At 38.1% G+C, this 144,179-nt stretch overlaps 1 protein-coding gene across 1 annotated transcript; it reads left to right on the top strand.

Moving 5' to 3' along the window:
- The first annotated feature begins 56,641 nt into the window (after positions 1 to 56,641).
- Positions 56,642 to 118,012, top strand: LOC140235104 (semaphorin-5A-like). The gene is made up of 16 exons (XM_072315142.1): positions 56,642 to 56,717; positions 61,339 to 61,478; positions 68,998 to 69,057; positions 70,415 to 70,555; positions 75,082 to 75,208; positions 85,077 to 85,223; positions 91,055 to 91,200; positions 91,432 to 91,549; positions 102,389 to 102,443; positions 106,715 to 106,868; positions 107,917 to 108,073; positions 109,446 to 109,504; positions 111,945 to 112,050; positions 113,734 to 113,988; positions 116,447 to 116,544; positions 117,914 to 118,012. The coding sequence occupies exons 1-16, from the start codon at positions 56,642 to 56,644 to the stop codon at positions 118,010 to 118,012; spliced, it is 1,938 nt and encodes a 645-aa protein (XP_072171243.1).
- Positions 118,013 to 144,179: the final 26,167 nt, after the last annotated feature.

Below are 144,179 nucleotides of genomic sequence, written 5' to 3'. Positions count from 1 at the left end.
TATATTGTATATTTCTGTACATTTTTTTTTCTTTTCATCAATCGCATTTCATTCTTATTTTTTTTTTTGTGTTATAGTTGTTTTGTACACTTTTCAGAGTTATTTGCAGTTATTATTTATTGATATTATAATGCGCTATATGTTTTTCATTGGACTCCGATACCCAGAGTTTGGGTTGTGAGTAAATAAACTTTCAACTTAACACATGCGTGATTTTTAGCCAGTTACACACACACATTGAGCTCATTTGCATATAGCTCAGGTACGCGTATAATCTCTGTATCGCAATGCATACATAGCATAATATACTTCTGTGTAGAGCGAGAATACATCTCTGGCAATTCCATGAAATGCAGAGAATTGCAGATTTCATTACCAAAGTGGACGTAAATTAGCCTCTTTTGTCGCAAATTGAACTTCAGAAGGATCCAAATGTCAATCCCTTCTTCAGAGTCTCATTGGTTAACTAAGTCTCTTTATGGCGGCATGCTTCTAATCTTTACTATATGTATTAGCCAATCACCGCTCTGTCCGCAAAAACTCTCAGCCAATCACAGTACTGTTAGCAGAGAAGAGATGAGTGACTTGAGGCAAGGGTGAGCAAAAGGAGCAATGATGTTGTAACGTAACCCTGCCCCCGTTGGAGCTCATTTGCATAGAGCGTACCCTGGATGTTTTGCCTTGTACCTGTAGGCTTATAATCATTGCGACGCAGTGTTATGGAAGATGTTTTTGTTACAAGCATCAAGAATCCAGAAATGTCTAGTGAATGTGGCGTCAAATGTGGAAATTTATACGCTAGAAATGTTCTAAAAATGTGTATTTTGAGGAGTGAAGCGGTAACTGCAGGATCCACTGGATTAAATCTCCCGCCTAATTATTAAACTTTAATTGGTCAGTTCTGCAGTTGAAGTGAAAGTGTGAAAAAATTAACCAATCAAAGCTCATTATAGCGATGCATTTCAACCAATAAGCTTTCAGCACTAATCAGGCTGACGGCAAGGAACTTGCCGTCGGGTCCGGGTACATAAGCTTGACAAAAGTGAAGCGTCAAAACTTTCACTTGCACTTTGACCTGATCTGAATCAACAGCTTTGCGGTTTCAGCTCCTCTCCTAGCTTCTAGCTTCCCTAGTTTGTCTTGACGCATCTTCTCACAGTGAGTAGACTTTAGGGATAAAATAAATGGTCATATTTTTTGCAATTCCGGAAGTGTCTGTGTAGACACTGTTCTCTTTTCTCTCTTTCTCTCTCTCTCTCTCTGTCGGTGTTCAGAGGCAATGTTGGTTGAGGTGAAATCTTTTTTTAATGTTTCGGCGAAACCTTTTTTTTTTTTTTTAGCTTCTGGTTCAAATAATGACGTAGTTCAGGTCGTGTCTGTAGCGTGACTGACTATTATAGATAATGCGGCCAAGTCTTCAGTCTACCCTGCACCAATTTGTCTCTCCGACCAGGGCCCCGTTGCAAGAAAGTTGCAATCAATTGCAAATAATTGCTAATTTTGAAACAACCATTCTGATTGGCTCAGGGTCTGCCCTATTAAGAAGACATGCATGCAACAATGATTTTGATTGGCCAGTGACAATCAGTTGCAAGTTGCGTTTAAACGCAAAGTTTCTAGCAACGGGGCCCTGTAGTGATATAAAATTACGATGTGCTATTTTTCTTTCTTCTCTCCCTTTCTCTCCCTCTCGACTGCTGATAGATGAGATAAAAGTTAGAATATAGAATGAGATTTAAACTTTTATTTTACTTGATTTTAACACTTCGATGAAAAAGTATTGCACCAAAAATTTGCACCAGATCGCTGAATTTCAGGTCTGAAAACGCAAAATCACCTTCGTGTGGGAGGGGATATGCCCCTATCTATCGCTCGCTCGGGTTCAGTCGCGTTCATAATATTCAATGAAAAGAATTAACACAAGAAGTGTATTTAAATTGTACCATTTTATAGGCAAATTGTTCAATAATAATCTACATCAAAATATACTGCTACCTTAAACAAGTGGGACTGTTTCTCGTCGATAAAACGCGCAAAAACATGCATCAAATTGCACCATTTACAACATCAAAATGCAAAATGTTCTTACCGTGGGAGGGGGGACACCCCCTCCCACACCCTCCCACACCCTCCCCTCCCCCTTCGCTCGCTCCGCTCGCTCGGGTTCAGTCGCGTTCATGATATTCAGTGAAAAGAACTAACACAAGAAGTGTATTCAAATTGTACCATTTTGTAGGCAATATTGTTCAATAATATTAAAATCTACATCAAAATATACTGCTACCTTAAACAAGTGGGACTGTTTCTCGTCGATAAAACGCGCAAAAACATGCATCAAATTACACCATTTGCAACATCAAAATGCAAAAAGTTCTTACCGTGGGAGGGGGGACATCCCCCTCCCACACCCTCCCCTCCCCCCCCCCTCGCTCGCTCCGCTCGCTCGGGTTCAGTCGCGTTCATGATATTCAGTGAAAAGAATTAACACAAGAAGTGTATTCAAATTGTACCATTTTATAGGCAATATTGTTCAATAATAATCTACATCAAAATATACTGCTACCTTAAACAAGTGGGACTGTTTCTCGTCGATAAAACGCGCAAAAACATGCATCAAATTTCACCATTTGCAACATCAAAATGCAAAAAGTTCTTACCGTGGGAAGGGGGACACCCCCCTCCCACACCTTCCCTTCCCCCTTCGCTCGCTCCGCTCGCTCGGGTTCAGTCGCGTTCATGATATTCAGTGAAAAGAATTAACACAAGAAGTGTATTCAAATTGTACCATTTTATAGGCAATATTGTTCAATAATAATCTACATCAAAATATACTGCTACCTTAAACAAGTGGGACTGTTTCTCGTCGATAAAACGCGCAAAAACATGCATCAAATTACACCATTTGCAACATCAAAATGCAAAAAGTTCTTACCGTAGGAAGGGGGGACACCCCCCTCCCACACCCTCCCCCCCCCCCTCGCTCGCTCCGCTCGCTCGGGCTCGGTCGCTTCGCTCCCTCGCAGACTAACCGCCCCCCTAAGATCAAATCCTGGCTACGCCGTTGTCTGAATATCCAAAGATATATATTTTTATTGAGTCTATTAACCGTTGAAGGTAGAGATGTGCTTTGATAGTTAGACTTACAGACAGTAAGGGCCGAGGCTTGGGAATGTCGGCTACCCAAGACCTGAAGACAGTAACTTATAAAGTTTACCTTGGTAGTGATACCTGGGAGTTTTCTCGAGGCCAGAGCATGCACACAGACGTTGGTGAGTAGGGGCCACAGTCACCAACACAGTGAGTGATGTGAGCAGCCTGGGGTGGTTCCGCGTTTATTTGTTTCCCTGAGAGGAGGATGGTTTAGGAATTAATAGGAAGAAAGAGAAAAGTAACTTGGCCAGTTACTGGGTCGGTTGACGTGTATTTAAGAAGAGCGAGTAGGATAGGCATAGGAGATGCCTGGTGCATGTTAAACTTTTGCGGTTGTAGGAAAGAAAAGGTCCATAAGCCTCGACTTATGTGGAATATAAGTCTAATGAAACACACAAATGCATTGTTGTCCATTATCCCAATCCCTTACCCCTCCCTATCTCCCCCCACCCACCCCCGACTCACCTTGCAATTACATCTATATACAGTGAAACCCCGTTATAACGAGGTCCGTGGGACCGGCGATATTATACCTCGTTATACCTAACCGTACACATCAAAAACAGAGAAAAACATAAGCACGACATCATAATAAAAAGTATACCCATCAACGAAACTTAAGAACATCCTTTAAATTTACGTTGTTATTACACAATTATGGATCATTATTATTGAGGGAATAACGGGAACTTATTTGTGAATTAGATGAAGAAATAGGGGCTGAAATGACAAGTTAATTCTTTTTTAATAACACCAGCGCAAAATAGAGTAACATACAGGCGTTGTTTACCGTAACTTGCGAGGTATTTTTTACGCTGTTGGTGCCCACCGGGAATGCAATGATTTCATGAGTGATTTCGGCTGTAATCTTGTATAATGTATGATCGTTGCGCCCGAATGGATTAAAATGCGTTCTTTATTTTCTTCCGAAAAATCTCATTGGGTTTTGTACAACCGTGCTTGAAAAAATAATATGCGACAGGATTGAATGTGGAAGGTTGTCATCCTTTTACGCAAATCTGTACCTGGTAGACCATTATGAAAGGAAGAAAAATCTTCATTGTGAAATGCCGTGATAAAATTGTGATAATGAACAAACCCAGATCTATTCAAACTAATAAATGCGTTTGTTTCTTTTTCTGATTTAGGTTAAGGCCTAACATGCGTCATTCAACTTTTTACGCTACTGTCACCTTGCGAGATCGCGATGATTATTCAGAGTAACATACAGGCGTTGTTTACCGCTAACTTGCGAGGTATTTTACGCTGTTGGTGCTCAGCGGGAATTCGATAATTTCATGAATCATTTCGGCTGTAATTTTATACAATGTATGATCATTGCGCCCGAAGGGATTAAAAATGCGTTCTTTATTTTCTTCCGAAAATCTCTTCGCGTTTTGTAAATCCGTTCTTGATGTGAACTGTTGAATGCGTTTGTTTCTTTTTCCGAACACCGATTAAGTCGGTTAACATGCGTTATTCAACTATTTTTACGCTACTGTCACCCGGCGAGATCGAGATCGAGATGATTTTATCAATTATTTCGGCGTTAATCATACACACTCATATCTAATTTATCATTTGTTAAATAATAATGAACAAATCCAGATCTATTCAAACTAATAAATGCGTTTGTTTCTATTTCTGAAGATCGATTAAAGTATTAACATGCGTTATTTAATTATTTTTACGCTACTCTCACCCGGCGGGATCGCGATGATTTCACTAATTATTTTTGCTTTAATTATGCACACTCATTTTCAAATTATCATTTGTTAAATGATAATTAACAAATCCAGATCTATTCAAACTAATAAATGCGTTTGTTTCTTTTTCTGAACACCGATTAAGTAGGTAAACATGCGTTATATTTTAACGCTACTGTCACCCGGTGGGATCGCGATGATTTCATTATTTCGGCTTTCGATCATCCAAACTCATATTTGCTAACCAGCAAAAGAACTGGAAGTCAGAACTAAAATTGGAAAGGATATAATGATGAGTTTCACAAGCATTCCAGTTATCCATTATTGGCCACAAGTGTCGCTACATGAACAGTTTTTGAGTGCGTTATCTATTTTTTTTTCTCGTTGCGCTGTGGTCTAACCATATATCACGCACGCGTTTCTCGCGAAAGAGAAAATCGAATGACTATGTTTAATAATTTAGTAGGAACATCGGAAGGCATTCCTGTGTCTTATCGCGTGATTTAGAAGAAAACACGGAAGGAACGGTTCTCTGGAAAACGGGAAAAGACGTGGATAGCGTGAATTCGTTTTCAATGTTTCGTTTGTCGCGTGTTTGAAAGCGGCTATTTAGTCAAGAAAAGGAACCTCGTTATATCCGATCAAATTGCTTATGTTTTTCTTTATCATGATTTACCGAAATTGTCCTCGTTATAACCGGAATCTCGTTATAACCGAACTCGTTATAACCGATTCGTTCTGCCATAGGTTTACACGCAAAGGAAAATGGGACCGACGCGATCACCTCGTTATAAGCGGTTCCTCGTTATAACCGAACTCGTTATAACGGGGTTTCACTGTAGTACAGTGAAATTCGGATGTTACTTATGCAAGTGTGGTATGTATCGAAGGATTCTGAGAGGGAAGTGACACTTATGGTTGTACCGTACAAGTTGAAGGTACTCGGAGTTCTGAGAGGTGTAAGACATGAACGGTGTTGAATAGTCCAAGACACTTTAAGTGACACCCATGAGTAGTACCATACATTTAGAGCTGTAGATAGATATTTGAAACCTAATGCATAGTGAGGTACAAATTTCTCCAGCTTAGACGTATTCCAGAGATGAGTGTACTGACACTTAGAGAGTTGATACCTGGGTGATAGTGTGGTACTAATTCTAACAACTTAGACATTTTCAAGGTGTGAGTGTACCGACACTTAGAAATTGGACACTTGATAGTGAGGTACAACTTGCACCAACTTAGACATTTTTAGGGACATGTGAAGTGATGCTTAGCAGTTTGACACAGTCAGACCAGAGTCCGAGTTGGTACTCTGTTATTAAAGTTTCAGTTGAATGTCACATACATGTATTTGAGCAACTTAGAATTACAATGTATTGTTAGTTTGTCTACATGAGTAGCATGGTTGCAGGCTGATGGTTTTGCAAAGGCTAGCATGTGACTTGTGTACATGTGTATGCTGTTGAGTGAATGACAGTGATGTTATTGGACATGTTTGTGTCTGTGCTCACAGCGACGTTTGTGGGTGATACCGACTGATCTGAAAGTAGTAACAGATCGAGGTAATGTAGACTATGGTATTGTAACTTAATTCTCCTAATTATTTCTAATTTAATTTAATAGTTTAATAGTTTATTTATTTATTTCCATCATCACAAAGAGAGAAAAGAAAAAGTTGACATAATCCAAAGTGATACAATTTTTTTTTTCATTTCTCTTACACTCGTCCGATAAAGGATTTTTTCAATACAATATAAAGTATATTATACACTAATGGTGTCGTAAAAAAGAAACAATGCACTTTGTCATGGCAACAAAAATAGTAAATAATCACAATGATGGAAAACAGTGTTCCACTAAAAAAGCCACGCTTGTAAAACGTGGAACACTGGAACAAAACAACAACAGCACCAATTTGTTATACCAAATAGACATATTCATTTAAATTCTTCTATATACTATTGTACATTTTACTAATTGATATAATGATGTTGATACTATGAACAATACTTACTAGGATTTTAGGATGCAATCGTATAAACTATATAACATATCACATTTGTGGCACAGACACTATGGGGCCAGGTGTGCCAGGAAAATTGAATGGAAAAAGATATGCAATCGGCCACAAAAAAAACATAACGACGACAACAACAATAACACAATACACAGAAATAACAAAATAATAACATCTTATTCTAGGTATGGCAAGATGTCTAGGCTTACTCCAGACAGGCTCACGTTCATCGAAAGCTCAGCATAATATGAGAGTGTAATGTGCTACCAGAGTTACGCTAACGAGAACAGTAGGAGTGCAGGGCCAGTAGTACTGTGCAGGTTGTGTTGTGCACGTGCTAACGTTAGTGCGTGGAATGTTATGAAGCTGTAATAAAAGTAATAAAAAGAAAAATATTCTTAATGTTGCAAGAGACACACTCTGAGTAAAGAAAAACAAAGTGATAACCAATATGGGTTTAATGAATTTCCCAACAGGAAATCTGGTTTAATATAAATGCAAAACATAGTAGTAAGAACAAAATACATCTTCCTCAGTTCAGGTCATAATGGACATAGAAACAGAAAATAGGGCTGCCAGTGCAATGTCTGGAGTTGGTGCAGATGGAAGCATCCACGACGACAGTTCAAAGAGATGGGCTGTTGACTACGTCGATCCCGAAGTTGTGCTTAAAGTGGGAGAGTTCGAGGACGCTGTTCCGCAAGAGAGGCGTCAGGTGTACACTGCAGCAGAGTTCCGAGGAAGTCCAAGTTATATCACAAGTCAAGATGTTACAGAGGCGATGGGACATGTACAGAGCACACAAGGCCGCACAGACGTTCTGCCTGAGAGATTTGCAGGCAAGACTCCGTGGCTTGATTATCGCCGACATTTCGACGCCTGAAGGCAGCTAAATGGCTGGAGTGACATAGAAGCCCGGTCAGTACTTAGCTACGAGGTTGCAAGGGCCAGCTTTGAAAGTTCTGAGTAATCTACCGGCAGGAGTGCCCATCACATATAGTCAGCTGGTAACTTGTTTGGACAGGCGGTTTGGCCCAGGCGAACAGGCAGAAAACTTCCTAATTGATCTCAGAACCAGGCGACGATACAAGGATGAATCTCTGCAAGAACTTGGCCAGGCTATCCGCGACCTGTCAAAGCTTGCATATCCTGAGCTGGGTGATGATGCGAGAGAGCGGCTTGCCAAGGGTCACTTCTCGGAGGCGTGCCCACCCTGTCACACTCGATGACGCCATCCAGGCAGCTCTTGCCACCGAGTCCTTTATGAAGTCCGAGAAGGTACGGGACAGATACAAGCCAGCTCGTTATGTCTGTCAGATGAGCTCCAATGTCCAACCAGAACCTGCAAGTGAGACAAAAAGGGAGATTGAAGAGTTGAAATCTAGTCTTCAGACTTACTACACTTGTGGAGAATTTGACAGTGGAGCCAAAACAGGTCAAGCCAAGAATTGTGTGTTACTATTGCAACCAAGAAGGTCATATCAGTCGACAGTGCCCAGCCCAAGCAGCACAGGGAAACGACAGGCCTTCCCAGTGGGCCAGGGGACGGCCAACTCAAAAGCATGGCCAGGGGACGGCCAACTCAAAAGCATGGCCAGCAAATGTAGAATTACAGGGAACACAAGTTACAAGTTCACAGACTGTTTGCACCATCAACGAAGAAGAGGATGGCATGTTTGTTGTTGTTGAGATTTTTGGTGTTAAGAGTTCGATTTCTTATTGATACTGGAGCTACAGTTCCCATTTTGAATTGCAATGTATATAGCATGTTGCAGAATGATCGCAGTGAGAAGTTGCAGCATGTTGATGTCAGATTGCAACAAGCTAGTGGGGCAGAAATCAAAGCTTATGGAACATTGACCACTGATGTGAAGCTGGGGAAATCTATGCTGAGAACAGAGTTTGTAGTTGCAGACATACAGAATGAAGGCATCTTGGGAATGGACTTTCTCAGCAGAACTGGAAGCCTTCTTGACTGTCATAATTGTGAGATGTACTGTAATGGTGTTCGCATACCATGTACAATGGGAGGAGATGCATCCTTTCTGACCAGACGAGTTGAAGTCACAGCTCCCCCTACAGTACCAGAGTTTTTGCATGACTTGTATCACAGATCATTGACAAACATTGATGAAACTGACCATGCCAAACTTGCAAGACTTCTTTCCCAAAACAGAGATGTATTCAGTGAAGGAGATCATGATCTTGGCAGGACAGATAAAGTCAAACACTCCATCCACACAACGTGTGCAGCCCTGATTCGTCAACTACCAAGGCGACCCCTCATGGGGCAAAGACAAGAAATTGAAATGCAAGTACAGAGCATGCTCGACCGAGGCATCATCACTCCCTCTGCAAGCCCATGGTCATCACCAGTGGTGTTAGTTGACAAGAAAGACGGCTCGAAACGTTTCTGCGTTGACTACCGAATGTTAAATCAACACACGGTGAAAGATTCACACCCTCTACCAAGAATAGATGAATCCATAGACTATCTGTCGGGTGCCAAATATTTCTGCACGCTGGATTTAGCTGCTGGATACTGGCAGGTTCCCCTTGATGAGGATGCAAAACTTAAGTCTGCATTTGTTGTGCCAGGTGGATTATTTCAATTTGAAGTAATGCCATTTGGGCTTTGCAATGCCCCCTCAACATTTGAACGTTTGATGGAGAACGTGTTTGCTGGTCTTCAGTGGAGAATACTTCTCATATATCTAGACGACATCATTGTTTTTGGACCAACAGTTGATGAAGTTGTAGCAAGAATGCAAGTTGTCTTCACAAGGCTACGTGAGGCTAAGCTCAAGCTGAAGCCAAAGAAGTGTCAGTTATTCCAAACACAAGTGTTGTATCTTGGCCATCTGGTAGGAGAGGAAGGAGTACAGATCCAGCCAAGATAGAGTCAGTGGCAAACTGGCCAACGCCTAGCAACGCAACAGATGTGAGGAGCTTCTTAGGGCTGGCATCATACTATCGTCGTTTCGTTGCCAAGTTTGCTGATGTTGCAAAACCCCTCACAGCACTCACCAAGAAAGAATATCCCTTCATCTGGACATCCGAGTGTGAGACTGCATTTCAAACACTGAAGGAGAAACTCGTCACAGCACCAGTTCTCACTTATCCAGTAATGGGGCAAGAGTTCATTCTAGACACTGACGCAAACAAGTATGCTATCGAGCTGTTTTGTCACAGGAGCATGATGGAAGAGAAAGAGTCATTGCATATGCGAGCAGGACACTCTCACAGGCAGAACAGAATTACTGCGTCACAAGGAGGGAGCTCCTTGCTGTAGTCACCTTTCTGAAGCATTTCAGACCTTACTTGTATGGACAGAGAGTCACTGTGCGAACAAACCATATAGCACTGCGATGGCTGCTCAACTTCAAGAACCCTGAGGGACAACTAGCTCGCTGGCTTGAAGTAATTAAGTCAGTACGAACTCACCCTGGTGCATCGAGCTGGTCGAGTGCATTCTAATACAGATGGACTTTCACGTCGCCCCTGTGCACAGTGTGGTCAGCGGGCAGATGTCTGTAATAAGGAGTAGATATGACAGTGAAGAGAATGTTGTAAATAATTGTTATTCATAATGGTTGCCTGTTACTGTTTTTTATGCATAGATTGAATGGAGTGATTTATACAAGCAGTGGATGGAATATTCACAGCTATGGAGTCAGAAATCACAGAAAGAGTACAAGCAATCAGCTTGTCACCGTCCATCACAACGACAGACATACACCGTGGACAATTAGGTGATCCTGATATCAAGCATGTACTTTGCTGGAAAGAAGAAAATGCACACAGGCCTGAATGGAAAGATATCTCTAGTCTTTCTTCCTCCGTCAAGACTTATTGGATAAATTGGGATCTTTTAGAAGTTAAAGATGGAGTCCTAATGAAGAGATGGGAATCAGCTGATGGGAGGGAAATCAGCTGGAAAACTGTCTCACCACGTTGTCTTCGACACAGAGTGTTGACTGAATTACGCAGTGCCAAAACAGCCTGTCATCTTGGAGTTAATAAATTGATGCACAAGACACAACAAAGATACTACTGGGTTGGCTTGGCTGCTGATGTCAGATTAACAGTTAGAGAATGCACAGTGTGTGCACGACTGAAGACTCCCCCGAAAAAGAATAGATCACCCCTCCAACAGTATCAAGAGGGAGCCCCCCTTTAAAGAGTGGCAGCTGACATTTTGGGACCACTACCCGAGACTGAGAATGGAAACAAGTACATACTTGTAGTGGGAGACTACTTCACCAAATGGGTAGAAGCCTATCCACTGCCTGACCAGGAAGCAAGTACAATAGCAAGAACCTTTGTTCAAGAGTTTGTCTGCAGGTATGGAGTGCCTAAAGAATTACACAGTGACCAAGGACGGAACTTCGAATCTAATCTTATGGCAGAAGTGTGTAAGTTGCTGGGCATTAAAAAGACTAGAACATGCCCATTCCATCCAAGGGGAGATGGATTTGTGGAAAGATTCAATCGTACCCTCATCAGCATGGTAGCGTCCATCCTCAATCCAGAGGAAAATCAATGTGACTGGGATGAGAAAGTTCCTTTCGCAATGTTAGCGTATCGCACTGCAGTTCAAGAATCGACAGGTGAAATGCCGACCATGATGATGCTAGGCAGGGAGATTACTCTTCCGATCGACGTCATGACTGCAACCCCTCATCCTGAAAGAGAAGAGAAAGAGCAATCAGATTATGCACTTGAGTTGCGACAGACACTTCATGATGTACACGACAATGCAAGACATAAGCTGAAACTAGCTGCACAAAAACAAGCACGAACATATGACAGAAACACACAGCTAAGAAGCTATAATGAAGGGGACTGGGTGTGGCTGCATGGTACATACAGGAGGCGAGGTGTTGTCCTAAGTTAATGTTCAAGTGGACAGGGCCTTCCCTTATTACACACAGACTATCTGATGTAGTGTACCGCATCCAAGAATCTAGTTGTAGTAAACCTAAGATTCTGCATCTTGATCGTCTTAAAGGCATACAGTCGTCGCAGGCGATTCGCAGATCAGTAGAAAAGCACGACAAGCTGCTTCCCCCGTTATAGTACCCCCGTATGTACCGAATGCCGAACACGACGCTACGCAGCGCACCAGCGAAAAACCAGTGGGGCACGAGAGCCGTGCGAGCCGTCCACTGTAATTTTAACATGGACGCCCGAATACCTACCAAATGGGGCCGAATGGGTGCACGCACAAAACCGCACAACCATCCATGCGCATGAAAATCTCTCCTACCGGTCGCGGCGACACAACAGTAGAGCTGTGTGGTGTACGTACGTACGTATCTGGCTCCAGTCTCTGTTTATTTGCACTATGGTGCCAATTTCAGCAATCTAAGCAATAGTATTTTAAAATGTCTGAAAATATTATATAACAATATTTTAAATCATTCATATATTATTTTGTTTAATATTTGGTATTTATGAATATGCTTTGATGAAGAAATATTAAAACTCTAAGCTTCATGTATAGCAAGTTGCAATGCATATGGCCATATGGCAGGTTGTTTTGATCTCATCGTGCAATATAGTCTGCTGCGTCAGCTGTGTTATACGTACAGTACGTTGGGCCGGATCGTAACATAACAAAGTTGATATAAAGTTGTCGGTACCGGTATGTCAATATCAATAATGTGTGTGGTATGCGTGTACTATTTACAATAAAAAGTGCTGTACTGTTTCGGCTTAGCCTTGGCTTTGGTTTAGTAATGAAACCTCACAATGGAGATCAAACAGCCGTCCAACTCGAGGAAACGTATCTACTTGTTTGACGCTGTCGACGAGTGGAGAACTCAGAGAGACGTGTTCTTAGCATGCTTAGGACAAGTACAAAGAGACCAGTGGCAGAGGGGGAAGCTTCAGCGTCAGCGTGCCGATGAAAAATTTGCTTTTCACTTGCTGGAGTTGCACAAACAGTTTTGCAGGAATTTAGAATGTGCAAATTCGTGTTATGCATGCACGGTGGAATTGTAATGCTACGGCTTACGCCAATCAAGCAACCCCAGCTGGCCAAGTCAACAACTTCAAGGAATCCAGATCCAGATGATGTGTAAGTAACGTTAGAAGTCTATTAGACCTACATGAATCAATGATTGAAGTGGAATGACTTTTTCTAATCTATCAGTAACTTTAGGGCCTTTGGCTTTGCGTTTGATCGACAAGTAGGCCTATTTTTCTATGTATAATTCCGCGAAAAACTTCTCTAAGTTCTCATTTATGTCAAATTATGATAACGCCGTAATCGAAATGACATTTGCTGGGTCAGTTTATCGCTTCTTAAAAACTGACCCAGCAGTAGGTAGCAAATGTCATTAGTCCCATTAAATGAGAAGTGTTTCATATCAATCATATTATGCAAATTCCCCAAGAATATGATTTAGGATTTGCAAATAAATTTTAAATAATTGAATAGATCTATCGCAAGCTCCATCATACATGTAGTCTAACCCAATAGAACTTGGGTTAGATGATAGATCTAACAATAGATTCTAGTTTAGGCCCTACTTTGACTTGAAGTTAAGTTGGCTGGTGCCTGGCGGCCTGCTGTGCGGCCGTACACACTGTGTACGTACGTACAATATGTATGTAAGTCGAACGTACACTGTCAGTGTACGTAAAGCAATGTAAAGCACACGTCATAGCCATACATGTACTGTACTACGTTGTAGTAATTTGCCAAAAGTACAAGCTACGCTCACATGGCATAGGTAGAAACCAATCCTAACACAATAGCTCGTCTTTGTGCGTGAACCAAAAATGATTATTATTGGTTAAGCTTAAAGTTTACACCCACACGGGAAAATCTCGAATTTTTGGGCTTGGGCCTATCGATATTCGGAATATCAGAGAATTTAGAGATATATTTATTTTTGTATTCATGTAGGTACAATTGTACATTCCATTTGGGGGGTTTAGCATGAGATTTTGTTAATCAGAGTAAGACAGTCAAAACTGGTTGAATTGCTTGAGTGAGCGTGAGTCTCACGCTCAATGTGTGCGAGTTGATTAGATATAGATTTTAGACATATTTACTGAAGATGATGAAACGGTATGTCGGTTGGTGCACGGCCCCCTTCTACCATGGCCACAGGTACACTGTGCAGTGCAACTGTGGCCGTTGGCCCTGCACGGGCACAGTCGCTTCCCCGTCCTGAATTTACACACGCCAGAGCAAGTACATGATACAGGGTCTCCGACTCAATCGTCCGCGTTCAGAATAGACAACTCGGCGTTAATATCCGCTACCCATGACGATGTGTCATCGTCCATGATGGCCACCCTATCTATAATGTGGTCTGCACTCACTAGTCTGATCTGATCTGACGATTAATAGATTACAGTATAGTTGACGAGTGACGACGATCGACGATGCGATGAACAGAAGGCGTAGTCGTACGAAGTATAGGCAGCTAGCTAGCTCATGCGAACATCACACAGTACATACAGTATACCATACATTCAATTCACATTACACAAAACGTACTGTCCCGCGCTCAGATCAATCAAGCGAGCAATCGAGATACTGGGTACGCGCATCGCATACACACAGCATTGTGTAACACATGCGTGATTTTTAGCCAGTTACACACACACATTGAGCTTATTTGCATATAGCTCACCAAGGAGAATTGGACTTGTAGGCGTATAATCTCTGTATCGCAATGTATACGTAGCATATACTTCTGTGTAGAGCGAGAATATATATCTCTGGCAATTGCATGAAATGCACAGAATTGCAGATTTCATTACCAAAGTGGACGTAAATTAGCCTCTTTTGTTGCAAATTGAACTTCAGAGGGATCTAAATGTCAATCCCTTCTTCAGAGTCTGATTGGTTAACTAAGTCTCTTTTTGGCGGCATGCTTCTTTACTATTAGCCAATCACCGCTCTGTCCGCAAAAACTCTAGCCAATCACAGTTAGCAGAGAAGGGATGAGTGACTTGAGGCAAGGGTGAGCAAAAGGAGTAATGATGTTGTAACGTAACCCTGCCCCCGTTGGAGCTCATTTGCATAGAGCGTACCCTGGATGTTTTGCCTTGTAGGCTTACATAATCATTACCAGGTACGACGGCAATGTTATGGAAGATGTTTTTGTTACAAGCATCAAGAATCCAAAAATGTCTAGTGAATGTGGCGTCAAATGTGGAAATATATACAGTACGCTAGAAATGTTCTAAAAATGTGTATTTTGAAGAGTGAAGCGGCAACTGCAGGATCCACTGGATTAAATCTCCCGCATAATTATTAAACTTTTATTGGTCAGTTCTGCAGCTGAAGTGAAAGTGTGAAAAAAATAACCAATCAAAGCTCATTATAGCGATGCATTTCAACCAATAAGCTTTCAGCACTAATCAGGCTGACGGCAAGGAACTTACCGTTGGGTACGGGTAAGCTTGACAAAAGTGAAGCGTCAAAACTTTCACTCGCCCTTTGACCTGATCTGAATCAATAGCTTTGCGGTTTCAGCTCTTTCTCCTAGCTTCTAGCTTCCCTAGTTTGTGTTGACGCATCTTCTCAGAGTGAGTAGACTTTAGGGATAAAATAAATGTTCATATTTTTGCAATTTCGGAAGTGTCTGTGTAGACACTGTTCTCTTTTCTCTCTTTCTCTCTCTCTGTCGGTGTTCAGAGGCAATGTTGGTTGAGGTGAAATCCTTTTTTTAATGTTTCGGCGAAACCTTTTTTTTTTTTTAGCTTCTGTTTCAAATAATGACTTAGTTCAGGTCGTGTCTGTAGCGTGACTGACTATAGATAATGCGGCCAAGTCTTCAGTCTAGCCTGCACCAGTTTGTCTCTCCGACCAGTAGTGATATACGATGTGCTATTTTTCTTTTTTCTCTCCCTTTCTCTCCCTCTAGACTGCTGATAAATGAGATAAAGGTTAGAATATAGAATGAGATTTAAACTTTTATTTGATAGAGAGTTAAGGGTAATAATATTTTGAAAGATGTTAAAATCATCCAAGGAGTATTCATATCACGTTCAGAATGTTTGATGCGATTTGTTGTTAAGTAGAAATTCATTACGAGAATGCTTATATTGCTTTTGGAATATTTGATATGAAGTTGAAAGTGTCATGTCATTGGCTATGATTGAATCTAATTGGATTACAAGGAAAAGCATGAGAACACAATGTATTTCATTTGTTTGTGTAACTTTTATTGAATATTTTACAGGCACCATGCAGCCCAGCAACAAGAAAATGACAAATCAAAATTATATTTGGGACCCAGGGATTTTGGTGTAATATTTTCGTAGGACTGACAAGAATGGGGAAACTTGAATGAACTTTGACAATCGGCTTAAGAAAACTATCTTGATTACTTTTAGATAATGTGAGCAACAACTGAACGATCTTTGACTATAGGCTTACGAAATCGATCTTGATTACTTATATTCTGAGGAAAATGCTAAATTTGAACTTCAGATAGTTTACAGACTTATGGATTATACAGTTTGGTAATACTTGTGGTTAAAATGTAGACTGAAGGTACATTTTCAGAAGAATTAGAGTGTGTCTCATAAGCAACAACGAAAGAGTGCGTCAAGGTTTGTCAATTTGGAAATTTTCTAAGTCGAGGAATATCGGTGTTTACTGATTGATACTTTGTAGAAATAGCCTGATTAGGCTTGGTCCCCAGGTACTGGTGTACTCCCAGGTGATACTTATTGGTTGTTATAGTGAATAAGGCATTCCCTAATATACAGAGTTTAAGAGTGAGAATATTGGAAGTTATTATAATTCTGAGTATCCAAGGATATTTTTTTTATTTGAGTCCATAACCGTTGAAGGTAGAGATGTGTTGTTAGTTAGACTTACAGACAGCAAGGGCCGAGGCTTGGGAATGTCGGCTACCCAAGACCTGAAGACAGTAACTTATAAAATTCACCTTGGTAGTGATACCTGGGAGTTTTCTCGAGGCCAGAGTATGCACACAGACGTTGGTGAGTAGGGGCCACAGTCACCGACACAGTGAGTGATGTGAGCAGCCTGGGGTGGTTCCGTGTATGTTTGTTCCCCTGAGAGGAGGATGGTTTAGGAATTATTAGGAAGAAAGAGGAAAGTAACTTATTGGCCAGTTACTGGGTCGGTTGACGTGTATTTAAAGGGAAGATAAACCCCAAGAACAATGTGGATTGAGTGAAAGCAGCAACATTAGTAGAACACATCAGTGAAAGTTTGAAGAAAATCGGACAATCGATGCAAAAGTTATGAATTTTTAAAGTTTTGGTGTTGGAACCGCTGGATGAGGAGACTACTAGAAGTTATGATGCATGAGTGGACTACAATATCAAGAAAATATAAAGAAAATACTACAAAAATCCATTTTTCATGAAAATTACAAATTCCATCAACTTGATATTGACATATGTTAAGGGTAGCAATTATTCCCCCTGCTTTCTGAAAGCGGTTGGTCCACTGCTCTTTCATAATTCTAGAAAAGTGAATTTCTGTTGAATATCCTTTATATTTTCTTTGTATTGTTGTCCACTCATACGTCATATCCTCTAGTAGTCTCCTCATCCAGCGGTTCCAACACCAAAACTTTAAAAATTCATAACTTTTGCATCGATTGTCCGATTTTTCTCAAACTTTCACTAATGTGTTCTACTAATGTTGCTGCTTTCACTCAATCCACATTGCTCTTTGGGTTTACCTTCCCTTTAAGAAGAGCGAGTAGGATAGGCATAGGAGATGCCTCGTACAGGTTAAGCTTTTGCGGTTGTAGGAAAGAAAAGGTCCATAAGCCTAGACTTATGTGGAATAAAAGTCTAATGAAACACACAAATGCATTGTTGTCCGATGACCTACCTTATCCCAATCGATCCCTTACCCCTCCCTATCCCCCCCCCCATTCATCTTGTAATTATATCTATATAGTACAGTGAAATTCGGATGTTACTCATGCAAGTGTGGTATGTATCGAAGGCACTTAGGATTCTGAGAGGGAAGTGACACTTATGGTTGTACAGTACAAGTTGAAGGTACTCAGAGTTCTGAGAGGCAAGACACGAACGGTGTTGAATAGTCCAAGACACTCGTGAGTAGTACCATACACATAAAGCTGTACTTATATATATTTGAAACCTATTAAATGCGTAGTGAGGTACTAATTTCTCCAACTTTGACGTTTTCCAGAGATACGTGTATCAACACTTAGAAGTTTGACACCTGACAGTGCAGTACAAATTGTATCAACTTAGACATTTTTAGGGTCATGTGAAGTGTTTTTAGAAATTTGACACTTGATATAGCGTGGTACAAATTGCACTGACTTCGAGGGCAGTAGTACTGAGAGATTGATATTCAACAGTATGGGACAAATTGAAACAACTTACCCGGTAGTCATTTTATGATATGAGTGACACTTAGAAATTTGTAAGGTGATAGTGAGGTACAAAATTGTGAGGACTTAGATATTCTATCACTCAGTATCAGATATGGTGTGGACATTGCCAACATATCGAGTATTTAACATGGCAGTGTTGTTGTATGAAGTGGCGTCACTTAGTATTTTGTTGTGGGGTCACACACTGTCACAGACTTTAATAGGCAATTCGCGTGTTGATTACTTGTTGTTTTATGGCTTTCTTGGCGACGACCAAATTGTTCTGGTTATGTACCGGTACATATTGTTCAGATCAGAGTCCGAGTTGGTACTCTGCTATTAAAGTTCCACTTCCGGTTGAATGTTACATACTTGAGCAACTGAATGACAGTGATGTTTTGGGACATGTTTGTGTCTGTGCTCACAGTGACGTTTGTGGGTGATACTGACTGATCTGAAACTTTCACTTTAGTGAAAGTAGTAACAGAGGCCAGAGGTAATTGTAGACCATGGTAGTCAGGTAGTGTAACTTAATTCTCCTAATCATTTCTTTAGTAATAACAACATCTTATTCTAGGTATGGCAAGATGTCTAGGCTTACTCCAGACAGGCTCACGTTCATCGAAAGCTCGGTATAATCAAGCCAGGAGGTAAGTACAGGTACATACCTCCTTGTAAATATGAGAGTGTATTATATGCGTCGTGAGTAGTGTGGAGGTTGTGTTGTGCACGTGCTAACATTAGTGTGTGGAATGTTATGAAGCTGACACTGCACTGGAGTTTGGCTATGACTGTATTGACTGTGTGTGTGCAGGTATTGAGTTGAGCATGGCGATACTGGTACTGGTAAATTAAACACAGAATAAGGAGTAAGATCCATATTGTAAATAAACATGCTGTACAGCAAATACCACATCAATTACACAATCATTTGCACAATCATTAGCTTACCTCAACTCAGACGTAGTAAAACTAGTCACTCAACACGTGTTTACAACGGGGCTTTACAACAGACCGCTACAGCACAAGCACTAGCCACTAGCTTGATCAGCGAACGAATAATAGAGAGTCAGTATCTCAGCTCCACCCCCCTAGTGCCCCCCCCCCCCCCTTCCTCCTACTCTGTCTCGTAGCTGGTTATTGATGTTGGTGAATTAGGGCTGAATGATAAAGCTGGTCATTTAATCCTGGAGGTCATGTCTCCTTAAATCATGTGGTGGCAGCAGCTAAGATAGTGTGATGAGAGATTGGATATATTTATATATTTTTATTTTTGATACACTCTCGCGCTACAATAATTAAGACAAAGGGAAAAGAAACTTTGAAAGTGATCGATCCACTATAATTCTTGATGGAATTGAAGAAACTTTAGATTTGAAATTCTAGTCAAGTGTAACCTTTTGGTGAATCATTTTGAAGATATTTAGGATTAAAATACAACACTGTTATGCCAAAAAGGGCTAATAATAAGGGGCAATGAATTTCTAACCCTTTAGTTCAGCGTGTCCATCCATTTCACTACAGGTAGATAGGCCTAAAACATGTGGAGGACGTGGGTCTAACGAGGAAAGTTCAGTGCACTCTGCAGAATCTTTGGAATATTTCAACTTCGAAAACAGTTGATTTTCATTTCATTTTAGCTCTTTAAAGGGTACCATGGTAGTAGGCTGACAAATTCCATTTAAAATGCTGACAATTAATTACCGTAACGCAAAAAAAAAAGAAGAAAAAATCGAAGGGGGGACACAATTCCCTCCGCACCACCCCCCCCCCCCCTCATCGCCGCCTATATCAGCAAGTCACAATTAAGCAGTCATAAATATGTGATTGTCATTAATTGTTTCACATTTCCTAAATGGTATGTGGGGTATTGCTCAACTTCTAGGCGTATATAATTGTGATAAATTTCGCTCAGTTTTATCAGTATGGCAAGTAAACACTGTCCATACTGATATAACTGAGTGAAATTAAAATTTGCTGCTCAGTTTTATCACCTTACACAATTTATACGTCTAGGGGAGCAATACCCCACATACCGCCATTTAGACTTTTTATAGACACTCGGGTTCAAGGTGGGCCAGTAAAAACTGCAGTGCCATTCCTTGTTGAAGTTATCTTTGACAGAATTCCAGGGCCCCATTTCATATAAGGTCAATTCGATAACAACTCTTGCTGGAATGGCAATTGCCATGGTAACGACAAGAATCCAGGTTCCTGATTGGTTGTTGCTATTGGAAGTTAAACATTCCAGCAAGAGTTGCCATCCTATAACATCTTTTATGAAACGGGCCCTGATCTCTTGAATATGAACGAATGAATCGGATACTAGTAGATTGGCTGTTGCTATTGGAAGTTGCCATTCCAGCAAGAGTTGCCATCCTATAACATCTTTTATGAAACGGGGCCCTGATCTCTTGAATATGAACGAATGAATCGGATGCTAGTAGATTGGATTGTTTACATTTTGTAGCTATAGCAGCAGGGGACTTTCCGGGAAATCACCAAGCTGAAGCCAACTCCCAAACTCAGCGCCCAAACCGTGCTCTCGATACCTCCTGTTATCGATACTAGGCCTCCGCGGCGATAACGTGTGGAGCCCAAACTCGCCCTGTTACGACCACAGAACTTCTGTGGTTACGACCTGTACGGCACAAAACCACCACGTTCTCGTTCCGGACGTCTGTTACATGAACTGCTTTTCTTCTTCTTCTTCTTTTTCCCAAGGAAGCGTTTGGAGGTTATTTAGTTAAAGTTTCGAACCAATTAACAGGGTCACATTCTCCAACTATATTTCATTACAAATACAAGAAGGGTATTTCTGACAAGTTATTGAAATTATAGAGAACATATGCAATAGTCGGCACAAGTTTCAAGAAATGATTAGATGAAATCAGGTTATTTTCGCCCCTAAATTGATACATATTTTCTGTTAGATGATTTTTGTCAAAAGTTTGTGAAGATTGAGCAAATTTTGAAGAGTCCCCTGCCATTCAAAAGTTTAAAGGGAATATTCAGATAAATTAGGGCATTTTCTGCTTTGGTTTTTCTTTCCCTTTAAAGAAAAATGTCTAATGATGTGATACAACGTGGCCGCCCCTAGTCTGATCGAAAATATATCAGATATGATTTTGGCAAAAATTTGTAAAGATTCGAGAAAATATAAAGGGTTGGCCGGCGGCCACTCCAACTCAGAAATGAGTTTGGGCGCTGGGACTAAATGTGGCGTATAACATCATGGGGTATAGTCGCTGAGAATTCAAAAGACTTCTCCATCTTACTGCATATTCCCTTAAGAGCAGATAATACGGACAATAATATGTTCACTCTGCATTCCATGTCTTAAATTCTTCAAAGATATTTCGGATAATGTTTACTTCAAATAAAAGAAAAGAAAACATGAATACTCGACGCCCGTTTAAAGAGAAAAATCAGATAAAATTCATGCATTTTCTGCCTTTGTTTAATCTTCCCCTTTAAAGAAAAATAGTTTAAGATCTGATACGAAGTGACCATCCCTAGTTTAATTAGAAATACTTGCGAGATGGTTTCGGCAAAAATTTCTTAAGATCTGAATAGTCGTGGAATAGAATGACTTCTCTACCCTATCGAGTGATATATTCCTTTAAATCATAAGAGTCGTTAATACAGAAATCATGTTCACTCTGTTTTTCGTGAAAGTAAACATGATATATTTATTAACGACTTTTATGATTTAAAGGAATATATCACTCGACAGGATAAAGAAGTGATTTCAGATTTCAGCGACTATACCCAGACCCAGTATGCACCCCTTTTAGTCCCAGCGCCCAAACTCATTTGTGACTTTGAATGGCCGCCGACCCTTCATACTAATTTCATCAATCTTTACAAATTTTTACTAAGACCATTTTTGAAGTATCTCCAATCAAACTAGGGGCAGACGCGTGGTATCAGATTAAAAGATATATTTGTTTAAAGGGAAAGATTAAACAAAGGTCGAAAATGCCCAAATTTCATCTGATTATTCCCTTTAATCGGGCGCTGACTACAAATATTTCATTTCACTTGAACGAAAGATCACCAGAAACATGTGTCGTCAATTTGTCACGAAATATAGAGTAAACATGATATTTTTATTAACGACTTTTATGATTTAAAGGAATATATCACTCGACATCCCCAGGATAAAGAAGTGATTTCAGATTTCAGCGACTATAAGTATACCCAGACCCAGTATGCACCCCTTTTAGTCCCAGCGCCCAAACTCATTTGTGACTTTGAATGGCCGCCGACCCTTCATACTAATTTCATCAATCTTTACAAATTTTTACTAAGACCATTTTTGAAGTATCTCCAATCAAACTAGGGGCAGACGCGTGGTATCAGATTAAAAGATATATTTGTTTAAAGGGAAAGATTAAACAAAGGTCGAAAATGCCCAAATTTCATCTGATTATTCCCTTTAATCGGGCGCTGACTACAAATGTTTCATTTCACTTGAACGAAAGATCACCAGAAACATGTGTCGTCAATTTGTCACGAAATATAGAGTAAACATGATATTTTTATTAACGACTTTTATGATTTAAAGGAATATATCACTCGATAGGGTAGAGAAGTCATTTCAGATTTCAGCGACTATACGCGGACCCCGTATATGCACCCTTTTTAGTCCCACTGCCCAAACTCATTTCTGACTTTGAATAGCCGCCGACCCTTCATATTTTCGTCAATCTTTACAAATTTTTTACTAATACTATCTTTGATATATCTCCGATCGAATTAGGGGTGGACGCGAGGTATCAGATTAAAAGTATATATTTTGTTTAAAGGGAAAGATTAAGCAAACGCACAAAATGCCCAAATTTCATCTGATTATTAAATTCACACGGGTGGTGACTATTTCAATACCTCATTTGACTTCAACCAAAGATCACCAGAAACACTTGTCGTCAATTTGTCACGAAATACAGAGTGAACATGATATCTATATAGTACATTGGTGGAGATGAGAATTGGGCTTTTAACTTTTTGCGAGATAACAAGAAAACACTTAGTTCAGAACATACCATTTTAAGAGGAATTCAAAGTTTATTTGATGAAAATCGAGTTTGGAATGATTGAAACATCCAAAAACAAAGTAAAACAAAGCAATCGTGATAAAGACTAGAGAATCGTTCTTTTTGGATATCTCAGCCATTTCAAAACCAATTTCCATCAAATAAACGTTGAATTCCTCACAGAATTACATGCTCTTTCATATTTCATAAGAGGTTTCTCATTATCTCACCAAAAAATGTTAGAAACCTGAAATTAGGTCTCAACCAAAACTATACGATCCCTTTAACAACTTTTCATGATTTAAAGGAATATATCACTCGATAGGGTAAAGAAATCATTGCAGATTTCAATGACTATACCCAGACCCGGTATAATCCCAGCACCCAAACTCATTTTTGCCTTTGAATGGCCGCCGACCCTTCATATTTTTGTCAATCTTTACAAATTTTTACCAAAACCATCTTTGAACTATCTCCGATCGAATTAGGGGTGGACGGAAGGTATCAGATTAAAAGATATATTTGTTTAAAGGGAAAGATTAAACAAATGCCGAAAATGCCCCAATATCATCTGATTATTCCCTTTAACCGGGCCCTGACTAATTAATGTTTCATTTGACTTCATCGAAAAATCACTTATACCTCAGTGACACTCGCCTACAAAATCCACGCTTTACCACAGCGAACCGGGCGCTGACTATTAATGTTTCGTTTGACTTCAACCAAAGATCATCAGAAACATGTGTGATGAATATGAAATGAAATAAAGAGTTCAACATGTTATCTGAATTTACAACTTTTATGATTTAAAGGAATATATCTGTGTCGATCTCTCGATAGTTGAGAGAAGTCATTCTAGTTTTCAGCGACTATACGTAGACACAATATACGCCACTTTTAGTCCCAGCGCCCAAACTCATTTCTGACTTTGAATGGCTGCCGACCCTTTATATTTTCGTCAATCTTTACAAATTTTTACTAAGATCATCTTTCAAGTATCTCCGATCAAACTAAGGGTGGACGCATTGTATCATATTATACAAATATACCAGGCCTGAGAGGCTCTGGTTGAAACTATGCGCATGAGGTGACTTCAGTAGCACTATTTTCTGAGGGGCGCAGCCCCGAAGAAAATAGTGCTACTGAAGTCACCGAAGGCACATAGTTTCAACCGGTGCCTCGAAAAATTGGCCTGGTATATTTGTTTTATATCCCTCCCAATGAATTTAAGAGTATTCGACTGCTGGTATTCTGTAATTTACCCCTTTTTTTAGGGCATCTTGCTTTACTCTTTTCAAGAAGATTGACAAGTCATTCACGCTCGGGAAGAAAGCAGTTCAGCGCAGCAGGAGGGCAGCGCGTACGCGTACTATGAAGAGACAACTGCGCGCTCAGCCGCTAAAACGTACTAGGATAGCACTGGTAAACATGCGCAAACTGCAAACTCACTACGCGCTTCAAACATGCAATACGCCTACTAGTATCCGATCTGTCAACAAGTACGTACGTTGGTGCCGGTGATGTATATGTGCGTGCTCGAGCTGATCAACGATGTGACCGTGACTGTGAGCTGCAGTTGATTGTGTTTTCTGTCTTCTTTCTAGCTGTCTGTACATGAATATGGACTATCATTTCCTGTTAAAAATGCAAGTATACATTGTAAATTTGGATAGCATTCCCCAGCGAGTCTAAGGTTAGATTAGGCACTGGAAAAATTCTAGCAGTTAAGCATCGAGTGCCACTGTAAATTCGTGTGATTCGTGTTCTAACGTACAGTACGGCAAACAGCTAACATTAGACTCTAACTCGTTTTATAGACACTCTATAAAATAATTATTAGGATGAGATTACGGTAACTAGGGTCTACTGTTAAACAGGTAGAACTAACAACCATAACGCTAGGCTTAACTAGATCTAACTTGCGCTAACGTTAGAAATAATGGTATAACTCATAAGCAGGCCTACTGCAGTTTGTCAACATCTTTTGGGTGGGTCACTCCCCAAAATTAGACAGTCCTACACTGGGATATAGGCATAGACACTACCCCAAATCTAGTATACCGTAGTTAGGGGATCATACTTTCTCAGACATTGCACCAAATCCTTTGAACGATCTTCTATTGTATAATCTCTACGAGTCACGACATGCATCTTCAAAACCAGGGCCAAATGAGGCCTAACCAACGTTAAAAGATCTAGGCCTACGGTACGTCGAAGAGCCCTGGCTTGCTTATTGTTGTTGTCTAATTATAGATCTACGATATCGCCTACTCTGTTGTAATACAATGCCATGATCATCTTTTTAGGTAGAATGAGGGCTTTATAAGAGTCTCTCTGAGTCTCTCTAACGTTACACGTATTGAGTGTATGCGTGCCTTGTGGTTCTCGCGAAGTGAAGGCGCCGCGATACCCATTCATTTGTACATGAAATCTCTCGCGAAGCGAAGGTGCTGCGATACCCATTCATTTACACGTGAAATATTTCGCGTCGCGACGCGAAGCAAAAAAGGCGCGAAAATCACCAGCGTGGTATAGTTTTTACCATTTCCCTAGGGAGTATAGTCTTTTTCGCGCACTTGTATGGTAGAATTATGTTTTGTTGTTTACAGTGCTCTCGACCAATCAGAGGACGAGATGCATTTTGTGAGGGATATAATAAAAAATATATTTCTTTAAAGGGAAAGATTAAACAAAGGCCAAAAATGCCTAAATCTCATCTGATTATTCCCTTTAACCGGGCGTTATCTATACTTCCTTTGATTTCAACCAAATGTTATCAGAAACACGTGTCGTGAATTTGTCACGAAGTACAGAGTGAACATGTTATCTGTATCATCGACTTTTATGATTTAAAGGAATATATCAGTCGATAGGCTAGAGAAGTCATTCTATTCAGCGACTATCCAGACCAAGTACGACACGCTTAAAATTTTCTCAGTGCCCATGTACTGTTTTCTGACTTTGAATGGCCGTCGACCCTTAGTCATTTTCGCCAATCTTTAGAATTTTTTTTTTTTTTGCCAAAATCATCTTTCAAGTATTTCTGAATAAACTAGGGGCGGCGACTTCGTATCAGATTATATATATATATATATATATATATATATATATATATATATATTTTTTTTTTTTTTTTAAGGGAAAGAATAAACCAAGGCAGAAAATGCCCTAATTTATCTGATTATTCTCTTTAAACCTTTGAATGGCAGCCGACTCTTCATATTTTGCTCAATCTTCACAAACTTTTGACAAAAATCATCTTACAAAAAAATAGGTATCAAATTATGGGCGAAAATAACCAGATTTTATCTAATCATTTCCTTGAAACTTGTGTCGTAACCGACTATTCATTGTCAGAAATACCCTTCTTGTATTTGTAATGAAACATAGTTGGAGAATGTGACCCCGTTAATTGGTTCGAAACTTTTACTAAATAACCTCCAATCGCTTCCTTGAAAAAAAAAAAAGAAAAGCCTAAGGGGAAGGGAACGAGAACGTGGTGGTTTTGTGCCGTACAGGTCGTAACCATAGCAGTTCTGTGGTCGTAACAGGGCGAGTTTGACTCCACACGGTATCGCCGCGGAGGCCTATAGTATCGATAACAGGAAGTATAGAGAGCATAATGGTTTGGGCGCTGGCTTCAGCTTGGTGGGAAAACCCCTCTAACATTGTTACGCGTATGATTGCTTGGGCTCGGCGTCGACTGTGCGCCATATTGCTGGAAATTCAACTGCCTACTCTACTTAGAAGCTGAGTTTTCGGTGTAAAGCTTTTCCATATTCTCATGTAAGTTTTCGCCTAAGTTACACCTTCACTGACCAACTCTTTGTATTCTTGTTATTTTAGTATGTTTCCTTGTTTGTGTGTTTCTTAATCATATTGCAAAAGATCAAAGCCCAGCTTGGGGGCGAGACAACTCCACTCCAAGAAAAAAAGACCTCAACTCTGGCATGGATAACACAAACCGAATTCGGCTAGCTCGACTGCGGCGGGGTCGAACTCACTGGCGACTGTATTCTAACGATCACTCAGCCCAGTCGCTGTAATAACGCGACGTGTTCCGCACGGCCGGCGTCTGGTCGGCTATCGCCGCGGAAGCGGTTGAACGTTTTGTTTTCTGTGCAGGACATGTCCAATGTAAAACACGGTTAAGTTAAAAAAAAAAAAATGTGTTTTCCTGATTTGAAATCCAATTCAAGTTTCAAAGATATTGCAAGTAATTAAAGATATCCTATCCCAATCGCCCCTCTAGATAACTATACACAGCCCAGTCGCTGTACATGGTACGTCGCGACAGGCTGTTTTCGCATAGCGTAACAGCGTCTGGTCGGGCTACCCTCTAGACAGACTAAACTGTCGAGGGTAGGGTATCGAAATATTGCGGGAACGAATAGTGTAGGAACTCTCTTACGCTTCCTCGCTGCTTATGCGGGTTACTTGCCGTGAATACTGTGGAGAATAATTAAGTGCTTTCTTACAACATGGGGGTTACGGTTATTGCACCTCTGCACCCTTGTTGACGCACAACAAGGATTGTTCATCCCGTTTATAGCTTCAACGGAGCTGCAGTTTTGGGATTGTTTTAACAGGAAACGAGAAACACGGACATGACGGAAGGAGGTGAAAAGATCAATTGGGCACCTCCCTATACATTCCTGGCTAGTCTACACTGCAGAAGAAGATGTGACATCTGTGGGCATGCAAGCCATAAGAAGTTCAATTGGGTTAAATCCTTTGCCATACCCACTGGCACTGATGGCTTAGTGATGCATCACAAACAAGAACTCCTTCAAATCATCAGTAATCCTCCTGAAACCTGCTTTCCACAAAAACTACAAGAGTTTAAAATTTTAGAGAAAAAAAAAATGCTCAAGTCTTCATAACATAACATTGTGGAACGTAAAACAATGTGACAAGTAACAGCATGACTAACTATACACAGCCCAGTCGCTGTACATGGTACGTCGCGACAGGGCTGTACGCGCGCGACCACCAACCACTAGGAGAGCGACGTAATCGTATTACGATAGCTTTGAATTTTGATACTTAACATCATTTTCGTCACCTCAAACCCAATGAGTATACTTTTCAATATTTACTCTACATCTGATGCTATCAGTATTCAAATGTACGCAATGAAACTTACCGAAATTGATCATCATATCCAGCATGTCCACACGGTGCACAATCTTTCACGCCAGGCCTAACTATACACAGCCCAGTCGCTGTACATGGTACGTCGCGACGTACCGACGGTCAGGAATTGCGCCAGAAAGTGTCATTTATTTGTTCCACGGACTTATCGCAAGTGGTCTCCATGGACCCAGTGTGGCGAACTATTCTTCTGTAATAGAAACATGCATTTAACGTGAGTAAAGTATTCTGTTTAAAGGAGAAAAGTATACATTTTCCTGAGTTTTGTAGTGCTAGTTGTGTTGAGGTTCCTCACTTTGAGGCTGCATGCCGCGCTCGTCAGACGCTGTTTTCGCATAGCGTAACAGCGTCTGGTCGGGCTACAGCATGACATACATGTATTATCAGAATTTGGAATTTTATACACAAAATATGCAAATGCGGTGAAGATTTCTATGATGTACATTATATTTCAAGAATGTAGTTTGTAGTATATATTTCATAACATGTACTGGTCTGATATTGTTCTAGGCCTAAATGCAATTACAGTAGAATGATACAAGTCCCATTGCATAGCTTACAATTTGGGGGTAAACTTTTTTTCCTCATTAGAAGCAGAGCTGGCAGTTTTTCAGGAATTAAATTTTACAACATCCCTACTAAAGTATGATAACAAAGATAATCTTTTAAAAGTGTAAAATATCCCCTTTCTTGTGGTACATAAAGCATATCACATACCTCAGACATTGAAATTTTCCCTCTGATGTCCCATATGCTGTGGAAATTTGCCCAATTAACTGTTAAACTTTGGTCCTTCCATCGTTTTTCCTTATTCGCATCTGATTTTTATTCTGAATTCAATTTAATTGGGCTAGTTGGGGGATTGAAGACATTTTTAACTAATTCATTAATAAGCTGCTTTTTGGGGCAAAATTATTCAAAAAAAAAATGTCTCCATTATTTAACAAGTATCGAGCAAGAAAAATTATTCCTTTATTACCGTACTAGAAAGCATCTAAAGAAGAAAAGGAAAAATGTAGGCCATTTACTAAAGTTAAAATATTTTCCATGGGGCACACTCGAGGATGCGAGGCTACCATCTGGATATATGTACATTAAATTTACTCATAAGCAAATATTAGTGTATTGATATAATTATGTATATTGTTAGTCTATACGTATGAGTACGGGGCAAAAATTTTGCATTTTCAGTAATGAAATTGACAACTTTATTATTTTGGTCTTAAAATTATCGATTAATTATTTGATGTGTATTTGTGTGTTCTTTCTTTTCTTTTTTCTGTTTTACTTGGCAGCCCAAGAAGGGGGTTTAAACCCCCTAACCCCCCCCCCCTCGTAGATCCGCCACTGCTATTAACTTCTTATGTTCCTTAAATCTTTGTGAACTTTCATTGCATTAATTCCTCTCATCAAGGTAAAGTTCCTAATATATTGTAGCTGGAGGGTGCAGTTCGGGATTGTGTAGAGGGATTGAGCAGTGGCGGATCCAGAGGGGGGCGCAAGCGGCGCAGGCCCCCCCCCCCCCCTTTGTTTTCCGTTAAAAACAAAGGAAATAAAAAAAAAATGAAATGAAACCCGGAAGTGGCACCAGAAATATTAGTTGCGCCCCCCCCCCCTTTTACAGAATTCCTGGATCCGCCCCTGTTGAGTTTACATTTTTAGAAGTGAAATTCAGTGATCTGGTGTGGATATATTTGGTGAAATATATGGAAGATTGTCAATCAAAAAGGAAGACAAATCAATATTCAAGGACAATTAAAATAGTTAATGTGGTAGCTAGCTCTTTTTTTCTGTCTGTGTCTTCATTGTGTACTAAGTCTTGCAAGGTGGACCAAAGGGGAGGGTGAATCCCCCTCCCACACGAGAGATTTTGCATACACCTAGGAGTGGAATCTATCTGGTATACACATTTGGTGCAATATTTGGAAAATTGTCAGTCAAAGAGCTAGAAAATTTGATATTTGAGGAAATTAGAAGAGCTGATGTGGTGTTTATTTATTTATTTATTTTTTTTGCATCTGTTTATTCACTGTGCATGTACTCATTCTATGGAGATGACCAAGAGGGGAGGGTATGGTAGTGGGAGAGGAAATTTTAAAACCTATTTTACTATATTATTTACCAAGAGGTCTTTGACACGAATGTATTGAATTTTAAGTTGTTCTGTGCCAGTTAGAAAGGACACAATCACACAATTTTACTGCATTTCTCTAGTAGCTTTTTTATGTGGCATATAACTTTCAGGCAGAACGGAGGTAGCACCTCGATCATCACACAAGAGGGTAACACAACCAGTGGCCCTTTACAAGAATGTTTAAACATGGGCCATCCCTTTTGCATTCCTTCCCAAAAGCACAGAACGTGATGTATTCCACCAGAATGAAAAGACTATTGTAAAGCTATAACATTTCTGTGATATTTGAAGGTCGCTAGCCGTTAAAATTCAAATATTGCACCAAATGCTCACCATAAAGTATTCTATGTACAAGGCACAGCTGTTTATACATTGTACTAATCCTCCTGTGGTTGTAATATGATACTTATATTTCGAACAAAAGATATGCATGTTAAAGCTGTCAGAAAGGATAGAGTTCACTAGCTTCTTATACTTTGTAAATACACGTATCTACGCATGGCAAATAATACATGTACACCACTTTATACATGAAATACATAAGTGCATCACACAGGTCTGTAAAACTAGACTAGTAGTCTAGTAGTAGTATTATAATGTGCTTGGAATATATGGTAATTGCCAGATGGTAGCTTGATATAAAGGTATCAAGGTCCAGGTTTGCTTAATGATCATTGCCAAGCATTGTGAGATGTGACAAATGCATATTTGTATGACTGTAAACATTATGGTACAGTATATCATGACCACACCTGCATGATATACATGAGCTGGCAATACACGCAGATGTACCAAGATTGCCTACCCTAGGATTATAGGCTGAGATCAACAGATAAGAGGTTTGTTTCACTTTCGTTTGATATCCTGGGGTTCCAATTGTGTTGAAATCACAAAAATACCTCTTTAGAATTTTTGGTTGTGATTGTACTTTTACTCATTTTCCCGTTGTAGCATGTACTGATTTCATATCTTAGTCAGGGCTCGACACTAACGGTGGCCCGGTGGCCCGGGGCCACCAAAAACGCACGTCGGGCCACCAAAATTTCAGAAATGAAGAATTTGGTGGCCTGAATGGGCCACCAAAAATAAAAGTTAGTGTGGAGCCCTGGCTTAGGTCATAGTTTACATACTTGTTAGCCTACTTAGTACTCGCAACGAATATGTGTGAATACATGAATATGTACTGTAGGGAATGTTCAATGCGTTATGAGTACAAAGTGTTCAGCATTATATTTATATCAACTGTGGCAATCATTGCCTGTGCGTTTCTACATAAATTACATTATTTGTTTTGACATGAATTGTTACTAAGGCCTGGGGTATTCTATCTGCATGCACCAGTTCAGACATATTTTACACTCACTTAGCAGATGTTTTATAATAGATATATAATATACATTTGTACTGTGCAGCTTAATACTCTATTAATAAAAAATGTTTAAGATCAAACTTTCATCTTTTTCGAGTAGTTACAGCTTGATTTGATTCTAGCCAGTAAGAGTTGTGTTTTGGCCATGCATCCTCATAGAACAATTTTCTCAGTTTTTCTCCTTCACAACATCCAGTGAAACAACAGCTACTTTCCAACATTCATTGTAATGGCCTGGAACACAAACTTTTAGCAGTATTGCTTATTATGTGAACACCTTCACTTTCTGCATATTACCTGGGAGATGGTACTTTGCTTAGGTGCCTTTTTTTTTTAGAACTGCAGATGATGAATGTATTTATCCCTAGTAACAGCGCCAATGTCCTTGCATGGTCTGCTAATCATCTCATCAATTTCATTCATCTGGTGAAGCCAAGCTTATCACTGCAATTTTGTGCAAGTCAATTTATTTTGAACAAACTCCTATGTCAGTCAGTATCATCTACATTCTCTCTCTCTTCTCCACCATGGCCGTCACTGTCCGTAGGATTAATGCACCTACAAGTATCCTTCTCCAACCCCTTTTGTCATAATGCATGATTGTAACATTGTGGATGCGCTTTCACCATCGTCAACATCTACTGGACTGGAAATAAGATTTTTGAAGGTCATGGCCACTTTCAAAAGGGCACTTTTATCTCGGGGCATAGTGGCCTTGGATCCCCAAAAATTTCAAGGGGCATTAAAGCCACTTTTAGAGGGCAACTACAGTAATTGTGTTGATATTACTAGAGATACCGCATTTACTTGAATTTGAATAAATTCATTGACCTTTCGATATGTGTGATATGACGGAAAATAATGATGGCAAAGAGAAAAGGGGCACACTTTTGACCATAGGGGCATGGTGCTGGCCAAATGAAAAAGGGCAGGTAAATTTTTGGCTTTGAGAATATATGTATATAATTTTTGGGGGGGGGCATCACGGCCAACCAAAGAGACATCGAAGGCTATGGCCGTCGATTAACGGTCATGATATTCTGTAGATTTAAATCTGATTTCAGATTTTTTTTCCCCCTCAAGTCTGTATGCACTTTGCTAGTTCCATTTATCAAAATCACCTGATAATGTTTGTTTTCTGATTTTTCCAAAAATCCTCAATATCAACCTGGATTAATTTGATCCCTGATCTACATTTGTATGAAGAACTATTCTTTCACAATGGAAGCATATTATACTGCATAAATAGAATATCGGTGTATATGAGTCAGAATTTTGAACGATGTACAATTGAGCCGAAACAACACCAAATTCTAAAAGTAGGAATTACTCAAAACCATTTATCTTACCTGAAAGAGTATAATTCAAGCTTTAATATGAACCCAATTATACCAGGATCTTCCCAGAGGAACAAGTTTCTATTCACCGCGGAAGTTTACCATGTCTAGAGCAGCGAACGTCCGTGAGGAATAATACTGTACATTACCATTTAACATAGATTGTAATGATCTGATTCAGTTCATAATCGTAACAAAATATCTGAAGGGATATGTGTACAAACCTTGTATGTGTTCGCGAAATATTAAGATTGTACTCTTAACCTGTACATAATGGTAGACAACTGAATATTTAACCAAATTTGTTATTTCTGTTGAAATATTACTGTTTCGTTAAACACTTTATGCACGTTACGCGCATTTTACAGAAATTCAATATTTCGACCTCTTATTTCACTATCCCATGGATACTTTCATCCTTACTCCCAAATAATAAGATGCTTTTTAAAGATGTATCTGATCTAGGCAGTCTCTATAACCCAACAAACATAGCATCGTTTTGTAGCTCACGGACGTTCGGAACAAACAAGATATTGAACAATGCAGTTCTCTGGAGTTGGAAACACATTCTACTCATAACAAACAGCGATTTCGTGTCGAGAACAAACTCCTCTGCAAAATTATTACCAATTCTCAATTATAACAGCTTGTTTACCTTTTCATGCTGAGGAATAAAAAAAAAGACCACACTTTTCCATCTCTCGTAGATGAACGTACAAACGTACGTGTAATCTCTGTGACGTAGTCCATCTGATGAAACATTACGCCTTGTCGTTAGTATGTTCCATCAAGCAAATCAGTGAACTCGGTAATTGTAACGACTACCATTTGTAAATTTTAAAAGAATCAAATAAAATGTTATGTCTTGTTGGTTGTAAGTAGGCCATCGGTAACCTCTGAAAATTGGGGGAAAAAAGGCATTTTCCACACACCTTGCTTTCATTACCATTACCCAAATGAATTGGATGATGTTTTTGACAACATGTTTTACTATAAATCTGTATAGATGTCTTAACCGAAAATCGGTTATTAACCCAAGCTCCGTATGAAAAAACAAACAAACATAGAAGATCACTTTAAGAGTTGACCGATTTCAAAAATGTAACTCTCCCATGCAAGCGCGATAAAGTGCATGTCCTTGAGAATGAATATATTTATCAAAATTTCGTAATTATGAAGTAAAGATTCAGGTTCTAAATTTGTTACCGGTATCTAAAATCTATGATGCAAAATTTGCTTACCGGTATAACAAACACGGTCACAGCTGAATATGACAAAGACTTGAGAAGAAAAAACAAAAAGAATGTGCTCCGCTATCGAAATAAGAAGTTTAGCTGCGGAGGGTAAGAAGAAATCACTCTCCGTTTGCTCCTTGTGTTACACACTGTTACCGAGGAGAATTTGTGTTATTATATTAGTCAGAAATGATATAAGGTTTGTTAAGTACCTCCGAAGTTTCGACATAACAAAACACAGTGAGTCCATAAAACTTAGATGGATTTTTTTTCCATTTAGTGAATCCAGGTAGTAATGGACATTCGGAGTAACAAATCTTTGGAAGAGCGAACATATCGAAGTGCGACCTCAAACCTATTACTAAATCATCCCTTTTTTCTTATGTGTTTTCAAAGTAAGCACAAAAGCACAAACAACTTGCCGATCTCTCAGTCTATTAAATGTAAAATAAAAAAAAGACAGAATTACATTAACCTTGCTTTTCATTGATGAGTATAAAAAACACCATGTCATGATAAATGGAGGATTTGCATGTTTTCATCAGACAATAATTGTATACTGCATTATTTTTGTTCGCTTATGACGAAATTTTGATGAATAAAAAGTAAACAAACAAAAACAGCTCCTCCAGAGGAATTCGGTTTAACGGGAGTGCACTGGCAATTCTTTTCTCTGTGTGTTGGAGCTCGATCCCTTCTCCGTTTCTTCTCATTTTCATTCAACTGCTTCCACGTTCTTTCGAATCTTTTACATTTCTTCTTGACACATACATGTACCCATTACAGACTTCTTCCGTCATTTCATCCTTTTCGTTTCAATATATTCCGAATGTGACTGCATAGCACTTTTCAGATTTGTTTTGTTTTTGTTTCGTTTTTTGGTTGCAGCATGTTCAGGCTACTTAGGGAATGAGAGAAAAATTGTTGTGAAGAGAAGAATAAGAATGTATAAGGCATAGCATATTATGACAATTACAGCAAACGTCCGTGATGAAGACCAAAACTGGATGTGTTCTGTTTGAGATGGCAGCTACCTTACTCAAAAGATATAAACGGGGAGCATCTATCACTAAAAAGTGGTACTGTTCCTCTATCTCCTACTATGTAATCCGTGGACTTATTCTACCAACGAACATCCATGAGCAAAACGTTTTCCTTTTGTTATTACAGGCAAATTGAATGTTGAACGTTATTCACTTTTGAATATGAGAGACTTAGTGATCGAGTAACATAATCGTACAATTATGAAATGGTAATTATCAGAAATTTCCTTACAACTTTTTCCTCACCGAACGTCCGTGAGTGAAACTTTCAGAACCTGTAACAGTGCAAATTGTCTCCAAAACCTCATCAGAAAGAAATTTAAATGCACAGGAATTACAGATTACGCAAAATTCCAGTTTCCTTTAACTTGGTTTTTAGTGTTCAGCTGTATTTAAATATTTAGAGGGAATACAAGCGTAAAATTGCAAGTAAATTTCAAGCAGTTTGTTCATCATGATCACATATACCGCCTTAAAAATTCTGAAACTACTGCTCTAAGCTCATTGTTTACTTTGTAAAACTTTACCGCTCGTTATTTGAGCTGAAAGTTTTAAAGAATAAAGGACACTTTGGAGACAAGTTATCCCTATTGGTCTGATTGTTTACGTCACGGACATTCCCTGAAATTGTCACGGACGTTCGGTCTACCACTAGGCACGTGTTCCAGGACGGATAGCTAATTGACAGAGAGTACGTAGCCTTCCTAACTCTTTCAAAATTTTGAAAAGGTATTTTCAATGCATATTATTAGAATTTTGACACCCTTTCAACATTGCTCAGAGAGGGAGTAGAAGGTGGATTTTCAGAGAAAATATACACTTTTTGCTTGGTTTCTGGTGAATCGTATAGTCCAAAAACTGCAGAGGAGCCCCAGTCCACTCCAAACATGGCATGCAGCTCCTCGGCTAAAGAGCCAGAGGTAAAATGTACCTGCGCCATCAAAGCAAGATGGTGCCCCACTCGATAACATAATCATCATGGACGTTAGAGCTTTTTTTCACGGAGGTTCGTCTAAAAATGCAATTTTGCAAGGGATGCAAGGGATGAACAGAAACTCAAAACATATACATATTACCATGTAGCTAGATCTTAGTTGATTACGACTCAGAACAATATCGCCAATAACGTTCAATGGGCTACGATCTTTATTGATAAGTAGCGGACGCACGTCCGTGACGAAAACTGAGTATAATTTTGCATAAAAGAATGTTACATCCCATGTACAGCCAGCAAACATACAATTTTTGCAGGATATGTACATTAGGTGGAACACCACATTTTCGTATACATTACAGTTGGGACAACAAAGTAGAATTTGCAGCAGCGATGGAGATAGAAGCATCACGGACGTTCACTTTTTGAGGACTTCGATATTTTAATTGTTCTCGGTAATTTCATACGTGCTCACAGAGTTCTATGCGTAATTTTGTGGTAATGATATGTCAGATTCAGGACATGGTCAGATAATAGATGCCACGTACATTAAAAAGTGACATCATTGGTTTGAAAAACAAAAATTATTGTGAAAATAGCATTTTTACTGTATTTTTACGCTTTAAGTCCCTGTCAAGTGCAAAATATCAGTCAAAAGTACACCAACCCATACATTTCCTGAAAGGAAATTTACCAGGCTTTGAGATGACATGAAAGAAACTGGTTTCTAAGATCATCCTTGTGTGTTCTAAGGGAGAGAGTGTCATAAGGTGCGAAAATTGGCAATTGTACATCGTTCAAAATTCTCACCCATATACATTGTACACTGTATGATATATATATATATATATATATATATATATATATATATTTATATATTTATATATACATGTGTATTTGATTACATAGATATAATGTTTGAATGCAATATCAATTACAGCATAAATTTACATGTTTTATTAATGTAATTTGATTCCGAGTGCTGAACACCTGTGGGTGTAGTGCTAGTGTATTGTAGACTTTCTTGCAGTTCCAAGTAGGTCTACAGGTCTGTACGTATATACCAAGTGTTTTTATAATAAAGAAAACGAAGAAAATTTCTGTTACTTCTGCTTTGTTCTTGTCATATAAACATATAAGAATACAGATTCACAAAATTTTGAATGTAATTTGGAATACGATCACTAAAGACGCATCAATCTTTTTTAATCACCATCATTCTTTGGTTCTTTGGTGTGTCATAACCAATCATTTTGAACATTAGAATTGGTGCATGCTTCATAAGGAATAGAAAGAGGAATTCCAGTCCAGTTTTAAGTTTGTCTCATAAGAAAGAGTAAAATCATATAAGTACAACAGTAAAAATGTGATCAAAGTCAGATAATTATTGCATATTGCAATAATTGCATTTGAATAATAAACTGGATATTTCCAAATTTTATGTAGGCCTACAAAATGTAATGGTAAGTTGTGAGGAAATGACATAATCACTTCACTGTTTGCATGCATCATGATTATTGACTTTACAAGAATTGTTTCCTGAAAAATAACAAAATGTCAAAATATCATGACTTCCTAATTAGGTGATCCGAGTATCCTCTCGGATCACCTTCTGTATCTGTACTGATTCTTTCTTCTTCTTTGTTTCTTTATTTCTCCTCAAAAGTTGTGCAGAGCTTAGCTCAGAAAGTCCTCTGCCTATCAATTTCAAAATCATACCATGTATGTATCATGTCACAAAAATGACAGACCTAATGTATCATAGTGATCAGTCGACCGTGACGTCACGATGACGTCATTATATGAAAACACATTTTCATTCATATCTCATTAATGGAATGGAAATTTTCAATGAAACTTACGTCACATATATTTCAAGTCAAGCGCATTCTACTCATATTATCAAAATTCATATTTATTATTAAAACGTGCGCGTATGCGCGCGTTGAAATATTTGTATGCTCCAATCGAGCTCACAATCTTTTTGCACACGTTTCAGACCATTTGGAGCATTTTTTGACAAATTGAAAAAATCGGACGGACGCGTACGCGCGCGCACACATACACACGCACAGCTCATATGCAACAGAAATTTCTCGTTTGTTCACATTTATCAGATGCCTGAAATGTCAAGGAATATCTATACCAAGTTTCAAGTCAATCCGACTCAATATGACGTCATACAGGCCCGTCAAAGTTGAAATTCCGCGCGCGCATCAATGGCGATATACAGTGCAACAATGCCAAAAAACCGCCAATTTTAAACCCGATTTTACTCGTCAGGATGGATGGTGACCCCCCATTTTCTTTACATATTCTGAAAGCTGATGAGTTGTACATGTCATTTCATGGGATGGCAATGCTGGCAAAATTATTAAAAGATATCAAATTTCTTGATAAAGTAAAAGAAGTAAATTTTCAAAATGACGTCATCAAATTTCAAGTTCACTCGAGCGTATCTCACTAATCCCTTGCCAATTTTCACCCAGATTTCAGTATGTTGTAGCTTATTAAATGTTCTTTCACTTATGTAATAAAAACATTTTGACTGGAGGACGGCGTCACCTCGTAAAAATGGATTGAATGTAATCTTGTCAAATTTGACCAGTTTACGTGTTATCTCTATGGGAGTGCAGTTTTTCTGGAAATGATAATTGGCATGACTATCTTTATCGAGCACTAGCTCACTTATGCTTCGGTGAATTTCTCCCAGATTTCGATATGTTGTAGCTGAGACTTTGGGCTATCCTAGTGTGCCCTTTATTTTTTCATACGGTGTCGGGATCACGTCCAAAAACATGGTTGAAATTAAAGCTATATATCTTCGATGTGTTTTCCTTTTGCAACTTTCTTTGCAATAACTCAAGAAAAACAAGCCCTATCTACCCAATATTTCACACATATTTAGTTCATGTTACGTACATCATTTCATAAAATAACAATTACTTGATCGGACACAATCTTCGGTATGTAAATTAGGGTCAAAGGTCATAAATGGTTCATCCTGTATCTAAGTGAATACATGTCCTATCTCTCCCATATTTTGCACACGCAAAGATCATGGTACAAGAATCATTTCACAAAATAACCACTCTTTGCTCAGATGCCATCTTGTCTGTGCAATGTGGGGTCAAAAGGTCATATGTACTTCTTTCTGTTTCTTCGTTATGACGTGTTATCTCTATGGGAGGGAATTTTTCTAGATGTGAAAATTGACATGATTGTCTTTATCGAGCACTAGCTCACTTACCCTTCGGTGAATTTTTCTCAGACTTTAATATGTTGTAACTGAGACTTTGCGCTATCGTTACGTGCCCTTTGTTTTTTCATATGATGTCGGGATCATGTTAAAATACTTGGTTGAAATTAAAGGTTATCTTCGATGTATTGAGATATTTCTATGTTTCTGCAACTTTCTTTGCAATAACTCAAGAAAAACAGCCCCTATCACCCCCATATTTTGCACATGTTTAGTTCATGTCACGTACATTATTTCATAAAATAACAACTACTTGATCGGACAGCATCTTGGGTATGTAAATTAGAGTCAAAGGTCACAAATGTTTCATCCTGTATCTTGGTGAATACATGTCTTATCTTTCCCATATTTTGCACACGCAAAGATCATGTTACAAGAATCATTTCACAAAATAACCACCTTTTGCTCAGATGCCATCTAGGTTGTGCAAAGTGGGGTCAAAGGTCATATGTACTTGTTGCTGTATCGTCGTTATAGTGTATACAGATTTGGTACCAAAGATGGCAGATATGACTCCCTTTTCTAAATGAGAATCCAAACATCACACGGCCAATGTCTCTGAACACAGATGAAACCTGCATGGTCATGCCTATTGCGATCAGGACTTGAATCATTGATTAAAAAAAAATTGGATCACCTTAATTTGTCAGTGATGACAAATTACAGTCTCTAGTTTTTCTTCCGAGTTTGATCAAATTTTCATTGCGCTGTGAAAATTTAACTCCTTTTCACTTTTCAGACTCACTTTCAACAGCACTGGAATTCTCCTAAGTAGAATGAAATGTATAAAGCATCCACAATATTGAAACAGTTAACTGAACAGTTAACATGTATGGTTGGACCTACTACTCATCGACCACCTAATGTTTATTTGCTTGATAAGAATATTTAACACTGAAATTCACGTAAAAAACTTGACCTACGTACGTGATTGAGAAAATCCAGCACTATCAAATGCCGTTGTTCCCTTTTCGATTCGAAGTTTCAGTGCAAAAATATCGCCGTCGAACTTGCATGGCCTCGTTTCAGCTCCCCGCGGTAAAGCTCCTTATTGAGATCGACCGCTGTTTTTGCATTGACAATGCACACAAACCGAGTTGTATTGAACACCGTGTTGTACGAAGCTTTTTAGAAACTTCCATAGACATTACATTACAAATCTGTGAAAATATTCATTTGAAATTTTGTCCTTGATTAAAACCATAGTGAACAGTGAATTTTCGCGTTTTCCCACACCATCCTCATCAACGGTCAAAGCCAATCCATTTTTATGTGCTCTGCGCGCAGTGAAGTAAGGACTAAGCGTTCTGTCCGCCAATGTATACGCGGTCAGTTTCAAAAAGGGTGGTCGATATGTAGTAGGGCTACCATACTGAGAGGAAAAGGCTTGAATCTACTTGGGGAATTCCCTTTTTATTCATGAGAAGCTTTTTTTAATGCATCGTGTGAGATATTTTCTTTGTTCACTGCAAAGATGCTATTGTGTGGACTCACTCAGCTTCATCTGTTTGTCATTTTAAATAAAGTATGAGGGTATTTTTTTTTTTTTTTTAAGGGGGTTGTAAGTTGCTCTTATTTTTTCCTTTTCAACACGGAAGTACTGTGAAACATTTGACAATTTATTATTTCCTCACCTACACTTACATGTATAAACATTGAAGTTTATTGCTACTGACAGACTTTTCTCAATTTACAGATACAAAGTGTATCCTGCTACCAATCTTGCCACTGGAGCCTGTGGAGGACAGTTTTTATGTTATCAGTTCATACTGTTCATAGTGGGTAAGTGTTGTGATTCTAGTAAAATTATGATTCTTTTGTCAAAAAGACATTATGACAAAGTTCCCATGAATTTAGAGAGGTGACTGAAGCTTTTCTGGATATCATCATGTAGTTATCATTATCCACATACATTGTACAATGTACTTGTTGTCTCTTTTCAATAATGTAGGTACATGCAATTTGAAACCATAGCATTTCACAAAATATGCTAGCTAATATGCAAAGATTGAGATATTTATGTGCATTGGATGTTTTCCCATGAATGCACACAATGTACCAATGTCCACACACTTGTTCAATTTTCATACGAAAAAGTTTAACCCTAAAATGCACAGAAAGTATTACATGTACATTAGTGCGTACACTTAAATGATACATTTTTTCTAATCCATATACCATACATGTACACATGCACAAGGCAGTGCCTATAGGATACTTATATACAGTTAGGGTACCGGTTTTCGACACTTTAGCACATTTCCTTGTTTACCATCAATACTGCACAGTTTTACCTCGGAATTTCGATATGAAGTTGAGCTACTAAGGCCAATAATAATATGCCTTGAACGAATTCCCATTTGAATGCACTCGTGTTCAATTTTTAAGCGATTTCCGTCACGCCGTCGCTGGCATCAGATTTCGACACCCAGCATCATTTTTCGACACAATCACAGTGCGCATCACACATAAATCACATGGCGCGTACAGTACGCGTACACTGCATTGTGGACGCAAACCAGCAGTCATACCAGCGCAAGAACTTGTTATTTCCTCTATAACGTGTCTTTTATGGGAATGTCGAAATCTGGTGCCACATTCTCAAAGCCAACTCTTTCTACAAGTTTGCTCATTTATCACGAATTCAGCCATGAAATTACTAAAGACGATTATGAAATCAAACATTAGGATTTGGCAAACAAACTGATACTAAAGTATTAAGATAACCGGCATGGGTGAATTTCATTTGAAGGCGATGTATACAAAATGCGTCATATTGTTTTGAACCCCTAAAAATGGCTGACATCAACATTTCTGCTGATACTGTGTTGCTTTTCTCCTAAATATCCTACTGTGACAGTCGGATTATGATGTCAAGTGACAAACGGTGTTTATATAAGACTAGAAATGTGATTGATAACTTGGTTGACTGTTGAAGTCAGACGTTTGTATTGAGTATAAAATTTAATAAGGATTATATGCTGGGTGTCAAAATCTGGGTCCTGTCGAAAACTGGTGCACTAACGGTATATTGTATAGCTAGCTAGTACAGTATGTATGGTATTAGTAGCAATGCAGCAGACGTCTATGGCTACGTAACTCTTACATGATGATGACTACTTGTAAAAGAACATGCTTTGTTAACAATTGGTAGGTATTCTACAGTCTCCACCGAGCATATTTGATCAGAGACTCCAACCCCAAGCACCTTCTGATCTGGAGATTCTCCCGCCCGAAACCCCTAGCAAACGGGAGACTCTAAGTTGATGCGTGCGAAGCGCGAAGTTCCTAGGGTTCTAGATGCTCTCTGGTGCTATCTAAGGCTTATTTTTTCAACATACGATAGCAATAAGTAAGAAATCCTTTCCAATGGGAGACACAGAGCCAGGGCGGGAGAAATTAAATCTCAAGCGGGAGAACGGGAGATTTTGCAAAAATGGGTTTTCGGCGGGAGATCTCCCGTCGAAAACGGGAGAGTTGGAGTCTCTGTTTGATGCGAGGTGGAAATCTTTTGTTATTCATACTTTATCTTCTTCATACGAATGTTGTAAATAAATGAGCTGTCCAACTTTATGAGCTCCTTTCAGTACCTTTCCCTCTCGAGGAATTGGTGTTGCTGGTCAACAAGAGCACAAAGCTATGCAATACAGTGCGCACACAGGTGTTTAAAGGCATAATTTACCATTTGCAGATCAAACAAAAACCTAGCATTAGTGCTTTAAAATAGTTCTAAAATATGAGTTAGGGATAGAAACAACCACTGCAAAAATTTGAATCCCTATGATCGATGTTAAGTTTTTAAATACACAAAATGTGAACAATAGTTATAATAAGAATGTTTCCAGACTAAACCGTCTACAGTTACGGTTTATTGAGAAAAACACTGATATCTCCTTATATTTTAGGCTTTATTGCGAAAATTTTATATGGTAGGATCTTTTGTGATGCAACAGACCTACACATATGCATCAAATGTGATATCTTGTACATTTTTTAAATCGCTGCTCCCAAAGGTAAACTGGACCTTTAACGGGATGGGGGATGCGCACTTGGTGCAAAAGATACAAACCCAGTGCTACAATATCTTACAAACCACAACTTTTGATGAAAGTATACCTGTAATGATCCTTAAAGTGCAGCCATTCCTTATTGACCAATAGGAGCCTAAGAACCATTGTAACATGAATATCCAGCAAAAGTCATTTTAGTTTCAGAAACCACCCAAAGAAAATTGATACTGATACCGAACCAGGTTTCCTTACCAAACTTGGTAGGCATATATAAGAAAGTCTTGGAGACTAAGAAAGACGCACATGCACATGAGTGTGTGGTAACAACAAAACCCTAACATCTAGGCGTACTTTATTCCTGATTCTACTCTACAAAATATGTACAAAGTTTACTGAGGATGCCACAACCATGTTGACTACGCAATACACTCACTTTGTGTCAACTGTCACTCTGCATTCCTCCCAAAATCCTAGCTTCCAGCACCTTCCAAGTTATACAGCATTCATTTCATCCTGTCTTCCACTACTGAGCTCCAGTCCCATCTGAAAATCTGCACACTCAACCCCCGTAGTCCCAGCCCCAAAACTTGTGCAGAACCAGCATTTAATAGTCTGAACACACAGACCCTCTTTTTTATGCCTCCGCCACGAAGTGGTGCCGGAGGCATTATGTTTTCGGGTTGTCCGTCCGTCCGTCCGTCCGTCCGTCCTTCCGTCCGTCCGTAATGAATTTTGTGGACAAGGTAACTATCGAAACCTGTTGAGGTATCCTAATGAAACTTGGCATGTATGTGTATTAGGGGGTGAAGTTGTGCCTATCAACTTTTGGGTGCACATGCTCAAGGTCAAAGGTCAAAAGGTCAAGGTCAAATACATGAAATTTCACTATTTCCACCATATCTATTGAATGCCTGAAGATATTTTCTTGAAACTTAGTGTATACATGTTTTACCCAATTAAGATTCTCTGGTGAAAGTTTGGGTCATGAGGTCAAAGGTCAAAAGGTCAGGGTCAAATACATAAAATTTCACTATTTCCACCATATCTATTGAATGCCTGAAGAGATTTTCTTGAAACTTAGTGTATACATGTATTACCCAATTAAGATTCTCTGGTGAAAGTTTGGGTCATGAGGTCAAAGGTCAAAGGTCAAAAGGTCAAGTAAAAATATTAAAACTTTTTTTTGTACCTTGGAAAATTGTTCAAGGTATCTTCATGGAACATAGTGTACTGACTGGAAGTGATTATCTAGGGAATGTAGGGTTCATGGGGTCAAAGGTCAGGGGTCAAAGACAAGTGCAAGACTTCAAAATTTTACTATTACCCTCATATTTATGCAATGCCAGCAGGGTTATTTTTTTACACTTGGTGTATGCGTGTGTAACCTAATAGAAATTCTCTGGAAAGTTTTTTTTTTCTCTTTTTGCCTCAAAGGTCAAAAGGTCAAAGATCAAGTGAAAGTGCTGAACTAACTTTTTCCTCCATATCTCGGAAGTGGCTCAAGTTACCTTGAAACTTAGTACATATTATGCATGTTCTACCTGAAAGTAATTATCTTATGAATTTTAGGGTCAAGGGCCAGATGAAAATGGTAACAATTTACTATTCAATTCAGAAATTGCACTTTTTCTCCACACCTGTACCTTGAAAATTACTCAATGCCTAAATGTATGAATGGGTCAAAGTCAAGTTAAAGTCCTTAAATCCCTAGATACATGCTCTCCTATTCATCCAATTAAACCTACGTCAACGAAGGTGAACATTCAACACATTTGTGACAAACTTGTCATTCCAATATTTTGCCAATTTTGTGAAAATGTAATCACACAGTGTCCATATGTACTATCTAGACCTATTGGGAAAATCATGCATTATGGCGGAGGCATACCAGTCGCCAAAGCGACATTTCTAGTTCTTAAATTGTTTCGTGTTAATTCCATAACAATACCATACTCCAGTAAAATTTGGTGAGCCTTTGATTTTATACATACTGAGCCCCAAAAATTGGGAATTTAAGCAAAATCCCCATAGAAAAGCTGAAAAGATGGACATTTTAATGCCAAAAGTGCAACTCTTTCCTCTCATAAAATGACTGCAAATTTAGTAAATTGTACACAAAACCTTTTATAAGTTTCATATTCTGCCCAAAAGTTTTTGTAAAAAGTGACTTACTTCATATAAGTTCAGTGAATTCACCAAAAAGCACTAGTTTTGATGTTCACTTTCCATGTTAAATGAGATTCGACAGGGTGTTCAGAGCAGATGCACCCCACTGTTCAATTAGGGATTTAACTGTTGGTATTCAACTTGATGAGGCTTGATGTTGTTTATACTAATGTATTTGTAGCAGCTCCTGAAGAATGCTAATGTAATGGAGGACATGTGTGTTTGTTTGAAAAGGGCAATTATGAATGGTCTACAGTATATGGGGTAAAGAATATTTGATGTACAAGTATGTGCGTTGCAAAATACAGTCTGCAGTGCACTCCTGTTACAAACGTATAAAGAACATGGTACCGGTAATCAGAGAATGCAGGCCCCAGAATTATGATTCATATAAATCTTTTGAATATTATTATTTGGCTTTAATGAAATATTGATGTAACAAAAGAAAATGGCCGCTTCCGAGAACCTTGTTATAATGAAACAAAAAAAAAAAAAAAACTAAACAAACAATAAACAAATCTTCAGAATAATGCAACAAATGCTCAGATTAACAAACCTTTTTTGTCCCCGCCGAACGAGTTTGAGCAGGGGACTATGAAACGGGCTCCGTACGTGTGTGTGTCTGTGCGTCCGTCTGTGTGTGCGTCTGTGTGTGATCAAAATGTTCAATTTGCTACTTCTCTGTCATTTATGAGCCAATTTTGATTCTGTTTGCTTTATATGATAGCACTACATGGGAGCTTTGAAACTTCTACACAGAATTTCAGTTGTGACCTTTGACCTTGACCTTTGACCTTGACCTTTGACCTTTGACCTATATTGTACATTTTGCTACAAAATGCTACTCCTTTGCCATTTCTAACCCGATTTCGATTCCGTTTGCTTTATGTGATGGCACTAGGTGAGGGCTTCAAAAGTTCTACACAGAATTTTGACATTTGACTTCTTTGACCTTTGACCTTGATTTTTGACATATATTGCAGGGGTTGCACTTAACTTTTTTTATAACTAGCCAGGCGGACTACTTGAATCAATTTTGACACTGAAGCAATATTTTGGCTAGCCAGACAGACTAGTAACTTCAGAATTTTACGATTTTTAGCTAGTCCGACGTGATTTCGGGTGGCCAATGGCCAGCGGACCATCGCCAATTACGAACCCTGTATTGTACATTTTGCTACAAAATGCTACTCCTTCGCCATTTCTAACCCGATTTCGATTCCGTTTGCTTTATGTGGTGGCACTAGGTGAGAGCTTCCAAACTTCTTCACAGAATTTTGACCTTTGACTTCTTTGACCTTTGACCTTGATTTTTGATGTATATTGTACATTGGCTACAAGATGCTACTTCTTCGCCATTTCTACCCCGATTTCGATTCCATTTACTTTATGTGATGGCTCTAGGTGAGGGCTTCAAAACTTCTAAACAGAATTTTGACCTTTGACCTTGATTTTTGACCTGTATTGTACATTTTGCTACAAAATGCTACTCCTTCGCCATTTCTAACCCGATTTCGATTCCGTTTGCTTTATGTGATGGCACTAGGTGAGGGCTTCAAAACTTCTACACAGAATTTTGACCTTTGACTTCTTTGACCTTGATTTTTGATGTATATTGTACATTGGCTACAAAATGCTACTTCTTCGCCATTTCTACCCCGATTTCGATTCCATTTACTTAATGTGATGGCTCTAGGTGAGGGCTTCAAAACTTCTACACAGAATTTTGACCTTTGACCTTGATTTTTGACCTGTATTGTACATTTTGCTACAAAATGCTACTCCTTCACCATTTCTAACCCGATTTCGATTCCGTTTGCTTTATGTGATGGCACTAGGTGAGGGCTTCAAAACTTCTACACAGAATTTTGACCTTTGACTTCTTTGACTTTTGACCTTGATTTTTGACCTATATTGTTCATTGGCTACAAAATGCTACTCCTTTGCCATTTCTAACCCGATTTCGATTCCGTTTGCTTTATGTGATGGCACTAGGTGAGAGCTTCCAAACTTCTTCACAGAATTTTGACCTTTGACCTTGATTTTTGATGTATATTGTACATTGGCTACAAGATGCTACTTCTTCGCCATTTCTACCCCGATTTCGATTCCATTTACTTTATGTGATGGCTCTAGGTGAGGGCTTCAAAACTTCTAAACAGAATTTTGACCTTTGACCTTGATTTTTGACCTGTATTGTACATTTTGCTACAAAATGCTACTCCTTCGCCATTTCTAACCCGATTTCGATTCCGTTTGCTTTATGTGATGGCACTAGGTGAGGGCTTCAAAACTTCTACACAGAATTTTGACCTTTGACTTCTTTGACCTTTGACCTTGATTTTTGACCTATATTGTACATTTTGCTACAAAATGCTACTCCTTCCCCATTTCTAACCCGATTTCGATTCCGATTGCTTTATGTGATGGCACTAGGTGAGAGCTTCCAAACTTCTTCACAGAATTTTGACCTTTGACTTCTTTGACCTTGATTTTTGATGTATATTGTACATTGGCTACAAAATGCTACTTCTTCGCCATTTCTACCCCGATTTCGATTCCATTTACTTAATGTGATGGCTCTAGGTGAGGGCTTCAAAACTTCTACACAGAATTTTGACCTTTGACCTTGATTTTTGACCTGTATTGTACATTTTTGCTACAAAATGCTACTCCTTCGCCATTTCTAACCCGATTTTGATTCCGTTTGCTTTATGTGATGACACTAGGTGAGGGCTTCAAAACTTCTACACAGAATTTTGACCTTTGACTTCTTTGACCTTGATTTTTGATGTATATTGTACATTGGCTACAAAATGCTACTTCTTCGCCATTTCTACCCCGATTTCGATTCCATTTACTTAATGTGATGGCTCTACAGTATATACCAAAAGAAACTTTGCGTTAAATTTACGTGTAACGCAAGCGCCGATCGTTACTGCGTTAATCTTTCTGCGTTACAAAATTAACGATCACCGTGCGTGAATGATCGTTACAGATCGTTACAGATCGTTACTGTGCGTTAATTTTTAGATCTTGCGTTAGCGGACTTGTCATGTGGACTGGCAAGAAATCTCGGAAATTGCGAGACTCGAAGATGCCTCGGTTAAGTAACTGTCGTTCGTAATATTTACTACGGACAATTCCTGCCGGCGGAAGGCATTTAAATAGCGATATCAAATGCCGAAAAGATTTTGTAGTTGAGCAGAACTCCCCTGGCAATAGGGACTTTTCGATTTGCACGTTGAGCCAGGCGTCACCCTGTTATGACGTAGTTTTTACGTACTGCGCATGCGCGAGCGTCGACCCTCGGCTCATCGCACAAATTTCGAACGCGTTAACCCCGGTTATCACCGTCCACCCAAATCGGTTGCGCCGCGCTCAACCCACCCTTGCTGTGACGTCACACTCCTCTCGGGTATCGTGCGAAAGAGCACGATGACTCTCGGGAAATCCGTGCTCAGTTCACCTGTTTTCCTTTTCCTTCCGAGAGAATATTTATATTCTAATTACATGAAAGCTTACGATCTTGATACGTCACAGCAGCAGCGCTGACATACAAACTACAGCCTCTGGTACCTACTTTATTTGCCCGTTTTCACTGTTTCGCACTTTGCAACTGCCTACCGTAGTCCCACACATGCTTTTACACGTAATGCTGTACGCAAACAGATTTTGGTGCTTTTGGCCTAGCTAATGCAGCAGTGCATTTGCCTAGTAGTCTTACCATGCATCATGTTTTAAAATCCACATAATTCCTCCCAGGATACGCATCTAGTCAAAGACAAAATAAATATTACAAGTACAGAAACAAGTCACAAATTCCGCTTATATGCACGCAAGGCACGGGGCCTGGTTGCCTCCTGCACACGCCACGAGACGTGACGCCGGCGCCCGAAATCGAAATGTGTTTTAGCAGCGAGTCAACGTACAGACGTGACGCCTTGACGTACGGTTGCGCTCGGCGGCACGTCCTTCTCGTTCACCCAATCGAAAACTCCCTATTGTCGTGTTGTCATGGTCGTCAAATTTGTACTCATGGGCGCAGTCAATGGAATCGGGCAAGCAAAAATTTCGAAGCCACATTTTTCCCCACAGCCAGCATATTCCATCGAACATTGAACCCATGAAATCACGCATACGCAAGCCTAAAACTAACGCCGACTGTCTAACGTTAGCGATGTCACGATTTCAACAACTGTCAGACACTTACTCAATTCAGGAAGGTGCAAAAGTCCATTTATATTCCAATACACAAAGTCACAACGTGTGTCTCGCCGAATAACTGGTGGTAGTGTGTGGTGACAAAGCCGAGTATTTCGGCAGTAAAAGTAGCTGCAGCAGAAGAAAATGTCTACCACTTTCTGCTCGCATTATTACACTGCCAGCAGGTGAGTCAAGTGGTGACTTGATAGGCACGCTTCACATGAAAGTTTACCCAGAAACATGAAAAATCCCACGATGCCAAGGTGCCAGAGTGGGGAATGGGGAGGGGTGGAGAGAGAGAGAGACCAATCAACAGAAGAAACCGCGCGTACTGGCGCATTCTCGGAGGTCATGAACAGTCTGGGGTCTTGGAGATGAACAGAGAAGGAATGTGTAATTAAAGATAGCTCAAGTTGAAGACCCAGGATTACAAACGTTGATTCTTTTTTCCCCTTTCATGAAACATGCCTTCACGTTTAGAAATGGTTGCACTCCTTTAAAAAAAAAAATCTCCTGCGATTTTTGTTAACTTAATATAGCCGTTTAAAACGTCAAACTTACCATGAAAGTGTTACTACTTGTAATACAATAGTTAATACTATACCTATTGCTTTAATCATATCTGTATAACACAAATTTGACTAGCAATGACAATAAAAAAATACTTGTATTTGTTTTGTGCGGAGATTATTTTTTTTTTTGTCTTTATCCTGACTAGTTCTTATGAAATTTCTAATGTTTTTACGGCAGCATCAACAGCCTAAAATAAATTACTGACAGATTTATAGATTATGAAATTTTTGGCAACCATCCATTTGAACGTCAGGCATGAAAAGCTCCTGATATTCAGCAAAAACAACTCAACAGATCAGAGACAAAGTTCCTTCAAATTTTGAGAAATAGCACGCAGATTTGCTGGGCGTGGTAGGGTCCATGCTTTGAGATCGTCACAATCGTGTTGTCACCAGGGAGGTGGAGTGTCTCTCTTTCACCTCCCTGTTGTCACGGAGTATCGGGAAGTTCTCACAAACTCCAGGATCACCCCTCCCTGCCAACTCCATGTTGCTCCCAGGGAGGCGGGAAGAGTCTCTTCCCACCTCTCTGTTGCTCCCCAACGTGCATCGTGAATGCGTGGCGTTTCTTGTCACCGTCAGTATCCGAGGCTGCTTTGTATTTGTCTTGGAATATTGATTCTTCTTGTCAAGACTTGAGTGTAGTAATCGTTTTGCATGGCTATGTAAAAAATTGTGATACAACGTGTACTCAACTCGTCTTTGTGATTTTTTCTTCAGTCCAAAAGGAAGACAAAATAGTATCATGACGTTTGCAATTGTTCGAAAGGTCTGCTTTTGATAACTCAGACTACTCAGTAATCACCCTTGTTTTCCCGCTCCCAGGCCCTCCAATTTTATTGAGCAATCCACACGCGCGCGCAAATTCCTTTGCCATGTGGTTTTGCCAGCCAGCTGTCGGAATGTGCTTTGAAGTTACATTTCAGCCTGGCCTGGCTGGCATGAATGGGTGTCGAGTTTCAATCAATACCTACTGTTGTTTTATTCTTGTATTTGAACATGTCGTTTCACCTGACAACACACGGAGATCGGGAAGGTGTAGGGCTAGGGAAGAGGTTTTTGTTGTGTGTTGCAACCTAATCCGGGCAATTAACCCCAGAGGGCAATTACCCCCCCCCCCCCTCCCCCGAATACTGGTTAATGGTAAGGTTAGAGTAAAGATTAGGGTTAGGTTTAGGGTGAGGAGTTTGGGTTATGGTTAGGATTAGGGCCAGGGGAAGGGTCCGGGGTAATTGCCCAGGAAGAAAAGAGGGACGCGCTTTTGTTCTTGGTCAAATCGATTTTCCTAGGTGATGCTGTGGAGCTAGAAAGGAACAAAAAAAGCAATTATGATGTCTGACGTACTTCCGGGACGTCTTATTTTTCTTGCACTCTAAAATTTCCTATTGTTTGGCGTTATCAATTTCATTAATTGTTGTTTAGTTACCCTCTTTCGCATTATAAACTTAAAGTCCATAGAACATTCATTCGCATTAAGATCACACTCGAAAAGCTATACTGGTGTATAGTTTGAACACAGCAAAATGAAATAACGAATATCCCGCAGATTTTCCAAAATTATGCGTCATGTGGGTCAATTCATTTTCTTTTCTTTCTTTTTTTTTTCATTTGTCTTCTTGTCGATGTGGGGGGTAGATTCAGGATATATTACTTTTCCTTTTCCCCTTTCGGCCCGATGCGATTACTCCTGGTGCTGACATTCTTTCTGCTCGTCTTCCGATTACAAGTTATACTGTTGTTGTAAATAAATGCGCATGGAGCCCCAGCTGTATCGAAAAAAAAAAAAAAAAAAGCTATCTAAAGTTGACCGTCAAATACAAGTAAAATCAGAATCAATTTAATGGTACGGGTTCGCGGTTTCAATCCCCTCGAAGCCCGCGATATTTGCCTTTCAGCAAGACACTTTATCCACAAAAGGCCAGGGCTCCACACTAACTTTTATTTCGGTGGCCCGATCGGGCCACCAAAATGATTGATTTTTATTTTGTGGTGGCCCGAAAAGAAAAACAAACAAGCAAAACTACCGGTCCTAAACATAGAAAAATAAATATCAAGTATTACTGAAGTGAGTGAAATGAGAAAGTGGGAGCATTTGCAGACATTGTAAACATCCGACATTTGTTTTAGCATCGTAAAGAGGGAAAAGTTACCGTTATTTATTTCTGATGGAAATTCAAGCAATCATCCAACATTTACAAGTATTTTAACACCTTCCGGACGTGAAAGCAAACATCCGCTCTTTATTTTATCATCTATGAGCCGATTGATACCGTTAATCATTTCCAAACGTACAAACAACAATCTGTTACTTATTTTAGCATCGTACGGAGCTGAATATTACCGTTATTCATCTCCAAATTCAAAAGCAAACACCCGACATTCATTTTATGATCGAAGGAGCCGAATGTCACTGCTGTCCACTTTCGAAAGTGAAATGAATCATCTGACATATTTCAGCATCGCACGGAGCCGAATGTTATACTGTTTTTCACATTCAAACGTCAAGGCAGACATCCGACATTTACTTTAACATCAAACGCAACTGAATGTTATTGTTATTCATTTCGAAATGTTAAATAGCAAATGTCTGATATTTTTTTAGCATCTTAATTATGGAGCAGAATGTCGATACTGCTTTTCACTTCCGAACGTTCAAGCAATCATCTGACATTTATTTTGGCATCTTCCGAAGCCGAATGTTATTGAGCACTATTTACTTTCGAACGTAAAAGCGAACATTCGGCATTTCATCGTCGTATTTGTATACGGAGCTGAATATCATTGTTATTCATTTCCGAACGTCAAAGGGATCATTCGACATATATTTTAGTATCTTCCGGAGCTGAATGTTATTGCCATTTACTTTCGAACGTAAAAGCGAACATCCAGCAATTATTTCATCATCGTACTGAGTTGAATACTATTGTTATTCATTTCCGAACGCCAAAGCAAACATTCAACATTTATTTTAGCATCTTCCGGAGCTGATCGTTATTGCTATTTACTTTCGAACATAAAAGCAAACATCCGACAGTTATTTAGCATCGTATGGAGCAAAATATTACTGTTATTCACTTCCGAGCGTAAAAACAATTATCTGACAATTATTTCAGCATCTTCTGGAGCCGAATGTTGTTGCTATTCACTTCCGAAAGTAAAAGCAAATATCCAACATTTATCTCATCGTTGTACGAAGTTGATTATTATTGTTATTCATTTCCGAACGCCAAAGGGATAATTCGACATTTACTTTAGCATCTTCCGGAGCTGAATATTATTGTTATTTCCTTTCGAACGTAAAGGTAAATTTCCGGCATTTATTCTATCATCGTACGTAGTTGAATATCATTATCATTTATATTCGACCGTCAAAGCAAACATTCGACATTTATTTCAGCATCTTCCGGAGCCGTATTTCATCCTTATTCATTTCCGAACGTAAAGGTAAATTTCCGGCATTTATTCTATCATCGTACGTAGTTGAATATCATTATCATTTATATTCGACCGTCAAAGCAAACATTCGACATTTATTTCAGCATCTTCCGGAGCCGTATTTCATCCTTATTCATTTCCGAACGCAAAATCAAATATCTGACATTAATTTCAGCACCGTACGGAGCTGAATCTTACCATTATTCATTTCCAAAAGTATAAGCAAACATCCGACGTTTATTTTTGTATAATACGGAGTCGAATATTGCCGTTATTCATTTCCAAAATTAAGGGCAAACATCTGACATTTATTCTAGCAGCTTACGGAGCCGATAGTTACCGCTGTTCATTTTCAAAACTCAAGGCAAACATCCGGCTTTTTTGGCGGCCCGGCGTGCGTTTTTGGTGACGCCGGTCGCAAATTAACAATGCGCGAAATCGTGATTCGATTCGCGAAAAGACTACGCTAAATCGCTACACTCGGCAGGGGCTACGTCGTCCTTTCACCAGGTCTCGTTACAAAACCAAAATCTCGCGTGAGTTCTTGCGTTACCTATCGTTAATTTTAACGAAACATCGTTAATTTGCGATACGGATCGTTACTCATCGTTACTCATCGTTACTCATCGTTACTACAAACGTTAATTTTCCCGATCGTTACTTTGCGTTACTAACGATTCAGGTGAAAGCGCTTGCGTTAATGAAACGTTAATGTTGATTAACGCAAAGTTTATTTTGGTATATACTGTAGGTGAGGGCTTCAAAACTTCTACACAGAATTTTGACCTTTGACCTTGATTTTTGACCTGTATTGTACATTTTGCTACAAAATGCTACTCCTTCACCATTTCTAACCCGATTTCGATTCTGTTTGCTTTATGTGATGACACTAGGTGAGGGCTTCAAAACTTCTACACAGAATTTTGACCTTTGACTTCTTTGACTTTTGACCTTGATTTTTGACCTATATTGTTCATTGGCTACAAAATGCTACTCCTTTGCCATTTCTAACCCGATTTCGATTCCGTTTGCTTTATGTGATGGCACTAGGTGAGAGCTTCCAAACTTCTTCACAGAATTTTGACCTTTGACCTTGATTTTTGATGTATATTGTACATTGGCTACAAGATGCTACTTCTTCGCCATTTCTACCCCGATTTCGATTCCATTTACTTTATGTGATGGCTCTAGGTGAGGGCTTCAAAACTTCTAAACAGAATTTTGACCTTTGACCTTGATTTTTGACCTGTATTGTACATTTTGCTACAAAATGCTACTCCTTCGCCATTTCTAACCCGATTTCGATTCCGTTTGCTTTATGTGATGGCACTAGGTGAGGGCTTCAAAACTTCTACACAGAATTTTGACCTTTGACTTCTTTGACCTTTGACCTTGATTTTTGACCTATATTGTACATTTTGCTACAAAATGCTACTCCTTCCCCATTTCTAACCCGATTTCGATTCCGATTGCTTTATGTGATGGCACTAGGTGAGAGCTTCCAAACTTCTTCACAGAATTTTGACCTTTGACTTCTTTGACCTTGATTTTTGATGTATATTGTACATTGGCTACAAAATGCTACTTCTTCGCCATTTCTACCCCGATTTCGATTCCATTTACTTAATGTGATGGCTCTAGGTGAGGGCTTCAAAACTTCTACACAGAATTTTGACCTTTGACCTTGATTTTTGACCTGTATTGTACATTTTTGCTACAAAATGCTACTCCTTCGCCATTTCTAACCCGATTTCGATTCCGTTTGCTTTATGTGATGACACTAGGTGAGGGCTTCAAAACTTCTACACAGAATTTTTACCTTTGACTTCTTTGACTTTTGACCTTGATTTTTGACCTATATTGTTCATTGGCTACAAAATGCTACTCCTTCGCCATTTCTAACCCGATTTCGATTCCGTTTGCTTTATGTGATGGCACTAGGTGAGGGCTTCAAAACTTCTACAAAGAATTTTGACCTTTGACTTCTTTGACCTTTGACCTTGATTTTTGACCTATATTGTACATTTTGCTACAAAATGCTACTTCCAGCGGGGACATATATTATGCACCGCGTTATTTCTACTTTTCCTTGTTTCATTTGCAGATTAACACAGGGTATTTCATTTTCAGACTAGAGAATCTTACTTCATTTTCAGATTAACAAACACTCATGTATCAGGAATGTGCAAGTTTTCAGAATAATGATCCTTCGGAATAACAAGCTGTATTTCATTTCAGATTAATGAATCTTTGGTGTGATGAACATCACCCATGTAAAATGTATTTCTTAAACTATTTGATCTTCTTGCAAGTGCATAATGTTTATGTTGTGTTAACTTTTAAACCTTGGAGGACTGAGGCCTTCTACTACCAAATGTTTTACCACCACTGAAACCTGCAAAGATTTTATTCGACTTTCCCCCCCAATCACCTTATAGTTTGTTTCATCTTGCTTTGTTTGTTTGTTTTTTTTGTGTGTGTTTTTTCCAGTCAAGAATCCAAGAGCAACATGAAGTCTAGTCTGTGTGCGCTGATCTTTTGTGGCTGTCATGCTCTTCTCACCATTCAACTCTCAAATGGTTTCTGTGAGTATTTGTTTGAGATACAAGGTGGAGGAGTTCAATTCTTTGCCTGTAATGAATGAGATTAAAACAAGTTTAGTTGTTAGGTTCTTTATAGGCAAGCAGAATGGTATGTGTTTTAATATCTAGCAAGCAGCCTTGTGCTTCCTCATGGGAGATAAAGGTAATGTTTTGGTAGGGGATGTTTGTAAAATGGAAACAAGATTGACAAAAACACTCCCAAGTGTCACAGTTTCTCGGACAATACTTCCCATTTCATGTATTCAGCATGTACATACAGTTAAACTCGCATAAGTCGATCTTCTCGGGACTGAGCAAAACACATTGACTTAGGTGATTTTCGACTTGTGCGTAAGTTGAAAAAATCGACTTAACAACAGTTACACCACACGTACATTATGTATAAATATACATGTGTGTTGTCTACTCTGGAGCCGAGAGCTGGAGAGGTGGTGTGCCGCAGCACGGGTCGCCTGGCAGGGCCGCGGCTAACTTTGCATGGACGCGGCTAACTTTGCATGGACAGTGCATTAGTATTGGCACAGGTCCGATTACTTTACACCCTTGTTAAACCTTGGGGAAGTGAATATGAACGATATTTGAGCAGTGATCAGTGATTGATTCCAGTTTACCATACCGTGGCTTGAAATGCGTGTAGAGGTGTAATTCTGATTTACCCGTGCCCGTAACTTTCCCCCTACTTTTCGCTTTGAAAACTCAGCAGCTTCATCCATCAACTGCACAGCACAGACTGCAAACATACACAGACTATACACAGCCCAGTCGCTGTACGCACAACTATTACACAGCCCAGTCGCTGTATGTACGTAGCGCTAGCGCGACTGGGCTGGACCAGCGGACCTCCAAACAGGAAGAGAGTTCAACAATCGCATGCGATCGCTTTGAATTTTGATACTTTAGATCATTTTTTTGTCACCTGTCTGGTCGGGCTAGTTCTTATGTAAACAAAAACTGGCGTCTCGTGATTTTGACAGTGATTTATTGCACAATAAAATCTTATTCGACTTAGGCACAGTGAATTTAATGGTTTTTCCATGAAAGTGTTCTTGGAATTTCATCGACTTAGGCGAGTATTCGACTTACAAAATTCGACTTGTGAGTGAATTAATACACGTAAGTCAATGGGGAAAAATCGGGACTTTTTAAAATCATCGACTTGCGCGATTATTCGACACGTGCGATGTCGACTATAGGCGAGTTTATGTGACCGGCGACAACGGTTTCAGGCAAAAGTCGGGAATTTTGAAAATTCATTTTTTCATTGAATTGCTCAAAGACGATGCCCAGCGGCGATGCGAGGTGAGAATCACCCATCCGTACAATGGTGCCAATTGAGATTAAGCTCCGCCTTTAGCAACCACAGCAGCTTCTGATTGGCTAACTAAGAGAGTCAAATTTCCCGGGCATCTTCCCCGGAACTCGGCGTATGGAGCCGAGTGCACAATGCGTTTCGCTCGGGTTTGTTTATCAGTACGTCTTTCAAGATGACGGATACGATAATTACAAGCTGCTGGTTACATGTGTATGGAGCACGTATTACTCAGTGACATCCACACGCTATGCATGTGTGTATAAGTCACGGGAGCGCCGGTGGCACATTCGTATCAACATCTTTACAAGTCACAATTTTATAGCGGTTGATTTGTCTTGTAAATTTCATCACTGGGACCCTTACGAAGGCAGAAAGATGAAAAGGGTCAAGCTTCCTGTTCTGTTTTGTTTTTGTTTTTTTCAAGCCGTGCGTGTGTTTCATTGTGCTGTAAACAAGCAAGCAAACAAACAAACAAACAAACAAACAAACACGACTTTACTTAATAGTGTGGTGCGATTTTGACGTTAACTTCAGTGTATTATTTGAATACTGGTCATTTATGACCACTCCGTTTCTCTCTTCTGATGTCCTTTTGAGTCAACCTGCTGTCATATTTACTACAAGCACAATTAATAAAGCCCTTTTTACACTTGTATTTCTTAACCCCGGACTTTCTCTGACCCAGGACTATCATTAGTCCCGGACCAATTTTTTCAGCTTTTTACACTCGCCAATTAGTCCCATACTATCTCTTGTCCGGGGCTAAGGAGAAAACTGACCTTTTTACACTCGTATTTCTTAGCCCCGGACTTTCCAAACCACATGATTATTCATAATTACGTTGTGTACTGTACACGTACACGCACGCACCGGCAGCACTTGATTACCTCGTTTCTGATTGGTCAGTGAGGGTCGGACTTCGTCTCCGTCGCTTAGCCCAGGATTATTTTTTCGTTCTGTTTACACTCACTTGCTTGGCACCGCAATTGCGGTGCTAACCCCTGCTATTTTGCAGGGCCAGATAGTACCGTACTATCGGTGGGGCTAGCCCACTTTGGCAAAAACGAGTGTAAACAGAAAGTGGGCTAAGGATAGTCCCGTACCAACGGTGGGGCTAAGGCCCCCCCTTAGCCCCACCGTTGGTCCGGGGCTAAGCAAAAATTTACAAGTGTAAAAAGCCCTTAAGTCAGTTTCTGATCGTATGTTCTACGATTTTAATGTGTGGCGATTTGCCACTCTGATACGCTTAAACCATGTTCCCTATCGTATCTATTTTCACGTTAAGTTAGTGCTGCCTAGTGTTGCTGTTCACTTTTTGTTTCACTTCCGTTGTCGAACATTGCGGTAGAAAAGCTCGGATAGAAAGCCAAACGAAGAGCATACACTAAAGACCGAGCGGACTGGTATCTATTGTATCAACAACAATGGAGCATGCATGCGTGGACAAAACATTTCCGACACACTGTGAGGCGTATCTCCGAAAGCCGAACTATGTAAATGTGTGCGACGCGCTATCCAATCGCACGCGAGATGCCGCGCCGTAGCAACACTGGGCATAGTGGCGTGGCGTTCGAAAGAAGATTGAAACTGACGAGTGCGATCCAAGATAGGGTGTTTAAAATTCCATTTTCGGTAGGAAAAACTTAGTGTTATGCTGTGAAATTTAGTGTAGATGTAGAAAACATATCAAATATTCAATTTCTGCAAAAACCCAAAATCGACAAAAATAGTGGTCAAAATCTTTATACCCCGCCTAGGAGGGAATTTGCTCTTGCGACTTTTGCATGAAACCGTTATCGCGGGTCACATGCTAATTGTCACCATGATAGTATTGTTGAGGGGATTTTATGTAAGCCTCATGCATTATGTACAATATATTTCAAGTACTGTATCCACTTTGATTGACATTATCTGACAATTAAAGATAATAAAAAGTTTTGGTACCTCAAAAGTTTCCCTGAATTTCCATGTTTCAGGTTAAAGTATCTATCATATAACTAACACTGTGAGACTTACTCGCCCCAAAGTGCTCTCATTTCTTAGTAATCATGCAATTAACTGCGACCAGCAGCCCCATACGCATAGCGTAATGGGGCTTCGCATTGTAGCATTCAGGATCATGACAGATTTAGTTTCGCGGTAAATATCAACTTAAAATCCCCAAAATTCTTCAATTTGAAGACTTACCAATTGAAGTCTTGAAAACAGGCTTCGGGCAACGTTTGGTTCTGCCAATAGTCCCTTTCTGTTCGAATTGATGACTGAATGTGACTCTGTCGAGAGGACCTTGGGAGAGCTACATACACTGATTACTACGACCAGCGCATACCCACACATCACATGCGGACAAATTTCAAATCCATGAACGGATAAGATGTTTGTGCGGTCATGCGCTGGCCGTCAATTCAGTGTAGCTCTCCCAAGGTCCTCTCGACCGAGTCACATTCAGTCATCAATTCGAACAGAAAGGGACTATTGGCAAAACCAAACGTTGCCCAATGCCTGTTTTCAATACTTCAACTTAACTGGTAAGTCTTCAAATTGAAGAAATTTTTGGATTTTAAGTTGATATTTACCCGTGATACTAAATCTGTCATGATCCTGTAAGCTACAATGCGAAGCCCCATTTAGCTATGCGTATGGGGCTGCTGGTCGCAGTTAGCTACACAGTATGCGTATGGGGCTGCACGCTGCTGGTCGCAGTTATCTCGCACAATACGTGTACTATAATTGGTACCCTCGCCTCTGGTACGGCTCTGGTACGAAACCATTATTGAATGATTACTAAGACATGAGAGCACTTTGGGGCGAGTAAGTCTCACAGTGTTAGTTATATGAAAGGTACTTTAACCTGAAACACAAACTAAGACAAGGAAATTCAGGGAAACTTTTGAGGTAATACCAAAACTTTATATTATCTTTAATGTTCATCCAAAGGCTAAAAAGGATATGATAAGTATTAAAATGGTATTCTCAACGAATTCCTAAATTTAATGGTCATTTCTCACACACTAGCCTACAGCTAATCCAGCAAAGTGTTAAAGGTGCTCAACATTTACGGGGAATGATACCCAAATATGTGAAAATTGAGATCATTCAGCAATGAGAACACATCACAAACATGCTGTTGTTGTCTTCTCATGCATTGATGGCGTGGCAGCACGAAAAACTTTAACATTATTCATAACATTTGAATGAACTGTCCAATTGTCCTCACTCAATCCTCATATATGTGGTATCACTAGTTTGTATTAAAGAATGGGACTGTTCTATTCTTTCTGTTATTACCAGCTGTAAATATCATTCAACTGGAAGAAGGAAGCGACTTTCGCGTCCTGGAGTTGGACGTTCCAAATCCTCCTGGGGTGTTTTTTGGTGGCAATGGAACCATAATCTACTACTCATACAACAACAATTCTAGGAGTCAGCAGGTTAGTTTAATACACACATAGCAGATCATAATGTTTTGTGCTGCTATGTACACTATATTGACACAAAACATAAAAAAGGTTGTGGAGATGATGTAGATGATTGTAAATGAGTGTGTATGTGTGTGTGTGTGTGTGTGTGTGTGTGTGCATGTAGATGTGTTTTGTTTCTTCAGTTTAAGAGAAAAATTACATGATATTGTATTTCCCAGAAGCCGTTATTTATGTCAATCAATTTCTGAATTGATAATGGTCTCCTCTATCTGTCCCTATAGACACAAGTAAATTGATGCTATTACTTAGACCTGTATGTACAAGTACTGTGTTATTACTCTCATTCATATATTTTAATGTGAATACTGTTAATATGTCAAAATAATGATTTCATTTGCCATGGGAAAATAATTTAACAACCAGAAATCAGAATGAAGTGAAACAAACTTCTTTAAAAAGTCACAATTAAGTCATTATCTGGCCTAAAGACCATTCGATGGTAAACAATGCAAACAGAGCTCTGTAGTTCATAAAAGTTGTATTATCATCTCACCATGATATTCATAAAATTTGTGATCTTTTTGTTGTGATGTGTGTTCGCATGCGAAACTCTTCTTGCACAGCCAAGCGTGAAAAAGTAATCGCACGAAAATATCGATCCACTTTTGCAGTATGAGTATAGCTGAGCACGATGGAAATGTATGTATCATTGATTGACAGATAACACACACAAAAAAAATTGTAAGCTGAGTGGGACTGCTGGTATTACTCATACTGTGTAGAGGATTTTGAAAGAATATTTTTTACACTGCAAAGTGATGGTAAATCATCCATTCTATATGATTAAAGATGGTGAAATATTGCTGTACAAAGAAAACATTTCTGTGGAATGAACTGAATTTTGATGTATATGAGATGCTGTAAATTGAGATCAGGTGATTAAGGGGATGGCTAGTAACTGAACAGTGGGAATCAGTGGGACTGCTGGGGGATGATTGTTCCAATTCTTGTGGGATTCATTTAAGAGTACATTTTATATATAGATCTATTGTTCTGTGAAAATTATTTGCTTCAGAACGGTCTCATATTCGATTAATGTGCAGTTTAATGCCCCGTCACTGTACAGGCATGCCAATCTGGAAACATTAAACTGCACATTACTTGAATATGAAACCATTCTGAAGCAAATAATTTTCACACAACAATAGATATATAATGTACTCTTGAATGAATCCCTTAAAGGCGGAATCCATCCCCCCCCCCCCCCCCCCCCCCCCCGGTCTGAGCATAGCCAAAAAAGCCCGGCCCCTTTAGGGTTAAAGGTGCATGGTCCCGGTGTTTTAGTCAAATGCGTACGCGGGCGCACGGCACAAGTTTCCTGTAGAGACCTACGCTATCGACTTCTCTTTGCCGCTTATGCTTTGGCCCACTTTCCCGAGTCCGAAGAAGTCCGATTCAGTGTAGTCAGTAGTCCGATCACAGTTCGGCTCATGAATCGGCTGAGGGGGATGACAGCTTTAGCAAACTTCTTTTGTGATGTCACAATAACAAACACATATGCACGCACCCTGGCATTACTACAGACTGCGCGATGTGCAAAGAAGACAACAAAGGCAACGTTACTTAGCAACACCTACGCACTTACTCTTGATGACAGCTCAACTTTGGTAATCTTCGTATCAATGCTAACGATGATCGGCAGTATCATCAACAGTGCCATCTATACTACTGGGACTATGCCCCTTTAAGGATTGGAACAATCATCCCCCAGCATTCTCACTGATTCCCACTGATCAGCTACTAGCCATCCCCTTTAAAGGTGCATAGTCCCGATAGTGTAGAGGGCGCTGTTATGATGATACTGCCGATCACCGTCAGCATTGATACAAAAGATTGCCGAAGTTGAGCTGTCATCAAAGTAAAGTGCGTAGGTGTTGCTAAGTAATGTTGCCTTTGTTGTCTTCTCTGCGCATTGCGCAATCTGTAGTAACGCCAGGGTGCATGCATGTGTGCTTGTTATTATGTCATCACAAAAGAAGTTTGCTAAAGCGGTCATCCCCCTCAGCCGAATCATGAGCCGAACTGTGATCAGACCACTGACTACAGTGAATCGGACTTCTTCGGACTCGGGGAAGTGGGCCAAAGCGTAAGCGCTAAAGAGGAGTCGATAGCGTAGGTCTCTACAGGAAACTTGCGCCGTGCGCCCGCATATGCATTTGACTAAAACACCGAGACCATGCACCTTTAAAGGGGCATAGTCCCGGTAGTGTAGAGGGTGCTGTTGATGATACTGCCGATCACCGTTAGCATTGATACGAAGATTACCGAAGTTCAGCTGTCACCAAGAATAAAGTGTGTAGCTGTTGCTAAGTAACGTTGCCTTTGTTGTCTTCTCTGCGCATTGCGCAGTCTGTAGTAATGCCAGGGTGCGTGCATATGTGATTGTTATTATGACATCACAAAAGTAGTTTGCTAAAGCTGTCATCCCCCTCAGCCGAATCATGAGCCGAACTGTGATCCGACCACTGACTACAGTGAATCGGACTTCTTCGGACTCGGGGAAGTGGGCCAAAGCGTAAGAGCTAAAGAGGAGTCGATAGCGTAGGTCTCTATAGGAAACTTGCGCCGTGCACCCGCATACGCATTTGACTAAAACACCGGGACCATGCACCTTTAAGTGATGACCAAAATATCCTGCATCTCTCTTTTTGTTTATTTATTATACCCCCACCCACACATTGTGTGTAGGGGGGGGGGGGGTGGGTATATAGGAATCACTCTGAGGTCGGGTGGCCGATCGGTCGGTCGGTCGGGCAGTCGGTCCGTTGCAAAATCTTTTGGGTCGAACTCCTCTCATTTTTTGAGCAATTGACCCCAAATTTGGCATGTGTGACCACTATCAAAGGTAGATGTGCAAGACACCTTTTTCGTTAGTATCGCATAATGTGTTGCCATGGCAACGGAATATTTTCGTAAAAACTTGTGGATCGAACTACTCTCTCATTTTTTGAGCAATTAACCCCAAATTTGGCATATGTGACTGCTATCAAAGGGAGATGTGCAAGACACCTTTTTCGTTAGTATTGCATAATGAGTTGCCATGGCAATGACAAATTTTAAAAAAAATCTTACATAATGTTGTGGATCGAACTCTTCTCTCATTTTTTGAGGAATTGACCCCAAATTTGGCATACTGTGACCACTATCAAACGTAGATGTGCAAGACACCTTTTTCATTAGTATCGCGTAATGCGTTGCCATGGCAACGGCATATTTTCATAAAAACTTGTAGATCGAACTACTTTCGCATTTTTATGCCTCCGCCACAAATTGGTGCCGGAGGCATTATGTTTTCGGGTTGTCAGTCCGTCCGTCCGTCCGTCCGTCCGACCTTCCGTCCGTCCGTCCTTCCATCCGTAATGAATTTTGTGGACAGCGTAACTAAAAAACCTTTTGAGGTATCCCAATGAAACTTGGCATGTATATGTATTAAGGGGTGAAGTTGTGCCTATCAACTTTTGGGTGCACATGCTCAAGGTCAAAGGTCAAAAGGTCAAGGTCAAATGCTTAAAATTTTACTATTTCCCCCATATCTATGCCATGCCTGAAGATATTTTCTTGAAACTTAGTGTATACATGTATTACTCAATCAAGATTCTCTAGTGAAAGTTTGGGATCATGCGGTCAAAGGTCAAAGGTGAAAAGGTCGAGTAAAAAATGTTAAATTTAACTTTTTTCTCCGTATCTTGGAAATAGTTCAAGGTATCTTCATGGAACATAGTATATGCATGTACTGACTGGCAGTGATTAGCTAGGGAATTTGGGGTTCATGGGGTCAAAGGTCAGGGGTCAAAGGTCAAGGGCAACACTTCAAAATTTTACTATTTCCCTCATATTTGTGCATTGCCAGCAGGATTTTTTTATTAACTTGGTGTATGCATTTTTAACCTGATAGTGATTCTCTAGAAAGTTTTGTTTTTGTTTTTGTTTTTGCCAAAAAGGTCAAAAGGTCAAAGATCAAGTGAAAGTGTTGAACTTACTTCTTCCTCCATATCTCGAAAGTGGCTCAAGTTATCATGAAACTTAGTACATATTTATGCATGTTTTGCCTGACAGTAATTCTCTTATGAGTTTTAGGGTCAATGGCCAGATGAAAATGGTAACAATTTACTATTCAATACGGAAATTGCATTTTTTATCCATACCTTGAAACTTACTCAAGGCATAAACTTATAAAAGGGACAAAGTCAAGTTAAAGTCCTTCAATCCCCAAATACGTGCTCTCCTATTCATCCAATTAAACCTATGTCAAGTAAGGTGAACATTCAACACTTTTGTGACAAACATGTCATTTTGATATTTTGCCAGTTTTGTGAAAATGTAATCGCACATTGTCCACATGTACTATAGACCTATTAGGAGAATCATGCATTATGGCGGAGGCATACCAGTCGCCATAGCGACATTTCTAGTTTGAGCAATTAACTTCAAATTTGGCATGTGTGACCGCTATCACAGGCAGATGTGCAAGACACCTTTTTAATGAGTATTTCATAATGCGTTGCCATGGCAACGGAAGATTTTCATAAAAATCTTACAAAATGTTGTGGATTGCACTACTCTTTCAGTGTTGTTGCAATTCAGTTTGAATTTGGGATTTCATGCGATCAGTGTAATGTATATTTGTGCAAAACACCTGTGATGTGTGTGTTAATAAATCTGTTGCCATGGCAACAGCACTTTTTTTTTACCAATCATACAAAAATGTGTGGATTAGCCTAACTCCTTCAGTTTTCAAGCATTTGGCTTGAAAATTGACACATGTGACCACTATGGTATGTAGATGTGCATACTTACTTTTTCGTCATTGTTGATCAATGTATTGCCATGGTAACAGCATAGTTTGAATGAAAATCATACGAAAATATTGTGGATTCAGTTAACTCCCTCAGTCTTAGAGCATTTGACTTGAAATTTGGCACACATGACCACTATAGTATATAGATGTGCAAACTTAATCTTTCATCAGTGGTGAGCAATGCGTTGCCATGTTAACAGCTTTTTTTTTTAACCAAAAAACATACAAAAATATTGTGGATTCAGCTAACTTCCTTTAGTCTTTGAGCATTTAGCTAGAAATTTGGCACACATGACCACTGTGGTACGTAGATATGTAAACGTAATCTTTCGTCAGTGGTGATCAATGTGTTGCCATAGTAACGGCATATTTTGAATGAAAATCATACAAAAATATTTTGGATTCAGTTAACTCCCTCACTCTTTGAGCATTTGTGACCGTGCACCTCAAAACGAACATAAAGTCGCACACACTGATTTTGCATGAGGACTGAAAATAAGTGAAATGGATCAACCTAGCCGAACTTGACTTTTTCATATTTTCTGAAAGAGCGGGTCTTCTTTTACATTATGTTAAAATTTGGTATCATAAAACGGGCAGGAAAGTGTGTTTTTTTTAGCAGTTTATCTCGAACATTTTTGGTAGAATAGTGTGATTAGGTGTGTCTTTAGAATCCCCTTTTCATTTCTGAAAAACCTTGTCCACACTCTTCACTTTCAACTCTAATAACTTTTGAAAGGATAGGGCTACTGCTTTGAAAGTTGGCATTAATTATGAACAGAATGTGTTAATGAGGCATGCTTAATTTCAGTTTAATCTGCTAATCCCTTCATTGTTGTTACTCTGGTGGTTTACTTCCTGTTTTTTGTCCCATTCATCGCACAGCCAGCACAGTTTGGTAAAGATTAAGCGCTTGAATAGACACTGTACTTCAGAGCCTCTTTTCTCAGTTCACACTTTTCCTGAGTTTGTGCTTTCTTTCCAATATTTAGATAGGTTAGGAGAGTCCATTTGATTTGAGTTATACATCATTTTAAAGCTTAAAGTCTGTTCTTTCAGAATGTGGTCTTAACTAAAAATTCATGTCTGGCGACTTTTTGTTTGTTTTGAGGTGCAGGGTCACATTTGGCCTGAAATTTGGCACATGCAACCACTATAGCATATAGATGTGCAAACTTAATCTTTCGTCGGTGGTGAACAATGCTTTGCCATGGTAACAGCATCTTTTCACTAAAATGCATACAAAAATATTGTGGATTCAGGTAACTACCTAGTCAGTCTTTGAGCATTTTGCTTGAAATTTGGCACATGTGACCACTATAGTACGTAGATGAGCATACATAGTCTTTCGTCATTGTTGATCAATGTGTTGCCATGGTAACAGTATATTTTGAATGAAAATCATGCAAAAATATTGTGGATTCAGTTAACTCCCTCAGTCTTTGAGCATTTGGCTTGAAATTTGGCACATGTGACCACTATAGCATATAGATGTTCAAACTTAATCTATCATTATTGTTGAACAATGCATTGCCATGGTAACTTTTTTTTTAACCAAAAAGCATGTGGATTCAGCCAACCCCCTCAGTCTTTGAGCATTTGTCTTGAAATTTGGCACACCTGACCACTATGGTACGTAGGAGTGCAAACTTAACCTTTCGTCATTGTTGATCATTGTGTTGCCATGGTAACAGCATAGTTTGAATGAAAATCATACAAAAATATTGTGGATTCAGGTAACTCCCTCAGTCTTTGAGCATTTGGCTTGAAATTTGGCACATGCAACCATTATAGTACAGAAATATGCAAACTTCATATTTCATAATTGTTGAACAATGTGTTACCATGGTAACAGTGCATTTTGAATGAAAATCATACAAACATTTCGATTCTCCTAACTCTCTCTGTTTAGAGCATTTTGGCTTCAAATTTGGCACATGTTACCTCAACATTACCTAGATGTGCAAAAAATCTTTTGTCAGTGTGGAAAATGTGTTGCCATGGTAACCGTATATTTTGAATGAAAATGATAACACTAATATTGTGAATTCAACTAAGCCCCTCATCCTTTTAGCATTTGGCTTGAAATTTGGCACATGTGACGGCTATGATATATAGTTGTGCAGACTCATTTTTTTTTTCTTAATGTCCAACATTGTGTTGCCATGGTTACACAATTTTTAAGAAAAACCATGGAAATCGTCAGTTTATTCATCTTGCTCACTCAGTTTTTGAGCACTTGACTTGAAATGTGGGACATGTGACTAACAGTGAGCAATACATTTATTCACTGTTGAACAGTGCATTGCCATGGTAATTTTTTTTTCATTAAAAAGTAAAAAATAAAATAAAAAATCCTTGTTGAACTAATTCCCTCAGTTGTGGGTGGGGGTATATAAATCACAATGAGTGACAGTTCTAGTTTATTTCTTTATCTATCTATAGATATCTATCTATCTATATCTATCTAGTTCTGTCTCTTCAATTTCAGCCTTAACCCTGCCATTTTTCATGAAATGAATTGTTTTAAATACAGCAGATTCGGTAGATTTTGATAAAGTGCTCCAAGTATCTAGTGTCAAGTGTACATAGTGTTCATAGATCTTTTTTTTTTCTATTGATTATAGGATTTGTCTCCTTGAATTATCTTTTTATTGCCTCACATTGCAGACTGTTGGAGAGTGCTATGACGATAGCGGCTTCTCTTGTTATCAATTGATGCCAACTACTGTAAGTACATTGTAGGTGTAGGAATTTCATCTGATTCTTGAAGCATTTATTACCTTTTGAACTGTTACAGCAAGTTTCATCAATATCACAGTCCTTCATGGAAAGGATTTTTCCAGGAGCTAACCGTTTTAACATTTTGAGACATTGATGATGCTTGTTTTGAGCAGGTTATTGCAACCGTGCAAATTGTGGCACTTCTTTGTTGTCTGAACTTCCACAATCTAAAAAAAAAAAATCATGCCATATTCAAGTTGGCTCCTATCAAAATAGATTGAATCAAGTGAACAGAATAAGTAAAGGTTCATCAAATTGAAACTAAAACTCACAAAGTTATGACACATTTAAAGTGTACCTATACCCTGAGTATCATGTATGCCATATTTGTAGAATATACTTGAAACATGCCCTCTGTAAAATATTAGAATTTTTTGTCACTCTGATTTTAATTTATTCTGGTCAAATATTGTCAATTGAAGAGTAAGAAAAATTAACATTCAAGGGCAACATAATGACTAATATGGTATTTGTAACAATTTTCCACATCTGTGTCTTCACTGTGTATAACTAAGTGTACAAAAGTGGAAAGATGTGGGAGGATGTGGGAAGTTGTCAGTAACTACAAACTTTGATGGCTATCTTGTGAGATTGGGAGCAGAGACTTGTAGACAGTCAGAATGTTTGTTTCAGTGTCACAGGAACTTCTAACCTTTCAATTTTCAAAGTATCAAGTCATTAAATCAAGTTCATCAAGTTGATTGTAAATGAGATTTGTAGGTTAATGGAAAAAATTATAATTTTTAAAGAATATTATGAATTTATGAGCACTCTCACTCTTACTTTCTCATTTGTCTCTCTAGTTTTGACCACAGATAGACAGTAAAGATATCAACCTATAGAATGCTTTACTTTGGAAACTAAAAGTATTCATTATTGGTCAAGATGTTTTTATCAGCACTGATTGATAAATTGCCCTACATTGATGTAAATAAGCACTAAATTGATCAGTGCTTTGTAGTATCAACCATGAAGAAGAATTATGGGCGTACATATTTGAGCACGATTCAAACCTATGACATCCTGATGTCTGGACAGGCGTAATCTCGATTAGCATTATATATCTCATTATAGCATGCAGCGGGTACTGCATAATTATTCAGATTCGTGACGTTCTTCCTTTGAGACATTTTTATTGCAACTGATTGACAAAGTGCCCTACATCAATGTAAATAATTATTTACGATGATGTAGGGCACTTTGCCAATCAGGTGCAATAAACACTGTCTTACAAGTGATGAAAAAAAAAAAAACTCATTTCAATTTTTCATAGAAGTGATAATGTAATTTCTTCTCTCCCCAGGAGGACTGTTACAACTACATCCGATATGTCTCATCATTGGGAGGACAGTGTGACAGCAGTAGCTGTCCAAGACTGTACTTCTGTGGCACGAACGCCCAGAATCCTGCTTGTTTCTTTTGTGACTTTTCAGTCAACAGTGGAGTAAGTGGATTAATGTTTGATACCTTCATCAAACTCACATGTGATTTCATGCACTTAACTGATATCCCTCCTTCCTGCCTGTCTTCTTTTTATTTTCTTTTAACCCAGCAAGTCCTGATGAAATTTAGCGGCAAAAATTGTCATCATGTCTTTGTGAAACTGGCAACTCTGAGTTTATGGTGTATCCTACAAATGTTTATTTGGGGACAATGATAAAGAATTGGTTAAATTCGTGAAATATATACAAATCAGATTTTTTTTTAAAAAGAGAAAATTTGCCAATTCAATAGGAACTGAGCCCTCATAAAATGCATTAGCCATATGAGAATCAATTGTAACTGGAATCAGGAAGTAAGGGGCTCTTTAAAAGTAAAACTGCAACTGAATCTAAGGATTATGTATAAATAGTAATTGGCTCATACAGGAGACCTTTTTACCTCACCTGAGCCAAAGGCCCGAGTGAGCCATTGTAATTAAATTATTTGTTGTGTGCCATATACTGTGTTTGTTCATCATGTTGTTTGCATTGTCCATCATGCAGAAATTTTTTACATTTTGATCTTCTTGAAAACCCCATGATGGATTTTCACTGAACTTGGTAGGACTGAATTTTACAATTTACATATTTCGATCATCTTGAAAATGTATTGTCAAATTTTCACTAAATGGACACCATGCTCCAGGTGTGTGTGTGTTTTTTTTTTTTTTTTGGGGGGGGGGGAGGGGTGCAGCAGGGGCTAAGGACCCCAGAACCCCCAAATTAGAGAATCTTTATACCATAGTTACATATGAAGAGTTTGTTCTTAAAGGGAAGGTAAACCCAAAGAGCAATGTGGATTGAATGAAAGCAGCAACATTAGTAGAACACATCAGTGAAAGTTTGAAGAAAATCGGACAATCGATGCAAAAGTTATGATTTTTTAAAGCTTTGGTGTTGGAACTGCTGGATGAGGAGACTACTAGAGGTTATGACGTATGAGAGGACAACAATATAAAGGAAATATAAAGAAATTTGGACAAAAAATTCATTTTTCACGAAAACCACATATTCCATCAACTTGATACTGACATATATCAAGGGTACCAATTATTCCCCCTGCTTTCTGAAAGCGATTAGGCAACTGCCCTTTCATGATGCTAGAAAAATGAATTTTTGTTGATTTTCCTTTATATTTTCTTTATATTGCTGTCCACTCATACGTCATAGCCTCTAGTAGTCTCCTCATCCAGCGGTTCCAACACCAAAACTTTAAAAATTCATAACTTTTGTATCGATTGTCCGATTTTCCTCAAACTGTCACTGATGTGTTCTGCTAATGTTGTTGCTTTTACTCAATCCACATTGCTCTTTGGGTTTACCTTCCCTTTAAAAACTGATAAGTTCATTTTTGAAGATTTTGAAGTACAATCTCTGTCATAAAGTAAAAAATAATACCTTTTAATTGATATATTGGTCACTACATATAAAAGTTAACATTTTTGGAGTTATGGTCAAAAGAAGCAAAAATTTTCTTATTATTCTCTTTATTGTCCCCGCCGAACGAGTTCGAGCAGGGGACTATGAAACAGGCTCCGTACGTGTTTGTGTCTGTGTGTCCGTCCGTGTGTCCGTGTGTGCGTCCGTGTGTGATCAAAATCTTCAATTTGCTACTTCTCTGTCATTTATGAGCCAATTTTGATTCTGTTTGCTTTATATGATAGCACTATGTGGGAGCTTTGAAACTTCTACACAGAATTTCAGTTGTGACCTTTGACCTTGACCTTTGACCTATATAGTACATTTTGCTACAAAATGCTACTCCTTCGCCATTTCTAACCCGATTTCGATTCCGTTTGCTTTATGTGATGGCACTAGTTGAGGGCTTCAAAACTTCTACACAGAATCTTGACCTTTGACTTCTTTGACCTTTGACCTTGAATTTTTGACCTGTATTGTACATTTTGCTACAAAATGCTACTCCTTCGCCATTTCTAACCCGATTTCGATTCCGTTTGCTTTATGTGATGGCAGCAGGTGAGGGCTTCAAAACTTCTACACAGAATTTTGACCTTTGACTTCTTTGACCTTTGACCTTGATTTTTGACCTATATTGTACATTGGCTACAAAATGCTACTCCTTCACCATTTCTAACCCGATTTCGATTCTGTTTGCTTTATGTGATGGCAATAGGTAAGGGCTTCAAAACTTCTTCACAGAATTTTTACCTTTGACTTCTTTGACCTTTTACCTTGATTTTTGACCTGTATTGTACATTTTGCTACAAAATGCTACTCCTTCGCCATTTCTAACCCGATTTCGATTCCGTTTGCTTTATGTGATGGCACTAGGTGAGGGTTTCAAAACTTCTACACAGAATTTTGACCTTTGACTTCTTTGACCTTTGACCTTGATTTTTGACCTATATTGTACAATGGCTACAAAATGCTACTCCTTCGCCATTTCTAACCCGATTTCGATTCCGTTTGCTTTATGTGATGGCAGCAGGTGAGGGCTTCAAAACTTCTACACAGAATTTTGACCTTTGATTTCTTTGACCTTTGACCTTGATTTGTGACCTGTATTGTACATTTTGCTACAAAATGCTACTTCCGGTGGGGACATATATTACGCACTGCGTAAATTCTACTTTTCCTTGTTTCTTATTATTCTCTTATTCTAAAACCTCCATTTGGCAAATATGGACTTATCGGTTTTTTGCGAACAAACTCTTCTTATTTTCTTCTATAAAACCAAAAATATGATGTACATTATGTTAACTTTGTTCTTTTAAGGTTATTGGGGCAGATTGATGGCTGGCCCCCTTTGGGCTACAGGACTGAATTAGAGGCCAGTTTCCACATTTTCATCTTCTTTTAGAAAATGCATGGTCAAATTTTCCTACAAACTTGGCAGGTATTATTACAAGTGTGATAGAATAAAGAAATTGAGACCATGCCCCCTTGAAGTGTCCCAAAGCTCCCCGTGTTTACTGTGTTCTAAGGTAATAGTCCGCAAGAATACATGGAGGATGAACTTGATTGACATAGTCGGGTGAGCACTAGACCCTGTGAGTCTTTAGTTTTTAATCATCGGGTATAAATGCACGACCTTGGTAACATCAAACCCTTTCAGTTCGTTGCACTATTACGCTGTCTTGTTTCAAGTACTGATTGCTGTGAAAAACAAAAAGATGGAACATTCAATATTATTGTATGAGTTTTGTAGACCACAGAAATGGAATCATAAGTTATTTTTTTTGTTGAGCCCACTGGAGGTGTGGGGAGACTAAGGGATCGCCTGCAGCGCGCGTCTGTCCGTCGTCCGTCCGTTGTCCGTCCATAACGCTACAAAAACTTCAATAACTCTTTACTCTGGGCTTCAATTGCAATCAAACCTCGAGGGAAGAGGGGTCATACAAAGTTTCACATTTTACCATATATGAAGGTCACCTCAAGGTCAAAGCTCACAGGCAGGGGTCAACAAACTTTTAGAGCCCAATGTTAAGTTTTTATGGCATTTCTTTTATGGGTCATAACTTTTGATCCATAACTCCATTTGTGACTAAACTTGGATGGTAGATGTCCCCTAGGGAGTGGATGATCACCACAAGGTCAAAGGTCACAAGCAGGGGTCAACAAACTTTTAGAGCCCAATGTTAAGTTTTTATGGCACGTTTCTATTACGGGTCATAACTTTTGATCCATAACTCCATTTGTGACTAAACTTGGATGGTAGATGTCCCGTGGGGAGTGGATGGTCACCACAAGGTCAATGGTCACAAGCATGGATCAACAAATTTTTAGAGCCCAATGTTAAGTTTTTATGGCGCGTTTCTATTATGGGTCGTAACTTTTGATCCATAGGTCCGTTTGTGACCAAACTTGGATGGTAGATGTCCCTTGGGGAGTTGATGGTCACCACAAGGTCAATGGTCACAGGCAGGGGTCAACAAACTTTAAGGGCCCAATGTTAAGTTTTTATGGCATGTTTCTTTTTCGCCATAAATTTTTGCCATTTTATATCTCAATTTATCTGTCATATCTCTTTTTTTTTATCTGTTATATCCCATTCGCGTACAATTTCCTGTACGCGAATGGGCGAGACACATTATGGCACTTGCCTTGTTCCATGTTATGTCTTTTCCTCTGAATTTGTAGTGTCGGACTATCAAACTAAGTTGATGCTTTGTCAATGTAAACTTTGAAGTTACGCAAGTGAAAATAAATGCACACTCAAAGCATGACTTTTCTCAAGAAAATTGCCTATAAATTGAAAACAAGCTCTAATGATGCAGCAATTTACCTATTGTAAAGTTCCATAAACTTCTCCATTGCATAATTTATCAATGTAGGAATTAATACTGATCTGTATCAAGAGATATAATGATGAACTACACAGTCACTATAGTATTCCTATATATTCATCGTGACTTGTTGGAGAGAGCTGAAGGCAGCCCATTTCAGTAAGTGCTTATCATAGGATAAAACATGGTTATTAATAACTTCATGCAGGTCTTCAAAACGTCTGTCAAATTTATTCTTGCAGTTCACGAGTTGCGACTTTGTGGACAATGAAGGCAACATCGCGGACCAGACTTGTGAAACTACCAACCCCGATGGCGGTTACACATTTCCACGGACTAGGGATGAAAATGCTACTGTGCTGTACATAAGTAAGCAAAATATCTACAAAGTATCCTGCATTTAAACTATCAACATTTGTGATAATCAGTGAGCTGGGAATGCATATGGCAGCATTCTGACTGGAAGGAAACAGACAGAAATTAGAATGGTAATGAATGCAGAGATGTTGGCAGCCTGCAATTTGCATAACAAGTCTTGCAAGTACAGTACTCTCCTCATAATAGGGTAGGCTCGAGCAGAGTGTTTCTTACCCGATTGAGGGGAGTACCCGATTAACAGAAGAACATGTTTCATTCATAATTGACGCACACAATGTGTATAAAAACATGCATTGTACACTGTACCAAACATCTACACTGTACACACGTGCTTGCACGGCACATTATACATACCTTACACTTGCTCAGTCATGAGCAATAATTTACACTCTTTTTATGGACAAATATGTCTTCAGAAACTTTGTTGTTTGACTATAGACTCCTCGCTAACATGCAGGTGTTTTCCGAAATGAACACGTCTCTTTGCGTGCACTAGTCACGTAGAACATCGGGTTACTTTTCGAGAAACATTAAGTGACTGGGAAAAGCAAAATTATGGAGCTGGTACATGGCCTGATTGTCGTTGCAAACTTCTTGTATTGTAAATGTTGTTGTGGAGCAAGGGAGGAGCGCAAGTATGTTTGACTCCTGTCTGTCTATTCAATTGTGAGTGCCAGCTACATGTGTAATGTTCGTTTACATGTGGCAAGTCGGTACTGGTACATGTGTTTTCATGTCTAATCACTCCCCAAATGATTGTTCTTCTTTGCAAATTTAGCAGAGAATGCGAGTAGCCGTGGAAAATTTGACATTCATGATTTCTTAAAGTGTTATATCTGCGATAAAATGTGGGTAGAAATTATATTAGAAGAAAATTATTTACCCATTTATGCGGAGAGGCAACCCGATTATCAGGTAATTTTAATGTGCATTGGAACTGATTTTGACATTACTACCCAATTAAACGGGGTACCCGTTTAAAGGGAAGGTAAACCCAAAGAGCAATGTGGATTGAGTAAAAGCAGCAACAGTAGTAGAGCACATCAGTGAAAGTTTGAGGAAAATCAGAAAATCGTTGCAAAAGTTATGAATTTTTAAAGTTTTGGTGTTTGAACCGCTGGATGAGGAGACTACTAGAGGTTATGACGTATGAGAGGACAACAATACAAAGAAAATATAAAGGAAATTCAACAAAAATTCATTTTTCTAGCATTATGAAAGAGCACTCGACTAACCGCTTTCAGAAAACAGGGGAAATAATTGTTACCCTTAACATATGTCAGTATCAAGTTGACGGAATTCGTAATTTTCATGAAATATTGATTTTTGTAGCATTTTCTTTATATTTTCTTTGTATTGTTGTCCACTCATACGTCATAACTTCTAGTAGTCTCCTCATCCAGCGGTTCCAACATCAAAACTTCAAAAATTCATAACTTTTGCATCGATTGTCCGATTTTCTTCAAACTTTCACTGATGCGTTCTACTAATGTTGCTGCTTTCACTCAATTCACATTGCTCTTAGGGTTTACCTTCCCTTTAAGCGATACCCGATTACACGGAGAGTACTGTATCAGCTTCAGTATTAAAGAAAAGGATGACGGGTTTACAGCGTGCTGTCACATGTGACATCTTATGAAGTGCTTGTAGGTCCTTTCTCATGGCTTCTCACTTTGGAGATGCCATCAAGCTCTAGAGCATTGAGTGGGTCCACATCAGCCTACAATGCTGAAGCCTCACATTGCAGGGGGAAGCACCCATTTTGTGGCAAACATTTTTGTGTATGAATACTTGCATATTGTAAGTGAAAAAAAAAAAAGCAAGTAATGTCTGCAACATCATTCTGATCCACTTATCTTGATTCTGAAGTATTACAGCAATTGCAAACATTCACAATGACCTTTTAAAAGACAAATATTTGTCTTCTGTAAATGCTGTTTACTCTCTTTAAAAAGTGTTGATGCTTATCAGTGAAAAAGTAATCTCATCTGATAATATACATGTACTACCACAGTTAAGACATTTTTTCGATGCAAAAGGTATGGATTAGTTGCCTTTTTCTGTGGTTTTATAACATTCATTCTTGGATTCAAAGGAATTTACTTCCTTTTTCATTTGGAGATGAAACAATTGGAAGACGTCATAAAGTTCTTATTAAACTCACAGAATATCAGCAGAAGAATATGCCAAATACTGGTAAATTACATTTGCATCCATTTTATTTCTAAATTGTTTTTTAAGTTGATATAAAGTTAAGTTAACAAAAGCCATGAAATTATCAAGATGAATTTGAATACAAGTTTATTCATTTGAGTAATTGTAATGAAAACTAGAGATTGTAATTTGTCATCACTGACAAATTAAGGTGATCCGATTTCTTTTTTAATCAATGATTCGAATCGTGATAGTGCAAAGTCTCAGCTACAACATACTAAAATCTGAGAGAAATTCACCGAAGCATAAGTAAGATAGTGCTCGATAAAGAGAGTCATGTCAATTTTCACATCTAAAAAAATTCCCTCCCATAGAGATAACACGTCATAGCGAAAATAGAAAAAGAAGTACATATGACCTTTCACCCCACTTTGAACAGACAAGATGGCATCTGAGCAAAAAGTGGTTATTTTATGAAATGATCCCTGTAATATGGTCTTTACGTGTGCAAAATATGGGAAAGATAGGACATGTATTCACCAAGATACAGGATGAAACATCTATGACCTTTGACCCTAATTTACTTACCCAAGATGGCGTCTGATCAAGTCGTTGTTATTTTATGAAATAATGTTCGTGACATGAACTAAATATGTGCAAAATATGGTGGTGATAGGGTATGTTTTTCTTGAGTTATTGCACATAACGTTGCAAAAAGAAAGAAATATTTCAATACATCGAAGATAAACTTTAATTTCAAGTAAGTTTTTTGACGTGATCCCGACATCGCATGAAAAAACGAAGGGCACACTTACGATAGCCCAAAGTCTCAGCTACAACATATTAAAATCTGGGAAAAATTCATCGAAGCATAAGTGAGCTTGTGCTCGAAAAAGATAGTCATGTCAATTTTCACTTCCAGAAAAACTGCTCTCCCATAGAGATAACACGTAAACTGGTCAAATTTTACAAGGATACTTTCAATCCATTTTTACGAGGTGATGACGTCATCCAATCAAAAGTTTGTTTATATAAATATGAAAGAACATTAAATAAGCTACAACATACTGAAAGTTAGGTGAAAATCGGCAAAGGATAAGTGAGATACGCTCGAGTGAACTTGAATTTTGAAGACGTCATTTTGAAAATTTACTTTTTTTACTTTTTTAAGAAATCTGATATCTTTTAATCATTTTTTCAGTATCGCCAACCCATGAAATGATATGTACAACTCATCAGCTTTCAAAATATGTAAAGAAAATGGGGGGTCACCGTCCATCCTGACGAGTAAAATCGGATTTAAAATTGGCGGTTTTTTGGCATTGTTGCACTGTATATCGCCATTGACGCGCGCACGGAATTTCAACTTTGACGGGCCCGTATGACGTCATATTGAGTCGGATTGACTTGAAACTTGGTAGAAACATTCGTTGACATTTCAGACATCCGATACGTGTGAAAAAACGGGAAATTTCTATTGCATGAGCTGTGCGTGCGTATATGCGCGCGCGCGTACGCGTCCGTCGATTTTTCTGAAATACTCCAAATGACCTGAAACGTGTGCAAAACAATTTTGAGCTCGATTGGAGCATGTTCAAATTTCAACGCGCGCGTACGCGCTCGTTTACTATGAACGTGACTAAATCTTATGAAATATATCAATAGAGCTTGACTTGAACTATATGATATGTAAATTTCATTGAGAAAATCCATTCCATTAATGAGATACGAATGTGAACGTGTTTTCAGATAATGACGTCATAGTGACGTCATGGTTGACTGATCACAGTGATACATTAGATCTGTCGTCCTTATGACGTGATACATATATGGTATCAGTTTAGAAGTGATAGGTGAATGACTTTTTGAGTTAACCTCTGCACAACATTTGAGGAGAAAGAAATAAAGAAGAAGAAGAAAGAATCCGTACAGATACAATAGGTGATCCGAGAGGATACTCGGATCACCTAATAATTTTCTGTCATATCCTCCAGAATAAAATCATGTCTGTGTAATGCAGCATTTCAAAACTTATTAAAACGAATTGCATGATACAAATGTTATACCTGGTATTACTGTGTACAGGATAATTAGTTCATGGTATTGTTGATATTGTTCTGAATCAGATGTAGCAGTAATCCATATGCATTCTTAATATTCCTATTTTCTTTAAGTTATTCCTGCTTGGCATTGTGTAAGAATGTCTTTCCTATGCTTGCAAGATAGGAGGGGAAAACTAACTTCATGTATTTTTTTTTTCTCTCTCTAAAGTCTCAGTGCCAAAGTCAGATTTTAGGCCTAACCTTGTTTTACCATCCATGCGATGTTTTTTGATGGTTTTTATGCCTCCGCCACAAAGTGGTGCCGGAGGCATTATGTTTTCGGGTTGTCCGTCCGTCCGTCCGTCCGTCCGTCCGTCCGTCCATCCGTCCTTCCGTCCGTCCGTCCGTCCGTCCGTCCTTCCGTCCGTCCGTAATGAATTTTGTGGACAAGGTAACTATCGAAACCTGTTGAGGTATCCTAATGAAACTTGGCATGTATGTGTATTAGGGGGTGAAGTTGTGCCTATCAACTTTTGGGTGCACATGCTCAAGGTCAAAGGTCAAAAGGTCAAGGTCAAATACATAAAATTTTACTATTTCCACCATATCTATTGAATGCCTGAAGATATTTTCTTGAAACTTAGTGTATACATGTATTACCCAATTAAGATTCTCTGGTGAAAGTTTGGGTCATGAGGTCAAAGGTCAAAGGTCAAAAGGTCAGGGTCAAATACATAAAATTTCACTATTTCCACCATATCTATTGAATGCCTGAAGAGATTTTCTTGAAACTTAGTGTATACATGTACTACCCAATTAAGATTCTCTGGTGAAAGTTTGGGTCATGAGGTCAAAGGTCAAAGGTCAAAAGGTCAGGGTCAAATACATAAAATTTCACTATTTCCACCATATCTATTGAATGCCTGAAGATATTTTCTTGAAACTTAGTGTATACATGTATTACCCAATTAAGATTCTCTGGTGAAAGTTTGGGTCATGAGGTCAAAGGTCAAAGGTCAAAAGGTCAAGTAAAAATATTAAAACTTCTTTTTTTTTCTCCGTACCTTGGAAAATTGTTCAAGGTATCTTCATGGAGCATAGTATATACATGTACTGACTGGAAGTGATTATCTAGAGAATGTAGGGTTCATGGGGTCAAAGGTCAGGGGTCAAAGGTCAAGTGCAAGACTTCAAAATTTTACTATTACCCTCATATTTATGCAATGCCAGCAGGGTTATTTTTTTACACTTGGTGTATGCGTGTGTAACCTAATAGAAATTCTTTGGAAAGTTTTTTTTTTTCTCTTTTTGCCTCAAAGGTCAAAAGGTCAAAGATCAAGTGAAAGTGCTGAGCTAACTTTTTCCTCCATATCTCGGAAGTGGCTCAAGTTACCTTGAAACTTAGTACATATTATGCATGTTCTACCTGAAAGTAATTATCTTATGAATTTTAGGGTCAAGGGCCAGATGAAAATGGTAACAATTTACTATTCAATTCAGAAATTGCACTTTTTCTCCACACCTGTACCTTGAAAATTACTCAATGCCTAAATGTGTGAATGGGTCAAAGTCAAGTTAAAGTCCTTAAATCCCTAGATACATGCTCTCTTATTCATCCAATTAAACCTACGTCAAGGAAGGTGAACATTCAACACATTTGTGACAAACTTGTCATTCCAATATTTTGCCAGTTTTGTGAAAATGTAATCACACAGTGTCCACATGTACTATCTAGACCTATTGGGAAAATCATGCATTATGGCGGAGGCATACCAGTCGCCAGAGCGACATTTCTAGTTCCATATGTGACCTGCTACAACAAAAGGATCCGACAGTCGCTGACAGCTAAACGGAGAAAACAGAGTTTGAAGTCAGATCATCAAAATCGGTCAAAACCATCAAATTTCTGTGGTTGGCATAATGTTGCAGTCTAATGTTTCATCGATCATCTGCCGAAATTTCGAAGCTAGATGATCAAAGGAAAGGCAGGAAATTGGCATTTTCCTGGGCCATGATTTTCTGACTTTCAACCGAACAGATCTGGATTTAGCGCCGCAGATAGACTCCGCCCCTAGCAAAGAGGAAGTGATCTTATTGCCATTGGTCAGTGCGTGGCATCCTGGTTACTGATTGGTCGTGCGTAGACTGCTGGCGCTAAGCTTAAATGAACATTGCAGAAATCGCTATGAACCTACCTTGAGGTGAAAACTGGCTAACCTCCCTTTGGTCACGATTGCGTCAGAAAGAAAGCTTTGAAGACTGTTTTCTCTAAAGGCTAATTTCCTGGACCACTCAACATGGTCTCACAAATTCGTCAATATCTCCACAACTGAGTACTTTTATGAGTCGTATTATATGAAATTAAAGCAGAGTAAGGGAATAATATGTCATTTTCAGAAAATTGACCTCTCTCGACTTTCGGATCTTTTTGTTGTAGCGGGTCACATATTTCAAGGATGTTGAATCCGTGCTGAATTGGGCAGATGGGTGGTGGTTGGTCGGATTGAACTACTCCCTCATTTTTCGAGCAATTGACTTCAAATTTGGTATATGTAACCGCTGTCATAGGTAGATGTGCAAGACACCTTTTTCGCCAATTTCGAGTCATGCATTGCCATTGTAACAGCAGGTTCTCATAAAAACCATACAAATGTTGTGGCTCGAACTACTGTAGGTTTTAAAGCAATTCAGTTGAATTTGGCAAATGTATCACTGTAATGTTTAGTTGTGCATGACATCTCTTTTCTTGAGTGTTAAGAAATCTGTTTCCATGGCATCAGCAGTTTTTATACAAATCACAAAATTTTGTAGATTGAGCTGCTCTCTCAGTTTTGGAGCATTTGAGTAGAAATTTTTGACATATGATCGGTATATTGTTGTGCACACACTTTATTGTGAGTGTCAATATATTTGTTACCATGACAACAGGATTATTTTTACAAATCATACAAAAATATTTAAATTGATGTAACTCCCTCAGTTTTTAGGCATTTGACTTGAATTTTGGCACCTGTGACAGCTGTGGTCACTGCAAACATTGTCTTTTATCAGTATTGGCAGGTGTGACCAATCAAAATTTCATATGTGCAAAACACATGTCTAGCAATGCCCATGGTAATTACACTTTTTTTCATTAACAAGCATACAACATTGTGGATTTGGCTAATTCCCTCAGTTTTTTTAAACATTTGTCATGAAATTTGACATTTGTGACCAATATAATGTTTAAACTAGACTTGGAATTTGTCAGCAAGTTGACAAATTAGGTGATCCGATGTATTTGAAAATCAGTGATTTGAGTCCTGATCCCATTAGGCATGACCATACAGGTTTCATCTGTGTTTAGGGACATTGGCCGTGTGATTATTGGATTCTCATTTAGAAAATGGAGTCAGGTCTGCCATCTTTGGTACCAAATTTAAACGAAGATACAGAATGAAGTATGTTTGACCATTGACCCTACTTTGCACACTTTAGTCAGCCAAGATGGCATCTGAGCAAAAAGCTTTAATTTTAGCGAAGTTTTTCGACATGATTTGGATGTTGTATGAAAAAATGGAGGACACATAACGATAGCGCAAAGTCTCAGCTACAACATATTAAAATCTGGGAGATATTCACGGAAGGGTGAGGGAGCTAGTGCTCGATAAAGACAATCATGTCAATTTTCACATCTAGAAAAATTTCCTCCCATAGAGATAAAACGTCATAACGAAGATAGAGAAAAAAGTACATTTGACCTTTGAACCCACTTTGCACAGACAAGATGGCATCTGAGCAAAAAGTGGTTATTTTGTGAAATGATTCTTGTAACATGGTCTTTGTGTGTGCAAAATATGGGAAAGATAGGACATGTATTCACCAAGATACAGGATAAAACAGTTATGACCTTTGACCCTAATTTACATACCCAGGATGGCGTCTGATCAAGTAGTTGTTATTTTATCAAATAACGTACCTGACATGAACTAAACATGTGCAAAATATGGGGGTGATAGGATATGTTTTTCTTGAGTTATTGCAAAGAAAGTTGCAGAAAGAAAGAAATATTTCAATGCTTCGAAGATAAGCTTTAATTTCAACCAAGTTTTTTGATGTGATGCAGACATCGTATGAAAAAACGAAGGGCACACTTACGATAGCACAAAGTCTCAGCTACAACATATTAAAATGTGGGAGAAATTCACCGAAGCATAAGTGAGCTAGTGCTCGATAAAGATAGTCATGTCAATTTTCTTCATTTCCAGAAAAACTGCACTCCCATAGAGATAACACGTAAACTGGTCAAATTTGACAAGATTACTTTCAATCCATTTTTACGAGGTGATGCCGTCATCTAATCAAATACTGTTATTACATAAATGAAAGAGCATTTAATAAGCTACAACATACTGAAATCTCCGTGAAAATTGGCAAAGGATTAGTGAGATACGCTCGAATGAACTTAAAATTTGATGACGTCATTATGAAAATTTACTTTTTTTACTTTATTAAGAAATTTGATATCTTTTAATCATTTTTTCAGCATTGCCAACCCATGAAATGACATGTACAACTCATCAACTTTCAGAATATGTAAAGAAAACGGGGGGGTCACCGTCCATCCTGACGAGTAAAATCGGATTTAGAATTGGCGGTTTTTTGGCATATATGCACTGTATATCACCATTGACGCGCGCGCGGAATTTCAACTTTGACCGGCCCGTATGACGTCATATTGAGTCGAATTGACTTGAAACTTGGTAGAAATATTCCTTGACATTTCAGACATCCGATCCGTGTGAAAAAACGGGAAATTTCTATTGCATATGAGCTGTGCGTGCGTATATGCGTGCACGCGTACGCGTCCGTCCGATTTTTTCAATTTTTCAAAAAATGCTCCAAATGGTCTGAAACGTGTGCAAAAAAAATTCCAGCTCGATTTGAGTATACAAATATTTCAATGCGCGCGTACGCGCACGTTTTAAGAGAAAATATGAATTTTGATAATATGAGTAGAATGTGCATAAATTGAAATATATGTGATGTAAATTTTATTGAAAAATTCCATTCCATTAATGAGATATGAATGAAAATGTATTTTCATATAATGACGTCATAGTGACGTCACGGTCGACTGATCACTATGATTTTATTTGACCCGTCGTCTTTGGGACATGATACATAGATGGTATAAGTTTGACATTGATAGAAAGAACACTTTCTGAGCTAATCGATACACAAATTTTGTCCAGAAATAAAGAAAGAAGAAGAAGAAGAACAACAACAAAGAGTCCGTACAGATACAGAAGGTGATCCGAGAGGATACTCGGATCACCTAATAAGCAAAACACATCCCTCGTGAACAATGTGTTGCCATGGTAACAACATTGTTTTTACTGAAAAAGAAAAACGAATACAAAAATAATTTGGGTTAAGCTTCAGTTTGTAACTCGCTAAGTTGAAGGTGGGATATCATTTGGTGTTCCCAGTTTGTTCTTTTACTGTATCTTTGATATTAGTACAGTGATTAAGAGCAGGGAAGAGGATTTCACATTGATTCTGATTTCACTTCACATCACTTGTTTTCTTTTTATTTTGGCCTTTCAGGAAGGATAACTTTGTCTCTCCAGAGAAATAGCGAAGTGATGAAAGCACTTTTTACCTTTCTTATATTTTTGTAGGTGACACAACCCAGTTCTATTTCGGGGCACGTGAAAGTAGGACTAATGGCAAATCACTGATTGGTCACAGGGCTGTTGACCCATCTGTTGGGAGCATCAACCCAAATGAAGTCCGCACCAGATCTGATTCAGACAAGGCTGTCAGTGGTAAGAAAGACAAACTTCAGTTCGTATGTCTCTCTGCAAGTATGGATGTTGTGAGACTGTCATTTTGTCATCATTTCCTTTGCTGTATATCTTGTCTGTCTACTCTCCTTTTGTTGTCTGTGATAATTCCTTTCAGCACTGCCTTGCAAAAATGATTTTCAGTTGTCAGCTCCATCACTATTGCTCTAGCTGCCTCTTTACTTCTGTTCAATTTTGTCCTTTTTACTCTTTTCTGTTCAGGTGTGTTCATTCATTACATCTCACAACCAAGTCATTAGTTGAGCCCAGCAGCTCCCGTTCTTACGTTGTCTTCCCTACCTTCTCTTATCTCATGCCCTCCTTTTACCTAAAAGGCTGAGATATCTAAAAGCAAAGCAAAACAAAGTGGTTCTTATAAAGTTTGGACCCACCTTTTGCTATGTGTAGGACCATTTTGTTTTGCCTTGATTTTACATATCTTGACCACTTCTAAACCAATTTTCATGTAATAAACTTTTAATTTCTCATAGCAGTGCAATTCTCTTCAGTACTTCATATAAGTAGTTCCTTATTATCCATCAAAATTCCCAGCTCATATACAATATTTTGTTCAATCTACAGGTTGGCACAACTTTAATTTTTAGTGTATGTTGTTTGTGATCATGTGGTAGGAATGAATATTTCTGACAGAAAATGAGAGCCAGCTATTAGACTGTTCTAGAGAGATGGACATCTTGCTAAAAGGGGGCCACTAGCTTTGTGTGACAAGCAAGATGTGTGTTAATTGTGAAATGCTAATAAAACTTAACTTTACTTTGCCTGCTCGTAAGAGAAAAGAGAGTTTGTAGAACTGGGGGTGTTTCATCAACTTAGCCAGTGCTGGCAAGTTGTCATTTTATGACAATCACCATGATGGTAACAGTCAGTGACCAGAGCATCTCGGCCAATCAAAACCAAGGATTTTGCTGAAATTGTCAGCGCTGACTATATTGATGAAACACCCGCCTGATGTTTCTTGTGGAGCAAGCTCAAGGAGAGGGTAGGTACAAACATGTTATCCTTCATACAAATTAGTAGTCACCATTGCACTGCCATCTGCTTAAAGTTGAGTCAGGTCAGATCATTTTTTTCCCCATATTGATACCTTTTCCCCAGGTTATAAAAAGGCACCCTTAAACGGACACATGGAGGAATTAAATACGAAATGTGAACATTCTGTTACGAAAGCCGCTGTCCATATTTATACCCCTGCCACACATAGTGTGAAGGGAGTATATAGGAATCACCGTGATGTTGGTTGGGCGGGCGGGCGGTCGGTCGGTCGGTCTGTCTGTTGCAAAATCTTGCGTCACGAACTCCTCCTACAGTTTTGAAGCAATTTAAATGAAACTTAGGGTAAATGATGATATTGAGGTATAGATGTGCAAGACATGTTTTTTTGTGTTCGTCGGACAATGCGTTGCCATGGTAACCATAATTTTACCAAAACCTTGTGGATTTAATAACTTCCATAGTATATAAGCAATCAATTTCAAAATTGGTATCTATGATGATCTATAGGTGTAGTTATGCAAGACACACTTTGTGTTTGTACTTGACAAAGCGTTGCCATGGTAACCGCATGTTTTCTTCGAAATCTTGTGGAGTGAACAACTTCCACAGTTTTGAAGCAGTTGAAATCAAATTTGGTAGGCATTATAGCCTTGAGGCATAGATGTGGAACACATAAATTTTGTGTTTGTCGGACAAAGCGTTGCCATGGTTTTCGGACAATGCGTTGCCATGGTAACCATAATTTTACCAAAACCTTGTGGATTGAATAACTTCCATAGTATTTAAGCAATCAATTTCAAAATTGGTATCTATGATGATCTATAGGTGTAGTTATGCAAGACATGCTTCGTGTTTGTACTTGACAAAGCATTGCCATGGTAACCGCATGTTTTCTTCGAAATCTTGTGGAGTGAACAATTTCCACAGTTTTGAAGCGATTGAAATCAAATTTGGTAGGCATTATGGCCTTGAGGCATAGATGTGGAACACATAATTTTTGTGTTTGTCAGACAAAGCGTTGCCATGGTAACCATAAATTTACCAAAACCTTGTGGATTGAATAACTTCCACATCATTCAAGCAATTAAGGTCAAATTTAGTATGTATGATGATCGGGAGGTATAGTTATGCAAGACACCAATGTGTTAATATAAGAAAAATGTGTTGCGATGGTAACCACTCATTTTTGTATCAAATTGAACAATTTAATCTATGAAGGTGAAATTTGATGTGTATGATGCTCTTTAAAGGACAAGTTCACCTTCATTAATATAAGGATTGAGATAATGTAGCAATATTAGTAGAACACAGCATTGAAAGTTTGAGGAAAATTGGACAATCCGTACAAAAGTTATGAATTTTTGAAGTTTTGTGCAGTCACCGCTGGATGAGAAGACTACTGCAGTGTATGATGTCACATGCGTACAACAATATAAGGAAAATATAAAGAGAATTTCACAAAATTTCATCTTTTGACAAAAGTACACATTCCCTCAACTCATTACTGACGTATATAGGAATCAGCGGACGGTCGGGCGGTCGGTCGGTCGGTCGGGCGGTCAGTCCGTTGCAAATCTTGCGTCGCGAACTACTTCCTCAGTTTTCAACCGATTCCCATAAAACTTGGCACAGATGTGTGCCTTGGGTTGTAGATGTGCAAGACGTATTTTTTGACAGTACCCAAAAGTACGTTGCCATGGTAACGGCATATTATGGGCAAAAATGGGTACAAATCTTGCGTCGTGAACTCCTCCCACAGTTTTTGATCAATTTTTATGAAATTAGGTACAGATGTTCATCTGAATATGTTAATGTGCAAGACACATATTTCCGCAGTGGCAAAAAGTGCGTTGCCATGGTAACGGCATGTTATTGGTAAAGTATAGGGCCAAATGCTTCATGGCAAAACTACTTCATCAGTGTTCTTCCAATTCTCATGGAATTCATATTGAATGTTTGTCTTAGGATATAGGTCAGCATGACACATTTCTTGACAGTGACAAAAAGTATGTTGCCATGGTAACAGCTCACATATTATGAGCCAAAATGATGGAAAATTTTGTGTTGCAAACTAATTCCTCAGTTTTTGCCCAATTTCCATGAAACTTGGTACAGATGTGTGCCTTTGGTTGTAGATGTGCAAGACGCATTTTTCGACAGTACCCGAAAGTACGTTGCCATGGTAACGGCATATGAATGGCAGAAGATCAAGGAAAGATCTTGCGGATTTAACTACTTCCTCAGTTTTTTGACCAAAGCTTATGAAATGTTGTTTGGCGGGGGTATAACCATTTGCTGTAGCGACATTTCTAGTTTGACCAAAGCTTATGAAATGTGGCACACACCTTGATCTTGGTGGGAAGATGTGGAAGACATATTTTTCGGACGTGTCGGAAGCTACGTTGCCATGGTAACGGCATATAAATGGCAGAAGATCAAGGAAAGATCTTGCGGATTGAACTACTTCCTCTGTATTCGACTGAAGCTCATGAAATGTGGCACACACATTGGTCTTGGTGGGAAGATGTGCAAGACATATTTTTTGGACGTGTCGGAAGCTGTGTTGCCATGGTAACGGCATATTAATGGCGGAAGATCAAGGAAAGATCTTGTGGATTGAACTACTTCCTCAGTTTTTGACAAAAGCTTATGAAATGTGGCACACACAATAGTCTTGGTGGGAAGATGTGCAAGACATTTTTCGGACGTGTCGGAAGCTGCGTTGCCATGGTAACGGCATTTAAATGGCAGAAGATCAAGGAAAGATCATTCCTTGGGTAAGACTGTCGTCACGGGGCGGGGGTATTAATCACCTTCAGTGATATTTCTAGTATTCCCATTGCCTTTAGAAAGAGGTAAGTCAAGTGCTCTTTTATTATGCAAAAAAAGTGAAAATATGTTGAATTTTCTTTACATTTTCTTTATACTTTTGTACTCATATGACATCACGAGCCTTAGTAGTCTCCTCATCCAGCGGGTCCAACACAAAAATTTAAAAATTCATAACTTTTGCATCGATTGTCCAATTTTCCTCAAACTTTCACTTATGTGTTCTACTATTATTGCTGCATTGTCTCAATCCTTATGTTTATAAAGGTGAACTTGTCCTTTAAGTGTAGATTTGTATCGGACAATGCATTGCCATGGTAACAGCATTTTTTTTTAATCCTGCGGAGTGAACTTCTTCCACAGTTTTCAGACAATTGAAGCCAACCTTGGTAGGCATTATGGCCCTGAAGTATAGATGTGGAACACATAATTTTTGTGTTTGTCACATAAACCATTGCCATGGTAACCACAATTTTACCAAAACCTTGCAGATTGAATAATTTTTCCATCATTCAAGCAATTATAGTCAAATTTAGTCCAAATTTAGTATGTATCATGATCTAGAAATGTAGTTTTTGCAAGACACCAATGTGTTAGTTTAAGGAAAATGTGTTGCCATGGTAACCACTCATTTTTGTATCAAAATAAACCATTCAAGCTATGAAGGTCAAATTTGGTGTGTATGCTGGGGGAAAGCATGTTTCCATTTGCTGTAAGTTTTATACTCAGTGTCAACTCTGTAATTGTACAGTAAGCTAAAATTATTCTGTTTCCAATTCGACAAATGCACAAACTTGGTATTAACGCCATTGCCCTCATGACATCACATACTGTATAAAGCAACACTAGGGGCGGGGGTATTAATCACCTTCAGTGATAATTCTAGTTCCAGTATGTTATATATACTAACAGACAATCAGGCTTTTTAAAGAATATGTTGGACAACAGCTCACACTTTGCCACTGATAGTGAGAACTTGCAGAGGATGCAGATCAGTTCAACTGCAGCCCATGGGCCCCACACCACTCTTTGTGATACTGGTGATACACCAATACTATGTGGGTTTATCACTGCAGATTAACCTTATTCTATTTAAACTTTGAGGTATTTGAGACCAAGCTTTTGTTGAGTCTTCAGATCTAGGCCACCGATGGCGTGATTGCTGCAAAATTTTGCCCAAATATAGATCTGGATGTTAACTACAAGATTAAATGGTCATACAATAGAAAAATATTTATTTTCGATTTTTAGTAAAGTAATTATGCAAATTTATTCATAAAATCATATTTTTGTCTGTAATGTAACTGTATTAACAAGACTGAAGGATTGCTAAATTTTGTATTGGAGTTCCTCCAGACACCTCAAACAATTTTCTTGCAAAAAATGTCACAATCAAATTTGATTGTTCTGTGAATTTCTTATGTATTTTGTTGTTTTTTGGACCTTTTGTTTACTATTTTTTGCCAAAATTTGTAGCAGGCTTTTTTTTTAAAGTGTATCTATATTAGAATTGATTAATTCCAATGATTAAAAGTTAAAATAATCTAATTTATATCATTTTAAAAAGATTTGCACATAACATCACAAATTTGAGCTGTTTTGGGGTTGACATGCCTATGCAAAATATTATGTAACTTCAAAACAGCTGCTGTACCCGAACGTCGCAAATCTGGTCTCAAAATATGCGGGAGACTTCAAGGGAAAAAGTCATAAATTGGTGTGTTAAATTCAAAAATCTTTGCGCGTTGTGGAATCATGGCACAATATGTCGAGGGGGTCAATTTGACATTCCCCCCCCCCACCCCCGTTATGGTAGGGTCAAAGCAGCAAGGGTCCTCAAATGGATTCAAGGATAGTGTTCACCCTGCAGCATTTCTGATAGCATCCCTGAGCTGTTTTGTGTCATCACAGTGTGGTTGGTAATCCACATCTCTTTGTGTCCTCTCACTTTCAAATTGTGCTCTGTACAGATGCCAACTTTGTTGGGACGCCGTTTGCCCGCGGAGACTATGTGTACTTCCTGTACCGAGAAACTTCAGAGGAGTATGCGAGTCTGTCCACTGGCCAGGACAATAGAGTTGGAAACGTGTACAGTCGTATTGCCCGGGTCTGCGAGGTATGGCGGAATTACAATGTGTTTGTACATTTGGTGAAAATGTGCTCTTGAGTTTTTACAGTCTGATCCACCATGTTGTTCTCTGTTGAGCCTATATTCTCGTATTGATTTTTGCCTCCAGATTTCTTGATCAAACTATGTGCAGGCTAGTGTGGGATAGTGCAGAATCATTTCAAGTTGGTATCTAAAACTATGTTATTTTCCTGGTGAAACTGATACTTACATACACAGGGTGACACTGGATACACAGCAGGATCAGACACGGTATGGTCTAGTTTCTTGAAGCAACGTCTTGTTTGCAGGAAGGAAGGGGAAGACGAATACAGTGTGACCATCTATGATGAAATACGTAAGTTTCCAGAGTAACACTAGTATTGAGTATATTAACTAATCTATATATGATGGTAATATATAATGTGTAATTATAAGGCCATTCTCCTCGTCAAGCATCTGATTGTTATAATAATAATCTCGTGCATTTCTGTTACATGTGGACAGCAGATTTGGTAACTCTAGTATTTTTTAGCTCACCTGAGCCGAAGGCTCAAGTGAGCTATTGCGATCGCTCTTCGTCTGGCGTCCGTCGTCCGTTGTGCGTAAACTTTCTACATTTTCATCTTCTTCTTGAGAACCCCATGACCGCTTTTCACCAAACTTGGCAGGTAGCATCCCTAGGGGGATAGGATCTTAATTTGTTCAAATGGGCACCATGGCCAACCTGGGGGGGGGGGGGGCCCAGGGGGACCCAAACACCCTAAAATTAAGGAATCTTTAAAAATCTTCTTCTCTAGAGCCAGAAGTGATAGGGCTTAGATAATACTATGAGTTAGTACATTGATGACTGTAGTTTCAAGTTTGTTCATGGGGGAATCAGGGGTGCCCCCCTTGGGACCCAGGGGAGGGGGGTGGGGAGGGATCCTAATGGAGCCTAAATTGTACATTTTCATCTTCACTTTGAGATCGCCATGTCTGATTTTCACCAAACTTGGTAGGTAGCATCCCTAGGGGGATAGGATCTCAATTTGTTCAAATGGGTACCATGGCCCACCTGGGGGGCCCCCACAGGGCCCAAACCTCCTAAAATTAAGGAATCTTTTAAAACCTTCTCTAGCGAACCAGAAGTGATAGGGCTTAGATAATACTATGTGTTAGTACATTGATGACTGTAGTTTCAAGTTTGTTCGTGGGGTTGGCGGAATCAGGGGTCCTAATGGAGCCTAAATTGTACATTTTCATCTTCACTTTGAGATCGCCATGTCTGATTTTCACCAAACCTAGCAGGTAGCATCCCTAGGGGGATAGAATCTCAATTCCTTTTAAGTCAAACATTTAAGTCAAATTATTCACCTGTTTCCATGTATTTCCACAGTTCAAATATTTCTCAATAGCTCAGTTGGCTTTCTGTTATGTATTTTTGTTTGAAAAAGGCAGCAGATATCAATTGACCAAAGCAATCCTCCATATTGTTGTTGTTGTTGTTGTTGTTGTTGTTGTTGTTGCTGATGTTCACATAATGATAGTATGCACACTTAAAAAGATCCAGTGCACCGGGATATGCCTGACTTGGAACAAGCATCTACAATGATCACACATACTAGAACTCAAAATGCATGTGGGAAGTATGAATCCCATTACCACCTGTTCATCCTTCTCTCTGTGATAATGGCAAAATGAAATAATACACCTGTTGACAGCAATAACAATACATTATGATAAGGGAATGCTCTTGAATCGCAAAGCACGCACGTAATACCCTCTTGTTTGTATATAATAATAATAATAATAGTGGCCTCTTATAAAGCGCTGGAGTCCATCAAGAATGATGCTCATGGCGCTCTTACATAACCAGCATGAACAGTACATAATACAACTATACAATATTCAAATACGATAACTTATCAGAGCAAATGAAATACAAACAAAAACAAAATGCTTTACTATACATAACGAAATAAATCTCAGAACATAAGAAAAACCCGTCATGTACAAATTATACAGTAACATTTACAAAATGACTCAAATTATAACAATCATGCTTCATTCACGATTGAGAATTAAACAGATGTGTTTTAAGGTGTATTATGTCTTTGTGGCATATATATGTGAGGGTCACAGTAATATTAGCACTCACCCCCCCCCCCTTCCTTTCCTGTATGTTTGCACCCGCTCATTGTATGTAGTATTTATATGTAAGTTCTATTTATTTCCTATCTACGCATGGATATGCAAGATATATCACAGTACTCTAGTTGTATAGTAGAGGTGCATACACTGTGGTGTAAGGTCAGGAGGTAATTTACGTAATCATGGGGAACACCCCCCCCCCCCCATAAGGGGAATCTCCCTGTGAGGGGTAAGCATGTCCTGAAGTTATTTAGAAGGAGCACTTCCTTTGACCATTCTTGAGAAGGCGTCCAAGCAAGCAACGTCATTTTTAATCAACCTGCTCCTGTGGCTGTAGCTATAGTCCAGTCCCCCATCCTTTGTACAAAGAAGACACCAAGACTTCTGTCAAGTGGATGGACCCCAGCGCACTGCACATGCTGTAATGTCAGAGCTTCTGCGGGAAAGGGACACGGACTTGCTGTATTCTGCGTCGGACAGTGTTGTGTTGCCTTTTTGTAGTTGTTTTCAGTGTTGCTTTCTTCTGTAGTTGCTTTAGATTCGTTGTTTGAATTGCTTTAAGTTTGTTTACATTGTTTTAAACTTGCTTTTAGTGTTGTTTTGTTATTAGTTGTTTTAAATTTGCTTTAAGTTGCTCTTCGTTGTTTTAAACTCATTTGCTCTGTGTTCAGTTTAATGTTACAGTTTTGGAGTTATTTGAGCTTTGGCTTAGTTTGAAATATTGCAACAAAGTGAAGTAATAAAAACACCTTTTTTTTTTTTGTAACGGAAACAGAAAAAAAATAATCTTTGAGCATTCCTTCTTTTCCCAGTCCTTATTAAATAGAACCAGGTGATTGATTTTGTCTAATTGAGTCAGAGCTATTGTAGGTCAACACTGACTGGACGTGTCCAGCCGGTCACATATATATAAGAGTTGGTGTGTACTGTATGGGCCCTAGCTCTGTACTTTAGCAGACTGAGATTGCAATACAGTACATTCATTGTACGTATGCATGGGCGTCACCAGGGGGGGGTGCGTTGGGTGCAGACGCACCCCCCTTCAGGCAAAAAAAAAAAAAAAAAAAAAAATCACCACTTAAGCCTGCGAGCGACCTCAACACCAGACGCTAAATAATTATTTTTGTTTTTGTTTTTTTACTTTTTTTGCACCAGGGACAACAAAATCGTGGGCAAAAACATTTCTAATCCTGGGCTCTGTCAGCACTGATTTTATACATATCTGTATACAAGTATCTACAGCGTTTACTATTTATCGACCGTACTGTACATCCGTACGGTACGGAGCACGTACACGTATGCATGTAAGTGTGCTACTTACAAGTATGTAGGGTCTATATACAGCACGTTACTTCTGACCAATCCATATTGATAATGCGAGCCCAAGTGCGAGCCTTAGCCTCATAAAAAAACAATAAAAATAGAGGGGCAAGTATATTATTTTGCCCCCGCCCCCCCATAATTCCCGAAAATTCATTCATTTCATTTCATTTATTTCCAAATTCTCATTAAAATACATTTGACAAAGAACAAGGTGAAGATAATAACATTACATTTGGTAACAGTATACATGTACAAGAAAAACAAGCACAATGAAGAGAAAATGGAGGAGCCAGCAGAGGCCATTGGCCTTTCTACGGCTGGACTCCCACTTGAGATTTTTTTTTTTTGTACATTATAAGATACACTTAAATGGAGGGAAAACAGACGATTACAAAACAAGAAAAATAAAAACAGGCAAACTACAAGTGAAAATATGTGAAAAAAAAATACACATTGCAGACATCATATGAACGTTGTCAGATTAAATTTCTGCAGAAACTTCAATTATAATTATTCAACAAATATATTTTATATCTACGTTTAAAAGAGGCAAGGGAAGGACGTAACTTCATATCTTCAGGCACAGAATTCCAAACATGTACTCCTTGATATTTAACAGATCTTTACGATGTAACATATCTCAGAAGAGGTAAATATAAGTTACCAGTTTGTCTAGTGTTATATAAATGAATATCTCTTGTATATTTGAACATATCATCAAAGACAGAGGGTAACAACTTATGAGTATACATATACATAAATGAGGCTGTTTGTAATTTACATATATCAAATACATTAAGAAGCTGGAGCTTTTTGAACAGAGGTTGGGAAGGTGTTGAAGGATGAGAATTTGTTATTGCACGCAATGACCTTTTCTGAAGTGTGAACACACGATTTAAAAGAGATTTTGCACATCGGGCCCCAGATCATTGTACAATATGTTAAATGTGGCAATATAGTGGCGTTATAAATATACAATAAAATCCACAACGATAACAGATGTCTTATCCTATAAATCACACCTGTTGCACAGGATATTTTATGCAAAACATCATGTATATGGGGCGCCCAATTAAGATGTTCATCTACATTGTAGCATAACACCAAGAAATGATGTGCAAGACACTCGCACTACCTTTTGATTATTTATAACATTATCAGCTATATCATCTGCTATTCTCTTATTTTTCTGTTTAAATACTATACAATTTGTTTTCTTCATATTAACCAACAGCTTATTTAATAAAAACCATTGTTCAAGTTTGGGTATTTCAGTTGTTATGATAGATGTTATTTGGGTGGCGTTTCTACCAGATATAAATACATTAGTATCATCTGCAAAAATAACTGAACTCAAATTACCACTAACATTTTGTATATCATTTTAATGTACAACAAAAATAATAAAGGGCCTAGAATAGATCCCTGGGGGACACCTAAGGTAATTCTTAGAAACGTGGAGCTATTGCCATCAATACAAACAAATTTTGTCTATTACTTAAATAACTCTTAATCCATTCCAAAGAAATTCCACGTATGCCATAAAAATATAATTTTTGTAACAAAATAGAATGATTCAGGGTGTCAAAGGCTTTCGACAGATCTAAAAAGATCCCAACACCTACATGACCAGCCTCAAAAGCTGTATTAAGATTGTTAATGAATTCCAGTAAAGCCATATATGTTGAGTGTCCAGATCGAAACCCAAATTGTTTATTATAAAGTGTATCGTATTTATCAATGAAAGACATGAACTTAGCATACACAAGCTTCTCAAATATCTTTCCAAAAACTGACAACAAAGAAATTGGCCTGTAGTTTTCACACTGAGACTTATCGCCTTTCTTGTATATAGCCAAAACTTTAGCTATCTTTAGTTTTTCGGGAAAACAACCAGTTTGCAAAGATATATTGAAAATATTGGCCAATACTGGAGCAATAATATGTATACACTTTTTCAAAACCATGGTGCTGATGTCATCATGACCTGGACTTTTGCCATCTTTCAGACTTAATGTTGTATTAATTACATCAGAGTTAGTTATGGGTGTGAAGAAAAATGAGTTTGGGAAATCACCAATAAGAAAATCAGATGGACTTTTCACTGAGGATGGAACACTTTTTGCAATATTCTCACCAACAGAGACAAAATATTCATTAAATATTTCTGACACTTCCACAGAATTTGACACAGACTTGTTATCTTTCACCAATAATGGGGAGTCAATCTTACTCTTATATTTCAAAATACCATTAATAGCTTTGTTTTGTTTTGTTAGAAAAGAGAAGATTTTCTTGCTTTTTTGCCAGAAAAAAGTTTACCCCCATAGAAACATTGGAAGGGCAAGCATATTATAATTTTGTCCCCCCCCCCATAATTGATAATTAGTGAGATGAGAAGATTTTCTTGTTTTTGACAAAACAGTTGCCTCCATAAAATGTTCGAGGGGCAAGCGCACCATATCTGCCCCACCCCACATAATTATATTTCCCGAGATGAAAAGATTTTCTTGCTTTTTTTTTGTTTTGCTAGAAATCTGTTCAATTATTTCACCCAAAGTGTGCACCAGATGGCAGGTTGCTGAATTTCAATTCTAAAAAAGCAAAGTCTCTCTCGTGTGGGAGGGGCATACCTCTTCCCACACCTTCCCCCGTTCGCGGTCTATTTTCCATGGACTTAATACACCTGTAGATTGACAAATTTACAAATGTTTCATCGAAAGTGTGCACCAAATCTGTCACTTTACTTAATAATAAAAAAATGCAAAGTTCCGTCGTGGGGTAGGGATATCATCTCCTTTCGATTAACAATTAACCCTTTCCCAATGGCGTAGCCAAGGGGGAGGGGTCGATGGGCCAGTCAATTTGACAGGGGATTTGGAAGGCGGAAAAAATATAATTGAATATGGGAGAGGCATCTTACCACCCTCCCATTGCCTTGTCCCTTCTGTAGACTTAGTACACTATAGGGAATGACAATTTCTGGATTTTCCACAAAAAGTGTGCTACAGATCGCTTTATTTTAATTCTAAAAACACAAAGCTCCGTCGAGCGGGAGGAGGTATCCCCCTTCCACATCCTCCCCCTATCAAAGCTCTACCTCACTATACTTTGTACATACACAGAGATGATGCACAGTCGGAATAAGAGCCACAAATATTTCACCGGGAAAAAAAAATGTTTAAATTATTATTTTTGGGAGGGGGCTGCAAAAAATTCAAGTACAGTTGTATTGCACCTAAAGTTTGCACCAGATTGCTGACTTTCAGGTCTGAAAATACAAAATCATCTTCGTTTGGGAGGAAAAATGCCCCTTATGTACACCCTTGTGTGCAAACTTTTTTTTTTCTGTATGATTGCTTAACAGACAGCATTCATAATATTCAGTGTAAGAATTAATACTAGAAGTTTATTTAAATTACACCATTTTATAGGCAAATTGTTTAATAATGATTTACATCAAAATGTACTGCTACCTTAGTGGGACTGTTTCAAGTCGATAAGACAGGCATAAATCTGCATCAAATTACACCAATTACAACATCAAAATGCAAAAAGTTCTCACTGTGGAAAGGGAAACACCCCCTCCCACACCCTCCCCCTTGCTCACTCCGCTCGCTCTTGGTTCGTTGCGTTCATGATATTTAATGTAAATATTAAAACAGAAAGTTTATTTTGATGATACTATTTAATAGGCAAATTGTTCAACAATAATCTACATCAAAATTACTGCTACCTTAAACAAGTGGGACTGTTTCAAGTCGATAAAACACGCAAAAACCTGCATCAAATTGCACCATTTACAACATCAAAATGAAAAAAAAAAAAAATTCTCACTGTGGGAGGGGGGACAACCCCCTTGCTTACTCCGCTCGCTCTTTGTTCGTCGCGTTCATGATATTCAGTGTAAATATAAAAACGGGAAATTTCTTTGGATGATACTATTTTATAGGCAAATTGTTCAGTGATAATCTACCGGTGTCTACAACAAAATATATACTGATACCTTTAACAAGTGGGACTGTTTCAAGTCGATAAAACGAGCAAAAAAAAAAAATGCATCAAATTGCACCAATTACAACATCAATATGCAAAAGCTTCTCACCGTGGGAGGGGGAAACCCCCTCCCACACCCCCCTTGCTCACTCCGCTCGCTCTTGCTTGGTCGTGTTCATGATATTCAGTGTAAATTATATTAAAGGAAGTTTATTTGGATGATACTATTTTATAGCCAAATTGTTCAATAATAATCTACATCAAAATATACTGCTACCTTAAACAAGTGGGACTGTTTCAGGTCGATAAAACACGCAAAAACCTGCATCAAATTGCACCATTTACAACATCAAAATGAAAAAAAAAAAATTCTCACTGTGGGAGGGGGGACAACCCCCTCCCACACCCTCCCCCTCGCTCCCCCCGCTCGCTCTTGCTTGGTCGCGTTCATAATATTCAGTGTAAATATTAAAACAGGAAATTTATTTGGATGATACTATTTTACAGGCAAATTGTTCAATGATAATCTACCGGTGTCTACACCAAAATATACACTGATACCTTTAACAAGTGGGACTGTTTCAAGTTGATAAAACGAGCAAAAAAAGAGGGGTTATCCCCCTCCCACATCCTCCCCCCCCCCCCCCCCCCCCCGTTGCTCGCTCCGTTCACTTGGGCTCTGTCGCTTCGCTCCCTCGCATAGTAACAGCCCCCCTGCAAAAAAAAAGATGAAATCCTAGCTACGCCGGTGCCCTTTCCCTAAAATAATCTAAAAGTCTGGGGATTGAGAGCTTCCTGAATTCCAAATGTCTGTCCAAAAAAATGTTGTTACATTAACTGTCAAAACGCACCCCCTTGAAAAAAAGCTGGTGACGCCCCTGTGTATGTGATGTAAATGTGACTCACATCATAAGTAGAAATCTGTGCAATAAATTTGGAATGTAAACATCTCCAGGGTTTGGAGTAAGTCCGGTAGTGATGGAGCCAAGTATTAGTAGCAGCTGTGACAAAAGGTTAGGTAAATACACAGTCAACACTGCTTTTGCCCACTGCTTAACCCTTACTGTACTGGGCTATTTGGCTCCATGAAAATACTGGGGGGGGGGGGGGGGGGGGGGGCCTGGGAGCCCCCCCCCCCCCATTGATCTTGGAAACGCAATGTCCGATGAACTTGAAAATTTGCATGCTGATAGATCTTCACATGCTGAATCTGATGGTGTAATTTATTTTAATCAATTATGCAAATTTTTTCCATAATTAGCTAATTAATTATTCATAATGCGTATTTTATGCATTTGGGGGATATTTTCATAATTTCAGCCTAAACAAATACAAAATTACAGGAAAACTGTAATAATGAAGAATAATGTTTCCCAAATGTGAAATAAATCAATTCTTATCTATTTTTATGAGTACAGCAGATTTGCATAAACTATTAATATGCAAATTTACTACTTATGAATTTTTGCATACTTTTGAAATGTATGACGTACTAAAATGAAACTGGAAGTAAAATTATCCTTTTACAGGACCCATGGGCACTACCATACTTTTCAACTGTATTCTAATGTCCCTGATATTGTAAACTTGAAGTATAATTTATGCAAATTTATGTAAATTTATGATTTTTTTAAATAAAAATTAGCTTATATGTGATTTTGCATGCAAAATATAAGAAAAATCAATGAATACAAAAAGTATAGAAATGTGAGAAAAATCAAACAAGTTATTTGCCATACTCATAAAACATTTTTGAAATTAACTTTACAGAATGTTATGTTTTGTATTGTTTTTATTTCTTATGTTTTCTATTGTTTTATATACTTTATGTATATCATTGTTTCTAAACTTTTCCCAATTTATTTCAGAACAATATAGAAGCATGAACCAAGTGGAAAACCAATTCCTGAGCAAAATTTATAAAGTAATGTAAGCCATGGTCTATTGACAGTATGTAACTGTACACAAATATATGCAGTGATTAGCCGTTTTAATGACATGCGCATACTAATTGACCCATAACACCCCCTAGGTAGGTCTGATATGGACAAATGTGGTATCAAAATGTGCGCAAGACTTCAGGGGAAAAAGTCATGAAGCGAGAATCCGAAATTCCCAGCAGTCGCAATGCAATCGCCAAAAGTATGGAGGGGGGGGGGGGGGCCTCCCAGGCCCCCCCCCCCCCCCCCCTCAGTGCAGTTAGGGTTAAAACAGTGTTGAGTTTTTGCTTTAATAGAGTGAGAATGTGTAGAAACTAACACATCATAGTCAATTTTTCATACCCACATAATGAAACAACACAGGAAGGAGAAATTCCCTGTTGTTAAAAGCATGGGTAACCACACCCATGTATGCCTATCATTTTTGCTGAAAAACAGTTATTTCACTATATTGGGGGATCTACTGTACTTCACTGTTAAGGTGAAACTTTCACACAATTGCTTTCGGCACTTGGCCGCGTAATATGAATTTCACAAAGTCATGACAACAAAGACCGTTTAAGGTTTTGGTAGCATGTATATATATATATATATATATAATATATGACGAGTTTGTTTGCAAAAACCGATAAGTCCATCTTTGCCAAATGGAGATATTTGCGATTAAAGGTCAAGAAAAATAAAGAGAATAATAAGAAAATTTGTGCTTCTTTTGACCATAACTTCAAAAATATACCTTTATATGTAGTGACCAATATATCATTTAAAAGGTATTATTTTGTACTATGACAGAGATCGTACTTCAAAATCTTCAAAAATGGACTTATCCGTTTTTGCAAACAAACCCTTCATATATATATATATATATATATATATATATATATATATACATGTATACTACCCTTAAAGGTTATGGTCCCCATTACGACAACATATACTCAATGCTACAGGGCTAGCGAAAATGCAAAATGTACAAGAATTTCCTCATAGAAAAAAAAAAAAAGTTCAACTCTTGAGGTATTAAAATGCATGCCTGTGTGTATAACATACATAGTGATATAATCCATGATGTAGATTTCAAAAGCCAATGTGCAACATATGTTAGCATCGTGTCACATGCTCACATTGTCTGTTATCTGTAGGCCTATAAAATGTATATTTTATCTGCAGAAATGTACATTGTACTGTTTGACTTTGAACGCAAAAGATAAATAGCTTTCATTATTTATGTACATCACAGGCTGCAAAACTTTACATCCTTTGTTGGGTGAGGGTGGGGCTAGGGGTCCAGGATCAATGTACAAATCATATATCAGTTTGATCCCCCCAAAAAAACAAAAGAAAACAAACAAACAAACAAACAAACAAACAAACAAAGGAAGAAGAAGAAGATGAAAAAAAAAAATCTGTTATGTAAATTACACACCTCATTCAAATGAAACATTATGATACCCCTTTACAAAAAAGTTATCTTGAGAGGATATGTGGATTAGGAGGATTAAACACTGGTAATGCTGATTGATCAGCTGCTACTTCAAATATGTCTATCCTGTCTGACAGAGAAGACAAGCCAGCAGATAAGCTGATCAGGAGGGGGGCATGGTGAGGGTTTTAAGAGTTGAGCTTTGTTGATTGTGGTTTGAAATGCTTATGATCCCTGCACCTCGATGCCTGTGTGTAACTCATTAAAATTATGAAACTCCAATTTGCATTGAGTGACAATCTGTTAAATAAAAAGAAGAACCTATGAAGAACACATTTATGCAAACACTAATTTTGATTTCTCTGTGATTTGTTTTGTATAGAGGACTTTATCTATGATGGAAATGAGACCATCCATGCCATCTTCACGACAGCAAGGTAAGAAAGCGCAGCGATATTTATGAGCAGCCTGAGAAGCATTTAACACTAAAATTATTGCATTGTGATGATAAAAGCTGTGTCAGTACCTTTGTGGGCATTAAACAATTGATAACCGTTTTTTTTTTTTTTTACATATGTGACCCACCACAACTAAACGATCCAAAAGTCGCTGACGGCTTAGCCAAGAAAATCGAGTTTAAAGTCAGATCATCAAAATCAGTCAAAACCATCAAATTTCTGTTGTTGGCATAATGTTGTAGTGTAATGTTTCGTCTATCATCTGCCGAAATTTCAAAGCTGAATGATCAAAGGAAAGGCAAGAATTTAGCATTTTTCTGGGCCATGATTTTCTGACTTTCAATGAAACAGAAACATGTCCGAAGATTTGGATTAGCACCACTGATAGACTCCGCACCGAGCAACGAGGGACTGATCTTATTGGTCAGTGTTGACATCCTGGTTACTTATTGGTCGGGCATAGACCTCTGGCACCAAGCTTGAATGAACATTGCAGAGGTTGCTATGAGCAGATCTTCTGTTGTCAAGAGATGAAAACTGTCTTTTCACCTCCCCTTGATCACGATTGGGTCGGAAAGAAAGCTTTGAAGGCGGTTTTCTCAAAACGCTGATTTCCTAGACCTCTCAACATAGTCTCATAAAATAATATTGAAATATCTCCTCAACCTAGTACTTCTATGAGTCGTTGTTATATATGAAATGAAAACGGAAGAGTAAGGGAATAATGTCATGTCATTTTCAAAAAAATCAACCTCCCTCAATTTTCGGATCATATTGTTGTAGTGGGTCACATGTGCAAGCATAAAGAGCAGACAGTGATAGATTTTTTATGCCTCCGCCAACGAAGTGGCTGGAGGCATTGTGTTTTCGGGTCGTCCGTACGTCCGTCCGTACGTCCGTCCCGTTTTGTTTTTGTAGATATCTCAAGAACCGTGAGGTGGTTTTGCATCAAACTTGGTATGAGGGTATATCCTGGGGGGATAATACTTTGTTTCGATTTTAGGGTCACGGGGTCAAAGGTCAAAGGTCACAGGTTATTTTGTGAAAAAAAGGTTGAAATTTCATGTTTTTCTCCATATCTCGCAAATGGTTCAAGGTATCTTCATGGAACTTAGTATATATGCATGTACCTATGGGCAGTGATTATCTAGGGAAGTTGGGGATGGGTCAACGGTCAGGGGGTCAAAGGTCAAAGTCAACTCCTCTAAATATCACTACTTTCCTTATATTTATGCAATGCCTGAAGGATTTTTTTTAAACTTGATGTATGCATGTATAACCCAATATATATTCTGTGGGAAGTTTCTTGCCGAAAGGTCAAAGGTCAAGTGAAAGTGCTAAATTGCACTTCTTCCTCCATATCTCAAAAATAACTCAAGGTATTATCATGAAACTTACATATTTATGCATGTTCTACCTAACAGTTGATTCTCTTTGGAACTGTGGGGTCAAAGGTCAAAGGCCAGGTTTCGATAATACTATTTTACCATTTGATACTGAAATTATACTTTTTCTCAATACCTTGAAAATTACTCAATGCATAAACTTGTAAAAGGGTCAAAAGTCAAGTGAAAATCATCAGTTCCCCCAAATACCTGCACTCTGACGTTTTAATCATTCATCCAATTGAACCTAGTTCTAGGAAAGTGAACATTCAGCACATTTGTGGCAAACCTGTCATTTTAATATTTTGCCAATTGTGTGAAACTGTCATCACACATTGTCAAGACATTATACTACAGACCTATTAGGAGAACCATGCATTATGGCGGAGGCATACACCAGTCGCCGTAGCGACATTTCTAGTTTTTTTTTTTAAAATCTGTGTGATGCAAACACTAAAATGAGTAGAGAAAATTTGAGAGAAAGATAGAGCAACAATTAACCCTAACCAGGCCAGGCTTCACAACCCCCCACACCCCCCCCCCCCCCCCAGATCTCGGCCGTCGATCGCGCAATTGCTATGAAAATTGGCACATACATTACCTGTCATGTAATCTACCAATCTATAAAATAGAAAACTGCATTTTTTATTTCTTATATTTTATATTAATTAATAAGTGTGAAATCATAGATTTTGCTAGCTAACTCAGAAAATAAAGCTTCTACCATGCTAATTATACCCCCACCAAACAAAGTTTGAAGGGGGTATATAGGAATCAGCGGACGGTCGGGCGGTCGGTCGGGCGGTCGGGCGGTCGAGCGGTCGGTCCGTTGCAAATCTTGCGTGGCGAACTACTTCCTCAGTTTTCAACCGATTCCCATAAAACTTGGCACAGATGTGTGCCTTGGGTTGTAGATGTGCAAGACGTATTTTTTGACAGTACCCAAAAGTACGTTGCCATGGTAACGGCATATTATGGGAAAAAATGGGTACAAATCTTGCGTCGCGAACTCCTCCCACAGTTTTTGATCAATTTTTATGAAATTAGGTACAGATGTTCATCTGAATATGTTAATGTGCAAGACACATATTTCCGCAGTGGCAAAAAGTGCGTTGCCATGGTAACGGCATGTTATTGGTAAAATATAGGGCAAAATGCTTCATGGCAAAACTGCTTTATCAGTGTTCTTCCAATTCTCATGGAATTCATATTGAATGTTTGTCTTAGGATATAGGTCAGCATGACACATTTCTTGACAGTGACAAAAAGTATGTTGCCATGGTAACAGCTCACATATTATGAACCAAACTGATGGAAAATTTTGTGTTGCAAACTACTTCCTCAGTTTTTGCCCAATTTCCATGAAACTTGGTACAGATGTGTGCCTTTGGTTGTGGATGTGCAAGACGCATTTTTTGACAGTACCCGAAAGTACGTTGCCATGGTAACGGCATATTAATGGCAGAAGATCAAGGAAAGATCTTGCGGATTTAACTACTTCCTCAGTTTTTTGACCAAAGCTTATGAAATGTGGCACACACCTTGATCTTGGTGGGAAGATGTGGAAGACATATTTTTTGGACGTGTCGGAAGCTGCGTTGCCATGGTAACGGCATATAAATGGCAGAAGATCAAGGAAAGATCTTGCGGATTGAACTACTTCCTCTGTATTCGACTGAAGCTCATGAAATGTGGCACACACATTGGTCTTGGTGGGAAGATGTGCAAGACACATATTTTGGACATGTCGGAAGCTGTGTTGCCATGGTAACGGTATATTAATGGTGGAAGATCAAGGAAAGATCTTGTGGATTGAACTACTTCCTCAGTTTTTGACAAAAGCTTATGAAATGTGGCACATTGTGGCACATAGTCTTGGTGGGAAGATGTGCAAGACATATTTTTCGGACGTGTCGGAAGCTGCGTTGCCATGGTAACGGCATTTAAATGGCAGAAGATCAAGGAAAGATCATTCCTTGGGTAAGACTGTCGTCACGGGGCGGGGGTATTAATCACCTTAAGTGATATTTCTAGTTTTTTGGTGATATTATTCTTTGTAGCATTCCTAACAATGTACTTGAAAAAAAAATCTGATATCTATATCAATTTCTTATGTATTCTATCATTTTATGAATTTCCACTGTATTTCAACAAAATTTATTACAGAACCTATTTTAAGGACAATTATACTAAAATCAATTATTTCAGCCATTGAAAGTGAAAATAAGGATATTTTTTAGAATAAGGTGAGAAAAATCTATATTTGCATAGATTATGTACACAAAATCACGTTTTGGAGCCATATTGGGTCTGACAAGCATGTATATAAGGTTGTGCAGCGTTATAATTGTATGTCCGATATTCGCAAAAGTGGTGCATATGATGCTGGAGACTTGAAAGTAAAAAGTCAGGGAGCGGCGCGATAAAAACAAAAATCGTGCTGCGGAATGGCTGTGCAAAATGTTGGCGGGGGGGGGGGGGTAATTCAACCCCACCATGACCATTTTAGGGTTAAAACTGCAGAAATGTGGTAATGAGGGCTAGATAGGTTAATTTTGAAGCAAAGCCAAATGTCAAGCATTTTCTCTTTTATGTTTTCTTCTCATTTTGAGGTCAACCAAAAAACATTATATTTTCGCATATACAGTTCTGTGTAATCAATAACAAACTTTTTTTTTTTTTATGGTTGCATTTATACCTTAAAACTCTTGGGTAGAATCAATAAATTTGAAGACTTTGCTTTAGTATATGTATTCATTTACTGTACTGATCTTTGAATCGATTGAATTGTAAAGATTAATGAGAAAAGATCTATTGTTGATATGCTGTATATTTCTGCTTTGTTTTGTCTTTTTTTATCTGCAGATATGCACCCCCCATGTCGGCCCTGTGCACCTTCAGTCTAACTGAAATTGATGAAGTCTTCAACACAGGCACCTTTTATGGTTCAGATGGTCAGACGGCAAATGACCTGTGGAGAGAAAACGGTAGCCCTCCTAGCCCAAGACCAGGATTAGATGTGAGTGACACACCACTGAGAGCCAGCTGCTTCATATTTTTTTCAATGAATTGCACTTTTACTGTTCTCTGTATACTTCGTTCATAACATTTTGCCCAATGCTTATACAGGATGTCCCCAAAAGTATCACAGTCGTACCTCCACATTGATAACTTTCAATATGATTAAATTGCCTGAATGCTATTTCAGAGTCTAAAAATGTAACATCTTACTGCATTTCTCCGAAAACCTCACTCAATTTGGTTAAGTGGTCACAGAGAAATGTGGATCGTTGTAAATCATTTCATAGGTTTGTTTCTTCTAAGTTTAGCACTTAGATGCTCTTGGAACTGTGTATTAATGTGTGAACACAATGGACAGAACTTGGAGGGAAGGGATTCCTGAAATGCTCACCAAAGATCCTCATTTCTCTTTGACCACTGAAGCAAAATTAGATGGAGTTTTCTGTAAGATGTGGGTAATAAGTTTTTGTTTCATACCCTGAAATTGTATTTGGATTGATTCACTATTTCTAAAGTTATCGTTGTGGACGGTCCCATTGTAATTTATTTATTTATTTATTTATTTAATTTTTTTTTTTGTGGGGGGGGGGGGGGGGACATACAGTATATCCATGGAGAATAAGCCCTCTGCTCCCCATGACGTACTAAGCCAAAGTGGCTCGAGTGAGTGATAGCAGTCATTCACAGTACGATGTCTGTTATGCATTGTTCATCACATGTAAGCATTCCAGTTTTTCATCTTTTCTCTGAAAACTGGTGGCTGTACAGAATGTTTATGTTGGCCAAGCTTAGCAGGGAGCATCAGTGAGGGGGGGGGGGGGGGGAAGAGGGGGATCATATGGTGGTGATGTCCCCATGGTCCTGGTATAGGGCATGGCCCAATCACCCCAAAGTTCAATATTTCCTTTTATTTTCATGTCCTCTCGAAAACTGGTGACTGGATTTTGCTGTAAGTTCTGGAACATAAAGTGCAGTGTGACTTAGTGATGAGAAAGAATCTTGTATGCATCATGTCGTGTTTGTCTTGTTTCCTTTAAACACTGCAGTGTAGCAACCAAAATACTGCAAACACGTTTTTCCAGCGAGATTATCCCAATCTCAAACCCGATGCCACTAAAGAAGCTCAAGTGACACGTGATGGGGATCGTTTTTCTAAGCTTGCCTTGTTCAAAGAAAGTCCATACGCTTTATTGATTGGTTCAGGTAAGACTGAGTGAAAATTAATTTCATATCTCACTAATCTCATCTCACCATACACAACCTGTCCTTACATTACCTTCATAAAATTTCAGTCCCCAAGAAAAATACAAAATGAAGTGATATAAATATGTCTATTTTGTTATCCATGTTTGAAATACTGTAGAATCAGTGTATGAGGCATTGTTTTTGCTTCTGCAGCTTGGGAAATATACCAAAAGTGCAAGATGCACCTTTTTATTATGAACAAGCACAGCAGGATCTGCACATGTCCTCGAATGAACTGAGGGCCATCTAGTCTAGTGTTAAGATTTATCACCAAGTGTAGGTCATTAGGAGCTTATTTACCTATCCTCAATTATAGCTACTGAAAAACGAGGAGTGTTCGTGTGCGTTTTAACCAAGATTCGCGAAATTAGAATGCATGCGAGAGTTCTTGTTTACACTGTATGCATGGAATGTAAGAGGCAATTCGCAAAAATTTCATGCCGCGGAAAAGGCTGTTGGCTCCATTTCACGAAAATTTTATTCTACGAAAAAATCATGTTTTACAGTATCACATATTTGCATGTAGCACAGCAAATGTCATTACAAGGAGACAATTCAGCCTTGCAAAGAAGAAAGCAGTCTTTATTGCTCTCATGCAAAAAAAACCCCAACAACAAACACAATTAAAGGTCCAGTTTACCTTTGGGAGCAGTGATTTCAAAAATGTTCAAGATATCACATTTGATGCATACGTGTAGATCTGTTGTATCATAAAACATCCTACCATATGAAATATTTGCAATAAAACCTAAAATATAAGGAGATATCAGGGTTTTTCTCAGTAAACCGTAACTGTATACGGTTTAGTCTGGAAACATTTTTATTATAACTATTGTTCACATTTTGTGTATTTAACAACACTTAACATCGATTATACGGATTCAAATTTTCACAGTGGCTGTTTCTATCCCTAACTCACATTTTAGAACTATTTTAAAGCACGAATGCTTTCATCTGCAAATGGTAAATTATGCCTTTAAGAGTGAGGGATACATCTATTATTTGTTCTCCTTGAACATGACTATAAAGAGGGGGAATGAAACCTGTTAGTTTTATGATATAAGTTAAGATAGAAGCCATTCAAAATGAATTCTAAAGAAAGGCAAAATCAGCAAGAGGGAAAAATCTCTACAATTTTGTAAACAGTGCCTGCACATTTTCTTGTCATGGAACACTTAAAGTTCTATGTTTATACATCTTGGTTTGCAATTCTGATATACAAGTATAGGATAAACCAATTATGCAGTTGTAGTCTTGATTTTGATATTTCTGTCACTGTTGTCAGTGTAACTTTCTAAACACTCCTGTTCCTTCAATTTTGTATTTTTAGAGAGTGGCTGTTTGTACCAATATCGTCTTGAAACAAATATACTTCTGGAGAGTTGTGTGGTAAGTATGATGGTATGACAGCGTAAAATGATAAGGGGGGGGGGGGATGGTACTTTACCTTTAGACATTTAATAGTTTATTGGAGAACTGTATACCAGTTTTGTATGTATTGTTAACTAGTGGCACAGTCTGTAGCAAGGCATTATGGAAATAAGATGCAATGACACTTTACGGGTTTCCTTTGTGTGTGTGTGTGTGTGTGTGTGTGTGTGTGTGTGTAGGGGAAATACTGGTTGAACATAAGTAAAACATAAAACTGCTACAGTAAGCAGTGAGTTACTTTGTAGTTAGCAGCCAGCATGCATACTGGGAATGTGGAGCTCAAGTACTAATGGCTGCAGCATCATCAGTGAAACACTTTGGAAATTAGCTCATCATTTTTTTTTTTTCGTTTTATTGTGATATTGTAACAGCTAGGCCATATATTGAAATCAATTAACATATCGAACAGCAAATATTGAATGATTAGTTGTTGTGATATTTGTTGACTGCAATTCCTAGTAAAAATAAGTGCCTTTTATTAGCTCACCAGCGAGCATTCACCACCCAGCATCCATCGTCCATCTTGTGACGTCTGTTTTGCATTTTCCATTGTACATCATGCATAGATTTTTTATGCCTCCGCCACGAAGTGGTGCCGGAGGCATTATGTTTTCGGGTTGTCCGTCCGTACGTCCGTATGTACGTCCGTGCGTATGTCTGTCCGCATTCGTTTATGCAATAACTTGAGTAATATTGACTGGAATTTTACCAAACTTGGTCCAAGTATGATGGGGCAATTACTTGATTAGATTTTGGGTGAAATTGGCCAAAGGCCAAAGGTCAAGGTCAAATCATGAAATTGTATTTGTTTACGTGATAGCTCAAGACTGGATCGAGCGAATTTCACCAAACTTTGTCCAAGGATGATGTATGATGGGACAATTACTTGATTAGTTTTTTAGTGAAATCGGACAGAGGTCAAAGGTCAAAGATCAAGGTCAAATCCTAAAATTTATCTGTATACGTGAACTCAAAACTGGATGAAGCAGCTTTCACCAAACTTGGTCCAAGGATGATGTATGATGGGGCAATTAGTTGAGTAGATTTTAGTGACATTGGCAAGAGGTCAAAGGTCAAAAGGTCAAGGTCAAATGCTTCAAATGTTGCTATTTCCCCCATATCTATGCAATGCCCGAAGGTATTTTCTTGAAACTTAGTGTAGACATGTACTAATGCGTAAAGATTCTCCAGAAAGAGTTTCATGTCATAAGGTCATAGGTCAAAAGGTCAAAGGTTAGGTGAAAATGTTACAATTTCACTTTTCTCGCAAATGGTTCAATGTATTTTCATGTAACTTGGTACATAAGCATGTACTGACTGGCAGGGGGGGATTATCTAGGGAATTTAGGGGTCATGGGTCAATAGTCAGGGGTCAAAGGTCAAGGTCAACTCCTCAAAATTTTACTATTTCCCTCATATATGCAATGCTTGCGTTATTAGTTTTAAAACTTAATATATACATGTATTACCTAAAATTTCCAGCCACAAGGTCAAAGGTCAAAGGTTAATTGTCAAAGGCCAGGTTTAAATGCAAAAAAAAAACACCCTATTTTGTACTGTAATTACACTCTTTCTTCATACCTTGAGAATTACTCAGTGCATAAACTTATAAAGGGTCAGTCAGAAGTCAAGTAAAAATCCTCAATTCCCCAAATATGTTTACCTGCACTCTTAGACAATTATAGCAAACCCAGTTCAAGGAAAGTGAACATTCAAGATATTTCTGACAAACCTGTCATTTCAATATTTTGCCAGTTATGTGAAACTGTCATCACACATTGTGAAGACATTGTACTATACACCTATTTGGAGAATCATGCATTATGGCGGAGGCATCAGTCGCCATAGCGACATTTCTAGTTACATTTTCATCTCGTACAAGAGAGAGTGTACTGTCAAATTTCTTTATACCAGGTCCTTTGGTGGATTTGGAAGATTAAGAGGCCACACCAGAGCACCTAGCCATTCTAGACAGGTGGTTGTTGATACAGGTTTGATTGTACAGAATAAGAATTCATCATCATTAGTTTCATGGCGAGTAGGGAAAATCTTAACCTCAAGACAGCTACCCTTAAATTTACGCCATATATTTCGCAGTCAAAATTTTCACAAATTGGGAATTCCCGACGATTTTGCGAGTGGTTGAATTTGCGATCCTGGAGTCCTGCACTGAATGGAGAAATGTACATGCGTATAACGTCACATTCACTTTGGGATCAGAGTCAATATTTTCGCGTGTCTTTAATTTCGGGAATAGCACCCCACACAAAATTTGCGAAAATAAAAACCTCGTGAAATATTCGCCATATTTGCTGGGGGGGGGGGGGTTTGTTGGCTCGCAGTACATGTATCTCAGACTGATTCATTCTTTTTTTTTCTTCCTACGTTCGACCTAAAGGTAAATGAGACAATTACAGGACTAGCTGTAGCACCTGCTGCAGCAAATGGCAATTACACAGTGTTCATGACAACAACTGAAGGCATTTATGCTGCAAATGTGGAAGGTGAGACTTTGCTTTTCTCTACCCCTTCTTTGCCAGTCGCTTAATGAGAACTCAGGGAGAATGGCAATCCCATACATAAAAATTATTCAAGATGTCACAGTTTCTGTTGTCATGTCTTTAATCATCTGTATCGTGTGACACATCTCTTACTTGGTCTCACTCTGGCTTGTCTAGCATAAGGCAGATGAGAATCATATCACATATACCTTCCCAGGGATTTGTGAGCAATGAAGAGGCATAGTATCTTTGTACTATGTTCAAGGACTGAAGGCGTAATACGTGGTGTGAATGTAGTAGCTCAGGAGGCACATCTGCTGGCTTTTTGTTAGATATTTCACACAGCATCAGCAGCAAAAAATGTGGTGCAATTAAAGTGTGCCAATACCCTGAGTATTATGTTTGCTATTTTTGTAGAATATACTTGAGACAGCCTTCTGCAAGATATTACAATTTTTTTGTCATTCTGATTTTTATTTATTAGGGTTTAAATGTAAATTTAAAAGAGTGTTCAAAAACAAAAACGACTTGAAATAGACTAGTCAATCACCCGATTCTTTCAGTCGAATGATCGCACTATCAATATTTTTTTTTTCCAAATACGTCTTGAAAGATAGTGATATGCAGGCGCACATGAACTTCCATCAATACCTCGCTAACCGATCGGCATGCAATCTCGATGTTATTTGTAAAAACGTACGGGTATAGTTAAAACATTTTTTCTGCTGCCACTTTCTGGGTAAAAAAAAGTGGTGGGAAGGAGGCAAGTATATTAGACCCTACTGTCACGCTTTGGATTCCACTTCACAGTCAGAAATACAAGTACACTCCCTCCATTCATCCTCAAATGTCTGTCCTTTTCATATCATCCAAAACCTTTTAGGAAACACTAAAGCTAGATGCTGCACGAAATGTGCATATTATTGTCCCTCTGTGAAGTATTCCATGTTTGTAGTACAATTGTGCCCTGAGAAGTTTATCCCAGTTGTGAGGACCAAGACTCTAGTCCTGAGTAGACTGAGAGTGATTTCAGGTCTACTCACTTTTGTCATATAAATACATTCATTGATATGGAAGAGGTGCATGGATTGAAAAAAATTCATATTGAAAAATGGAAATGGTTAATATAAGGCACGGTCAGACTGGCAAAACATTGAGAAGTTTAAGATTGCGAAGTTTGGGCCATTGGTACGCGTGCAAGAAAGATGGCTAGTGATTGTGACAAAACAATGCGCATCTGTACATGGCAATGCCCTCAGAATTGAAGACACCACCCGTAAACAGATCGAGAAGTTTCACGGGGAGTTTGCGGTCACACTGGCAAAACTTTGAGATCTTAAAGATTGCTAACTTAATTAAACTTCTTGATCTTTTGCCAGTCTGACTGCGCCTGTAGATGCTTGTTTCGGTGGAATATAAACAAGGCATTCAAAAGAGGTGGTCTCATAGGTACATGTATGCTGCCAAAATTGTAGCAGATACAGGAAGTTATCGGATTATTACTACAGAAGTTGAAGTAGCATTTTTGGTAATTGAAGTCACATTCATGTGCTCATATTTGTACATATTTGAGCTTTAAAAGCAATATCTCTCTTGAAACACATTTAATGCAGTGTTTGTGGGAACTGTGATTAAATTTCATATTTGTTTGGTGTTTGTCTGTTGATCTATATTGTGAATAAACAGAAACAGTGTGCAGTCCACCCGGTGAGAACATTACCACACATGCAAACACAGTGGTGGAACTGATTTGCCAAGGAAGTAGAGATGATGTTTCTTTTGATCTGAAGAATGAGAAAGTGCAGATCCTGAAGTATGAGACCGTGCAGAGGAACAATGAGACTCTAGATGAAACAGACCCTGTCATCATGATATTTGAGATTCTTGTTCTAGAAAATGCTGCAGTCAACTATGGTTATGGCAGGCTGGATATCACACTGGGTAAGAATATGATATTCACTCTCAAAAGCATCTTTGTTATGTGATTGCATCAAGCACAAGTGTCTGATTTGTCTCCATGTTAGAGTTAAGGCCAAAAAAAAAAAATTTTTGTTTGCCCTTAATTGTCAAAACCCAAGAGGGTCGGTAGGTCGCAGGCCTCGAATTAACCGACGGCCACCGACAGCCATGGTCGTCGGTGCCCCTCTCGTTGGCCGCAATGCCTTTTTTTTCCTTGATCAAAGTTACGGCCAAAGAAAATGTGCCCTTTTTCTTGTGGCCGTGGTGCCCTTTTAGAATGAAAGTTATTATTTATGACGTATAATATGCCCTTTCTCAAAGTCTACACTTTAATAAGCTTGAACAACTTTCCTGATCTCAAATATCATACCTTCAGTTCACTCGCATCCCAATATATCTGATTCAAACTCAAAGTATCTTTCCGAGATACGAGACGACGTGTACGTACATGTACACCCGACCGGCTTTTACCGTCCCGACTGCCTCCGCAGCGCAGCGGCCATAGAGTTACTAGCTAGTAGGCAGCGGCAGGCCGGAACAAGTGGTCGCAAGCCATGCTAAAAAATGCCAGGCCTGTCGGACGGCTGCGAGCATTGCCATCTCTCTCGCTCTGCATTCATGCCCGCATGCTCAAAGCAAAATGGCGCTGGAAGTGCTCCAAAGCGAGCGCGGCGTATGCGTTGAGAACTTACTGTATTCCAGAACCTACATCGTATTGCGTATGGCCTACTGCCTAACGTCGTCTGCTGCGGAGAGATCTTATGCGTGCGTGCGCTGCTGGAGTGTAGCAGCACGGTCGATAGCATACAGCTCTATGGGGCATTCACATCACGTATAAACACCCAACATGCCCTTTCCAATGTGGCCTTGGTGCCCCTCTGACTGACCTAAGTGCCCTTTAATGGCTGGCCTCTTGGAAAAAGTGCCCTTTTCTAAATGGCCTTGCCCCTCCAAAATCCTATTTCAAGGCCTGAGGTCGTTGGAGTGTAGCAGCACGGTCGATAGCATACAGCTCTATGGGGCATTCACATCACGTATAAACACCCAACATGCCCTTTCCAATGTGGCCTTGGTGACCCTCTGACTGACCTAAGTGCCCTTTAATGGCTGGCCTCTTGGAAAAAGTGCCCTTTTCTAAATGGCCTTGCCCCTCCAAAATTCTATTTCAAGGCCTGAGGTCGTCGTTTTTTTTTTTTTTTTTTTTTTTTTTTTTTTAAATACCCTTTTTTCCATGTCAATGCACTCAAAACTCCAAGAAATTCATTCAAATTTACGTCTTGCCAGGGCCCGGTACGCGAGGCAGAAACAACAGTCACTGACAAACACTTATAACGTTCATCTTTGTTAAATTTTGCAAACAGCTCCAAAAAAGTACCTTCCAGTGAGATGCTGGCAACTGAACTCCAAACGGTTTTGGTGCCATGACGGCTGGTAACGGATGCTGCAAAAGTAGCCATCTTGGCGCCGCGGCCGTTACGGTAGCTAGCTAGCTAGCGCACTACGTATGCGCATATGCATGCATTGATTGGATTTCGTGCGCGTGCACGCACTTGAGCCAAAAAGGTAGCTAGCATGCAATGCATTAAAATGTAGCCTGCTGCTCGCGCGGCCCCAACACAATTACGCCGTGTCGATGAGATGAAAAAAAAACAAACATTTTTGGACTTTTTTTTTCATTCTTTCTTTAGCTTAAAATTGATAATTTTGGGTTTAAAATTGTTTACAAATTTGCAGAAGATGAAATTTGTGAAAAAAAATAAACTTGAAAGAGAAAAAAAAAAATAAATAAATGTGATATTTCCGTGATTTTGGTCGGTCGCGAAGGGCAAACAAACCATTTTATTTTTTTTGACCTAACTTGACTGAACAGAGTTGAAATAGGCAAATAGAATGACAGAAAAAGTTTTGAACACACACCCTGCAATAAACTTGTTTTCACTTTCTAATTTTTCCACAAATTCATGCACATTGGTCTGCTTTGAATCTGTTTTTATAAAAGTGTAGAAAAGAAGCAAACATACGTATTTATTTCTGTAAGCAATATGAAGGTACAAAAAGAGATTTCAAAGTTAAAGAATTAAAAGTGACTTACAAATTATGGTGCCATGTCTTCATCTATAACTTCTGATGAGCTGTATAATTACAATGCACTTTGGTTGTGAGGTTGAGCTCCTAATAAAAAAAAAAAGGCAGAAAAGTATGTAAAACATCAAAATTTATGTTAAATACATTGTAAGTTGTAATATCAACATGTATTATGTAAATACAGGGCCATTCTTTTTATACTCACTATTGATCCCAATGGAGGACAGAGGCATTCTCTTGAACTGTAGGCCTAAGTAGGAGTCAACTGCTCAACTTTATCATACAAAGGATGGATGATTATATCTGCTGGCCTTGTACTTGTTTCAGTTTGCTTCTTTGTTGTTTGCTTATTCAGATAATAAAGCGATTACTGGAGGAGAATATGATGAACGGAAGAATGAATACAACCAGGCGAGCACTGCAAATTCCACATTATGGTCTACCTGTCCGGAGGTATGGATGCAATGTTTACTGTGACAATAGTTTACATTTTAGGGAATGACTGGGGATCACATAAAATAAAGGATATTGATTTACACGTGATGACAGGTTATATATTTCCGTAAACTTAGGAATTTGAGCCCTGTAAGGTTTCATACAAGAAACTTCTCTTCTTTGCTAACAACATATGGGGGGGGGGGGAGGAGCCAGATAGCAGTAAATGTTCACCGGTGTAAATCTCCCATAGAACCCAAGAGTCAATGGTCCTTTTTTTCAAATATTTGTGATGCTTTTTCATGGATGTTTGTTGATATCAAAATATGAGGTGCTAAACCTGAGATGGAACAACCAAAAGATCTATCAATATGAAATGGATCTGTTCTTTTGGTATCCAAATATGCATTTTGAGAATACCCAAAATCCTCTTGGTGAAACTTTAATTAAATGTGCAGATATTATGTCTGTATTAAAGTACATAAGTTGTCATGAGTTGTAGTGAGCTGTGTCAGTGGTTCTATGAATCTGTTATTCAGTGATGGCTTCTATTAATACTCCACTATGATCATACCAGTTACCCGAAGAAGTGGGCTAACTCTGCTCACAGTAGGTTTTGCCTGGGTATACCTAAGGGTCAGGGGGTCATGGGGTCAGGGATAAGGTCAGGTCCTGTATTCAATAGTGAATGCAGTGTATGCAAGGAAAACTTCACTTTATATCATTTCTTTAACCTTGAGATATTGCAGTAGTGCAGGGCAGTAGACTGTAAATCTTGTTCGTGTTGAATGCACCACATATCTGTAGGTTTCATACAGCATTTTATTACATGTATGAATTTTTGACTTTTAGGTAGTTGATCTTGTATATAGGGTTTGTGTGTATATTTTCCTTTTGATATGTTCACTACATAACAATGATAGTTTGTGTGTTGATTGAATGTTTAATTTTATGTAGCAATTTGAGTATCCATCAATGTTATTATCTTATGTGCTGCAGTTTATTTTTCTTTTATGCAGTGTAGGCAGGATACTGTAGTTCTGATGTTTAAATCATAACACACATGTGACAAAACCAAATTTCCATGCCATATTCTTATCAATCACTTAGACAAATGAAGAAAATTCCCTTTTATTCATTGTTCATCAACCCTGTCCATTACAATGTTGCTGAAAGAAATGGTGCTGTGGTTGTTAACATTATTAATGGTGGAATTACATTAGGTTGTGGGGGGGGGGGGAGGGTTATGGAGATGAATTTGTATCTTAATTTGAATTTCAGAACTAGATAACCAACTCTACCCTGTCTGTATGTCTTTCCCAAACTCAGGCAGATTCAAGACTTGCCATGTGATGTTTAATGGGCTCTCATGATTTTTGTGATGCAGGGAGGAACTGGCAATTTTAGCACGTCTGTGATCTCTGCGCTTCAAGTGTTCCAGTACTGCGAAGACTGCACATATTACCGAGACAACAATATAGCATGACCAGATCTTGTGACGATTTGTGTTGAGAGGACATATCCACAAACAAACATACAATAACTCACGTGAGCTCAGAGCTCTGGTGAGCTATTGCGATCATTCAATGTTCAGCATCATGTGTTGTCTGTTGTGTGTCATCCTTAGACTTGTTAAATTTTCAGCTCCTTCTTGAAAACCCCACAGCGGATTTTCACCAAACTTGGCAGACATTGTCACTAGAGTGATAGAATTGTTGTTAAAATGAGCCTCCAAATGAAGGAATCTGTAGAAATCTTTTCTAGAACCTGAGGTGTTAAGCTGTTAAAAAATGGTTTGTTATTATTATTAAGCTAAGTTAGTGCCATGAGTATACATTTGTGACTGTAGTTTCAAGTTTGGTTATGGCTGAGCTAAGTTGCCTCCTTTGGGGCAAGGGAATGGTGGGTGAATTGGGGCCAAAGTTTATATTTTCAGCTTCTTCTACAGGAACAAACTAGCAGACAGTTTTCAAACATTGATCTTCTTTTTGAAAATGCACAGTCAAATTTCCTTCAAACTTGGCAGGTATTATAGCCAGTGTTATAAAATTATACAAATGGAGACTTTACCTCTCCTTGGGTCCCCCCTAGCTCTTCAAATTTCTCATGTTCCTCTTGGGTCATAGTCTGCAAGAGTGTGTGGAAAGTGAGCTTGCGATACTCGGGTGAACGCGAGACCCATGGGTCTCTCCCTCTCTTTTTTTTTTTTTTTTTAAATCAGTTAATGGGAGATGTGCCCCTCCAAAGATTGTTCCATCGCTTTCAATAAATAGTTTGCTTGCCTAATAAAGGGCCAATGAAAATCAATAATTCATAATGCATGTATTTACCCTCCACAAGTTGCTATCATGCAGTCTATTTATAGATAAGGCTAGATCTTCTTTTGGTCCTAAAAATGATGGTTTGCTTCTATATTGACGGAAAGTTTTGTCACTTCCCTTTATAAGGATTGAAAAAAAGAAGTGTTCAGTATGATGACATAAATGGTATCCCGGGGTACCAAATAAAAATCAGCCATTTTGTTGAATTATTATTTTTTTTTTTTTAAGGTTGTTCCCTGGATTGCTAAAAAGTAGGAAATTATTTTGGTGCTTGAGCTAGCAAGCACTAGCCACTGCACTGAAGCACATGCTATCGCTAGCATAGTATAACATGCAGTGGCATGGGAATGACTATGTACAAGCACATCACACAGTGCATGCATTTCTCTGCAGCTGTCCTTGAGTGGATGTGAGGTGGCGCTACACAACGTGGTACCCCGGGTAACGCATGATGCATCATATGTAGCCCACATCTCCAATACAACCAAGAAACTAATAGCGAGGATATTTGTGTGTGTGTGTGTGTATTCAGCATTTACCTAAAAGATATCTTGCAGCAGTTGCCTGTAACTTTATAACCGTGATTGTGATGCTTAATCAAAATAGGTGAATGATTATAAAGAATTGATTTTTTTATTATTCATATTTCAAACTCATACATATTATTTTAATGTAGGCTTATCCATGATGCAAAATTCCATGTCATTGATGCTGAACAATCAGGCTCAAATGCAGTCCAGATGACTTCTGAAATAAACCCAATGCTAGCAGATATATAAATTATTATTTTCATAATTGTGACTTTTTAGATACTGAGATACAATGACAAGTCATTATTATGATAAGAATGGTTGCAGTGGATGTAGTAGTAGTACTACTAGTAGTAGTAGTAATAATGGCAATGATGAAAATAGTAATAGTAATAATGATGATAATAATACCTAGAGAAGCACTGTGAGAATGGAGACTTCTGCCAGGCAGCGCATTTCCACCACTGATTTTGTTCTCAAAATGAGATCAGTGATTTCCACTCATACATACAATTGTATGCATGCTGAAAATCACCCGATTTCCCAATATAAAAGCCTTTTGTTACGTCTTCAACTTCAAGCTGCGCGGCGCGAGCAGAGCACACACTTTTAGTGTCTGTATGCAAACCTAAAAAATGGGTAGCTTGAACTCCCAAGTTCATTGACCCTACCTACCAAAATATAAAAGATCCTTTTTTAAAGATCCATTAAAGTTCCCAGATCACTACCAAAGTTTGTCTGTTCCTTGTGTCATCCTAACCCTTACCTGTTGTGTGTAAGCATTTCGTCCCGTCTAGTAAGAGGCAAAACACTCTGTGCCCCAAATAGGACATTAAATGGAGGTCCTGTGTGTGTGTGTTTACGACACACGCACATAAAAGATCGCACTTCTAATTATAGATATCTAATAGTGAAAAATAATGTTTCCTTTATATATGTAATGACACTTGAATTAAGTTTTGAATGTACGTTTATGTATTTAGCAAATTTACCAATACCAATTATCACATACTTTTCATTTCTACAGTGTATTAAGATGAAAATGTAAGCAAAATATTAGCAATATAACATTTGTATAGGACCTACAGGCACAATCATTACCTTCTACTGTCTTCAAATTTCCCTAATATTGTAAACTTTAAGTACATATATATATATATATTTTTTTTTTGGGGGGGGGGGATATTTAGCATATATGCAATTTTTCGTGCAAAAAGAGAAGAGTACAGAGATGAGTGCTGCCTTTTTGGAAATGAGAGAGTAAGCAAACAAATCATTTGCAATTTTGACCAAACATTTTTTTAAATGACTTGAGTTCTTACATAATCATATGCACCATAAGTGACCTTAGACCTCTGTCAAGGAAATATAATATAAAAAAAAAAAATTAAAAAGAATGTCAAATTTTATTCATCTTATATCTCTATAAATTTTTTTGGGTTTTCCATTAATTGAAAATTTTCCCTTGATTACTAAGTATATGTAAGTTTGAATTGCCATGATATGCTTACATTCCAGTTTGCTCTGAAAAAAAAAAGAAATAAAAAAGGCTTTTATTCTTTTGTGATACAATGGTATCATGTTTTATTTTTTCATTGTTAAAAATTGTATCATACTTTATCGCTCTCTAGGTTTTGCTCAGTAAGTCTTTTTACCACATGGAAGCATAAAACAATTATGCCCTTTTCATGTATTTCATTGTTTCCAAACTTTGCTCAGTTTCTATATGAACCTAAAAGAAGTATGAAGCAAGTGCAACATCAATTTCTGTGCAGGATTCATTAACCCGTTGAGGACGGGCTGATTTTGCTGCAACACGCATTTCTCATAGACACCTGCAAAGTATGCTTGGGACTCATCTTCAACGGGTTAAGAAAGGCAAGCCACTGTGAATTGACAGTTTCTAATTGTACACAAATATATGTAGTAAAGAGCAACTTTGTTGATGACATGTGCATACTTATCGACATGTAACACCACACAGGTACAATGTATATCCAATATGGGCATATATGGTGTCATAATGTGCGCAAGACTTGAGAGAAAAAAAGGAATAAAGCAAGAATCATAAAAATTGTCAGCGGGTGCAGATGCGCAGTGTAATTAGGGTTAAACACAGCATTATGGCACTTTGCTCTGCATTACTATCTAAAAATATGCTGCTGCATCTTAGTCACTGGCCTTGCATCAAATTACTATGAAATTTTGGTACAATCAGGCCTCCCATAGCAGCCACCCATCAATAGTGATTGCCTGTTATTTGTGGTCTCAACAAACTCATCCATAAAAGTGGAAAAGATCTTGTTTACAGTGGCCACCTCTTATAAGGCGATGCCTAGTTTGTCTCCAATAGGCCTTATTTTACTGTATATCGTGGCCACAAAACTTTTCACTTTTATATTGTCATAACTATTTCACGCTACTCTCTGTTTCTTTGTTCATTCCTAGTATATAAAGGGACAAACAGATTACCATTTAAACCTAAATGAAAGTTAATTATGTATACACACTCACACATGTACACACACACACATATGTGTATATATATATATATATATATATATATATATATATATACATGTATATGAAGTATTTTCATTTATTTATTTATTTTTTTTTTTTTTTTTTGGGGGGGGGGGGGGGGGAGGGCATGTGTGTATATCTGAGATACCAGAATTGGAAATGCCTCATAACCATTTACAGTGATATTTGTCCTGGTTACAGGCATGAGATGTGAATCCTAGACATCACATATGATGAAATCATGTACAGAGGCAGCTGTCTGCAAAGGCTACCTTTTGTGTTTTGCTTGAGTGGCTGCTAGGAGCAGGTCTCACTGTATGATAATTGCATTTCATTATTGTCTTGTTATCACTTTGATTGTAGCCTTCAAAGTGAAATAATACCAGTTTTTTGAGATGTATGTAAAAAAGACACAAAAGACACACACACACAAAAAAAAAATGTTCAGCTATTCTGCCTGCATTGAAAAACTCATGCTACTCATGTATGGCAGATGGGTAAAGCAGTGTATGATTGAAACTAATCTTTATGTGTGATACCATCTTTTACCTGATCATATGTAAACTATAGATTTGTATGATTTTTATTGCTAATATTTGTATATTGGTAAGACTGATGTGTAACTTTCTCAGCAACTAGAAGATGCATGAGTTTACTGTATAAGCAAGAATGAATATCGGAACTTGAGTTCTGCAAAAGTGGTTATTTGTATATGCGTAATGAGTTTTGTGTGTTTTTCATTCTGTGGAATCCAGACATGCACTACTGGAACAAAATAATTGCATGCTTTTATATTAGCTCTGGTTTTTGGTTGCGCAAAATGCATGAAAATTTTAGCAGCGCAAAAATGTCCACTTTTACAGTAGCTTATTTAAGTGACAAAGCTAGAACACCAATATAAAGTGGAATATTGTTTGATATTCCACAAAGTGGAATATTGTTTGATTTAATTGGAATTTTCTATTTGTGTCAAATGTCTCGCATTGATAGCAGCTTACAATGTGCATGTTAGATGTCATGCTCGTAAATATGCAGATTAATTGTAGCAGTTGATTACAGAGAACCCAAGGACTGCATCCCTTCATCGATTGTCCATCGTCATGCTGGAATGTTACCTGATGTTGGGTTACTCTGCGGTCCTCAGGCTCGAAGTCCTTGCTACATACAGGTGAATTGGGGATCTGTTGTTAGTTTCAAGATTGAGAGAAGCAGAATGAACAAAAGGAGGAATATGTGTGGGGATGCTGTGGCATATAATGGATAAGACTCTGACTCCCGATCCTAGGACCCGAGTTAGATTCCCGCCAAGTGCTTATACATCCTTGGACAAGATGTCTTTACCCACCATGTCCCTCTCGACGCAGGTGTATAAATCGGTACCTGGCAATGCTAGGGTAATAATAATAGCAGGGCACTTTGGTAGAGCAGTGGCAACACTGAAGAGGTTACCCTGGATAAATAAAACATTATTATTATTGCATGTATTACTACTAACATTAAAGATGCTGCGACACTATACAAGCTTGAAAGTACTCTGTGAATGTGGATATCTTAGTGCAATCAATTCTTTAAGTTTATCTTTTTCTCTTTTGGCATTGGGTCAATTTACCCAAGTACACTTTTTGTGTATGGATGAGAGTATTATTGTGCAGACCGTAACAGACTGTAATAGGGTTGTTTGTGTTTTGTTTTGTTTTTTTGTTATTTTTACAGATCAGCAAATTTGTTAAAGTCTGATAATACTGTAATGTCAAATATTAGATTTTTTTTTTACAAGTAACCATTTTAATGTGAAAACCTTTGTATTTAAGGTCAAGTTTGAATACTGTAAAATGAATGTTCGCATGCATTTTAATTTTTTGAATTTTGCGAGTGCAAGATTCACGAAATTACAATGCATGCGAAAGTTCTTGTCTACATTATATGCATTGAATGCCAGTGGCAATTTGCAAAAATTTTGTGCCCTGAAAAAGGCCGTCGCCTCCAATTCGCCAAAATTTCATGCTGTGAATATATCACGGTTAACAGTAGTGGTTTGTGTGCACCTTGAGATCAAGTGAACAGTGGATACTAGAAATGCTTGATTATTTGCAGTGTTATACTAATGATATGCCCAAATTGATACATATCTTTCACCTGTAAATACTCTGTATGATCAAGCTTTAGTGATCATTCATTGCTTTCAGTGTGCACTAGAAAGTTAGCAAATGTGTTGACGTCAAGATCTTGGTGTCTATAAATCAAGTACAGGTTATATAAAAACATTTTCAGCACTGAAAGTTTTCATTTGTTATATTGAAATTTCGTTTTAATCAAAGGGATCCTTTTGCTCTATGGACATTATTGTTCATAATTTGAGGACCTGCATTTTCATTTTGATGTAATGAAATGTCAGTAGAATCTTGTTTGTTATAATGGGAGTGACCTGTATACATGTTGTATTGTTCATCTCAGTTCATTTGAATGACTAAAGCTGTTATTTTAGTGAGGGTTTGATTTTTGTGAATTTTGCGAATCACAGTTGGATCGCAAATTTAACAACATGCGAAAATGACTCCGTGCACTGTGTAAATAGAGCATAAACATAAGCATCGGCATCGATTCACGAAAACAACGTCTCGCGAAAATGCTTATGAAAACGTTATTGGCGAAAATATCTGTATGCGAAAATAACAGTGTATACAGTACCTGTGGAAAACATGTAAACACAAGTAATTTCAAAATTGACTGAAATGAGATGTGAAAACAACTGCTACAGGAGAGACAAAAATTCAGCAATGTCTCTTCACTTTCCCTGCAACCAGGTCAATATTCATAATGATGGTCTCATTGTGAAGAAAGGCATAGGACTTAAACTTAGATTTTCACAGGTGCCTGGCAGTGATTGTGTGGCATGATTTTGAATTGGATTTTGGAGAGTTTTTTTTACCACGTACTGTAAAACGAGGTTCGCGTGCATTTTAATTTTGCAAATTTAAAATGCGAAAGCCAAAATTCACGAAATTAAAATGCACGCGAAAGTTCTTGTGTACACTATGTGCATTAAATGTTAGAGACAACTCACGAAAATTTCGTATGGCAAAAAAGGCCGTCGGCTCCAATATGCGAAAATTTCATGACACAAAGATAACATGTTTTACAGTATTGTATATTTAGCAGAGCTGTGTCATTTGGTTGCTCATTAAGCTTTCACGAAGGTATGTCAGGTGTTGAACTATGATACCAAGCAAAAGAGTTATTTTACACTCTTCATCTTATAACGAGTTATACCATGTCACCAGTGCTCTAATACAGGTAATTGTGTGTTCATTTTCTGCATGATCAATTGCAATGCTTTGATAATCATAATAATAGTAATGATATATGGGATATATAAGGCGCCAAATCCAATTAATAAGTATGCTCTCAGAGCAACTATATGCAAAAATACAAAATACATAAAAGTGCTGAGGTGCATAAGGAATGAAAATGATCAAAATGACAAACGATACAGGATATATTAAAATAATAACTATTATTGTAAGATGAATTAGATAAATACTTCCTGAGATTATTCATAAATGCTTCAATTGAATTAATATTCTTAATAACTTGTGGGAGTGAGTTCTATAAACAATACCTTGTGTGAGAAAACTTCGTGTGAAACTTTTGGCTGACAAAGATGTCAGAGTTCAGGGAATATAGAAGTCTAGAGGTATCATGTATTGGTTATACAGGCCAATGTTATGCTGTGGAGCAGAGCCGTTTGTAAAACAGTGAAAGAAAAGCAAAAGAATCTTAAAAACAATGTGATTTTCGACAGGCAACCAATGTAACCAGTGTAATGTGAGTGTCTTTGTTGGAAAGGGTTACTACACGAGCAGGTGAATTCTGAAATTTTTGAAGTTTTGCTAGAGAATTATGAGGCACACCAAGCAAAAGAGGCCATTGCCAAATGCAGAAGTAAGATACATTCTTTTATGCAGATAAAGGGCCTTGTGTATGATGGAACGAAATAAGACTGAAAATTCAAGTTTCAAATTTATTTTCATTTCCATCAAATACATAAATAGAGAAATGTATATACATTGTATAAGCAGACCATATTTGTAATAATTGCAAGAAAGGAATTAACAAAGAACATGTGAAAATAAGTAACAAATGAAGATTTTTTTTTAAAAAACATGTACATAATATTATGCATATAGTACAATTTCATTAATTAAGAATGAAAATGCAGGGTCCCAGTAAAAAGCAAAGCTTGTACGATATGGGACCCTCAGAAAATATGTAAGATGACAGCTAATAATGAATTAAGCTACAAACTGATATCAAACAAAATTGAGTAATTACAGGCAGATTACTCAAATCAATGTACATGGTATTGATGCCTATAACCTAAATTAGCTATGTGTGATTTAAAATTGCATGCTTTATGTGGGTGTATACTCTGTTGTTATATATTTCGGAGTGCCTTTGACATGCTCCAGAGAGTGATAGGAATTGAATTCTAGTATATTACTTGCTAACTTTTCAATCTTGCCATACTCAGATGTCAGTGCCATTTTAATACCTTTTTGTTTGACTGTTATACCGAGATACAAAAGTTCATAGATTATAAAATGACAACTTGTGTGATATCAACTTGCATTTTGTATGCAAATTAAATTCATTGATATTGCTGTCATATATAAATAATACAGTCTGATTTTATTTTTTTCCCAGCCAAATTCATTGTTTTATCATTCAATTTCATTATAAGAAGCGTTAGTTTTCTTCCAATATACTCAGACATTGAAATATCATCAATTTTTTCTTGTCATTCAAATTAACTAATGTGGCGTGTAATTTTTCATTTAGGCCACTTACTCATTCCGATTATTACATGCGCAAACATTTTCGGTAATGGTTTAGTCAACTATGTCAAAACTTGTCACCAGCTCATTTCAAATATTAAATTCATATGAGAGCAAACGAGTTCTTATGTCATAGGAGTATTCAAATTTAAGAGTACATTACCTGTACTGTACTCTAAATTTAATCATAAAAACATTTGTATATGGATCACACATGATGGTGGTGATGACAATAAATATGTAAAATGAAGGTCACAAAAATAGTATAGAGATCATACTAAAAATAAAGATGTCATATGAAGAGTATAAACACAATGTGATGATCATGATGAAAAGGATTTATATTGAAGTTCAAATAAAATGTTGAGCAGAGGAAAATCTGGATGTTCCCCAAATTAATAAAAATGCTGGTCATGATGACATGATAAAAAGGAAAAGTCACATAATGATTAAACAGACAAATCATTCTTGTTTATTGATGATGTAACATTATAAACTTGTTTATTTGTATTGTATAATTGAATGCTCAGTTTCGAAAATTGATGGCTCAAAAACAATACTGAAAATGTTTTGAAGTGCTTGCCCAGCCCATAGATTTAATTTTGATATACAACTTTGAAAATACATTTTCAAAAAAATGAACTCTAATATTTACATCCAATTTGAACTTGTGTCCACTGAATAGCTAGGGTGCCTAAAAATGAATTGGAAAGCACTACTAAATTTGATATTGTTTGACCAAAAACACTTCACTGCTTCAAACATACGAATTTAAATGCACATAAAATGAAAATGGATGACAATGTATGAAATTGCATGGCTAGGAGTAGCTATATTTCACTTTTAATTGTGTAATTTGTATCTTTTACATATATTTACTTATTGACTTTTTATGTAATTACACAGATATTATGTAAAGTAGGAGTGTGGAATACATTTTTTTTTTTTAGTACATTGGAATACATTGTTTTTGAAGGTGTGTTTTCATCATTTGAGTTAAATTGTGAAAACATGTATTTTGTGTTGATTACTTCTGTTGCACATATTTTCAGTTGCACCTATAAATTTGGTACACAGTTTCATTTTTCTTTTAAAGGTGCATGGTCCCGGTGTTTTAGTCAAATGCGTACGCGGGCGCACGGCGCAAGTTTCCTATAGAGACCTACGCTATCGACTCCTCTTTAGCGCTTACGCTTTGGCCCACTTCCCCGAGTCCGAAGAAGTCCGATCCACTGTAGTCAGTGGTCCGATCACAGTTCGGCTCATGATTCGGCTGAGGGGGATGGCAGCTTTAGCAAACTTCTTTTGTGATGTCATAATAACAAGCACTATGCACGCACCCTGGCATTACTACAGACTGCGTGATGCGCATGGAGAAGACAACGAAGGCAACATTACTGAGCAACACCTACGCACTTTACTCTTGATGACAGTTCAACTTCGGTAATCTTCGTATCAATGCTAACGGTGATCGACAGTATCATCAACAGCGCCCTCTACACTACCGGGACTATGTCCCTTTAATGTATACAGTTAATGAGAACATCATGAAGGTGACCTTGGAAATGTGTGGTACTAGTATTCATTGTAATGTAGTAACTTGGATGTGAATTTTATATGTAAAAGTATTCTGTTTAGACTTCGTTTCCTTAGCTCTATGTGCAACTTCTTTATTAGCGAGCATTATTCATTTTTGTGCCATTTTTTTTTTTTTATTTTGGTGAATTTGGGAAAAATAAAAATGGAACGTTTTCCGCAAACTTTCCTTTTCAAATACTGTGTGCGTCATTGTTGTGCAAGACATTTTAGTGAAACTAAAGATACAATCATGTGCATTCTATACTTAATTTACCATATCACTTCATGACCTGATCCACAGTCATTTGGCAAGTAGAACTTCTGCAAGTGAGGTAGGCCCTTGAGGTATTAATGTGCCATGTTGACATGGGATACATTGTACAAATAAAAGTTGGCCTCCATCTGAGCATCATTGCACTGAGTATTAGCTCTTAATGAGCTGCCTGCTTGTTAACCAGCATCTTCATTCTGTGCCAAAACTTTTTGTTTTTGGTAAATTGTGGTTTAGTTGGGGGAAAAAATGAAAACGGAATGGCTTACGTACTTCCCCTTTCAAATGCCATATATGTCATTGTGCGAGATATTTCAGTGAAGTTACAAATGTGATCATTCTACATATGTACCGCATTCGCCATATCACTCTATATTCTGATAAATATTAAATTTGCCCATAGTATTTCGGTAAAAATCAGTGAACATGTCAAAGTAAACACAGATATGTAATTTAGAAATGTCTGAGAGAAAACAATTTCAAGTAATATTTGCCTCCTCATAAGGGCGCGGGGTAGTGAATAATACCATTGCGGGATTACCCATATCATACAGGTTTCAGCGATCATAACACATCTGTCAAACACACACGCACACATACCACATTGAACCCACACTCCTTTTATCAAAGCAGTTGGTTATACACAATGTTTGTCAGGTATCATTCACATAACAATAAACGTCAACCTTGGCGTCGAGTATAATGACCCACTATGCAGGATTTAAAAAACATAAAATTGTTAGAAATAAACTGATCAGACGAGAAAGAGGTATGACCTACTGTATATTTTGTTTTTAATCGTTGTAGCAAAATTCGATCCGGAAAAGATCCGGAAAGAATTTCAAAAAACAGTTCTCCCGAGACACAAATTCACCTCTATAAGCCAATTTGGAGTTAGCAAATGAGCACATTGGTACGAATGACCCCTCTTTTTCTCAGTTGGTTGGGGGCACTTCACTCGTTTGTTTTTTTTTGTTTTGTTTTTTTTTTTTAGAGCTACATAATGCAATAGCTTTACGTAACAATTTATGGGATTCTTCGATCCTGTTCAAACAAAGAATGAACTCGCGCAGACCATCGATTATAACCAGACATTTGCTGTCAGGTGGATGTGCTGGCAAGCAACATTTATATAAGGATTACATGAATAATCAAACTGAGGGTCGTGTTACATTATAGATGCTTATCCCAGTGAATTTGAAAACCAACATGCCTGTTGGTACAAATGACCCCATTTCTGCTTATGCGCAAAGTGGAACTCCGAACTGACTCATTAATCCTTACGTGATATTAATTCTAATATCTATGGTGCAGATAAGCACAAGTCAGGCGACTAAGCATAATTGGGTGAATTAATTCCAGCATGCACGATGACAGTTGTGAATGCCAATTCTTTCTCCAAACGTGTCTGATGACACATAAAGTAAGCATAAGAGTCCGTCAAGACTTCATAGACTTAATAATGTGCTAAGATGGATATCAACACAGACTTCTAAAAATCTGAAGTATATATATATATTTTTTTTTACATTTTGAAAACATGTATATTCTTTGGCATCTTCTGCAATGAGACAGAACAAAAGTTTCACCAAATGAGAGCCCAGTACTTTGCAAATGAAACATAGGATACAATAATTACCATATTTAAAGTCTATATAATTGATATGACATTGAACAGTAACATTTACTAACCCCTGGTATACATCCATACCTTAAAGGACAAGTTCACCTTCATAAACATAAGGATTGAGAGAATGTAGCAATATTAGTAGAACACATCATTGAAAGTTTGAGGAAAATCGGACAATCCGTTCAAAAGTTATGAATTTTTGAAGTTTTTGTGCAGTAACCGCTGGATGAGAAGATTACTGCAGTGTGTGAATAACTTAGATGTCACATGCGTACAATAATATAAGGAAAATATAAAGAGAATTTCACAAAATTTCATCTTTTGAAAAAAAGTACACATTCCCCTGACTCGTTACCGACAAATGTTATGGGTAATATTATTCCCCCTGCCTTTAGAAAGAGGCAAGTCAAGTGCTCTTTTATTATGCGAAAAAAGTGAAAATATGTTGAATTTTCTTTACATTTTCTTTATACGGTTGTACGCATATGACTCACAAGCTGTAGTAGTCTCCTCATCCAGCGGTTCAAACACAAAAATTTTAAAAATTCATAACTTTTGCATCGATTGTCCAATTTTCCTCAAACTTTCACTGATGTGTTCTACTAATATTGTTGCATTCTCTCAATCCTTATGTTTATGAAGGTGAACTTGTCCTTTAAGTCTTATTTCTGTAAAGTTAATGTATAAAAGAAATCAGTTTTAGAAGCCACGAAATACTGAGTATTATATATATATATATATATATATATATATATGCATAGGCCTATTTATACAACCTTGATTTTCAGTGGTACCCTCTATTTCCATTCCCATCCTTGTTTTATGCATATGTTTATACGATAAGAAAAAACAGTTACGTTCTTACTCATGATCACATGTAATTTTTTAATTTACGTTTTTGAAATTTTTACAGATATGTTCTATTAATGCATACTATATAATTTTCCCTGTTTATCTAATTGAAATGAAAAATAAAGTTGACTTTGAAGTTGAACCTTAGATTGCGCAGTCTGCAATTAGCAGCATCGCGTTTTAAAGATGTCAACTTTTGAGATCCAAAGATCTGATATGCATGTATGTTAAACAAGGAATAATAATACAAAGCATGTTTACTTTAAAGCCGATAACACAAAAAGAATCATTTGCTGAAGATGTATAATGGTATAGCTTTATTTCCCTTCTGGTTTAAATTAGATAAAAGGAATGTACAAAGTCATTTTTTCTCAAGATAATGTCCATACAGGCATATATAGGCATATTTGTTAATTTTTGATAAGAATAAAGTTTGTTTGATTTGATTTCTTTCTGCATTTTCACTAAGTATATACAACGTAACAAACAATTTTCCAATACTAATCATGAATATAATATAAATATGAATATAATCATATATAATATATCAATAATAGGTGAATTATAAATCATAGAGAAACAAATGGAAAAATCATTGCTTATTCATTCGAATTAATACATACAAAATGCAGGAGACCGTCATCTTAAGCTTAAGCTTGAGTTTGATGGCGACCTCTGGGAAAACATTTTGTTTGTACTTCTTTACAACTCATTTAATACATATTAAATTGGATAACCAAGTAGGGTAGCTACAAAGAGGTTGAATGAGTATGGTAAGGACAACGGAGTGAACTGACATCTGAGTAAGGTAATGAAAAGGCAGTCAAATAACATATTCTGAGTATGGTAAAGGATGAAATAGTCAAATGACATATAAACTGGGTATGGAAGGATGAAATCAATGACATCATAAACCACGCATCAAGGATAAAGTGGTAAATGACATCATAAACCAGGTATCAAGGACAACGTAGTCAAATGACGTTATAAATGGGGTCATCCCATGAGCTCAGCACCCACTAGTCACACGGCTTACGAGCTAGACATTGAAGAAAGGTCTATATAAGCCATCCAACCAACGAGCTAGACACCAAGTATTTGAAAAACAAAAATGAAGATAGGCCCACCAGCTAGAAACCATAAATTAAAACGGGCCTAAGACCTCGACACTACGTATAGTATTCAAGTCTCGCGATGCAATGTTGCGTTCGTGTTGTTGTTGTTGTTTCGTATTGCCTAGAGTCTAGCTCCTGGGCTTTGTTTATGGGCCTTATTGTGCATTTCAGTGTTTAGCTTATGGACCGTGTAGCCAGTGGGCCTATTCTAGTTGATGTGGAGCTCCTTGGCCTTGTTCACTAGTGTCTACAGCTCGTGACATGGGCTGCATATACTCGTGGGTGTCAAGCTCGTAACGTGCACCCTTATAAACTGGGTATATGGTAAGGATTACATGCAGTATACTATAGTCAAATCGAATTATTGATTGGGTATTTTAAGGGTAAGGTTGACAAAACACGACATAATGTTTGACAAGTTTATGTTCTGTAAAGACATTCCCAGCAATATCTGATTAAAGGGAAGCAAAGGAATAAAAAAAAAAACCCTTAAAAACAAACCTAAACCTCCCAGATATAGACTCCAATATTCACATTCAACTAAGAGTCCTGGACCAAACGGGTAACAATGCTGCAACACAGGTGTCAATAAGGTCATTATCACATTAAAGAAAAAAAATAGTTCACTCCCGTCCTATAAACCATTACTCTACATAGGTACTGCAGAAAAATAGCTATCTAGGTACTAAACGCTCTCTGACTTTTGACGATCACTGCTTCTTCTGCAAACACGTGTACTTTGACATAAGAATTGATGGTCACTTGTTTACTACACGTGAAATTATTCCAGTGTGAAAAACCGCTCTTAAGTCTCCTTACTCCATTTTTTACAAAGAACAAGAAAACATGCTGAGTCAATATCAATACGAAGAGCTTGATATCTATAGCATTGCTTTCCTTCTGGAGCGCATCATGAGCAATTTAATCTATCACTTCATCTCGTGTTAAATGTTGAGAGAGGAAAGCAAAATAAGCATCTTCACCTTCCCTCCCCTAATCATATTGTACAAGCTTAATGACTTAAGTTGCAACTTAAACTCACGAAGGCAGTCATCAAAGTTGATGACGGGAAAAAAGTATATAGTATTTTAGGTTGACTGAGGTGGAACAATACAACAAAAAAATAAATAAATAAATGACGTACGTGCAGAGGGTACTTCTGGAGATGCCCAAAATTCGACCAAAAATATAATCATCCACGAAATTGTAACTCACGACGTTTCAGTTACATTGACAAAGTGAGAAAATGACCATGTTTCGACTTATGCAGTATATTGTCATTGTCGGCGAGGCACTTTTTAGTTTACCTCCGTATTCCGTTCATTCTGCCCTTTTCAATCCTGAAAATCATTTAAAAAAAAGTATGCATTATCAATATTTACGTGTTATAAGCCCTTCAGATGCGGGTGTGAAACAATATACGATGTCAGGTTCACGCTGTACAGTGCATTGCAAACAGTGACGGTGATGAAACAGTTTTTAATTTTCAGTAGGCCCTAACTCTCTTCAATAGTGTACTCATGCATTATCATCTACTATAGATGCATAACTGCGGTCGTTATTAGCATATGGCATTAACTCAAACAGAAAAGTGTATATCTGTGGGATTTCATTTCATATTCATTGTGAAAACTTTCATTTTGTGTAAGGGCCATTACTGTTGCGCGAATGTGTGTACAATACATAGTAGCACTGAATGCTTGACATCATCCATGCATCTTTGGAAGGCTGAGGAACGCATTAGACTTGCACATTTCCGTATACAATCCTAATACAAAAATAACAGCACGGAGGTTATATACAGTGACAATGGAAATAGCATTACAAGAATCATGATAACATACCATTAAAACTCTCACACATACTACAGTTATTTAAAAAGAATTCAATTCCACCTTTGATATGAATACAATACAGAAAAATGGTCAGGGTCAATCCGAATCTTGTTTCATGGCCGCCAGCTTTAGCTTGACTATAGCCGGTACCATAGCTCCCTGCAGTCCCATTTCCTTGGGGATGGGATCGTTCTACAGAGTTAATACGGTGGAAGAACACGGACATGCTATGTTATCACATACATATGCATTTTCCTTTCTAAAACAAACGTGTCATTACACTGATTTCTTGTTTATTTTTATTTTTCTATTTATTTATTTATTCACGTTTTCTTAAAAAAAAATACAGGGTAAGTTATCGATTAATCATCTGAAAAATCATAAATTTCTCTGTTACATGGAAGCGTTAACTTCGATAGTGCAAGCAGGAGTAACTGCTTGTTTCAGATGTTATTTTGCTTGACATATTTCAGCATCAATATTGAATTGTAAATCATATAGATTATAATCAAATATGAACGGGTGCATGTCATGAGTGCGACACCCACGAATCATGTACAGTCCACGAGTCATAAAGCCTTTTAGTTTGACTCTTTACAGCAAACAAGGCCCACGAGTCCGACACAAGTCCTGTGTTGTAATGTTGAACTTGTGGGTTGTTTTTAGCTCGTGTCGAACTCATGGGCTGTATAATAAATCATGGACCTTTTTCAGTGTCAAACTCGTGGGCTGTATGACTCGTGGGTGTCGATCTCGTGGGAAGATATGCACATACAATGTAATTCGATTTTGAAACATCAATGGACGGGAATTCAATAACTTAACTTTAAAATTAATCATGAATTTAATGAAATTGATTCACGCTCTCATATTCAAATCACTTCCAACTAAATTGCACACTATCGTGACTATTCAGCTATTACTCATATCAATGACAGTGTTATCTGATGTATATTTTTCGAACTATTTAGGATCAAAAATGGGAAATGGTTTTTGTAACACCTAGTACCTTTTCTTTAACCCTATTATTGGGGTATAGATACTGTTATGTGATAAACATCAACTGCATACAAGCACTTAAAAGCATGTGAAATATAAAAAAAAAAAACAGGCTTTTCTCGTTACCAACAAAAGTGGAATTAGCACCTTCTGGAAAGGAACTCGATCGTCCGTTATTTTGTATGACCAAAATGTATATTGTTAAGTTTTAAGGAACACGCAAAACCCTATAGGGCCTACTGAAACTCAAGAATTAAGCGTACACGAGTGAGTGTTTGCATGTAATCTATTAACACAGGTCGCTGCAATCTCTGGTCATGCTGTCACGGTAGTACGTGCAATCGGAACAGTACTGGAACACTTGAAGACTGGAAATCACAGACACATTAAATGAACCGCTGCCACCCTGCATCAAGAAAAGCATAAGAGCCCGCAAACATTAGTTCGTTGACTGTTTTCCAACTTATATATCGTCTTTTAAAAACTATTCAGAATTGCATAATGATCTCCATGAAACCCATAAACCCAAATGGCAGCAAATGTGAAAAAAAAAAGAAACAAAATTACAGCACTAAAAGACATTACACGTTGCAAATGGACAATGAAAACAAAAAAAGGAAAGCAAACCTGTACAAATAATTATCATACGGACAAATGATATGGAAGTTTATCTAACGTTGTATGAAGCATACAGATTTTCGGTAAAGAGATATCAATTTTGTAACCTAAACGTTTTCTTATTAACATACATTTCTTTTTCTTTTCCTTTTTTTTTAGTCTTACCTTGAAAGTACTCATATTGCAAACTATAGTTTATAACCAAAACAAAGAGTGCATTTTACCTGCATATACCAGGATTCCTGTAATATCAAATTTGCACCTACCTCCGGAGAGTTGTTTTTTTTTTTTTATATATAAATGTGTTCATTGGGGGCTTTTTTTTTTGGGGGGGGGGAGTTTCTACGTGATCTCATTTCTTTACCTATAATATTGCGCAAAATTGTATCTTACCTCCCGACAGCTTTCCGTTAACGTCTCATTCACCGTCAAGCACTGATTATATTCCTCCTCGCGTTCATCATATTCTGTTACTGTTATCGCTTCATTATCTGAATAAACAAACAACAATGGTCCAAACTAAAACGACTACAAGGCCAGCGGATGTAATAATTTGAAAATGAAATTATTGGGAAAAATCAGATATAAAAATTCGAATGGATAATTCTATAAAAAAAAAAACCCAATCGTTTTAAAAGGGTGTAGTATAAAAAAAAACAGTAAAGTAGCACAATGGATCACAGATTTTTTGTTTGAAGTGTTAGTTGATGTCAAGAAATTCTTTTCGCTTCATTTTTCAATATGAAGCAATTGAAACAGCTTTCCAAAAGTTTTTGTTTAACAAAGACAATGATAATGATAAAAGGTAAGAAAATTATCATCAATAATGCAAAATGATAAATTGATTCAAATAAAAACTGGTGATTTTTTGACATCGCAATATGAAAAACAAAACAGTTTCATATTTCTTTGGTTGATTTAAAAAGAATTTCTCATCCAGTGTTATATTTTTTGTCAAGAAACACATAACCTTTGTGAAGATTATGAGTAAAAAAAATACATTTTAAAAATTATTTGATAGTGGAGTAGGGCAAAATGATATCACTTTTTTCATTGAATTCTACCCTTTCACAGAAAATTTAGTTCGAAGAAAGATTAGATCAGATATGAAAGGTAACCATTGTAAAAGCGTTGAAACTATCCGTCAAATTTTTTTTCCAAAAAAAAAAAAATTGAGGTTATTTTCTGGAAGCTCGCGAAGTATACATGTATACGCATCGTTCCTTCTGATTATTGTACATAATTTATGTTGATGTATGTAATTTATTTCGTATATTACATGAACCTTTTGTAAAAGTTTAGACAATATCATTTCATGATAAGGCTTTAATACTTTGTATTACGTTTTGATTTTCGTTGATTGGAAATAAACTATGATTGAACTTGAAAAAAAAATTATTTTATTGGCAATTAATTCACTGTGGACATCAAAACTGATTACAAAATTTTAATTATATATATATATATATATATATATATATATATATATATATCCTGTCCTCTGTACAATTCCTGGTTGGTATCTAAGACTTGTTCTAACCGGTTGACAATCCATGTATCATCTACGTATAGAAAGACACCTTGAAAACTCACTGCCTTCAGTGCCCTTGTGGAAAGCAAATGACAAAGAGCCTGAATTAAAATTCCAGACAAAGACCCCGTTTACAGTGCGGGGCCGGGCTCGGCCGCGGCTCGGCCGCGGCCGAGTCCGGCCTCAATTGCGCGGCCGAGCCTCGCAATTTTGTCCGTTTACACTGCTGGGCTCGGCCGCGCTTTTGATTCAAACCTTTCAATATTTTGTCGTAGTGGCGCTCTGCTTGTAAACAAACGCAATTTGGTATTGTCTGGTTTTCAGACCCTTTGCCACGAATTCCGTGGCGACGAAGTCGCCGTTCGGGCATGTATATGTACAAGCAAGGGCGCCGGAAGCGGGGGGGCAGGGGTGGCACTTGCCCCCCCAAACAAAATGTTGGGGGGGCAAAACGAGTTTTTGCCCCCCCAAAGTGCCCCCTGTAACAAATAATTAATCACTTATTTAAAGACCAAAATGAACAATAAAGGCATATTTCTTGTCTAAATGTTGTAATTTCATGACTGAAAATGCAAAATTTTCGCCCCTAACGGGGCGAAAATTATAATACACTAACAACATACATTATTGTATCTATACACTAATAGTAACTTAATTATGAGTAAAGTGTATAGATGGTAGCCTCGTGTCCTCGAGTGTGCCCGCTGAAACATACCTTAAGTAAATCTTACATTTTTCATTTTCTTCTTTGCTTTCCAGCAGTATAAGAATATTTTTTATTGTTCGAACAAGCTTTTAATGAGTACATTTCAGATAAATGGCAAAGTGAAAGTGGCTCGCTCGTTCTGCCCGTACTTATAGTAAAATGAAAAGTTTTCATAAGTTATTATCATAGTCCTTCGCAGTGATTCCTTTTACTATGTTTAATTCCTCAGAAATTTAATTCAAAATGCTCTATAAAAGCGACTTTTATACTCTGTTTTTACAAAAATTCCCTACCGCGGGAGGGGGTATCCCCCTCCCACACCCTCCCCCCGCTCGGTCGCTTCGCTCCCTCACCGAGGATCTCACACCATCACATTATTATGTACTCCCATATGTTATGATCATAGTCCTTCCAACTGATTTTTTCAATATGTTAATTCCCTAGAAATTTGCTTTTAAATGCTCTATAAACGCGACTTTTATACTCTGTTTTTACAAAAAGTCCCTACCGTGGGAGGGGGTTTTCCCCCTCCCACACCCTCCCCCCTCTCGGTCGCTTCGATCGCTCCCTCGCCGAGGATCTCACACCATCACATTATTATGTACTCCCGTATGTAATAATCATAATCCTTCGCACTGATTATTTTTTACTATGTTTAATTCCTTAATTTTTTTTTAATGGTCTATAAACGCGACTCTGTTTTACAAAAGCTCCCTACAGTGTTTGTGTGTGTGTGTGTGTGTGTAGGAGGGGGTATCCCCTTTCCACCCCCCCCCCCCCCCCGCTCGCTCGCTTCGCTCCCGCGCCGAGGATCTCACATCGTCACATAATGTGCCCCCGTCGAGATTTTGCCCCCCCAAAACCAGAAGTGTTCCGGCGCGCTTGTGTACAAGTGGTACATGTATGCATCTTGCATACACTATAATTGTGATGCCAACAGCATGAATGGCACTTTGAATGTGTAAATAACAACATGGAAGTATCTTCAGACATGTTTGTGTTAATAAGGAAACACAGCAAACTATATTTGTGCTTTGAGTCACTTACCAAAAGAAGACATTATGAAGGCTGTTTTAAGTTATGCTAGCCATCAACAGTTGTCAAGAATGTGAGTTGTTGGTAAATTGATTTCAAACAGGTAGTGTCGCTGTTTGTATAGAGAATGTGGTGTATCAAGTAATGTAGGTACAGTTCAGGTACATGAAGTTTAATACTTGTACATGTACAAGTATTGGTTGGGTTTGTTGTGGCACATACCCTAAGTTTATTGGATGTTGCTTTTTGGATTTAATTAGCATGTATACTGTATTAGGTACAGAAATTATATAGTTATACATGTACAAAGCTTTTGCTCATTATTATCGCTCAGTCATAGCCTTGGCAAAGGTGTTCAGTATTTCACAGTTGATCCAACATACCAACAGGCATATATTTAAGCTGACTGTGTTATACCAGGATGTATACAGGCAGGTATACACTCGCTTATTAAGTTTAGGTGTAGACGCAGGTTATCATCAAGTATATCTCATTCAGGTTCATTTGATGTTTTGTCAGGCAGGTCATACTCTTGGTGTTTTGTATGTTGACAGGAAAGTTTTCAGAAACATAAGTAGGATATATGACATTTGTTGATGTTTTAACGTTTCAATAGATGCTGACACAACGTGTACAGGTACATGTATATGTAAGTCACATATCATGGAATATGATATTGTGGTTGTAGGTAATATGATGTATATGATTACATCAGTTGGATTATATGCAGTTGTTTGTGGAAGAGATGACGTGTTTATGATCTTCGTACACAGGTTAATCATTATGACAATGTAAAATTGACTTATATGTATGTGCTAATGAGGAAACCATCTGATTTTGGTACAACGTGTATTGTTTGTATGCATGACATGATTGCATAAAGGTTAAGGTGTTGAGAAAGTTAATATTGTAGTATTCAGTGTTGCACAACTACATGCAATTCCAGTATGCTGTAACTAACAAGCAGCAGTGACTCACGAGAGTGTTAGTTTGGTACACGTTGAATGGTACTAAAGTCGTACATGTTTTATCACAGGTTATGATGATGATATAACCATAGCATACTTCGTTTATGTGTTCTTATAATGATGCAACCATGGTAAACTCATGGATTTATAAGGGTGAATTGGAAGAGGAATGTACAATACTGTTCCAAAATATTGTGCCAAGGTACATAGAGTCCATTTGTGTTAAAACGTTATATGCACTCTTTTAGGGGGGAAGTGTTATGGATACATGTGCATTGTATTATCATTTCTGGGCACTTGATTGTTCCGCGCAGGAATATGTAAATAAAGAGTTCGACAAGATGACCGAGATCGACCAAACACCTTGTTTGAGAGTCTGGGTATTTTCGGTGGTTATGATGGTTCGTTAGGCCAAAGTTAACCTCCGTAACAGTATGTACAATGGTAGAATTCTATTCCCCTTAGTTTATATTAGTGAAAATGGATGTCCCAAGTAACTTTTTTTTTTCTGTAAATCAATCTCTTTTAAGTTTTTTTTTTTTTTAATGGGTAGTATAGTAAACGACATAATTTGAGATAAGAATACGATGGTTGAATGGCAATATAATCTGAGTATAATAAGATAACGGAGTGAATTGACATCTGAGTAAGGTAATGATAATACAGTCAAATAACATATTCTGAGTATCAAGTAATCAAATGATATAAAATTGGTATGGTAAGGATAATTAGTAATCAATGACATAAACCAGGTATCAAGGACAAAGTGGTCAATGAAATCATAAACCAGGTATCAAGGACAACTTAGTCAAATATTATCTTAAACATTGTTAAAGGGATGGTACAGTATCGGTGGAGATGAGAATTGGGCTATTAACCTCTTGCGAGATACCAAGAAAGCACTTATGAAATAGTACAGAGCATACCATTTTAAGAGGAATTCAAAGTTTATTTGATGAAAATCGGGTTTGGAATGACTGAATCATCCAAAAACTAGTAAAACAAAGTGATCGTAATAATAGGTGCGTCCCACACTTTAATAGAATCGCTCCGTGTAGGATATCTCAACCATTTCAAAAACAATTTTCATCAAACAAAGTTGAATTCCTCATGGAATTGCATGCTCTTTCATATTTCATAAGAGGTTTCTCATTATCTCACTAAATAAATGTTACAAACTTGAAATTAGGTCTCAAGCAAAACTATACGATCCCTTTTAATGGGGTCATCTCATGAGCTTAGCACGCACAAGTCACACACACGGCTTACGAGCTAGGCAATGAAGAAAGGTCTATAAGTCATACAACCAACGAGCTATAGACACCAAGTTTTGGAAAAACAAAAATAAAGATGGGCCCACCAGCTATTAGAAACTATAAATCAAAACGGGCCTATGAGCTCGACACTATACGTACATTTGAGTCTCGTGATGCAATGCTGAGCTCGTGTTTTGTTTGTTTGTTTGTTTGTTTGTTTTTGTTTTGTCTTGGTTAGAGTCTAGCTCCTAGGCTTTGTTTATGGGCCTTGTGGTGCATTTGCCTAGTGTTTAGCTTATCGACCGTATATAGCTCGTGGACCTATTCTAGTTGGTGTGGAGCTCCTTGACCTTGTTCACTTAGTGTCTACAGCTCGTAACATGGGCTGCATACTCGTAGGTGTCAAGCTCGTTAACGTGCACTCTTATAAACTGGGTATATCATGTATATGGTAAGGATTACATGTAGTATATAGTCAAATTGAATTATTGATTTGGGCATGTTAAGGATAAGGTTGACAAAACACGACATAATGTTTGACAAGTTTATGTTCTGTAAAGACATTCCCAGCAATATCTGATTAAAGGGAAGCAAAGGAATAACAAAAAAAAAACCTTAAAAACAAACCTAAACCTCCCAGATAGAGACCCCAATATTCACATTCAACTAAGAGTCCTGGACCAAACGGGTAACAATGCTGCAACACAGGTGTCAATAAGGTCATTATTACATTAAAGAAAAAAAATAATTCACTCCCGTCCTATAAACCATTACTCTACATAGGTACTAGAGAAAAATAGCTATCCAGGTACTAAACGCTCTCTGACTTTTGACGATCACTGCTTCTTCTGCAAACACGTGTACTTTGACATAAGAATTGATGGTCATTACTATTGCTTACTACACATGAAATTATTCCAGTGTGAAAAACCGCTCTTAAATCTCCTTACTCCGTTTGTTACAAAGAACAAGAGAACATGCTGCAGAGTTGTCAATATCAATACGAAGAGCTTGATATCTATAGCATTGTTTTCCTTCTGGAGTGCATCATGAGCAATTTAATCTATCACTTCATCTCGTGTTAAATGTTGAGAGAGGAAAGCAAAATAAGCATCTTCACCTTCCCTCCCCTGATCATATTGTACAAGCTTAATGACTTAAGTTGCAAGTTAAACTCACAAAGGCAGTCATCAAATTTGATTACGGGAAAAAAGTATAGATATTTTAGGTTGACTGAGGTGGAACAATACAAAAAAAAATAAATGACGTACGTGCAGAGGGTACTTCAGGAGATGCCCAAAATTCGACCAAAAATATAATCATCCACGAAATTGTAACTCACGACGTTTCAGTTACATTGACAAAGTGAGAAAATGACCATGTTTCGACTTTTGCAGTATATTGTCATTGTCGGCAAGGCACTTTTTAGTTTACCTCCGTATTCCGTTCATTCTGCCCTTTTCAATCCTGAAAATCATTTAAAAAGAGTATGCATTGTCAATATTTACGTGTTATAAGCCCTTCAGATGTGGGTGTGAAACAAAATACGATGTCAGGTTCACGCTGTACAGTGCATTGCAAACAGTGACGGTGATGAAACAGTTTTTAATTTTCAGTAGGCCCTAACTCTCTTCAATAGTGTACTCATGCATTATCATCTACTATAGATGCATAACTGCGGTCGTTATTAGCATTTGTATGGCATTAACTCAAACAGAAAAGTGTTTATCTATGGGATTTCATTTCATATCCATTGTGAAAACTTTCATTTTGTGTAAGGGCCATTACTGTTGCGCGAATGTGTGTACAATACATAGTAGCACTGAATGCTTGACATCATCCATGCATCTTTGGAAGGCTGAGGAACGCATTAGACTTGCACATTTCCGTATACAATCCTAATACAAAAATAACAGCACGGAGGTTATATACAGTGACAATGGAAATAGCATTACAAGAATCATGATAACATACCATTAAAACTCTCACACATACTACAGTTATTTAAAAAGAATTCAATTCCACCTTTGATATGAATACAATGCAGAAAAATGGTCAGGGTCAATCCGAATCTTGTTTCATGGCCGCCAGCTTTAGCTTGACTATAGCCGGTACCATAGCTCCCTGCAGTCCCATTTCCTTGGGGATGGGATCGTTCTACAGAGTTAATACGGTGGAAGAACACGGACATGCTATATGTTATCACATACATGGTAGTTATTATGCATTTTCCTTTCTAAAACAAACGTGTCATTACACTGATTTCTTGTTTATTTTTATTTATCTATTTATTTATTTATTCACGTTTTCTTAAAAAAAATACAGGGTAAGTTATCGATTAATCATCTGAAAAATCATAAATTTCTCTGTTACATGGAAGCGTTAACTTCGATAGTGCAAGCAGGAGTAACTGCTTGTTTCAGATGTTATTTTGCTTGACATATTTCAGCATCAATATTGAATTGTAAATCATATAGATTATCATACAAATAGTGAATGGTCACGAGTGCAATGGTACGAGATTTCGCACGAGGTGAAAGATAGAGGCGCTCTATTCAACGAGGCGAAGCCGAGTTGAATAGTGCGCCTCATCTTTCACCGAGTGCGAAATCTCGTTCCATTGCACGAGTAAAGACCATACACTATTTGATTTATACAACGTCCAAGTAGATCTTTTTGGTCTAAGTAGGCCTAGAAGTCTATAGGGCCTATATGTATGAAAAATATAGCCATACTTACATGTGGATCCACTGCGATTCTCTTTCTGGCTTGTGCAATCAGCGTAGTATACAGGTCACAGCTATACTAGCGCTCAGATCATACACGTACACTAGCACTACGTAGGCCTACGTACGCGCATGCATGCACCGCACACGTACCTGCGTTAACTGCATGCGATCCCCAATATGCAACACACGGTACACGCAGTACCGTACAATTTCTCGAACCGTGGAATAGAACGAAAAAATCGAACCAAGTTGCACGCAAAAATAGAACCAAAATTGCACGGCGCGTTGAATGGAGTACTTATTTAATATCACGTCACCAAC

This window comes from Diadema setosum, chromosome 11 (genome assembly GCF_964275005.1).
Source record: "Diadema setosum chromosome 11, eeDiaSeto1, whole genome shotgun sequence".
Taxonomy (NCBI): domain Eukaryota; kingdom Metazoa; phylum Echinodermata; class Echinoidea; order Diadematoida; family Diadematidae; genus Diadema; species Diadema setosum.
This window is presented reverse-complemented; position numbering and strand designations above follow the sequence as displayed.

Bases quoted from the DNA above. Each gene is read 5' to 3' on its own strand.
- LOC140235104 (XM_072315142.1), top strand. From the start codon at position 56,642: ATGAAGTCTAGTCTGTGTGCGCTGATCTTTTGTGGCTGTCATGCTCTT. The intron at 56,718-61,338 runs GTGAGTATTTGT...TGTTATTACCAG, and splicing joins TCAACTCTCAAATGGTTTCT to CTGTAAATATCATTCAACTG. The intron at 109,505-111,944 runs GTAAGTATGATG...TTCGACCTAAAG, and splicing joins TACTTCTGGAGAGTTGTGTG to GTAAATGAGACAATTACAGG.